This window comes from Thamnophis elegans, chromosome Z, assembly GCF_009769535.1.
Source record: "Thamnophis elegans isolate rThaEle1 chromosome Z, rThaEle1.pri, whole genome shotgun sequence".
In the NCBI taxonomy this organism is placed as follows: domain Eukaryota; kingdom Metazoa; phylum Chordata; class Lepidosauria; order Squamata; family Colubridae; genus Thamnophis; species Thamnophis elegans.
The window spans coordinates 96,041,625-96,163,520 of record NC_045558.1 but is presented as its reverse complement, the minus strand read 5'-3'; the positions used below and the strand labels follow the sequence as shown (position 1 = coordinate 96,163,520).

At 41.8% G+C, this 121,896-nt stretch overlaps 3 protein-coding genes across 11 annotated transcripts in view; all 3 read right to left on the bottom strand.

Annotated features, from left to right (window-relative positions):
* Nucleotides 1–10,383: 10,383 nt before the first annotated feature.
* Nucleotides 10,384–20,753, bottom strand: PSMD3 (proteasome 26S subunit, non-ATPase 3). Its single transcript, XM_032237065.1, has 12 exons — nt 20,462–20,753; nt 18,611–18,801; nt 17,971–18,108; nt 17,245–17,381; nt 16,953–17,143; nt 14,799–14,902; nt 14,586–14,700; nt 13,120–13,239; nt 12,739–12,842; nt 12,233–12,388; nt 11,478–11,528; nt 10,384–10,847 (listed from the first exon to the last, which is right to left on the bottom strand). The coding sequence occupies exons 1-12, from the start codon at nt 20,640–20,642 to the stop codon at nt 10,770–10,772; spliced, it is 1,566 nt and encodes a 521-aa protein (XP_032092956.1). The 5' UTR covers nt 20,643–20,753; the 3' UTR covers nt 10,384–10,769.
* Nucleotides 20,754–24,104: 3,351 nt separating this feature from the next.
* On the bottom strand, nt 24,105–74,157 carry GSDMA (gasdermin A). Of its 8 annotated transcripts, none has more exons than XM_032235036.1 (15): nt 72,421–74,157; nt 68,251–68,487; nt 56,714–56,894; nt 54,796–54,961; nt 54,594–54,687; nt 52,976–53,014; nt 50,059–50,097; nt 48,869–48,889; nt 38,997–39,035; nt 37,073–37,099; nt 31,739–31,948; nt 30,657–30,808; nt 28,984–29,137; nt 26,784–26,857; nt 24,105–25,702 (listed from the first exon to the last, which is right to left on the bottom strand). In XM_032235036.1, exons 2-15 carry the CDS (start codon nt 68,465–68,467, stop codon nt 25,457–25,459), a joined length of 1,659 nt encoding a protein of 552 aa, XP_032090927.1. In that variant the 5' UTR covers nt 68,468–68,487; nt 72,421–74,157; the 3' UTR covers nt 24,105–25,456. The 8 variants fall into 8 exon arrangements, with proteins under 8 accessions (XP_032090927.1, XP_032090925.1, XP_032090926.1 ...); XM_032235034.1 differs by lacking the exon at nt 72,421–74,157 and adding an exon at nt 71,957–72,413; XM_032235035.1 differs by lacking the exon at nt 72,421–74,157 and adding an exon at nt 72,193–72,413.
* Nucleotides 74,158–101,035: 26,878 nt separating this feature from the next.
* ORMDL3 (ORMDL sphingolipid biosynthesis regulator 3) overlaps nt 101,036–121,896 on the bottom strand; it is a 24,005-nt gene continuing 3,144 nt past the window's right edge. The window contains exons 2-6 of one of the 2 annotated variants that reach the window (XM_032237374.1): nt 118,549–118,610; nt 116,288–116,345; nt 110,286–110,477; nt 105,589–105,740; nt 101,036–102,173 (exon numbers count right to left, since the gene is read on the bottom strand). In XM_032237374.1, the coding sequence (XP_032093265.1) occupies nt 102,038–102,173; nt 105,589–105,740; nt 110,286–110,459 (462 nt within the window). In that variant the 5' untranslated portion in view covers nt 110,460–110,477; nt 116,288–116,345; nt 118,549–118,610 and the 3' untranslated portion in view covers nt 101,036–102,037. The remainder of the gene's footprint in view (nt 102,174–105,588; nt 105,741–110,285; nt 110,478–116,287; nt 116,346–118,548; nt 118,611–121,896) is intronic. The other variant, XM_032237376.1, reaches the window with a different exon arrangement.

Below are 121,896 nucleotides of genomic sequence, written 5' to 3'. Positions count from 1 at the left end.
CCCAAGAGTACCATCCCATTATACACGCTCCAACAGAGAAGTCATACTCCAGGTCTTTTTTCCCGAAGCATTATCATGAGACCCAAGAAACATGCGCCTAACCTTTTCAATGTATGGTTGGCTTGACCTTGCAAGGCCTTTAGAAAGGCAGTTAAGTCCTGGCTATTTCCCTGGGCGGGTGGACCAGGATGAGTGGAGTTATCTGTTAGTGAGTTTTATTTTAGTCCTGATTGCTCTTTAATAATTTTAGTTTGCTTCAAAAGTATCAGAGGTGGGTTCCTACTGATTCGGACCAGTTCAGTCGAACTAGTAGTGATTTGCCGGCCTGGGTTGCTGGAACTGGCAGCAACCCAGGCCTGCATGCCTCTGAACTAGTTCCCCCATCGGTGCAGTATATATATTTTCATTTATTAATGTTCTGTGCATGCGCAGACCTGTTCTGCGCAACTGCATATGTGCATGCGCAAAATTGCACGTGCACCGAACCAGTAGTAATTCCAGTAGCAACCTACCTTTGAATGGTATGTCTAGTTTTTGTTTGTATTTTAATGGTTTTATATGCAGCGAGAGACATGTCCTTTGTGTTGGGGAGCCATATAAATGTACTAAATATATAAATGCAAACTACTTTTACAAAACAGAAACCAACATGATGGTTAGTTAACTGAGTTGCTCTTAACCCCTAGTAACTCAGTGTAGAAGATAAATACAATGCTTGATGTCCTGTGTCTGGTAATAATCCATTAGCATTTCTAAGAACATTCCAAGAACATTTTAGATACCATCTAGTTACCTTATCTGCTATCTTCATCTACTACTGCTTAGGAATTGCCAGCATAGTTAAGCTTTGTTTTTAAACTGTAATTTGCGCATGTTTAGAAAAGCTTAACAGATATCTATGCATGATGAAGAATATTAAGTATATTTTATGTGACTTTCCAAATGCTTTTTGAAAAACCTGTATTAAATTTTCCACAATAAAAATGATAATGAAATAAGAAGATAGTTCTTTTTTGTACAATTAAAAACAACGGAAGGCAAATAGTTGAGGACTATCTGTGTAAGATATGTAAACTAGAAATTGTTAATGTCATGATGATTCACATTAGTTAAACTTCTAAAGATTAAAAAGAAAAAATGTTTATTAACAATGTTAAATATTTCTAAAATGATAAACATACAGGTTTGGCCAAAAGTATTGTTATCTTCACTTTTTCCTAAGGAATTCTAACATAGAGCATAGAATAACAGGGTTGGAAGGGACTTTGGAGGTCTTCTAGTCCAACCCCCTGCCCGAGCAAATGTTATCCATTCCAGACAAATGGTTGCCAAACTTGTCTCAAAAAGGGGTGAAGCACCCACAACTTCTGGAGGCCAGCCAGACCACTGATTTTTTTTTCCATCAGGAAATTTTTCCTTAATTCTGGATCTCTTTAATAACCTTCCACCTGTTAAATCTTGCCCTACACTCAGGTGCTTTGCAGAATAGTTGATCCCCTCTTCTCTGTGACAGTCTCTCAGATACTGGAAGATTGCTATGTCACCTCTAGTCCTTGTCTTCATTAAACGTGCCTAGTTCCCACAACTGTTCATTGTACAGTTTAGCCTCCAGACCCCTTGTCTTTGTTGCTCCTCTCTGCATTATTTCTAGCATCTCAGCATCTTTTTTGCAATATGGTGACCAGATGAAGAATTCCAAATGATGTCTAAGACAGCTTGATGCAGCCAACTTACCTTGGGACAACTTGCTGTAGGGTAATTCAACCTGGCACAACTCGAGAGATAACTCTCCCCTAGACACATTCCTTGCTTAATATTAGGGCAACCATCCACCTCTTCCTCCTTTCATAGTTTTATTAAAATCATTAGCACATGACCCTGGTCACTAGGAGAAGCCATGCCACTTGGGAGACTGGGGAAAACCTGCCTAGGCAGAAACCGGGACAATTGGAATTGGCTACACTGAAGTTGTCAGCTGTGGTTGCACTGGTGTCTGTGTGACTAAACCAGACCTGGGCCCTTTCGCTCTGGTTTCCAAAGCTCCAAAAAGGAGGTGAAAGTTCTTGCCAGCACACACTTCTTTGCCTCACTGTCCCGTGACCTGTCAAAACCACGGTCCACAAAAGCGCGCTCGATGAAAGCGCGCATTTGACGTCATCACAGCGCGACGGAAAAAATTAAAAATTGAAATAAAAATAAAATTAAAGCAAGCCGATTCACATAAAGGTAAGGGTTAGATTTAGGTTTAGGGTTAGGTTAAGGGTTAGGGTTAGGTTTAGAGCGTTAGGGTTACGTTTAGCGTTAGGTTAAGGGTTAGCGTTAGGTTTAGCGTTAGGTTAACGGTTAGGTTTAGGGTTAGATTTAGGGTTAGGTTAAGGGTTAGGTTTAGGGTTAGGTTTGGGGGGGTTAGGGTAAGGTTTTCACTTTATTTTTTCATTTATCGATCACAGCGCGATGTTTTTGTCGCGCTGAGATGACATCACGTACGCCTAGCGCGATTTTGTCATCCGCGGTTTTGTGGTGGAACCCACTGTCCAGCACTCCCCCACTGCGAAAGACAGCTTAAGCGGAAGTCATTCTGGGCTAGATGCTTCCAACGGGAAGAGCCTTGTGGCAATGACTGTCTGGAGCAAGTTGCCCTGTCCCTGTCCCTGCTTGCCCCTCTCCCCACCCAGGAGCTGTCACGGTTCAGCACGGCATGCTAAAGAAGAAGTACTTCTACCCAAGCCTGGGAGCGATTGGAAGCTCAGCTATTGGGTTAATCTGGGCTATCGCATCTTCATAGAAGGAGTCAAGAAAATGTGGTGAAATTTTAACTTTCAACTCTGGTGACCCAATATTAAAGCCGAGGGAAGAACTTGAATCAGAAAGTTATGTTTGCCATGGTTTACCTATCAACAATTGAAAGAAAGATTTATATTTGATAAAAAATGTTATGGATTTGACTTTGTTAAAAATGAATTGGAAATTTCATCATGTGGCAATGATAAATGTGTTATTGCTAAGATCTATAAAATGTTATTGAAATTGAATTTGGAAAATGAACATGTAAAACATTGTATGATTCAATGGGCAAGGAACTTTGGATATAATGTGATGCTTGAACAATGGGAAAATATGTGGACGAAGGGTTTAAAATTCACATTAAATTATAATCTAAAAGAATTGATGATGTACCGTTAGTATTTAAACCCAGATAAGTTATCTAAGATGTATAAATGTATATCAAATGAATGTTGGAAGTGTAAAAGCAGAGAGTGCTTTTATCATCTATGGTGGACATGTGATGAAGCATATTTTAATACAGAAAATTTTGAAAATGGGGATCAAAAATGAAACCAGAACTTTTTCCTTTTGGGCTTAATGGAAAAAGAACTAGAGAAAAAAAATTGGAAAATTCAGAATATAATATGTTGACAGCAGCAAAACTACAGTATTGTATGCACAAAAATGGAAGGACACTTCGATTCCTGTTATGGACAAATGGTTGCAGAAGTTGATGGAGCTGGCTGAAATGGCAAAACTGACCACTTTGATTAAAGAAAAGAACATAGCTACTTTTGTTTCCACATGGAGACCGCTTCTGAACTTCGTGCTTGATGTGGAAAAGAATGAAACTCTGGCTTTGGGTTTTACCAATTAAACTGATAAGATTTTTATAGAAATGACTTATTATGAAAAAGCAAAAAGCTGTGATTTGGTGTTAATGCCTTATTTTATTGTAACAGTGTGTGGTGGAAGTCAATTCTTTTTCTTTCTTATCTTTCTTCACTTGTCTTTCCCACCCACCCCCGGCTTTTCTATTTACTTTGTATTTTATAATACTTTATAATTCAATAAAAATGTTGACGACAAAAAGAAGGAATCAAGATTGACTCTCATAGCCATTTAGCCAATGACTTTAGTTTGCCAGGTTAAATGCAGATAAAAGTTCCCAAGTTTATGTATGTTTCTGTATGTGTATTGGAGACCCATTTTTCAAGCCTTAGCCTTAAGGTCATTGGTGCTCTATTCTTTACAATGCCTCTATAATACTAAGTTGGTGTTTCCTTGAGCATTATTCAGGACGACCAGCATAGAGTACATCTCTAGACTCTCCTGGATATCTGCCTGCAACATTTTCCTCAATTACTGGCAACATTTCCCCTGCACTCTCTTTCTACACCTACCAAAATCAAGTCCCTGCCCACCAGGGGTGGGTTTCAACCGGTTCGCGGCGGTCCCTGCGAACCAGTTGGTCGGCGAACCTGGAAGTAAGTAACTTCCGGGAACGGCGAAGAGCCCACGCGCCCGCCCACGCTCCTTACCCGGTTTTGACGAGTTCTGCGCTTCCACGCATGCGCAGGACGCATACAGCGCCTGTGCGATCCTCCAGGAGCAGCTGGAGCATCGCACAGACGCTAGTACTGTCTCCCTGCTATGTTTCATCGGCCCTGCCAGAGCTGCTGCATGTGTTAGCTGGATTAGTGGTTGATTTCCCCAGGCTTATGATCCTGGGGGATTTTAATCTGCCTTCCATTGGCGAGACATCTGAGTCAGTTCAGGAGTTCATGGCTACCATGACGGCTATGGATCTAACTCAGTTAGTTCAAGACCCCACCCATAATGGGAGATACACGCTCCACCTGATTTTTGTCTCTGGGCAGTGGATGAATGATCTAGATTTAGGGGATATTTCTATCCAATCCTTGTCATGGTCGGATCATTTCCTCATCAGGCTTGACTTCCATACTGCTACCCCTCACCGCAGGGAGGCAGAACAAACTAGATGGTTCCGCCCCAGGCGCCTGATGGACCCTGAAAGGTTCCTGATGGAGCTTGGGACTTTTCCTGAATCCCTTGCTCACAACTCGACCGAAGCCCTAGTGGAAGCCTGGGATAGGGCGGCCACTGGGGCTTTGGATCGTATTGTGCCTTTACAGCCTCTGACCCGGTGTCAATCCCGGGTAGCTCCCTGGTTTACCGAGGAGCTCCGGGAGATGAAACGCTGGAAAAGACACCTAGAGAGTAGTTGGAGGGCCAGCCGGTCCGAATCTGATCGAACACTAGTAAGAATTCATATTAAATCCTATTTAGTGGTGATAAAAGCGGCAAAACGGCAACATTTTTCCGCTCTTATCGCGTCCGCAGATAACTGCCCAGCCGCCCTGTTTAGGGTGACCCGCTCCTTACTTAACCAAGGACCTGGGAAAGACCCCTTGCAGGATAGGGCTGAAGAATTTGTTCAGTATCTGCAGGATAAAATCGCTCAGATCCGGACAGGCTTGGACTCTGACTGGGTAGATTCGGGCGAGTCGACGGGGATGAATCTTGTGGAGACCATCTGGGATGAGTTTGATCCTGTGATCCCCGAGGGCATGAACAGGATTATGGGGAGACTCAGTGCTGCCACTTGTGTGCTGGACCCTGTCCCTCTTGGTTAGTCTTGGCTTCCCGGGAGGTGACACGAGGTTGGCTCCAGGCGAATACCAACGCTTCGTTGAGAGAGGGGTTCTTTCCCACCGCCTTGAAGTAGGCGGTGATAAGGCCCCTCCTTAAGAAGCCTTCCCTGGACCCAGCTTCTTTAGCCAACTATCGTCCGGTCTCCAACCTTTGCTTTGTAGTGAAGGTTGTTGAGAATGCGGTAGCGCGTCAGCTTCCCCAGTCCCTGGATGAAGCTGTCTACCTGGATCCGTTTCAGTCGCGTTTCAGGCCCGGATACAGCACGGAGACGGCATTGGTCGCGTTGGTCGATGATCTCTGGCAGGCCCGGGACAGGGGTTGCTCCTCTGTCCTGGTCCTATTAGACCTCTCAGCGGCTTTCGATACCATCGACCATGGTATCCTATTGCGACGACTCGAGGGGTTGGGAATGGGGGCACCGTTTTATGGTGGTTCTCCTACCTGTCGGATCGGTCAGTTTGTGTTGACTGGAGGGCAGGGATCGACCCCCGAGGTGCATCACTTGTGGGGTGCCCCAGGGGGTCAGTTCTTTCACCCCTCCTGTTCAACATATATATGAAACCACTGGGTGAGATCATCCGTGGTTTTGGGGTATGGTATCATTAATATGCTGATGATACCCAACTTTTCATCTCTACACCAAACCACCCAAACGATGCCCTCGACGTGATGTCCCGATGCCTGGAGGCTGTGCGGATCTGGATGGGGAGGAATAGGCTCAAGCTCAATCCCTCAACCTGTGGTTTCCGTCATCCCGATTTGTGCATCTTCTTCCATCTGATGATAGGGGGAAAATTTTTAGCCCGCTCAGAGAGGGCCCGCAATCTGGGTGTCCTCCTGGATACGTGGCTTAGTTTAGAACACCTGACGGCCGTGACCAGGGGGGCCTTTTACCAGGTTCACCTGGTACGTCAGTTGCGCCCCTTCCTGGATTGGGATACTCTGTGCACAGTCACTCATGCTCTCGTCCTTTCTTGCCTGGACTACTGTAACGCTCTCTACATGGGGCTGCCCTTGAAGAGCACCCGGAAGCTTCAACTGGTCCAGAATGTGGCTGCGTGGCTTATCATGGGGGCACCTAGGTGCTCCCACCCCTTTTAGGTGGCCTGTACTGGTTGCCGGTTGTCTTCCGGGTGCGATTCAAGGTACTAATTATGACTTTTAAAGCGCTCCATGGCTTAGTACCTGCGAGACCACTTACTGCCACTGGTAGCCTCCCATCTTCCAGTGCTATCCCACAGAGTTGGCCTCTTCAGGGTGCCGTCGGCCAGACAATGTCGGCTAGTGACCCCCAGGAGGAGACCCTTCTCTGTGGGAGCACCTTCCCTCTGAAATGAGCTGCCCCCGGAGCTTTGTATAATCCCCGACCTCTGGTCCTTCCGACGCACTCTAAAAAGTTGGCTTTTCCAGCAAACCAGCCTGGCCTGAACAAAACAAATTATTGATCACTGTTAATTTTGATTTTTTTTAAAAAAAATGTCATTGTCAATTTTAATTGGGTTTGGGATATTCTATTTAATTTTTTTAAAACTTTTGTATTGTGTTTCTTTTAATGTTGTACGCCGCTCTGAGTCCTTGGGAGAAGGGCGGCATATAAATCTAATAAACCTAACCTAAACCTAATTCAGTATTCCATAATCTATTGACACTTAGATTTTAATGTGTGATGACATAGTCATAAAAATAAGTTTTAAAAAATAAAACTGGGATGGATAATTATTGATATCTTTAGAAGTTAAAAGATATTAAATGTGATATGTCAAGTGGACTATTTACTTAATATCATTTAGTATCATTTCAATCTCATAATCAATCTCTCAGCATAGCTGAATGAGAAAAACTACTCAGCAATTTGTGTTTTTGTTCATGAACATGAACAAAAAGTTGCCTCAAGACAAAAAGGAAAATGCTAATGATCAAGCATATTAAAGATAAAGACTACATCTCCAAAGAGTTTCATGTCCCTGTGACTATAACTGCTAACAAACAAGAAGTTTAAGAGCCATGGGATTGTAGTTAACTTCTCTAAATGTGGTCTCAAAAGGAAAATTGTTTCCAAATTGAACAAAAGGAGAGTTGAAGGTGGAGAAAGAAAGAACAAAACTTGGGCTGAACTTCAAGATCAAGATGCAACAATATCAATTTACACCATATATTGTTATCCCGCTGAAAGGATCCAGGAAGACATACAAAAAACCCAGGAGTTTCCTAAAACCAATGACAAACCAGTCCTTCTGGGCGAATGTGCTTTGGACAGATGAAATAAAATTAAGAGGTTTTTAGTGAGCCACAGCAGTTCTATATTCACAGAACAAGTGTTTTTACCATCCCTATTGTGAAACCAGGAGCGATTCCATAATTGTATGAAGTTGCTTTGCTGTCTCTGGCAGCAGTGCCTTGAATATGTTCAGGGCATAATGAAATTATAAGATTATCAAGGTATTCTAGGAGTAAAACATAATGCTCAGTGTTAGAAAGCTCTGTCTCAATTGCAGGTCACAGGTCCTTCACCAGGATAATGAATCAAAACATACATCCAAGAGGATCCAAGAATGGCAGAAAATTCAACTGCTCTGAAGTGGTCTAAGAGTACCTAATAATACAACTATGGAAAGAACTAAAACTTGCTGTTGGAAGAATCCATCAAACCTAAAACACCTTTGCCCAACAAGAATAGGACAAATTGCCAGTTGAGAAGTCTAGAAGTATTTTTCAGAGCTACAGAAAGTGGTTGATTGTGGTTGCCAATTATTTTGTTCATGCCATTTTAATTTGTTTTGTTACTTACAAGAGTCATACAACAGAAGTCTACTCTATGGATTATGAAATATTCAATGATAGATTCCAATTTGTTTCAATTTGTTTTATAGCAAATTGCAATTCTTTTGGGAAAAGTACAGGGTGCCAATACTTTGGCCCCATCTGTAGTTACTTGAATTGTACAAATAGAGCTAACGATGGGATTGATTGGCAACAGCAAAACACATTCAATTATTTTATAATGTTTACAATTTTGAGTTTCATATTTAATACTAAGGTCTTCATTGTATTGTTATATATTATTCATATTAAGAGGATAGGAAAAAAAAGAAAAATGAACTGCTTGAAAAAGCAGTTATGTTTTCTATCTTTGTTTATACTTTTGCAAATTTGCAATATTTAGAACCCTTATTGTAAATATTTCTATTTGCCTTGCTGTGTGATGCATTGATTAGATAGAAACCATTTTTGCTTGAATTTTTAGTTTTAAACAAAACTTCTGTTGTGGATAAATACTATTAGTTTTACAATTGTTGCATATTTTTCAAATTAAGATTCTAATCGGATCTTGTTCACGCTGATACCAGTGTTGGGCAATGTTTTGTAGCTGTGAGCATGTATCTCAGTAAATTATATTTCTTATACATATATGCTGGAACTATACCTAGCTAAAATATGATTTCAAGTTTAATTTCTAAAATTATCTGGATAGTACTCTCTATAGGTATGTGTGTGTATATGTATACACACTGCAAAAGGGCTTTTGTGCATGTGATGCTAAATGCCCAAAATGTGATCATTGTGGGGGGGCATGTGTGCAGCCATTGGACTCTGGAACTGAATTGTAGATAGCTCTGAGAAGTTGCTAAGCAATGGGTCATTGAGGACTACCATATCTACCACATAGTAAAATGTTCCTTCACAGCATTTACACTATTTGCTATTTAATGATTTATCTATCTTGAAAATTAAGTTGTATATCATTCATAAAATATTATATATAAATTTTCTTTGATTGTAAATTGGAGTGAATTTTAAAGGTTTCATGTAGTTTCCCCCACTGTTGTGTAGTTTATCAATTTTTTATTTATTGTCATATTGGAATAGGAATTTATATATGCTCTAACGATGCCATTGATTTTGTATAAGCATTTCAAATGCTGTCATTTTTAATGAAGAATTTAATCTATTCATAGTTTGAATAAACTCTATCTGCACATGTAATTGTATTTTCCTTAATTCTAGATCTCTTTAATAACCTTCCACCTGTTAAATCTTGCCCTACACTCATCATGAGGTAACTGTATGATAAAAATTTAAATTTGGAAGATCAAGATCTGTGTTTTGAACCTCGCATTAAAAAAAAAAATAATTTGGTCTTTTTCCACTCCAGATAAATGGATTGATAATTTTTTGCTATCGTAATATTTTCTTTGACCATTTAAAATAGTCATTTATTTGGAGTAATGTATTTTGAATGAACAAATGAATTTTGATAATTGCAGATGATCCTACCAAGACTGCTATAAATGTCTCCACCTTTCAAGCCATCTTTTGATTTCTTGCCATAATTATATTAATATATTTCTTGATTATTATCTGCCACATGCTTATGATGTATTTCACTAAGTGGGTAATCTGCCAGTCAGAGTCCTCCTGCAAGAGGTTAATTTGTCATTGAGTAAAATATATTGTAATAATTTTACAAGCCATGGTAGTCCAGTGGTTAGAATGCAGTACTGCAGGGTAACTCACTGCTCACTCCAGTTCGATTCTGAACAGCTCAAGGTTGCCTCAGCTTTCCATCCTTCCAAGGTTGATAAAATGAGGAACCAGATTGTTGGGGGCAATATGCTGACTCTGTAAACTGCTCAGAGACAGCTGTAAAGAACTATGAAGCGTTATATAAATCTAAGTGCTACTGCTATTGAACCAATTACTCAAGGTAACAAAAACTAGAGAAATGCAAGAAAAATTATCTAATTTCTATATTTATTTTTATTTTAAAAACCATGTTTTCTTTCACTAATTGGTGCTCAGACTGTATTCCTCTGCATGTAACACTTATTTTTTCTTATCAAATAGGATGATATTTTTAGGCATTCCAATATCAATCAGGGAAAAAAAATAGTTTGAATTCCTATATTGCCAGTGCTCCAGTTAGATCTGAGTAAACATGAGTTCCATTTAAGAAGCATTTTATTTTCCTCAAACTTTTATTTAAAAGTCCTAAACAAAATTTAACAAAGATCTGTCACTGAAATTACTTTGCCAGTTGGAGTAAAACTCCAGTAAAGACAATACTGGAATAGCCTGGCCCATTATAGGAAACATTTATGACTGAAAACCACAGTGATCTTTAGTTCAGAAGCAAGGACAAACCCTTTAATCTGGGGTCCTGGGTCTTCTTCCTGCAGCAGCTAGAGGATATATATATATATTGTACCGCCCCCAACATGCAGAATATGGAAAGAAGGCAAGTTCTGGTTTTCAGACAATAAATTTTTGCATTTAAAAACAAAATAAACAAAAAAGGTTGCAAACAAATATGCCATCCCTACAGAGCATCAAGGAAAACCGTCATCATCATCCTCTGCCATTTCCTTGGCAAATTCTAGATCCTGCTGCTCACGCTCCCGGCGCTCCTGGAAAATAAAGGTCACGGTACAATTTAGTGTCATTTATTTGCTACACATCAAAACTGAATTTCAGTGCAAATTATATCTATAAGCTTTTAACAAGGTTTAAAAGATGGTATTATTTCACCCCTTGTAAATTTGCTCATATGGCTGTCATACTGCAGAGAGAGAAAACTGCAAGAGAACTGCATTTCAAATATTTCTGAGATATTTGATCTGAATTGGTTGATACACACACATACTCCATCTCTCTCCCCATCTCTCTTCTAGATAACTGTTTCTCAATTTTTGCCAACTGAATCTTCAACTCCCAAAAATTGCCAGCCTGCCATGCAGGCTGGGAAATTCTAGAAGTAAGTCCACACATCTTAAAATGATCAAGGATGAGAAACATTGCTCTAGATGGTATCAAAATTAAACATTAATTTAAAAATGTTTGAAATCTCACAATTCAAGTTTTAAGATATTACAACAAATCATTATGTATTTAAATCTCACACAATTTCAGCAATTTAATATTCGGTAATCTAATGCCCAAGATCAATAGGACCTAGCTCAATAAGACTGCCAGTCCTAATCTTATGCAAAACAATACCCTGACTAAGGAGCTTTCTGTGTGATTAACAGGAAACCTACCTCTGCAGACTCCAAATCCTTGTTATAAGATTTGGGGGGGAATCTCATAGCCTAGAAATGAGAGAAAATGAAAAGAGCAAACACCGATAAGTTAAAGGTAAATTTCAAAAAGAAAACTCACAGAAAGATTCCACATATTCATCTTCAATAGCAGAGGCAAAGGCATAAAAGAACAATTGAAAGGGGAAATGTTCTAGCCCTCCACTTGAAACCAAATCCTACATATATCTTCTTATTTTGTCTTTAGTGACAGGAACTGAATTGTCTGCCATAATGTCTTCCCAGAATTGGAGAGTTCCCTGCCTCTCCACATCTGAAAATAATGCCTTAATATTACATAGGCCTTTAGAGATCTTAAACTACTTAAATATTGATGTTTGACAAACTATTGATGATATTAACTGGAGAATCAAAGCTCCCTTCTTTTCAACTTTGTTTAGACATTATTACAGTCAGAAGGCCCCTTGTGGAATTCTAATGCACATTTCATCTTTTATCTCATACAGCTTGCAGGCAGTTCCTCAATACCCTAAACTGCTTTTGCAGCAAAATGACCAAATTCTAGGCTTTGTGGTTTTTTTTATATCTTTGTGGTGTGGGGGCAGTCAGCTTCTGAGAGACCACCATCCCTGATGCTCCAAAAGCCCACCCACAAAGTGTGTGAGAAAAATGTATGCTTCTCCTTTAAATGACGTCATCATTGGACGACTAGGAGGCTGAAGTGGGTCCTTAAACATTGACCATCCTTGCCTTACCTTGACAGACATATTGTGAATGTCCAGGCAGAAGGAAATACGTTGGTGGAAGGCAAGTTGAGGCTCCCGGGTGGAATAAATATCAGTCATCTCCTTTGACTGAACATATCCTTTCTCATGGTTGATGCTAGCTTCAATCACACCATCCCGAATAGCCTGGGAATCAAGGCACAACAATAGTTAGGTGGCCCTCCAATGGCAACTTAGAAGAGCAAGGCAAAGAAGTATCAGAGAAAGCTTTTCACAGCTTGTGTGGGAAAATAAGATTTATGTGATCTGCTAATGGAAAGGAAAGAATATTATTCAATTCTATGATATTAATGCCAAAAACATGTGATGCCAGGCATTAAAAACTAAAGCAATCAGCATTTTGAACACTATGTTTTGGAATTTTCCAAATAGCCAAAGTCAATTTCTCTTATCACAAAGATTGGTACCTAATGGATTTCAAGTGCAACCCAATTGCTTAGGATGTCTGGAAGATTGTAAATTGTACAGTCCCTTACCTTGGCAACAATGAATTCAGCATCCTCTGGGCTATCTAATTGCAACTTCTGAGCTATATCAGCTAAGGAGATGCGTGAATACGAAAGGCTGATCATGCGAACACCTGCATTGAAAGGGTAAAAGAAAACCAATGTCTCTGTATATATATTTCTATCTCTATCTCTCAGCACAAAGGTCAAAAAAGAAGAGCAAAGACAAGTAATTGTGATTTTTCTTTCTATTTGTAGGGGGCATTCATAAAAGCAGGAATTAGTTTAAACTTTTTCTCTTCAGAAAGAGAAAAATGAGAACATGTCACTAGGAGATGGTTCTCCTAGATAGAATTTTAAAGTCTATGTTACCACCAGATGGAAAACGACAAGGAATTAAGGGTCTCTTACCTGTTTTAATCACATTGTGTCTTAGCCGGATGATGAGGGTGTATGTTCCATCTGTTTGGAACTTATCACTAAACTGATCGAGAACCTGGTTGAACTTGGCTAGATTTCCTGTTCGAACAGCTGTCAAAAGGATACAAAAGTGGGTTAAGTTGAAGAGCTGTATGAAGACTCAAGACTGGATTACTGTAACACGCTCTACATGGCGCTGCCCTTGAAAAGTGTTTGAAGACTTCAGCTAGTCCAGAATGCAGCCGTGCAAGCAATTGTGGGTGCACCCAGGTTACACCTGGGTACACATTACACCTATCCTCCGCGACCTGCACTGGCTACCCATTGGTCTCCGGACACGCTTCAGGGTGCTAGTCGTTACTTATAAAGCCCTGCATGGCATCGGACCTGGGTACCTGAGAGACCGCCTCCTGCCAATTACCTCCCAAAGACCGATTCGATCTCACAGGCTTGGCCTTCTCCGGGTTCCATCGGCCAGCCAATGTCAGCTGGCAACCTCCCGGGGGAGAGCCTTCTCTGTTGCTGCGTCGGCCCTCTGGAATGAGCTCCCCGTGGAGATCTGGACTCTTACTACCCTCCCGGCCTTCCGTAAAGCTACCAAGTCCTGGCTGTTCTGACAGGCTGGGTGCTGTTGAAATATCCAGCCCCGCCTCAATTGTGAATGTTGTGCATTTTTAAATTCTTTGTATTGTCTTATTTATTTCCCTTTCCCTGTTTATTGTGAGCCACCCGGAGTCCTTCGGGTGTGGGCGGCATACAAAACTAATAAACAACAAACAAACAAACAATATGTGAAGGATTTAGGCACCTGCAATCTGTGTACACTTGTTCTTGAGGTTCCTTTATTAAAGTCTACGATTTAATACTTGACCTTTTATTTCATATAAGCAATGTAATGAATAGTTATAACTATGAGAAACTTAATCATCAGATACTTTTCATTGTAGCAGACATAATCATGACATTATTTTAAAAATTGCAGTTTCTTTGACATACCTGGACAACTTTTAGTGACTATCAGAGTAAAGCAAAGTATATATGCAATCAGCCCCTCATATACTTCATCATTTTTCCATATAACGTGTGTAGAATCGTTTACAGCAGCAGGAACAACACTTTCTCTGTTTTGGATGCTACTGCAGTCTGCTGGTTTCCCATTGCCAGCAACAATGAAAAACAAGTAATCTTAAACTCCAGAAATCGGTACTATCAATACATTAGTCTAGGCAAATGTACTACTTAAAACAATTGTGACTACATGAGGACTAGCATGAATTTCCGTGGCTCCCCAAGCATCTGAGCAAGTTTACCTGCACTTGCTGAGAATTCTTCCACGAGGGACTCAAGAGTTTTATATTTTTCTGCTTACACTCCAATTTTTTAAAAAGTACTTAACTAAAAGTCAAGAGCCACATCTTTTCAAAGAATTGTTAGGTATGACCCTCAATAATATTTACCCTGTGTCAAAAGGAAGTAGGGCATGAGAGATCTTTTCAGAGATGGCTGCCGAAACTGCAGTCTGTCTGGAATCTCCCCTAGTAGCAATTCCACCACAATCAGCAACTTATGAACCTAAATCAGAGATACAATAATACAGCAGTTGTTCAGTTAGTAGCCACAGAATGCATGCATCCCCAGGCCACAGCACTTCTGGAGGAATAAGCTCTCACTGTTTGTTTGAAGCCAACAGCTGTATGCTGGGGTGCTTTCCGCAGCGCATTTGTCATAGTTCTCCGAGCTTCAGAGTATTCCAATTGGATGGCTTTGATACGGCCTGGAAAGGAAAAAAAAACTAGTGCTAAGAAAGATTAGGGCAAATGTTCACAATAAAGCTACTTTGAGATGTTAGATTTCCCTCTGCTTCCCTTTGTGATGTGAATTTGTATTGTCTTACTAAACTAGAAATAGAAATCAAGAATATTTCCTCAAGGAAAAATATTCAATCAAATGTGGGCTTTTCTGTAATAGTCTAGGGAACATTTTAACATAGTAAATCCTGCTATTATCTAATCCCAGTATAGCATCAGGCAAATGAAGCCACTGTGGTTATTATACATGACAATAGCTATACCTTTGAATTTTCCCGCAAGATCACTGTGAAATCACAGTCTCAAAGCGTCCGATTGGCTTGCAAACACTTTTCTGCATTGAGACTAGAAGCCATTGGGGGCTGTGATCATCTGCTTTTGCAAAGAATGGGTGCCTGAAGTCGTGTGAGATCATGGTGCCCAGAAGCTTCCAATCTTTGCATGAAAAGTATTTGCAAGCGGACAGGAGGTTTGAAGCAATACGATTTTGCTGCCCCAAAGCTTTTTGTCAGTATACAAATACTTTTCCATGCCAAGACTGAAAGTCTTTGGGGGAAATTCACTGAGGTTGCCTGCCACTTCTGCAATGGTGGACAGCCTCGGTGAATCAGAGAAGCCAAGCAGAGCATGCTCGTCCCACTCTCCCTCTGCTCTCCCCATTCTGCTTTGGAGCACTGGGAGCAGGCAATGAAACCATGGCAGAGAGGCTGGAGAGGAGACAGTACATTAGATCTTTGCAAGTTGAGTCTCCACAGGCCCAGTGTCTGTGGAGATCTAGTGTGGTAGGATGGGTGGGAGGAAGCAATTGTGAAGAGCATGAATTATCTCAGTGGGTCGGTAGAGGTCAAGGGTGATCTTAAGTAGATGATCTGTTCCATTAGTAGGCCCCTGATGGCCTTCCCCACCCTGAGATATCTCATGTGCACTTAATTACCTACGCATTCAATTACTGACTGAATGGGCAAAAGCAGGGAATTTTCATGTTCATTTTATATGATTCACTCCAAAGAATCCTTGGGTTACGAATGCAATTGGCAGGTTCCATTACATTCGTAACTTGAAGATTACCTGTAGTTGTTTTTAATGTTTTAGTGATTGAGACCATGGTAGGAAGGTTGTTATTTTATTTTAGGATGTATACTATAATTTATCTGTATTTTACATTACAAAATGGCAAGGAATCATGCCACCAGTTTTCTAGCCACTGTGTTCTGAATGTTTTTAGAATGTTTCATTAAAAAAGGCTTTAATGGCATCACATAATCCAGGGCTCAAGATCACCTTAACCTGACATGCTTTTGTTTAATACTCATGTTCAATCCAATAAATGAGCTGTATTTTACGTGGACAAGCACCTCTGTGTAGTTCTACATAGCATAAATATTTACATTAGAATTTTTAGTTTTTCTTTGTTGCTTATTTTTATTATTACATTCAAGGTAAATTACCTCCTTGGAAATGTGTTTCTCATAATTGAATGTGTTTAACTAAAATAAATTAATTTATGACACCATTATAGTAAGTAGTTGAGAAACTACTGAGCAAATATAAATATAGGCATCACAAAACTTAAAAGAAATTGGAAAGTAAACACTCCAAAATAATTGTTCCCTTCCCAGTTATTGCACTCTTAAGCCCAATATTGCTTGAAATAAATCCAAAAGTAATGTGGACATCTGACAGTAGCAGAAAAGTATGGCACTTATAATCTATTAAACATCATAAGAATGATAGCTTTTTAAATGTTTCTAATTTTTACCTTTAAAAAAATAAGAGCAAGCATATATAGACGATTAAGGAGGATATTCTATTCTTCAAGGAGAAGAGTATAGAAAATCTTAGTTTACATAATTTATTTTGCTTTTACTAACGATAAATTAATACATGTTAACTCGTTCTGTTTTGCCTTTATGGTCAAAAGCACACCCTTAATAATTATAAGCACAACCTTAATAACTATAATCAAGCACAGAGTATGATATTTTATATCAAAAAGGACCAGCTGTTTCCTCTTACCAGTATAGTAGAGATACCTGGCCCATTCATTATTGTTTGCCTGCTCAGGGAATACTGATTTGGAGACCAGCTTTTCTGCCTGATCATAAAGGTCATAATGAAGGTAGTTCCTGAGCAGCAAATTTAGCAGAGTAGCCTGCCCATCTGCATCATGCCGGAGTGTTGCTGTCCTTAAACGAGCATGAAGGAAACTTTAAAAGAAAAAGAAATGGAGAGAGGTTATGTCACCAAGAAAGTGCAAAGGAGTGGTGGTGAGGAGATGATGGTAACACCCAAATGCTTCCAATTTTACCTCCTGACCACATCCAACTTATTCAAGAACTCATAGATACGAGCATGGTAATAATAACACTTGGCCACCACTAGATCAAGGGCACGGCGATTTTGAGGACTTATTTTCTGCATCAAATCATCTGAAACTTTCTGGGCCTGAAGAAAGAAAATAATGTAAAAAGCATGTAAGTTCCAAAGGAAGTTTTATATAATATCATTAAGTATGGATCAGCTCTATCAGATATGCAAAAGATTATTTTTAAAATCTTTCATAAGTCATTTTAGTAAAAATAAATAAATAAATAATAATATATTCATTCGGACATGAGAATCCTATGCACATATGCAAGCAAAATTCATTCACATTAGCTTTGGGGGAAAACAGTTTGCATGTTGAATGAAGAAGTGTGGTAAAACCCAACAAATAAGAAGAGGGAATAGGACCAGTATCAAAGACAATTCTGCAAAATTATTACTAGTTATTTGATTACAATCTGATCCAATTTTATGGGTTAAAATCTTCAAAAGATGCAATATTCTTGTAATGGATACATTTGTTTCTTGCTAATACATTCACTCTCTCCTATATATACCGCTAGCCAGATATTTGTGGAAAGTATTAGATAACTCCTAATTTTCCTGTTTTAATTCCCTGCTCTTTCTTCCACCCTCTAAGTCTATCTTATCCTTGGCAAATCTTTGCTTTCAATTAGGAAACAACACATATGGAACGTCAATCCAGTACCTCTTGATAGCGTTTGCTATTCATCAAATAGATAACCAGGAGTAATTGAAGATATGTTTCTACTTCCGGCAAAAGAGGAGTGGAAGCTGCCTTCCCTGTACGGGGTCGGAATTGTAGGTCCACTTCTGTGTCCATAGGCTTTAGAGTGATAAGAAAAAAGAAAAAGAGAGAGAAGGAAGGGGGAAAAGAAAGAAAGAAAAATAGACATTTCACTCTCTTTCTCATAAAAGCCAATTTACCTATGGCTTAAGATCATCTTTCCAACTTCCATAATTCAACATTTAAATTACTCTTAAATGTTTCAGTGTGGTGGAATGTAATCTGGAGTAGCAGAAAGGAGGGACTGCTCTTTTCCAAATGATAGAGAGACTGAGGAGTTTGAAATATCTGATGGGCAAGATGAGAACAAGATGGGACCTTCCCTTGGATTTCAGAAAGTATTAGTTATTACAGGTAGTTTTTAAAATTCTGACAAGATTTTGTTTGTTGGTGAACAACAGTAAAGGAACTATTCAAAAGTAACTTCACATATTGTTCTTGGTTCTTTAGGTCTGACAATCAGAGATAATACACGTCAATCCTCCTAAAATTCAGTGGGAATATCCAGCCTATCTCCCACCTCAACTTCCTCTTAACTTGCCTCCTCCAGGAAGTTGATGAGGAAGTCCCGCACAGCACTGTTAGATGTAAAAAAGCCACTGATGGCTTTTTGGAGCACATTGGGGTTGAGGCGACGGGAAGTGGAGGGCAAAGCTCTGAGGGCACGCAGAACATAACGGGGTTCCTTTCCTAATACGGCTTTCTCAAGTTGTTTCACATGTTCTTTAATGTCTGCAATGGATAATAAACAAAGTAAGTTCAATAAAGATGACTTAACATTATAGCAGGAAATGGCCAACACTGATTACAGCAGGTTAATATTCATACAACAAAAACTTACATAACAATATTGTATTGTTTTAGCATGTATTTTTTGGATTCCAAGCAATAATTCTGATACTATTTTAAACTAATAGCAAACTTACTCAAATGCCTATCGAAACTGTTTATAGTATGGAAAAATGTTTGCAGTGACTATGATGGATACTGGTTTCTGGATTATAATGCAGATTTCAGTAGCTCCTAAACCAGTGTTCCTCAATCTCATTCTGGCAGTCCACACTTTTAAGATGTGCGGATTGCCAGAACTTCCCAGCCAGCCTGCTCTAAGGCTTTACACTGGCACTTCAGTATTGCTACAGGCTAATTTGAAGACTTTACCTCCACTGCTAGATGAAAAATAATAAAATACAAATGGGTAAAAGTCAACATTATTTTGAAGCGTGGGAGCTCCATGAGTTATCTGTGGATGATGAAAACTGAATGCTGGCATTACTGCTGATTAATCTGATATGGAACCAATTTTCAGGGATTGGACCTTAGCTGCAGAATGTTTTTCCAGAAAAATTTACCTAATACCCATATTCTGGTATTTTGGTATCAAAATAAAATATTTTCCACTTTTACAAAATTTTAATCATTACTATTTTTTAAAAATACAATTGCTTATGCTTCTTGCATTTTTATCACGTGTGGCTTATTTTGATTTTATTCTATATCTTTTTTTTTAGATTCCACTTTGTGAACCATTAAACTTTACTGTTCCAATAAGACAGTCATCTCCATTAAAATGTAATATGTTACTAAGCTGGTAAGTAACAAAGACTCCACCATCTACCACACCCTTTAAATAAAAATGTACTAAAAATATATCCAAAGTGGGCTCTGCCAGATTATTTTAGACCAGTATTTTTCAACAACCTTATTACAGAATAAATTACACTGTAATACTAAGCAATTCAAACCTGTTTCTTTGCCAACACAAAACTTGTGAGAAACCAGAATTTTGAGCAAGACATCTTCTAATTAGATTGCATTTTATGTACTTTCTCAGTGGAGTTCATAGCGTTTCAGCAGGTTTACACAAATATAAAAGCCACGCAAGAAAACAGATGCAGATTTTCATAGGCCAGATCTGGTAGCCTCAGAAAAACCCAATATCACTAGCTTTCAACTCAAGGAATTAAGTCAAGGTCTAAAAGCAGTAATGCAACCCGTTTCATCCCAAGCAATTATAGTATATTAAGCAAGACATGAAGAATTATGGCTTATATTATCAGTACCTCACATCCCCCCCAAATTAGGCTCCCTTCTCCAAACGCTTCTGTAGCTTTAAAACTTCTGTAGTTTATTTTTTTGCTCCCCCACAAAAAACAATCCCACTCTATTAACCCCACTTTCCAAACCGCAATTCCACCCCCAAATCTTGACCAACTGCAGCCCCTGCAACTTTGGGCAGCACCCCCACCCCCCACCCCTACCCGCCCCTAACCTCGATGGGAATAGGGACGGGGGGGATATTCCAGGCCCCGCCCCTTTCCACTTCTCTGGCCTTTGCCGTTCCGACGCGTGCGATGCTACTCTGCCCCCTCCCCCCAACCGTCTTCCCCACCTTCGAGCGTGACGGCGTCGAGCTCGCGCTGCGATTTCTCCGCCGAAGCAGGTTCGGCCGGAGGCGCCTCCTCTGGCATCTCCACATCGGCTGCCGGAGGGGGAGGTTGTGGGGGCTCGGCGGGGGGCAGCTTGGCCTTTTCGGATCCGGCGCGGCGTCTCGACCCGCCTTCCTGCTTCATGGTTCCGTCTTCTACGCACCGGCGGCGACCGTGACAGAGCAACAATCGCGGGGCGCGGCGCAGGGCACGTCGGGAAAGCAGAAACAAGTTCGAGCAGCCGATCGCAGAGGGGCGGGCCGAGGAAACAACGCGGATGGATTTGCCTTCCCAGCATCCTCGGGGAAGGAGATCCGTTGTTTAAAAAAAAGGAAGGGAGATGGATGTTTCCGCTCACTTCCGCTCTCTTGGCGAAGCGGGTGGGTGTTCCCTCTAAGGCGTAAAGTGGGGGAAGGCGGGCAGGGGCGATAGCGCTTTTATTTATTATTTATTATTTTTATTTTATTTATTTCTTCAAGCATGTGTTAGATAACATATATAAATATAAACATGATTTTGAATATATGAAATGGATACGAATAAAAAGGAACATTAGGGCAGGGACGGTTGGTGCATTTATGCACGCCCCTTAGAGACCTCTTAGGAATGGTGTGAGGTCAACAGTAGACAGTCTGTCTGGAGCGGTTTACCTTAAGTTGTATCTATTTTGTGCTCCTGTATTGTGGTTGAAGCTGAAGTAGTCATTGACAGGTAGGACGTTGTAGCAGACAATTGTACGTACTATGCTTAGGTCAGACCATAGGTGGCGTAGTTCTAAATTGTCTAAGCCCAAAATTTAAAATTTAAATTTGTCCTTGTGAGATCTCATTAGCAGTGCCTCTCAATCTTGGCAACTTGAAGATTTTTAAGTTTTTATTTTATTCTTATCATGCCTTATAAGTAGCTCGGCATTTCTACTATTCCTTCCTCCTCTTTCCTCCACAACGACAACTTTGTGAAGGGAGAAAGATACTGGGGGGGGGAGAGGGGGATGTGGCATAAACTCACCCAAGCTTGAGGTGCAGTCTCTCGGTTTCTAGCCCAGTGCCTTAGCCCTCTAGAGTCTAGACCTAAGACCTACAGACTTCAACTTGGAGTTGAAATCCACACAACTTAAAAGTTGCCAGAGTTGAGAAACACATTCCCTTATGGAAAATTCTTAAAAGCCCCCAACGTAATGTTGCCATTGCTCAGCCCCTGCCATGTCCGCTTTCTAATGGGATATAAAACAGAATTGCTAGTAGGGGATTGAAATCCATCATACCTAAGAGCTTTAGGCTTATTGCAATCTTTTAAATGCTTTTGAGGATACTATCATTTTTATGTCAAAATAAGATGCATTTTATCCGGATTGCAGGGAGGAGCATTTTAAGCTAAGTGATTGAAGCTTGATTCATGAAGAAATGACTACAGTGATTAACATCTTTCTTATATATTCTTCAGAATAACAGAGTTAGAAGGGATCTTGGAGGTCTTCTAGTCCAACCCCTTACTCAGGAAACCCTCAGCTCAAGAAACCTTACACCATTTCAGACAAATGGTTATCCAATCTCTTCTTAAAAATTTACAGTGTTGGGGCATTCACAATTTCTGGAGGCAAGTTTTCCACTGATTAATTGTTCTGTCAGGAAATTTCTCCTTAGTTCTAGGTTACTTTTGTCGATTAGCTTCCATCCATTGTTTTGTATCCTGCCATCAGGTGCTTTGGAGAATAGCTTGACTCTTCTTTGTGGCAGTCACTGACATATCCGAACACTGCTATCATGTCACCCGTTATGCTTATTTTCATTAAATGATTATGCTATTCTTCATTTAGTCGTGTTTGAGTTTTGGCAATTCTATGGACCGTGTTTCTACACATCTGCTGATCTTGCACTACTTTTTTGAATTGTTATGACTACACTAGCTGGTTTTAAATATATAATTCTAGAATTCTTAAAATAAATTTAGTAAATTAAGGAATTTATAAATTCACTTGTTCCCCAAAAGCAAAGAATTTTATGCCAAAGATTTGTTGTAATGTTTGAGATATAGCCCATTAACAACTTCTTCAATCCTGCATACTGTACTGTTTTTCTTTGTGACCTGTAGTCTCTGCAAAACCAATTTGTCAATATTTTAAAACATTTTATTGGAAATAAAATAACTCAGAAAAATATCCAGGGATTATACATAAAATTTTCAGATTGATACTTGACCAAAACTATAACAACTATTATTTATACTAAAAAGTTAATAAAAATGATACCATAATTTTTTTTGGGGGGGGTGCATATTCCTTAATTCTTATGTGTTAGATTTCCCCTCATCTTGTTGCCATGAAACTGGGTGAAACAATGCAACAGTTTTTGAACCAAGGTATCTCAAATGGGAAAGTGTCAAAAATCTGGGATTTATGATTCTTGAGGGTATGAAAGTTGTAGCTGGTTCAGTAGTACTGGCTGCTGCTGAAGTTGCATAATGTTCATTTCAACATTTTCCAGCTAGCCTGCAATCCATTGATCTCTATCCCACCCAGCAATCATCACTCACCTACCTGCTGGAAGAGGAAAGAAGGAAAGTACCCCCATGCAGTGTTCCTGGCCTGTGCCATTCCCCCAGTTCTCCTGACCTGTGCTGTTGCTCGCTCACCTTCTGACCTGAATAACCTGCTGATGTGCCTTCTTCTTAAGGCTGAGAGAAAGTGACTGCCCTAAAGTCACCAGCACGTTTCATGCCTAAAGTGAGACTAAAATTCACAGTCTCCTGATTTCTAGCCTGGTCTCTTAATTTCTACATCAAACTGGAACTGAATACATATGCTTGCAGATTATAATTTAAATTTGCTAGGCACTGATAATAATTGCAAATTGTATTCTGTAAGCATTTAAACTTTTTTAGAATTTGATACTGGAAATAAAAAAAATTAAAAAGAAAGAAAAAAATGGAAAATCATTCAAACAGCTTCTTCACTTTCATTCCTCTCCCCCTTCTTCTCTAGACGTATTCTGAACTTATTTACATTTTATTATTTAATTTAAAACTGAAATGTTTTATGATACTAATGGATATTCTGCTGCTGAAAGCATATCAGATATTAATTGCTATAACCTTTTTTGGGGGGCAGGAGGAAAATGAATCCAACTTTGATAGCATGAGGAGGGAAGCATTCTTGTGCACATCTTGCCATGTCCTTCACTCAGTCTTCTGGAAAGGACTGCCTGCTAGCTATCTTAGGGGAAAGGTCTTCCATCAACTGGCTGCTGCAGTGAACCTGAAACTGAGTTTGTGCAGGATTCTTTGTGAATTGTGAGTTTGTAGTTTTATGGAGCTTAAATTTATTATTACTTTGAGTAACATAATTTTTTGTGAAGACTTTTCAATGTGTGAGGTGATGAATAGTAGGCATCTGCATACATATGTGAACGTACACCTGAAAAGGAACATAGAATTGGACATTCTTTTCTTTTGTCTGCAAATTAGTGCTGATTCTTAAGCTAATTCTGTAGGAATTTGATAAGATTTATGATTTTATATTTAACTTCTGGCAGGAAGCTACATGCATAATTCAATTTTACATGCAGATTGTAATATATAAGCTGATTCTTGCATCATCATAAGCCAAAATACAATTCAAGCAATTGAGTTTATTCAGTAATCCTTCATTAAATAAGTTATCCCAAGCTTCATTCAACTTGTGATCCAAATAAGAAACTCAAATCACAGTATAAGTAGTACATGACTGGTCCGTTATTGCATTGAAAGGTTATATAGGAAAGCCATTTTATTATTATTTTCTTCTTTTTCAAATCCAGACAATGCAATGTATCCACTTACCAACATTAGCTTAAGTAATGCCACATTAGAGAACAAATATACCCAACTTGTGACTAGCCAGTCTCCCTTTACGTTAGAAGTGCTGTGTCGAGGGAGCAGTAGGATGGTACTATACAGAATCTCTGTAGGTTCTGTCTCCTGCTTCCTTTATTTCAAAGCCTATCTGAAATAATTTGATAATTTTAAAATGAAATTTTGTTTCCCTTTTTACAGTATATTAAATATAATAAGACTATGAAACAAAAGGGGAAAGAAACAGTGAAAGCAGGACTGAAACTGGAGGGTCTTCAACCTCCTGCTCCAAGCTCTCTGGTTATGCAGCCACCCCATGGAGTTGCTTTTTTATAAAAATGTAGCTACTTGATAGTTATGCTTCCATGACCTATTGATAAATGTTAGAGTGAGAAATGTTTTTCATGTGACTACTTAAAGCCACAAAAATGTAACATTATTTTAAAAAGCAAAAAAAGAGGAAGTAATTTTAGTTAGTGGCTGTGATATTGATCTCGGTCTGAAGGAATGTTTAAATATGAGGATAAATGATTTCTGTAGCTATGTAGTTCATACTATAGGAGTTTTACAGTTTATTTTAATTTTATTATAGTTCTTTTATATTTGCCAGTAACAGTTGTACAAGTCCTCTCTTCCAAACATAAGTTGAGGAGAAGGTTCCTGGATTGTGACAGAAGTAACGTAAAACGAATTAATAAGAACTAGATTTAAAATGCAATTCTTTATCCATTTCTGAAATGTCATATTCTAAAATGAGAAGATGGGGCAATATATTTATGGTTTAGATTTAATAATATATTTAAGGACATTTAATTTTAAATTAGTTTTTTTTTTAACCTTATGTTTAATGATTATTTTAATCACAGTAATGGTTTCTGACTGACCCTATCTAAATTTGAACAATCCACTAAACCAAACTACAAATGGTTTAGAGTTTTGTGTGAATGCAGTTATGGAAAATTGAATGCAAGAACTAAATATCTAGTTAATAATATAAATTTATATTCTCAGGCAAGCTTCCTTTCAAATAAGGCTGTTAGATTACAACTTTCCTTTTGAATATATTAGACTGCTGCATTTGTACACGATTCTTTTCTATCTGCAAACATACTCTGATTTAAAAGAATGACTTAAAAACTTTCCTTAGATAGAAGATCAATTCCAAATAGAGCCACATACAGTGCAGGGAGGGCTGAAGGGAGAGCTGAAGGGTGTACAGATCCAGTAACAGTGCATTCACTTCGTTGAATGGATATTTCACTTATTTCTTTAACTAATGCTTCAGTTATATCCCATTCCTCTTCAGGTAACTCCTGGACTTCTACAATAAAATTATGTTTTTCATTCCAGAAATATTTATCTAGGATTCCTCCAACCTTTGGAAACAAGAAACAAATAAAATAGAATTTGCAGTACTTGATCAGTAACATACACATGTTGAAAATCAATTGAGGCCAAAATAAAATACAGCGTTTATATGGCATTATATTCGTGGTAAGTTTCAAATTTGCAATGCTATAACCTTGTAATTGCCCCAGTCTTACTGGAAGCGATGCAATTCTGCTTTGAGGATCCTGAAAATATAAGCATGAAACACCAGTATGGTAACAGTAAAAATATCTATTTCAATCTCAAAATGTTTGGATTTGAAACTGTTTGCATACCAATAAATTATATCAGTTGTAGCCAAAGTATATATAGGTAGTCAATTTACAACCATTGGTTTAGCAATCCTTTAAGGTTACAACAGTACTGGGGAAAAATGACTTAGGACTGGTCCTTGTACTTACAACATTGCAGCATTGCCACACATACGATCATAGATCAGGTGCTTGGCACCTGGCATGTATTTAACAATGTTTGCAGTGTTCTGGAGTCATGTGCTCATTTGCCATTTCCCCTGCTGGTTTCCAAGAAGCTAAGTCAATGGGGGAAGCTAGATTCCCTTAACTTATGCAGTGATTTACTTAACATCCATGGCAAAAGTGATGATAAAATTGGTCATTAAAAGTGGCCATAATATTGAGTGTGACTCACTTGGTAACTGCCCTACATAATAACAGAAATTCTGGTACCAATTGCAGCCATAAGCTGAGGACAACCTGTTCTATATGCCTCAATGTTTTATTAGCATAGAAATACAATAGGAACCCAAAGTTCCTTTAGCATTGCTGTTATTCTACAATAAATAAGCAGAAGACATAGCCTTGTACATTTAGCCTCTTAGATCAGCTAGAGCAGGAGTGTCAAACTGGTGGCTCATGGGCTGAATGCATCACACCCACACCATGCTCACCCAGGTACCGCAAAGGCATCATGATATATCACATGATGTCATGAGACACAATTGAGTTTGATACCCATGAAGTGGGGGAAATCATGTGTAATATCTTAATGCCTCAGAGAAGAATGAATATCAACAAAAGCAAATTATTTTTGCTTTAGAAGTTCTCTTACCAGGTTCAGTTGCTGGGATACAATCTTTTTTTCCATAGATTCTACCAATAGCATTATCTGGACCTCTGTCAGTTCTGGATTTTATAGAAAAAGAAAATAGATCTGTTTTAGGAAATGGTACATAAAAAATAACTGCTCAAAATTTATGTAGCAGTACCATTGAAGCATTGGTAGAAGCATTGGTTGAAGAAGCATTGTAAGATGCGCTGGACCATAAGATGCACATTAGTTTAGAGGAGGAAAACAAGAAAAAAAATCTGCCTCTGTCTCCCAGCATCCCCGCTATTCATCTGGCTAGTGTACTTGAAGCAAACAAGGTCGAGTTCAGCATGTTATTGCAGCCCCAGAACGTGGCTTGTCAGGGCTCTGCTGTGTTGCTCCCACTATTGGTCAACTGAGCTGAGCTGAGCTGCTACTGCCACTGGAGAACACTGGAGCCTTCACTGCTGATTGATGGTTGGATGGCCGTTTGGAATATCAGCTGTTCTAGGTGGTGGGGATTGCTGTTCGCTGCCGCTGATCACTGCTGCCATATGCTGCCAATCACTGCCATCACCATTCGGTGGCAGTGAATGGTGCCAGCGATCAGTGGTGACAATCCGTGCTGCCTAGAACAGCTGAGGATTCCAGGAGGCCAATCCAAACTACCAGTCAGCTGCTCAGCAGTAAAGGTTCCAGCATTCCCCCACGGCGACCAGCGGCAGCAGGACAGGTAGTTGTAGCTGTTGCTGCAACAGCCCCCCTTCCTTCCACTGCAATATTCGTTCTATAAGACACAAGACATTTCCATCCACTTTTTTTTGGGGGGGGTGCCCCTTACAGTGTGAAAAATACAGTAATTGTTTATTCTCAATTGGAAGAGATAATTTAGATTAATTTGAAATTAATAATCGTTACATTCTCTACAGCAAATTCTAAACTCGAATGCGTAACCAGCATAAATAAATGAAACTTGATTAACTATACTAAATCACACAGCAATTATGATTTCTGGCAATTTACCTTTCAGTGGTCAGTTACATCAGTTTCATTTTAAGACAGACTCCTATGTTTCTAGCTTACTATTGTGTGTGAATTCAGCCATTGTGAATTCACAAAGTGAAAAACCATTTAATAAATTTTGATCAAGTTATCAGCGAAGTTTATTGGCCCTTAACCATGGTTTATTTAAATCACAACTTATTAAATAAGCCATAGCTGTGTTCATACAGTATGTAAAGCCATTATGAATTAGCACTATTGGTAGACTCCACCCATATTTAAAATTGCATTCCCAGATATTCTCTGAATTTTTTGTTGTTCAATTTAATCCTAGATACAACATTTACAATAACATTTATAATAAAGATTACCCATTAAGAAACCATTTGGGGACAAGTCTTCAGATTTCTTTATGTCATGTATGAGCAGTGTCTGCCCAATGATGGGCCTATGGAAATGTATAGATAGTCTTTGTTTAGCACTTGCCTCATTTAGCAACCATTTGCAATTACAATAGTGATAAATACCTTTTTGACTAATCCTCACATTTACAATATGTCTATAAAGCAAAGGGAAGCTGAAGTAAGATTATAAGCATGGTAGAGATTTTCACTGACATCTGCTTCACTTAATTAGTGAATTGAAGTCGCAATTAGGATCACTAAACAATGATTCCCTTGTTGCTTCAATAGACTTCAGCAGATTTTGGCATAGCTATGCATTTCCAGATGAAGATGTTAAATCTGTTTGGAACATAACACCCTATTATGTGTAGGATTTATTTAAAACAAGGTCAATGATATTGGAAATCTCTCACCCCCACCCCTACTCTTACATGGTGGCTCTAGCTTTGATAGGGTCATGGTGCAATTGTTTTTAAGATCTTTCTTCTGTTTTGGTTGAAAATAATACTAGTAGCTTCTCAGCCTCAGTGCAAAGTTGACTAATGTATTGGCCAGGGAATTATAGCTGAATAAGTAATTGATTATCTCATTTCTGATCAGTTAATAAGTCTTATTTATAGTCACTTAAACAACAGATAGATATTTGTACAAAAACATCTTAATTTTTTTTGTTTAATTATGTTTTGTATTTCTTAACTTCTTAACATCTTCAGAGAAGGTAAGGGGAAATTTTGTAAAGATGCATTTGTCCTCTAATTTTAAGCTCTTAGGCTAAAAGTTAATGTCCATTGTAATTTGAAAGAAACTATTTTTACCAGCAAGAGCCTGAAGAAAATAGAGGGTAGCCTCAGCAAGTTCAGTATCAATTGCTCCTTTGACATCTTGCAAGTTGTCCATCAGATTCTTAAACTCTGGTTTAGCCATATTTAGCCTTCTGAATTGTTCAGGGTCCTCAAGAACCTGTTCCAGCTAGAGGTTCGAGTTGGAGAAATGGAGAAGAAAATAATATTTTACAGATGGATTTGGTGGTACAGATGTATATGGATGGGTTAGTGTAATGTGAGAATTGAATCTGAATACTACTGTCCACTGGGAATTTAAATGAATCTTTAAAATATAAAGCAAAGCTTAAGAATCATAGGGAAAAATGCTTTTTTACATTTGTGACAGAGAAAACATAAGCCATTATTTTCAAAATCTTTTCTGGTGTTAGGCCAAAAGGCTATTGTGATTTTTGGTAATTGACAATTGGCAGCAGTTACAACAGTGTAACTTCCTCCTGCCTGCCTGCCAGATGCTCTTGAGCTTCCCCCAAATGCTCTTTTGAGAGAAACAGTAATGTGTATAGCTGATATCTGAGAGTTGAAAAACCTGGCAGTTGTTTAGGTCTCAAAACCCAACAATCCAAAAAAGGTAACCAGACTAGGAAAGTCGTGCATACTAATGCTACTTATTATAAAGTTATAGTAACAGAAATAATACTATAATTTATCACTTTAGTTTACCTTGAAGAATTGACATTAATCTTGCAAGTATCAGTGTGCTTCCCCTCCTTTTCTTTTATCTTCATGAGACCTCATAACTCTTGTCTGAGATGCTTACTCAGGTTACAGTTGTGCGCTAGACTCAGATATCTTTGTCTTGGTTATGGGCTCTTCGTCCTGTTCCTCACAATTATTTTTTCTGCCCATCCTAGGGCCTTTGGAAAAATTCATCTTGTGAGCCAATTCTGGACTGGAAGGCCTTGGTAGTTTATACCTTAAAGGTAAAGGTTTCCCCGCACATACATGCTAGTAGTTTTCTGACTGTAGGAGCAGTGTTCATCTCCATTTCTAAGCTGAAGAGCCAGTGCTTTCTGAAGTCATGTAGTCATGTGGCCAGCATGACTCAAAGCCGAAGGTACCTGGAACACTGTTACCTTCCCACCAAAGTGGTTTCTATTTTTCTACTTGCATTTTTAATTATGTCTTAATTACTTCCAAATTGCCTTACTGCATTGCATTCCATATGGGGATGCCCTTGAAGGCCATTTAGAAATAGAACTGGTCCAGAATGCAATGCCGTGCACAGTTCTGGGTATGATTCACCGAACCTACACCACTACTGCATGAACTAACACTTAATTATTCCTGGGAACAATTCAAGGTGTTTGTTATTACTTTTAAAGGCCAACATGACTCAGGACCAGATTATACCAAGGACGTTTTCACCAGGTGTTATTTGTCCATCCCAGAAGGAGATAGCTGTGGAGCTCCAAGTCCCCTCCCTTAAATACTGTCATCTCATGGGACCTTGAAAGCATGTTTTCTCTAGTCATCATACTCTTTGGAAGTTTAGCTATTGACTTCTTCAGTGAGAAATCTTGGAAGAGGTCAGCAATTATATAACAATATACTCTTGTATAGATCATATACAGCTGCTACAGTTATGTAGAACTATGAGAAGTAAAGGAAATGAACCACAGTATTAACAACAGAAAATTCTTTACCTGGAGCTCCAGTTCTTCCAGTTCTTCCAAAGGTTCACTTTTCTTCATTAGAACCACAAAACTAGTTAGAAATTTTCCACGCAGGTTTGAAGACATTAAAGAAAATGGCACATATTCTTCCTCAATTTCCTTTCTAAGGTTTTTCCTATTGTCTTCCCAAACAGAGACAGAAATATTAAAATCAATGTTTGCTGTTCTTATCCTGCCCAGAAGAAAAAATGTGGTAAAATAGGAGGGAAAGGGAGAATTGATATATTCATTGTCTTAAATTGTATAGGAAAAAGGCAAGATAAAAAAATCTAAAAAATAAAAATGTGGATATTATTTTAACTAAGCACAGTAATAAATATTGCCAGTATATAGTATCATTGCGGAGTGTTTTAAGTTCTATATTTTTTACAATTTGGTCTCTGAATGAGTGTTGAGTGTTGTTGTTGTTGTTATCTCTTTTATTCATTAAACATGAAACACAGACAACTGAACATTTAAAAATGGGTCACAAATACCATTGACCAGTGGTATCAACCAAGTATCTTCTTAAAATACATGATGTTCTGAGCAGCAAAGTTTTTTCAGTTCTACTAGTGTTACTTCAGGAAGCTACAATTTCTTGATGTGTTGTTGTTGTAGCAGTAGTAGTAGTAGTAGTAGTAGTAGTAGTAGTAATATACTTTATTCATTAAACATGAAACTCTGTCAACTGAACATTCAAAAATGCATCATAAATACCATTGACTGGTGCTAATGGTTGATACGAGTTGCTGCCAGCATCCTAGCAGAAGTGGGTTCCTACCGGTCCGGTCTGGTACGCCAGAGGTAGTAAAAATCTGATGTACCGCTTTTTGAATCAGTAGCAATGGCGGCCTAGCCACACCCCATACCGGTTCCTTGGTCACTGCTCGCTCATCCCACCCCACCCAATCTCTGCTCTGCAGCTTGCCTGTCTGAAGTGCTGCATCCCTGATCTGTCTGCCAGGTAAACCTGCGAGTCACGGCTTAGTTAGCTGCCCCTTTTCCTGCAGCTCTGCCATGCTTCCTTGCCTTCCACATGGCCTTACTTGCAGTCCCCCATGCCCACTTACCTTCTGACATTGGTATCCAGTCCGGCCTGGCCGGTGGGTGGTCGAGCGGCCCTTGGTTGAAATGCAGATGCTGTGCTGGAGCTGAGAGTGGTGGTGGCAGTGGTGGTGGCAATGGTGCGGGAGGGCAAGGGGACATCCTAAGTCTCCTACTCAAGTGCCCACTCCGTTTCTCTTCCCCCGCTGCAGGGTGATCCAAAGGGGAGGAGGATGCTGCAGAAAAGGCAAGTGGTAAGGGAAGCGAGTGCCGGCCAGCATCCCTGCCTCCTTTGTTCGAGAGCACGGCAGTGGGGAAACCAAGGCTTCTTTGCCAGCGTCCCAGTTGATCTGTCACATCTAACCCCCCCTTACACATGCACACACACACACTGCGCTTGCCATGGCACGTGGAAAGGAGGAAAAAAACATGGGTAGAGGGAGAAGGCTGAGCTGCTAGAGATGTCTTCTCCTTCCTCTTTCCCTGATTTCTCTTCCTCTCCTTGTGCCGTGGCAATTGGTGTGTGTGTCTGTGTGTGTTTGTGTGTGTAGAAGGGGGGTTGGATGGAACAGATCAGCTGGGAGACTGGCAAAAAAGCCTAGGTTTCCCTGCTGCCCTGGCTCTCGGAGGAAAGACACAGGGATGCTGGCTGGCACTTGCTTTCCTTACTACTTGCCATCACTGCCCCTGCAGGACTGAGTGTTACTGCCCCCTCCCTGCCAGCTGCAGCCCAGGTCCTGCCTGCCCTGCTTAGCTCGCTGGGAAAGTGGCAAGGGGGTGAGCGCCGGCCAGCATCCCTGCCTCCTTCCTCCAAGAGCTGGGGCAGTGGGAAAACTAAGGGTTCTTTGCCAGTCACCCAGCTGGCAAAACTAATTTTTGTGTTTCTGTGGGCGTGGCTAAGTGGGGGGCAAATGACTGCTTGTGCATGTTCATGTGCTTATGCGTGAGTGATGTCAAGTAGGCCCACTCAGTCACATGCCTCCCATCTAGCCATGCCAACAGAACCAGTAGTAAAAAAAATTGAAACGCACCCCTGCATCCTAGGTATCAACCAAGTACCTCTTAAAATATACGATGTTCTGAGTAGCACAGGTTTTTGCAGTTCCGCTGGTGTTATTGCAGGAAGCTGCAATTTGTTGATGTATCTTATAAAATTCTTGGACATGGTTCCAAGTGCCCCGATGACAATGGGTATCATTGTTACATGTTTCATCCATAATCAGGTAGTTTCTATGGTCAAATCGCGGTATTTCATAATTTTTTCCAATTCTTTTTCTTCGACTCTGGCATCTTCTGGTACATGATGTCAATAAATTGTACGTTTTGGCCCTCTATAACTATGATATCTGGCTTGTTGTGTTCCAAATGACGATCCATCTGTATTCGAAAGTCCCACAAAATTTTCACCTTGTCATTTACAGTAACTTTTTCAACTTTGTGCTCCCATGACTTTTTGGATACAGGTAAGTCGTATTGTTTACATAATCACCAGTGGATTAATTTGGCAACTTGGTTGTGTCTAGCTTTGTAATCAGTTTGTGCAATTTTGCTGCATTCACCCCCCCCCCTCTCTCTCTCTCACACACACAACTTCCAGTTATATTTGTAGATATATTCTATGAACTAAAACTGACACCCAACAAATCCTATGATCATGGCCATCCGTGTCCTACAAACCAACTCACAGATTCCCCCAATTCAGCATCTTTCCGCTCTGGGGGTTACCTGAATATGGTTAGTCGTCCTGTTATCTCCTGGCTGTAGTTCCCACCTTTTTAGCAGAGCGGCAGAGAAGGCTAATTTCAAATGGCTTTTTTTTTTTTTTTGCTGAAGTCCAATTTGTCTGCCGCTCGGCGGATGAGTGTTGGGCATGCCATGGAAGACACACATCCCACTTGCCACAGCATGAGGCGTCTGTGTAAGGGGGACTGGATCAGTTTTTTTCCCTTTTGCTGAACCCTGATTTCTCTGCCACTTGGCAAGTGACCTGGTGGGTGCCTGAAAGTGTTGGGCACACCATGGAAGGCATGCATGTCACATACACACATCATGCTTGCCGCAGCATGAAGCATGTGTGTAAGGGGAGCTGGATCAGCTGGGAGGCTGGTAAAGAAGCCTCTGTTTCCCTGCTGCCGCAGCTTTCAAACAAAGAAGGCAGCAATGCTGGCCAGCGCTCGCCCCTCTCGCCGCTTTCCTGATCAGCTAAGCAGGGCAGGCAGGGCTGTAGCTGGTGGGCCACAGTGGTGGCAGTGGCGGTAAGGGAAGCGAGTGCCAGTCAGCATCCCTGCCTCCTTCCTCTGCGAGTGCAGCCAGAGAGAAATCAGGGGGAAAGAGGGAGAAGAAGGCCATCCCTAGCAGAAGCTTGGCTTTCTCCTCCCTCTCTTTCCCCCTGATTTTTCCTGGCCACACTCGTGGAGGAAGGATACTGGGATACTGGCTGGCACTTGCCCACTTGCCACTTTCCTGGCCAGCTACTCAGCTAAGCAGGGCAGGCGAAGCTGCAGCTGGCAGCCGCAGAAGTGGCAGTGGCGAGTGGTAAGGGAAGCCAGCATCCCTGCCTTCTTCCTCAGTGAGAGCGTCGAAAAAAAGAAATCATGGGGAGAGAGGGAGGAGAAGGCCGTTCCTAGCAGAAGCTCGGCTTTCTTCTCCCTCTCTCCCCCTGATTTCTGCCCACGGCAAGCAAGGCAGCTGTCAAAGAGAACGAAGTGCGGGCTTTTCTTCCAACAGCCAAAGCCTCTGCTCCTGTTCCTTCCTCAGCTGTTTCTTTCGCCAGTACGGGGGTGTGGCCAGGCTGACATCCCTACCAATCCTGTCTGGTACGCCAGATGTTCACTACATGGCATACCGTACCGGGAAGAACCCACCTCTGATTCACATATTAAATGTGAAACAGTTTCAACTTTGTTGTTGCAAAGCCGGCAGTTTGGATTGTCAATGGATTTTTGTATCTTCGCATTCATGGCATTAGTTTGTAGTGCTTGAGCAGCCAGTATTAAACCGTCAGTTTCTTTCTTGATGGTTCCAATCTTAAGCCATGTCCATGTCAAGTTGTCATTACATTTTCCTTCAATGTTTTTCAAGTGGTGTGCATGCAAAGCTTTGGTTTTCCATCTATTCAATCTGTCACCCAGCTGTTTTTCCTTATATTCTGTCTTTGCTTGTGTTGTTTTTACACTGTTCTCCATATTCACAGTCTGCAGCAATTTTTCTGTACTTTGGTTCACATAATCACTCAAACTTCATTTTTTCTTCATCTAGAGTTTGATGGATTTGCAATAGTCCTCTGCCCCCTATTTTTCTTGGCAGGTACAACCTGTCACTTCGTGGATGTAAAGCGTAGTACATATTCAAGAGTTTGCATGTTTTCCGGTCCAGGTTTTCCAGTTTAGCCAAAGTCCAGTTGATTATTCCAAAGTCTAGTTGATTAGTCCTGTATCACTGGAACTGCCCATGTATTAATGACATTAATTATATTTCCAGCATTCAGCTTTGATTTTAATATTTTGTGGACCCACCTGATGTATTCCTTTTGCGTTGACTCTTTGACTTTTCCATTCAAGATGTTATCTGCTTCCAATATGCTTAGGTATTTGTAACTGTCATCCTTTGCTAATGCTTTCACTAGGCTTCCATTTCGTAGTTCTATTCCTTCTATTTTTTTCCATTTTTCCTTGCTGCATGGAAAATATAGCACATTTTTCAAGTCCAAAGTTCATTTTGATGTTACTGCTGAACAGTTGAACTGTGTTGAGTATTGATTTAAGTTCAGTAGCGCTTTTCACATACATTTAAAAATTTTTAAAAATTTTCTTGGCAGGTACAACCTGTCGATTTGTGGGTGTAAAGCGTGAAACATATTCAAAAGTTTGCAAATTTTCCAGTCCAAGTTTTTCAGTTTAGCCAAAGTCCAGTTGATGATTCCAGCTGAGTAGCATATCACTGGAACTGCCCATATATTAAAGGCTTTATGTTTTCAGCATTCAGCTTTGATTTTAATATTTAGCCAACCCTCCTGATTCCTCTAGCAGTACTCACAAGGAGTAGTAGTTGGAGTAGCAATAGTAGAGTACCAGTAACTGTGCAGAAGAGTTAGTAGTGAATAATAGTATGTGGGAATGCAAGCAGTTGCATTGTGTTTTGTCTAGGGACCTGTGTTGTTGGATCTCTTGTGTCTTGAGCCCACCAAATTGGGTATTGTTAAAAGAACCCATGTCAATATTATCCAAAGTATCTGCTTAATTCTGATGAACCCTCATTCAACATTATACAATTCATTGTGACTCTTTCTTGATGTCTGCTCATCCTCCAAACAGACAACATCTCTATTGAGGAACTGAAGACCCATAGGGGAAAATGGATATACATTCTTTTGACTATTTTATTATTCTGAATGATCCCATGAGGCCCACAGTAAACAAAACAGATAGGCCTAAGCTATTGTTAGAATACTTTATCCCACGCTTCAAATGAAGTTATAGACTTTCAATCAAACTCTACAAAACATATTGGGGAAAAGAATCTTCTTTTCCAGTTCTAATAATGAGAAAGATACAAAATAATTTATTTTAATCACACTGGTATACTATAGAAGCTTTTAAATTTTAGCAGCTACTTGTACAAGTTACCTAGGGAAGTACTATGAATATTATCCATTTAAAATATTTCTAGCTAATGCAAAATGTTTCTATTGATTACTAGTAAACTTTTTTCTTTTTTAAAAATATTTTTTCAAAGTTGCGGACATTAGGATTGGTGTGAACGTAAAAGGTATACTGATTTCTTCATTTATATTGAATTTTGTGGAAAACTGGGATTTTAAAAAAAATGTATCATTTAAAAAAATTACATTATTAGAAGTTATCAATTTCCTGGAAGTTCAACTTCATAGCAGAATTCATGACACATTTTGGTCAGTGTTCATATGCAAAAATGAAGACAGTTAATATTAATATTTCAAAAGGACCCAGTCACAAATGCAAGCACCAGAGGAAGTGAGCCTTCGGATTTTTCTCCTAAAATTTTTATGCTTAACATGAACCAATCTGCTGCCCACTCATTGCCATACTGGCTACGAATTAAGGAAGCTGAATATGCCAGTCAGAAGTTGAACTAATGCTTTGTTAACTCTAGTTCTACATTCCCCAAAAATATGCTTATGATGTTCACAGTGTGTGTGTGGGGGGGGGGGGAGTGCATGTATTGCAGGCTTTTCATTTTGAATTTAGCAAGCTCTTTAGATTTCCTGTGATTGCTTAATTAGGATTGAATTGACATTTAAACATACTTACATAAGGGCAAAGAACTCTGAAATGAAGTATGTATATAAGAGAGAGAAATGAAAGAGAACAAAAATATTTTACCTCCACCTTCAAGCACAACCCGTTTACCTGAAATGCAAAATAATTACATCAATAGGATGAAGAAATAGAATGAGATAACAGTCTCAATCTCAGTCCTGTCAGTTAGTTGACCTTCCCATCCAGTGCAATAAAAATTTTGAAAAAATCTGTACTTTCTTCATTACTTACTTCTGCATATAAACAACTCCTGTTGTCATCCCATATTTTAGATTTAGAGCAACATGCCAACCCCAGTTTTTCAAAAAGTTTATATACAAATTCACCATATTTCACTTGTCCTAAAACCAGGGACCTGAAATATGCCTTTCCCAAATTAAGGCAAATATACATGTCCCAGGATAATGTTGCAGGATCCAATCTGACTCAGTCATTGGGGTCAGAGTAGGGGTGAAATGCTATTGATTCGCACCAATTTGCATGAACAGGTAGTGACGATTGTCATTGGTTCTGCGAACCAGTAGTAACAAAAAGATTTAGAGGATCACGCAGCTCAGCTGTGAGTCACCTGATCATTGGAAGCTTTTTTCTCACTTTTTAAAGCATTTTTTCCTGCCGGTTCGGGCGAACAGGAAAAAAAATGCTTTTAAAAGAGAACAAAAAGGTTCCATATGACAATCAGCTGTGAGAACCTTTATTTTCACTTTTTAATGATTTTTTTACTACCTATTCACCCAAACCGGTAGTAAACATGCTTTAAAAAGTAAAAAAAAAGGTTCCCACGATCACATGGCACAGCTGAACCTTTTTTTTCACTTCTTAAAGCATTTTTTATTACCACTTTGGGCAAATAAATAGTAAAAAATGCTTTAAAATTTTTTAAAAATTGGCCACGCCCACCCAGTCACATGAAACCCCCCAACAAGCCACGCCCACCAAGCCATGCTTATTATTGATTATTGTAATGTGAGATGACTGAGTTTTGATCTCCTCATATGACTGCTTGCTTGTCTTCTTGCAATTTGGTAGTTAGTTTCTACAGGCAATCCATGCAGGGGATCTGGTAAATTATATTGGAATTATCTCCCACTTCCAAGTGATCTTTATAGAGCATAATTTGTCCTCATACATTTCTCCACATATTTTTGGAGGTCAATGAGCAGTTAGTCAGGCTATGTAAAGGCAACATTAGACTGAAGTGTTTAAAAAAAAACATAATATGATGCCTAATTTAGGTTTAATATACTAAGTTTCCTTTTCTTTCCCAATGAGAATTTGTGTTGCAATTTTTCAGCTGGGCATAGATTTATAATAGCATACTTTTTTCTTGTGAAAGTAAATAGGTAGTATTATTTTAAAACTCTGACTTCCTATTTTGATTGTTATTTGATTGTTACCTAGTTGATAAATTCTTGTACACAGCTGCAGTCCTGCTACGTGTAGATTCCCCCAGCCATGAGAGCCAGAAGGGAACTCGCAGAAGCTCCCAAGGGAAACAATCTAGCCCAGCGTAATAGGTGCCCGCCGGATCGAACAGATAACGTGCCCTGTCAAATCCACAAATATTCAGTCAAACATAAAATCCAGAAATCCAAACCTCCAGAAACAAAGGTGTGAAGTTAATGTTGTCTGATATCCTAGAGAAAAGGTTTGTACGCCTCTTTAGGTTGGACTGAGTAAAAAAACTACTTCAGTCAGAGAAGGTGTGGTCAACAATTACATAACTCAGTCTCTAGGTTAATGGACAAAATTAACCCATGCTTGGATTCCCCAAGCAGCGCACAGGAGAACATGTACACTATTCCCGCCCTTTGCTAAAATGGGTGGTGTGGCCAGTGCGTGACGCATCCGGCCCATGGGACACGAGTTTGACACTCCTGATCTAAATAATGATGTCTACTCTAGAAGCAGTAACTGAGTAAAGAATTCAGGGATATCATGTTATATTCATTAAAATAGTAAAATAAAATGGCTGAAGTACACTTACCAAAAGCTCCTATTTTATCAGTTGAGTAAGAAGAAATACCTAAAGTAAAAATTAGGAAAACTCAGTTGTTTACATTATGCTAGCTAACAATACTATATGCAAATTTTTGGAAGAAAAAATCAGTAATTTTTAATATTTCAAAGAAACCTAACATTGAGAAAAAGAAACATCTTAATTTACATTCAAATTTTCCTTCCAAACACATTTTTGGAAAAGGGATGAATTATCCCCAGCAGGCAGCACCAATATAGCAAAATGATGGAGATGGGGTTGACTTTAATTGCAAGGAAAATATAATGGAATGTACTTAGGAAGTGGATCCCCAGGAGGGAGGAGGTGCATTCCAGATGAATAAGAGGCAATACAGCCTACCACATATGAGAGAAAGAGGGTAAAGACAGCCCTCCCTATTAGTTCACAGAGTATATTGTAGATGCAGAGAGTAGAATGAAGGCAACAGAATCAAACTTTGTTAATCTGAGATGTTTCATTGCTCATCTAAGCAATTCTGTCAATAACAGCAAAATTAGTTAGGTGAAGAGTCGTTGGAATGTAAATGTCTCAGATTAACAAAGTTTGGTCCAGTTGCCTTGATTAAACCTTTAGACACCTTTGTCCTGGATAGCAATAGCACTTAGAATTATATGCCACTTTACAGTGCTTTACAACCCTCTCTAAGTGGTTTTACAGTGTCAGCATATTGCCCCCAACAATCTAGATCTCCATTTTACTGACCTCGGAAGGATGGAAGGCTAAGTCAACCTTGAGTGAGTGGATCTCAATCTGCCGAACTGCTGGCAGTCGGACATTAGCAAAAGTAGTCTGCAGTACTTCATTCTAACCACTGCACCACCTGAGAAACCCCTGAATTTGGTGTGGCAAGAGTTGACACATTCTAATGACTCTCTGACTCTAATTTTGTTCTGACTGATGAAGTTGATTGGATGATCAATGAAATGGCAGTTGGACTAACCTGAACTGCATGTTTCGAGGAAAGGTGTGGAGGAGTAACCATGGGTATTAACCAAGCCTTCTTGCCTATTGGAGACTGAGGTAATCTTTTGAAGCCACACCTACTGCTCTCCTCTGGCTTCGCAGATTAACCGATGGATTGTAGCAGCATCTGAAAGGAAGGATAAACAAGAACAGCCAACTCATATCCTTCCTAACCGTTAAGCTGAACCTGGACTTGCTCAGGCCCCCAGGCGCGGGGCGCCCTAATGGGGGGGGGAAGTGACTCCTCCCACACCTTTCCTCGAAACATGCAGTTCAGGTAAGTCCAACTGCCAGGGTCCGAAGAGAAGGTGTGGGAGGAGTAATCATGGGACATACCAAAGCTAGATGTCCTGGGAGGGATTAGACTGGCCTGAGCTCCTTTGAGAGTCTAGGACTCCCTGCAGAACCCTCCTGCCGAATGAGACCTCCGCAGAGGCATAGTCGTCTAGTCTGTAATGCTTAATGAAGGGAGACGGAGAGGCCCAGGCGGCCGCTTGGCATATCTCCTCTATGGGTGCCTGGGTGGACCAGGCAGCTGAGGTGGCCGCACTTCTAGTGGAGTGCGCTGTCATATCCTCTGGGACCTGGAGGCCACGTGCCTTGTAGTCCTGTGAAATGGCCGCTGTAATCCATCTGCTGATGGTGGCCGGGGAGACCTTGGCTCCCTGGGAGGATGGTTGGAAGGACATGAAGTGGGCCTCTGAACACCTAAAGGAGGCCGTGTGCTTCAGGTATATGCGCAGGGCTCTTCTGACGTCCAGCTTGTGCCAGGATTTCTCCCTCTCTCCGGAAGGATGGGGACAGAAATCCGGTAGAATGACCTCTAGCGCCCTGTGGAAGGGGGAGTTGACCTTGGGCATGAAGGAAGGGTTGAGTCTGAGGATGACCCTGTTATCTAGGAAGGTGCAAAGATCCGCCCGGCTGGAGAGAGCGTTGATCTCCGAGACTCTTCTGGCCGAAGTGATGGCGACCAGGAAGATGACCTTAAGGGTCAGTAGCTGGAGGGAGACCTCCCTCAAAGGTTCGAACAGTGCTTCCGTCAGGGCCTGGAGGACCATGGGTAGGTCCCAGGGGAGGAATCGATGGACCACTGAGGGTTTCAGATTCGCCACCCCTTTGAGGAACCGTTTAAGTACCGGATGTTGGGACAAGGGAGGAGCATTCACTCCCCCCCCAGAATCGTAGAAAGAGCGGAGACCTGACGTCTAAGAGTACTGGTGGCTAGGCCCTTCTGATGGCCCTCCTGGAGGAAGTCCAGGACCTGCGGAACTGAGGCCGCCGTTGGGCAGAGGCCCTTAGCTTGGCACCAGTCTGCAAAGGCCACCCAGGAAGCATTGTAGATATGGGTGGTGGACTGCCTCCTGGATCTACTTTCCTGATGACCTCTTCGGAAAATTGAGCCTCCCTTAATTGTTCCCGCTCAATCGCCAGACGGTCAGATGAAGCCACTCTGGGTCCGGGTGCTCCAGAGACCCCTGGTGCAGAGCTACCTCCCCTGCTGGGATTCTCCAGTGAGGGGCTGTGGACAGGTCCACTAGGTCTGCCAGCCAGGGTCGGCGCGGCCAGAAGGGAGCCACCATTATCACCTCTGCTCCCTCCGCTACCACCCTCCTCAGGACCCCGGGGATGAGGGGAAGGGGGGGAAAGGCGTAGAGAAGACCTGGTGGCCATCTGCATCAAAGAGCGTCCGTGTCCATGGCTCCCCTGGTCGGAAATCTCGAAACGAACTCCGGCAGCTGGGCGTTCTGCGGGGTCGCGAATAGGTCCACCGTCGGATGTCTGAACCTCTCGCAGATCCAACGGAAGATCGAGGAGTGGAGCTGCCACTCTCCGTTGTCCACCGTCTCCCTGCTAAGCCAGTCTGCCTGATGGTTCTCTGTTCCAGAGATGTGTTCCGCTCTGATGGACAGCAGGTGCCTCTCTGCCCAGTTTCCCAGCCGCAGCATCTTGTTGTGAAGAGCCCTGGAGTGGGTGCCACCCTGTCTGTTCACGTGGGCCTTGGCCGCTACATTGTCTGTCAGGACTAGGATGTGATGTCTGTTCACTATGCCCTTGAAGTGTCGGAGAGCCAGTTGATGTTGTTTCTCATATCTGTTGGGGTCCACCGGCCCTGGGCGATCTGGTTCTCCAGGTGGGCCCCCCAGCCGAAGAGACTTGCGTCGGTGGTGAGTGTCATCCTTGCCAGTTCTCTGAAGAGGCATCCTCTGTTCAAGGCTGAGGACAGCCACCAGCGAAGGGATAGCAGCACCTGGGGTGACACCCGGATCCTGAAAGTGGCATTGCTCATCCCGGCTTTCTGGTGGGGCAGCAGGAACCACTGGAGCTCCCTGGCGTGTAGGCAAGCCCATGGCACGATCCTTATGCACGAGATGAACTTCCCCAGGAGCCTGGAAAGAAGAACTACAGGGACAGAGCGTGACTTGCAAACCTCGTGGATCATCTTAACGATGCTGTCCTTACGATCCTGGGACAGAAAAACCTCCCCAGCCACTGAGTCGATGATGGACCCTATGTGAAGGAGCCTGGTGGAGGGCACAAGGTGACTCTTCTCCAGGTTAATGGAGAAACCCAGGGATCTAAGGGTGTCGATGGTGGTACCCAAGTCCTGTGCAGCCGAGTCAGGCAACCTGGCTAAGTCGAGGATGTCGTCTAAATGGCAGAACCAATGGACTGGGAGGGAGCGTAGGTGACCTGCTGCTGCTGCAAGCACCTTGGTGAATGTCCTGGGGGCTGAGGCCAGCTCAAAGGGCAGAGCTCTGTATTGGAAGTGATTCCCCTCGTGGGAGAATCTCAGGAATTTACGGTGTTCCGGGGCGATCCTGATATGCAGGTATGCCTCTGTGAGGTCCATGGATGCCAGGAAATCGCCCGGCCGGATGCCTTCCAAGATGGATTTCAGGGAGGCCATCTTAAATTTGCGGTATACCACCCTGGAATTGAATAGTTTAAGATCCAGGATGGCTCTCCATCCCCCTGAGTTCTTGGGGACTAGGAAGAGGTTCGAGTAGAATCCGGAGCCCTTCTCCCCCTCTGGAACCCTCTCAATGGCCCTGATGTCTAATAGGTGCTTAATGGCCTTGGCCTTAAGAGTCCTCTTGGTCGGGTCTGTGGAGGAAGCAAAGGTGCAGAACCTACTGGGGGGGAGGGAGAGGAACTCCAGGTGTAGCCCGAGCCTTACCGTCTGGAGTTCCCACTCATCCGAGGTGATACGATCCCAGGCATCCGCAAACATGGAGAGGCGACCGCCGATGGGGTGATCCGGAGTCGGATAACTTGAACCTGTGGAAGGGGCTACCGCCTCCTCCTTAAAAGGGCCGCTTGCCCTGTTGTTGGCCCCTGAATCTGTTCTGGAATTGTCTATCCCCCTGCCTGTGGAACCTGGGGTTTTGGTACCTCTGGTTCTGGTTGTCCCCGTCGGGTGGTCTGTAGGGGGTCCTCCTGGGGTATGGCACGTGGCGGAAGTCCGAACGTTTGGTTGTTGTCGGGAGAACCTTCCACTTGTTTTTATCCTCCACAAGGATAGGGTCCAGCACCGTCCCAAATAGTTTCTCCCCGGTGTAGTCTGTGCCAGTTAGGTGCCACTTCATCCGGGATTCCGCCTGCCAATGGTGTAGCCAGAGCAGGTGCCTAGAAGCAACTGAAGAAGACATAGCACGCGAGGCATACTTTACCCCGTCCAAGGTGGCGTCTGCTGAGAATTGCGTTGCCGCCAGCATCTTGGAAATGTCCTGCAGGAGGTGAACCTCTGATGCCGGAGTCCTGTCCCTCAGCTGCTCCAACCACAGGACCGTAGACCTGTTGAAGAAAGAAGTGGAGGCGGCCGCCCTGATGGCCCAGGTGATAGCCTGGAACGTCTTGCGCAGGACGATGTCTGCCTTCTTGTCCTCAGGTTTGAGGCAGTTGGCAGTGTCTCCTGCGACGACCGTTGAAGCTGATGCCAGGGTGGCTACCGGATTGTCCACTTCAGGTACCTGGAGCGCTTGAGCAAAGGTCTGATTGAGATTGTAAAATTTTCTCTCATTTCCCCCTGGGGTGGGGAAGGACCCTGGTTTTACCCACTGCAATTTAAGCACCTCCATGAACATCTCTGGCGTGGGAATCTCCTCCTTAGCCACGGGGGGGGGGGTCTATGGAAGGGTCCCTTTTTCTTTTTGCTCTTACCCTTGCCAGAGGTCTCTGTTACCAGCTTAGGATCCAGGGGGGGGGGATCCAGATTGGCTGTGGCCGATGCCTTGCGGAGCAAGGAGCTAAATAAGGATGGGGGAAAGAGGCCCGCTACGGTAGAATCATCCTCTACCTGGGGATCTTCGTCCTCTGAGAACCCCACATCCTTCAATTCTCCCTCCTCCAGGTCGGAGGTCTCGCTAGCTGTGGAAGGGGAGGGAGACCTGGCTTCATTGGCAGCTGAAGTGCTGGGGCGTTCTTGCTGAACCCTGGGAGGTTCCTGTGGGGCCCTGCTCCTGGAACCCTGAGGTTGTTGGCTTAAACTAGAGGCCATTACCTGGGCCAGAGCCCTAGCTAGCATGTCCTGGAAGCTGTTGGTGAGGTCAGGCAGTGCAGGCTGGAGCTCTGGTGGCTGGGAATATTCCCTGGGTTCAGGGGATAGAGGAGCCAGGCGAGGCCTAGCAGGGCTAGTTGCCCTGCGACCAAAGGGATCCGCTCTTGAGTCCACTGGGGGAGCCGGAGAAAGGGGGGGCGATAGGGAGCTGTGCCCTCTATGGGAACCCCTTGGTGAGGCTGGAGATGCTGCCCGGATCTCAGCCCGGGCTGAAGGCCTGCGGGGAGATCATGATCTGGAGGGGGAAGGGCTGATGGTCGCCCTGAATTCCCTGGTCGAGGCCCTGCTCGCCCTGGCCTCCTTCCTGGGACTACCTTCTTGGGAGCCCTGACCTTGTCCCTCCTCACTGGGGATCTTTTTCTGGGAGCCGGGGAAACAGCCCTGGAGGTCCCTTCATCCGGCTCCACACCCCCTGGGGCTCTGGGCCTGGTATCCCTACTCCTGGTCGCCTCCGCCATTACTTACAGTTACGGTGCTCACCAACATCCTCCTTCTGCAGCCGGCTGTAGAGCGGATTTGTTCCTTTGGGGCTTGGATCCGCCTCTGCTCTTCTGCTGCTGGATTGTAGTCTCAGCTGCCGGCAGGCACAGCCCTGGAATACCCCCCGGATCACCGGCGGGGTAGAGCCTAAAGGGAAGCCTCTTCCAGCTTCCTGGTGCCTTGTGAGCGCTTTCGGCGTCCGTAGAGGAACGCTGATCACGCGCTCACCCATGTGCTCCTAAAATGGCGACTGACCAAGATGGCAACCGCTGGAGCCATCCGGATCCTCTCTCGCCACTGGAAGTTGCCGCAGCGATCCTCGGTGGCTTCCCGGTCCTCGCAGACCTTCCTGGGCCCTTCCGGACGCTGCACAGTCGTTTCTTTCGTCCCTGCAATCTCTGGGACTTCCACCTCCTCAACGCGCCCGCCGGTCGCACAGGGAGTCTGTGCACGCGCTGGCAAGCTGGAGCTTGAAAAGCGGCACGGAGCACAGCAGAAGGATGGTGAGGCGAACTGCTGATCTTTAAATAGTAATCTCTGTTAGAAAAATGCTTTGCTGAAAAGGAAAAAACTCCTAAGTTTTCGAAAAGAAGGGAGAGACAAAGTAACACTCCTTTCAGGCCGAAGACTGAGGTTAATCTGGGAAGCCAGAGGAGAGCAGTAGGTGTGGCTTCCAAAGGTTAACTCAGTCTCCAATAGGCAGGAAGGCTTGGTTAATACCCATTGAATTGAATTGAATTGATTATATTTCTATGCCGCCCTTTTCCCTGAAGGGGACTCAGAGCGGCTTACAACCCAAGTCAAGGGGGGGGGGGGGTTTACAAATAAGGAAAAGAAAAAAATGAACAAAACAATACCACAATTTAAAAACACACAACAGCCATACCATTCGAGGGGGGACAAAAGCTCATTAGCCCCAGGCCTGGCGGAACAGCCAGGTTTTAAGGGCTTTGCGGAAGGCCTGGAGGGTGGTGAGGGTTCGAATCTCCACGGGGAGCTTGTTCTAGAGGGCCGGAGCAGCCACAGAGAAGGCCCTCCTCCGGGTGGTCGCCAATCAGCATTGGCCAGTGGGTGGAATTCGGAGGAGGCCTAATCTGTGGGATCTAATCGGTCTATTGGAGGTAATTGGCAGCAGGCGGTCTCTCAAATACCCAGGTCCAATACCATGAAGGGCTTTATAAGTGACGACTAGCGCCTTGAAGCGTATCTGAAGACCAATAGGCAGCCAGTGCAGCTCGTGGAGGACAGGTGTAACGTGGGTGTACCGAGGTGCACCCACAGTTGCTCGCGCGGCTGCATTCTGGACAAGCTGAAGTCTCCGAATGCTCTTCAAGGGCTGCCCCATGTAGAGCACGTTGCAGTAGTCCAGTCTTGAGGTCACAAGGGCACGAGTGACTGCTGTGAGGGCCTCCCGGTTCAGGTAGGGACTCAACTGGTGCACCAGGCGAACCTGGGCAAATGCCCCCCTGGTCACAGCCGACAAGTGGTGTTCAAAAGTCAGCTGTGGGTCCAGGAGGACTCCCAAGTTGCGAACCCTGTCTGAGGGGCGTACTGTTTGACCCCCCAGCCTGAGAGATGGAAAACTTGGCCAATTAGTGGGAGGGAAACACACCAGCCACTCGGTCTTATCTGGATTGAGTGCAAGCTTATTAACCCCCATCCAGACCCTAACAGCCTCGAAGCACTGACACATCACGTCAACCGCTTCACTGAGTTGGCCCAGGGCAGACAGATATAGCTGTGCATCGTCCGCATACTGATGGTATTTTATCCCCTGCCGTCGAATGATCTCACCCAGCGACTTCATGTAGATATTAAACAGGAGGGGGGACAGGACCGAACCCTGTGGCACCCCATAATTCAGGGGCCTAGGGGTCGATCTCTGCCCTCCGACCAACACCAACTGCGACCTGTCCGAGAGGTAAGAGGAGAACCACCGTAGAATAGTGCCTCCCACCCCCAACTCCCGCAGTCGTCGCAGAAGGATACCATGGTCGATGGTATCGAAGGCCACTGAGAGGTCAAGGAGCACTAGGACGGAGGCATGACCCCCATCCCTGGCTCTCCAGAGATCATTGGTCAGCGCGACCAAAGCGGTTTCCGTGCTGTAACCAGGCCTAAATCCCGACTGAAAGGGATCTAGATAATCGGTTACTCCTCCCACACCTTCTCTTCGGAAACTGTCTCAAATTAACAAAGCTTGGTCCAGTTGCCATGATTCAACCTGTAGACCCTTTGGCCTGGATGATTGAGTCTTGTGGACATAAAGGAGTGGATGGTTTAATAGTCGGGAGCAAGAAAGTGAGAAGACATGTACACTATTGGAACTCAAAAAACTATATAAAATAAATAGCTTCCAAGCAATTTTCTGTGTTAGAAAAAGGAAATCCTTTGGATCATGAAATAGGATTGTTGTGTGTGGAGTCAGGAAAATATTTTAGAATAATAGTTGATTCCACTGCTGACTCATGTTCATTTTGCAATGTGGCTGGCTGGAAAAAAGGCAAATGAAATTTTGGTTTGTATCAATAGAATCTACTTTTTAACATGGAAAGTAGTATTTGATTTTATTTGTTTCGTTCAAACATTATTTTAAGTATTGTGTTCCGTCAGTCACCTTCTTTCCAGATATATCCGGATAGTATAAATAAGTTCAGAGAAAGGAAGTAATGATCAGGGAAATAAATGAACTGGGAATGTCTAAAGACCTCACTGCTAAAGAAAACTGTGAAAGGATATGATAGCACTCTCCACTACCATACGTATTGGTAGTTATCGACTTTCAATCATTCTTTTAGTGCTCTATCAAAGTTGCAATGGCACTGAAAAAAGTAACTTATGACTGTTGTTTACATGGCCATTATAGTATCCTCATGGTCCAATGATCAAAAAAAGGCCTCAAAAGAAGGTCGAAGTGAGCTGGCCAGCACATCCATGAGAGGACACATGCTGGCCAGCTGACAGGGCAAGTCTTGCGTGTCCTGACTAATGGCTCCGCGTGCCACCTGTGGCATTCGTGCCATAGGTTCGGCATCAGGCCTATAGAAGCTTCTAAATTTTAGCAGCTACTTGTACAAGTTACCTAGGGAAATACTATGAATATTATGCGTTTAAAATATTTCTAGCTAATACAAAATGTTTCTATTGATTACTAGTAAAAAAAATTCTTTTTTTAAAATATTTTTTCAAAGTTGCGGACATTAGGATTGGTGTGAACGTAAAAGGTATACTGATTTCTTCATTTATATTTAATTTTGTGGAAAACTGGGATTTTTAAAAAATGTATCATTTAAAAAAATTACATTACTGGAAATTATCAATTTCCTGGAAGTTCAACTTCATAGCAGAAATCATGATACATTTTGGTCAGTGTTCATGTGCAAAAATGAAGACAGTTAATATTAATATTTCAAAAGGACCCAGTCATAAATGCAAGCACCAGAGGAAGTGAGCCTTGGGATTTTTCTCCTAAAATTTTCATGCTTAACATGAACCAACCTGCTGCCCACTTATAGCCATACAGGCTACGAATTAAGGAAGCTGAATATGCCAGTCAGAATGCTTTGTTAACTCTAGTTCTACATTCCCCAAAAATTTATTTTAATTGGCTCTCTGTCTTAATATAAAACATGAAGTCAGAAATATGCTTATGATGTTCACAGTGTGTGTGTATGTATTGCAGGCTTTTCATTTTGAATTTAGCAAGCTCTTTAGATTTCCTGTGATTGCTTAATTAGGCTTGGATTGACATTTTAAACATACTTGCATAAGGGCCTAGAACTCTGAAATGAAGTATGTATATAAGAGAGAGAAATGAAAGTGAAGAAAAATATTTTACCTCCAACTACAACCCGTTTACCTGAAATGCAAAATAATTACATCAATAGGATGAAGAAATAGAATGAGATAACAATCTCAATCTCAGTCCTGTCAGTTAGTTGACCTTCCCATCCAGTACAATAAAATTTTTGAAAAAAATCTGTACTTTCTTTATTACTTACTTCTGCATATAAACAACTCCTGTTGTCATCCCATATTTTAGATTTAGAGCAACGTGCCAACCCCAGTTTTTCAAAAAATTTATATACTCTCTTACAAATGTACCATATTTCACTTGTCCTAAAGCCAGGGGCCTGAAATATGCCTTTCCCAAATTAAGGCAAATATACATGTCCCAGGATAATGTTGCAGGATCCAATCTGACTCAGTCATTGGGGCCAGAGTATGGGTGAAATGATCACACGGCACAGCTGAACCTTTTTTTCACTTAAAGCATTTTTTATTACCACTTTGGGCAAATAGGTAGTAAAAAATGCTTTAAAAATTTAAAAAAAGTTTCCCAGTCACACGAACCCTCCACACACATGTTTTTTGGAGGTCAATGAGTAGTTAGTGAGGCTATGCCTTAAGTGTTTAAAAAAAAACATTTAATATGATGCCTAATTTAGGTTTAATATACCAAGTTTCCTTTTCTCTCCCAATGAGAATTTGTGTTGTAATTTCACAGCTGGGCATAGATTTATAATAGCATACTTTTTTCTTGTGAAAGTAAATAGGTAGTATTATTTTAAAATTCTGACTTCCTATTTTGATTGTTATTTGATTGTTACCTAGTTGATAAATTTTTGTTTTAATGTTTAATGTTCAAGTCTTCCCTCAACTATGCAAGTTCATTTTTTTGATGATCAGACAGCCATTTCTCAGTCTTGCTTACTACAGAGGACTGCTGCTATGACAATAATCTTGGAGGAGGAGTGCTGCTTTCGGCTTCTGGATCCTTCATCTAGATCAGGGGTATCAAAGTCATGGCATCATGAAGTTGTCACATGATGTCCTGCAACTTCCCGTCCTTCGCTAAAACGGGTGGGTGTGGCCAGTGCGTGATGCATCCGGCCCATGGGACACGAGTTTGACACCCCTGATCTAAATAATGATGTCTACTCTAGAAGCAGTAACTGAATAAAGAATTCAGAGATATCATGTTATATTCATTAAAATAGTAAAATAAAATGGCTAAAGTACACTTACCAAAGGTTCCTATTTTATCAGTTGAGTAAGAAGACATACCTAAAGTAAAAATTAGGAAAACTCAGTTGTTTACATTATGCTAGCTAACAATACTATATGCAAATTTTTGGAAGAAAAAATCAGTAATTTTTAATTTTTCAAAGAAACTTAACATTGAGAAAAAGAAACATCTTAATTTACATTCAAATTTTTCTGCCAAACACATTTTTGAAAAAGGGATGAATTATCCCCAGGAGGCAGCAGCAATATAGCAAAATGATGGCGATGGGGTTGACTTTAATTGCAAGGAAAATATAATGGAATGTACTTAGGAAGTGGATCCCCAGGAGGGAGGAGGTGCATTCCAGATGAATAAGAGGCAATACAGCCTACCACATATGAGAGAAAGAGGGTAAAGACAGCCCTCCCTAGTAGTTCACAGAGTATATTGTAGATGCAGAGAGTAGAATGAAGGCAACAGAATCAAACTTTGTTAATCTGAGATGTTTCATTGCTCATCTAAGCAATTCTGTCAATAACAGCAAAATTAGTTAGGTGAAGAGTCGTTGGAATGTAAATGTCTCAGATTAACAAAGTTTGATTCAGTTGCCTTGATTAAACCTTTAGACACCTTTGTCCTGGATAGCAATAGCACTTAGAATTATATACCACTTTACAGTGCTTTACAACCCTCTCTAAGTGGTTTTACAGTGTCAGCATATTGCCCCCAACAATCTAGATCTCCATTTTTCTGACCTTGGAAGGATGGAAGGCTAAGTCAACCTTGAGTGAGTGGGACTCAATCTGCCGAACTGCTGGCAGTCGGACATTAGCAAAAGTAGTCTGCAATACTTCATTCTAACCACTGCACCACCTGAGAAACCCCTGAAGTTGGTGTGGCAAGAGTTGATACCTTCTAATGACTCTCTGATTCTAATTTTGTTCTGACTGATGAAGTTGATTGGATGATCAATGAAATGTCTCAAATTAACAAAGCTTGGTCCAGTTGCCATGATTCAACCTGTAGACCCTTTGGCCTGGATGATTGAGTCTTGTGGACATAAAGAAGTGGATGGTTTAATAGTCGGGAGCAAGAAAGTGAGAAGACATGTACACTATTGGAACTCAAAAAACTATATAAAATAAATAGCTTCCAAGCAATTTTCTGTGTTAGAAAAAGGAAATCCTTTGGATCATGAAATAGGATTGTTGTGTGTGGAGTCAGGAAAATATTTTAGAATAAAAGTTGATTACATTGCTGACTCATGTTCATTTTGCAATGTGGCTGGCTGCAAAAAGGCAAATGAAATTTTGGTTTGTATCAATAGAATCTACTTTTTAACATGGAAAGTAGTATTTTGATTTTATTTGTTTCGTTCAAACATTATTTTAAGTATTGTGTTCCATCAGTCACCTTCTTTCCAGATATATCCGGATAGTATAAATAAGTTCAGAGAAAGGAAGTAATGATCAGGGAATTAAATGAACTGGGAATGTCTGAAGACCTCACTGCTAAAGAAAACTGGGAAAGGATATGATAGCACTCTCCACTACCATACGTATTGGTAGTTATGGTAGTTATCGATTTTCAATCATTCTTTTAGTGCTCTATCAAAGTTGCAATGGCACTGAAAAAAGTAACTTATGACTATTTTTTACATGGCCATTATAGTATCCTCATGGTCCAATGATCAAAAAAAGGTCTCAAAAGAAGGTCGAAGTGAGCTGGCCAGCACATGCATGAGAGGACACCTGCTGGCCAGCTGACAGGATAAGCCTTGTGTGTCCTGACCAATGGCTCCACGTGCCACCTGTGGCATGCATGCCATAGGTTCGGCATCAGGGCTATAGAAGCTTCTAAATTTTAGCAGCTACTTGTACAAGTTACCTAGGGAAATACTATGAATATTATCCGTTTAAAATATTTCTAGCTAATACAAAATGTTTCTATTGATTACTAGTAAACTTTTTTCTTTTTTAAAAATATTTTTTCAAAGTTGCGGACATTAGAATTGGTGTGAACGTAAAAGGTATACTCATTTCTTCATTTACATTGAATTTTGTGGAAAACTGGGATTTTTAAAAAAATTATCATTTAAAAAAAATTACATTACTGGAAATTATCAATTCCCTGGAAGTTCAACTTCATAGCAGAAATCAATGCACATTTTGGTCAGTGTTCATGTGCAAAAATGAAGACAGTTAATATTAATATTTCAAAAGGACCTAGTCATAAATGCAAGCACCAGAGGAAATGAGCCTTGGGATTTTTCTCCTAAAATTTTTATGCTTAACATGAACCAACCTGCTGTCCACTCATAGCCATACTGGCTACGAATTAAGAAAGCTGAATATGCCAGTCAGAATGCTTTGTTAACTCTAGTTCTACATTCCCCAAAAATATGCTTATGATGTTCACAGTGTGTGTGTATGTATTGCAGGCTTTTCATTTTGAATTCAGCAAGCTCTTTAGATTTCCTGTGATTGCTTAATTAGGATTGGATTGACATCTTAAACATACTTGCATAAGGGCAAAGAACTCTGAAATGAAGTATGCATGTAAGAGAGAGAAATGAAAGAGAACAAAAATATTTTACGGACAGCCATTTCTCAGTCTTGCTTACTACAGAGGACTGCTGCTATGACAATAATCTTGGAGGAAGAGTGCTGCTTCGGGCTTCTGGATCCTTAATCTAGATCAGGGGTATCAAACTCATGGCATCATGATGTTGTCACATGATGTACTGCAACTTCCCGTCCTTCGCTAAAACGGGTGGGTGTGGCCAGTGCGTGATGCATCCGGCCCATGGGACACGAGTTTGACACCCCTGATCTAAATAATGATGTCTACTCTAGAAGCAGTAACTGAATAAAGAATTCAGAGATATCATGTTATATTCATTAAAATAGTAAAATAAAATGGCTGGAGTACACTTACCAAAAGTTCCTAGTTTATCAGTTGAGTAATAAGAAATACCTAAAGTAAAAATTAGGAAAACTCAGTTCTTTACGTTATTCTAGCTAACAATACCATAAGCAAATTTTTGGAAGAAGAAATCAGTAATTTTTAAGTTTTCAAAGAAACCTAACATTGAGAAAAAGAAACATCTTAATTTACATTCAAATTTCTCTGCCAAACACATTTTTGAAAAAAGGGATGAATTATCCCCAGGAGGCAGCAGCAATATAGCAAAATCATGGCGATGGGGTTGACTTTAATTGCAAGGAAAATATAATGGAATGTACTGAGGAAGTGGATCCCCAGGAGGGAGGAGGCGCATTCCAGATGAATGGAATGAAATTTTGGTTTGTATCAATAGAAGTTACATTTTAACATGGAAAGTAGTATTTTGATTTTATTTGTTTTGGTCAAACATTATTTTAAGTATTGTGTCCAGTCAAAGTCACCTTCTTTCCAGACATAGCCAGATAGAATAAATACGTTCAGAAAAGGAAGTAATACTCAGGGAATTAAGTAAACTGGGAATGTCTGAAGACCTCACTGCTAAAGAAAACTGGGAAAGGATATGATAGCACTCTTCACATACCTGAGATTGAGAGATTGAGATTGAGATGCTTTATTTGTATGCCGCCCTTTTCCCTGGGGGGACTCAGGGCGGCTCACAACTCAAGGGGAGGGAGGACAAATGAGTCACAGACATAAAAACGATACATCATTAAAAACACAACAGTCATACAATTCGAGTGGGGTTGAAATCTTTAGCCCCAGGCCTGTTGGGACAGCCAGGACTTGAGGGCTATGCGGAAGGTCTGGAGGGTGGTGAGGGTAACTACCTGTATTGGTAGTTATCAACTTTCAATCCTCTTTTAGTGCTCTATCAAAGTTGCAATGGCACTGAAAAAAGTAACTTATGACTGTTTTTCACATGGCCATTATAGTATCCACATGGTCCAATTATCAAAATTCAGACACTTGGCAATTGGCATGTATTTATGATTTTCCTGGGATTATGTGACCACCTTTTGCAACCTTCTGATAAGCAAAGTCAATGTGAAAGCCAGATTGACTTAACAGTACTTTTACTAACTTTACAACTGCAGTTGTTAACTTAATAACTCAGTTAATACTTGTCTTGCTAGCACTGAAAACTTTGGGTTCAATTGTGGTTCTATGTTATGGGCTACCTGTATGTTATGAAGAAAAGAACATATATTGCTCTCATTCATTCCAGAATTCAGGAATTAAATAATAACTTAAGTCATAGGAAGAAAGATTTCAATTGAATTATATAAACAAAACTCTAATAGTAAAAGCAGTTGCAAAGTGGAGAGTAAAGGAACTGGTAATAGGAAATTGAGGAAGCCATGCTCCATTGAATAGAAGGCTGAATTCAAAATATACCAACATCTGTCTTTCTTGAGAAAATGGATGAACATGAGAACTGCAATTTATTATATCAAATATCTATCAAGCTCACTTCTACCTGTCGTCAGACCAACTGCTAGATCTTTGAAACTTTCAGCTTGGCTGGAAGAGTAACATTTTCAGAAAATTAGTCATTGGCACAAGCCTTAGATTTAAAAAAGCCCCTTACCTACAGTTCCTTCTTCTATAAATAATTTCTTAGCCTTGAATGCCAAGATGCATCCCTTTGGGATAGTGATTATTTTCTTCTTATCTCTGGCACCCTAAAAGACAAAATAAAATCTTGGATCAGCTTTACAGGATAAAATAATTTGGTGAGAAGAGGTGCATTTTCTTTCCTTCAATTTCATAATTCACTATTCAGATTAGACCTTCAGGCTCAGTTTGACGTGGGCTTTATGAAAAATGCTGCTTTCCAGTTTGTTAGATTCTTCAAACTTTGTCATTTCCACAGATTCTGCTGATGCAGTGATCACATACAAGTTCCTCTGGAGCTTCCTTGATTGTTTAATAAATGGATGTTCATTGTTGATTTTTCTAAAAAAGAATAAATGTATACCGCAATAAAATAGACTGCAATTCAATTTATAATTTTTGGGGAACGAAAACCCCAATCCAATAAATATAGGTTCCGTTGCAATAAGTAATCCTAACATTTCCTTTCCATTTTCTGTGTACATTTCTGAGTCATGTTCTTTACCATATTTGGTTAATGCTTAGAAATAATTAAATCTTGTTGCAATTGAAGATTTACAGCTGTCTAAAGCCTTTAAATTATATTATATTTTGGACCCAATGACATAGTTCTGTGAATAAATCTGTAATGCTAGGAAGGAAAGAGAAGAAGAGGACCAGCAACAATAAGGCAGATAGACTCAACTTTAGTGGTGATAGATGCATCTCTGGAAGACCTGAAAGATTAGGTTGGGTACAGATTCTCTTATAGAAAACCTATGCAATTGCTAAAATTGAAACTAACAGAGACTTTATGTAAAGTACTGTGTTTCACCGAAAATACGACCTGTCCTGAAATTAATGCCTTGCCACATTTTTGGGCAAAAATATAAGCCCACCCCTGAACATACGCCCCCTGGACACCCCCCCCTCCAGCCAGGCAGAGCACCATTCACTGACCTAGCAGTATCCTGAAGGAGCCAAGCCACGGGAGCGGGGGGGGGGGGCAAGGTGTTCACATTGCTTGCTACTTTGGGGATTGGTGTTCTGCCTGAGCGGAGGCAGGAGTTGCTGGGCGGCTGCTCCCTTCCAAGTGGGCTCCCAAAGAGCCAGGCACAGCCTCAGGGGTGAAGCAGCCATGAGGTGACCATGCTCACAAGCAGTTGCCTGGCAAACTCCCTCTCCAGCCGGGCACAGCGCCATTCACTGACCTAGTGGGTATCCCTAAGCACCAAAGCACGTGGCGCTCTGCCCGTCCCCCAGCTCTCGCGGCTTGGCACATTAGGGATAACCCCTAGGTCAATGCATGGAGGTCTGCTCGACTGGAAAGGGTGGTTGCGCGAGCACCTGTTCTGTCCCGAGCAAGCCTGCCTCCCAGCCTCACCATGCCCTGGCCCAAGTCTCCCTGCAGGGCCAGGGCTGGCTGCTGGAAGACTCTCTGTCTGGAAGACTCTCTGTCTGGCAGCCAGCCCACAACAATAGAACGCATTCCTAGAGCGGCCGCTATTGTAAGAATTGGCAGCTGAGTTTTGGAGTTTGGAAGCTGAAGAAGAGGTTATGCACGGAGCACAGTGGCGGCACCCTGGCCCTGCAGGGAAAGCTGGGCCGGGACATGGTGGGGCTGGGAGGCATGCTTGTTGGGGGTGGAACAGGTGCTTGTGCAACCCCCTTCTCCAGACGGGCAGAGCTCCATGCACTGACCTAGGGGGTATCCCTAACGTGCCAAGCCGCAGGAGCTGGGTGGCGGGCAGAGCACCACGTGCCTTGGCGCCTTAGGGATATCCCCTAGGTCAGTGAATGGCGCTCTGCCCGGCTGGAGAGGAGGTTTGCCAGGTGGTTGCTCATGAGCATGGTCACCTCATGGCTGCTTCGCCCCTGAGGCTGTGCCCGGCTCTTCAGGAGCCAGTTTGCAAGGGAGCAGCTGCCCGGCAAACACAAAACAATAAGCCCTCCCCCTATAATAAGCCGAAGGCCATGTTTCGTGGGGCAAAAGAAAATAAGACCCTGTCTTATTTTTGGGGAAACACGGTATTGTTTTAGAAGAATGGAGAACTTGAGGACAATGTTAAATGTGACTGGAGTCTTTTTTCATTTGCTTGTTTATGTTATACTTACTTTTCTTTCATCAAAGAATCAAGGTCTTGGATTGGAACATGTATCTTTTTCAGCTTTACAGACGTTTCATAAGAAATGCTGACATTAGTAGCTATTTCAGTGTCAGTAATTCCACTAATATCCCCCTTCAGTGTTCCATCTACAGTGACTTCAAGGGTGAGTAAGTCTGAATTGTTGCATACTACAGAACAAATATTGATAAAAATCATAATGTTAGAAGAAGTAGTACAGAAACACAGAAATGGAGCAACAACTAGTTTAATGAGAGAAAGGCAATCCTGGTAGCAAAGGATTCTGTTGATATTGAATCAAACTGTTTCTAATCTAAATCAGCATTATCTAATTAATTACAGTTCATATTAAGAGTTCCAGAAAGTGGGAAATACTTCTATTTGCAAATTGGTATATTTTTATGACATCTTTTGACATCTCTTGAAAAGTGTCTTTGAAAGGCGAGGGTGTGTTCTAGATCTTGTTTCATCTTTGTCTGTGAATAATTGATAGTTGTTCACAACAGCTACTTGTACACTTAAGAGAAAAAAAATATTGCAACTCTACCTTGACAAAGAACCGTTGGGACAAATTGAGTGTTTTGCAACTTTTGATAGCAGATATCAAGGATTATGTTTCATCTTGTGATACTTGTCACCAAGTCAAGACTGTTTCTAGAAAGACTGCCCCTACCTTTTAAATTGGAACATTCTGTTCTATGGGTGTATAATTGGAACCCTGACAATAACGTTTTTTTATTCTTTGCAAAGGCCTTTCAGGAGACTGCATTATTTTTCTAGACCATTTTTTTAACATTAGAGATTTAATCAACTATGTGATCTCAGATTGTTACTATTGTTAACCAAATAAAATTTTGGATATAAACTAGGATTCAGAATGCACCCTTCCTATAGTCATGAGACTGCATTTTTGATGTTTGGCAACCAGCCTACATTTATGACCATTTGCAATGGTCATATAATTTACATTTACATTTATTTTTCCTGAAACTAGCATTTACTTCTAGTTTTTAGAAAATATACAACCCATAGTGAATAATGGGTTCATTTAATATCTGTAGGGTTCACTTAAGGATGCTGCAAAAAAAGATCATGTGATGGACCACTTTATGATTATCATGACTTACAACTGTAATTATGGGCTCAATTACAGTTGTAGGTCAACGACAATATGGATTGCCACTTATAGAATTTACTTCTAGAGTAAAAAAAAACCACCAGTATATTCTTACATAGATATTTCTTATTTTTGTGCAAAAGCTTTGTACAAAGCTTTTTATGGCTACCATTCCTGAATCTTGAACTCCAGAATTAGGTTATATACTCCAAGAATTCTTCCATTAGAACAATAAAGAAGGCAATCCAACTGTGATCTTTCTAACTGGAATGTAACATTGATAATACTATGGAATAATTTTACTATGAGTTTCTAAGCACTATACATTTTTTTCTGCTAACGGGACTCTAATGTACTCAAATATTAACACCATGTATTGTAAATAATGGCATTTCTTATGCTCCTTTAGCTCAAATGTGAGACAACAGGGCGTTGGTCCTTACCTGAAATGCCTCTTCTCATAGGGTGGAGGTAGCATCCAGACTGGGTTGGCCTTCATCCACTCATTGCGAGGACTGAGCCTGACAGTTGTTGAAACCATGTCCCTGTCGCTAGGCAAAGTAATAGCAATAGCAATAGCAGTTAGACTTATATACCGCTTCATAGGGCTTTCAGCCCTCTCTAAGCGGTTTACAGAGTCAACATATTGCCCCCACACTCTGGGTCCTCATTTTACCCACCTCGGAAGGATGGAAGGCTGAGTCAACCCTGAGCTGGTGAGATTTGAACCGCCGAACTGCAGCTAACAGTCAGCTGAAATGGCTGCAGTACTGCACTCTAACCACTGCGCCACCTTGGCTCATCAGTCCAGTTCCGATGAAGGATGTCAGACTTGATGCATCATCGCTTCCAGAAATCCAGCATGTCAAGGTATCAAGTATCCTGTGTAGAAAAGTCCTGTAGAGATGTCTAAGGTAAAAGTCAGCCACAAAACCCTTATGCACTAAAACCGCAATGAGAACAATCCCAACAGAAGTCTTGAGCAAAGGAACCAGTCCTGTCTTGGGAGGGGCTGGATGCTACCTCCACCCTATGAGAAGAGGCGTCTCTCAGGTAAGGACCAATGCCCTTTCTCCATTGTGGTGGAGGTAGCATCCAGACTGGGACATAGCAAAGTAACTTTCGTCCCCCCCGGGAGGTCATATGACTGATTCTGCAGAGTGCTTATCCTGTGGACTGACTGTAGCACTCTTTGGCCAAAGGCTGCATCTGCAGATGCAAAGACGTCCAGCTTATAATTCTTGATGAAAGGAGATGGGGTAACCCAAGTTGCTGCCCTACAAATCTCTGCCAAGGAAGCTTGGGCCGCCCAGGCCGCCGAGGTAACAGCACTCCTTGTAGAGTGTGCAGTCAATCTACCTGGAACTGGAACAGAGTGGGAATGATAAGCTGTAGCTATACAGGCCCGCAAACATCTGCCTATGTGGTGGACGAAACCTTCCTACCCAGGGATGTTGGCTGGAAGGATACAAAAAGAGACTCTGATGTACAAAAAGGCCGGGTCCTTTTCAAATAAATCTTTAGCGCCCTCCTCATGTCCAAGGTGTGCCACTTGTGTTTCAAAGGGTGAGAAGTCTGGGGGCAGAAATTGGGTAACACAAGTTCCTGAACGCGGTGAAAGCAGGAGCACACCTTGGGAATGAAGGAGGGATCCAGTCGTAACACTACACAGTCCTGATTGAAGATGTACAGATCTTCTCTTACCGAAAGTGCTTGCAGTTCTGAGATCCTTCTGGCAGAGGTGATGGCCACCAGAAAGGATACTTTCAAAGTTAAGAACCTAAGTAAGATCTCCTATAGTGGTTCGAATGGGGCTGTTGTAAAAGCGTCAAGAACTCTGGGTAAATCCCATGAGGGATATCTGTGCACCACCGGTGGCTTAAGGTTAGACACTCCCTTAAGGAAATGACGTACCGTGGGCTGCTGGGACAGTGAAGAGGCACTCCCACAAGTCAATACGGAAGAAATAACTGCCAGTTGACGTCAGATGATGTTTGTGGCCAAACCCTTGTCCAAACCGTCCTGAAAGAACTCCAGGACGTGTGGGATAGTAACCCTAACGGGATCCAAAGTCTTACCAGCACACCAGGAGCAGAAAGACCGCCAGGTGGAATCGTAGATGCGTTCAGTTGAGGGATTCCCTGCGGCCTGGATAGTCTGGATGACCCTGGAGGAGTAGTTGTCCTCCCTCAAGATGCTCCGCTCAATCGCCAGGCGGTCAACTGGAACCATTGGGGATTGGGATGTTCCAGTGACCCCTGGCTGAGGGAGATCTGGTCCTGAGGAATCCTCCAGGGCCTGTCCACCAAAAAGGTCTGCAAGTCCACAAACCAATGCCTGCGTCGCCAGTTGGGGGGGGGGCGACCAGGATCACCTCCGTCTTCTCTCACATGATCTTCTGCATGACATGAGGCAGGAGAGAGCAGGGGGAACGCATAAAAGAGACCCAGAGACCACCTGCATCTCAGTGCATCTACTCCCTCTGACCGCTGCACTGGGAACCAAGAATAAAACTGCAGGAGCTGAGTGTTGTGGGGGGTGGCGAAGAGATCGATCACCAGCCAAACCTGTTCACAATGTCCCAGAAGATCGATGGGTGCAGATGCCATTCAGCACTGTCCACAACCTCATGGCTGAGCCAGTCTGCCTGTACATTAGCCACCCCCGAAATGTGCTCTGTGGAGAGACACCGCAGATGCCTCTCGGCCCAAAGTCCCAACTGCATGGCTTCATCCATCAGTGAATGCGATTTGGTCCCCTCTTGACAGTTTATATGCGCCTTGGCTGACATACTGTCCGTCAGTATCAAGACGTGTTTGCCCGCCACTATGTCCTTGAAGTGGTGGAGGGCCAGATGGACCGCTCGTAGTTCCAACCAGTTTATACTGTGAGTCCGGTCCACCTGGTCCCACTGCCCCTGAGCCATCTGCCCCTGGAGCTTGGCCCCCCAGCCAAACAGGCTGATGTCCATGGTAAGAGTCAACGAGTCCTGGTCCTTAAACAGACAGCCCCTGGCGATGGTCTGAGACGTCCACCAAAGGAAGGAGCAGGAAACCTCCGCAGGAATGCAAACCTTGGCCTGGGAGCAGTCTCTTCTGAAATGGTAAGAGAAACCAGTGTAGCTGTCGGGAATGCAAGCAGGCCCAAGGGACTATCCCAATGGCGGACACCATGGTGCCCAGCAATTTGGAGAGAGTGGCTAAGGAGTCCCTGCATTCCTAGCGACCTGAGATGCTAAAGACCTAAGGGAATCACTGTTCCCTCTAAGGTGCGCGGCTGTGCGGCCGCGCACGTGGCAAGAAAACCCCACACAGCAGTTTCTAACTGCTACGCAGTGATTTCTGCCAAAGCAAACGTGGGAAAGTCCTTTGCAGGCAGCTAGAACTGGCCGCCCACAAAGGACCTCCCCAGACTTGTTTTGATGAGCATGGAGCGACTGACGGTAGTTTGTGCCAGCTGCGGCCTCTCAAACTAGCGTCAGTCACCCTTGTGTTCAGCAAAGCAAGCCCGGGGAGGTCCTTTGTGGGCAGCTAATCCTAGCCGCTTGCACCCGGTGCTGCGGCTGAAGTAACCGCCCAAAGCCCCTGCCGCCACCAGAATATCTGCTGCCTCCTCCTCTTCCTCCTCTAACAGCACTGGATTTGCTGCCTGCGACTGAGATGAAGCCGCCAAAGCTCCGGTCAGCAGCCCCGCCCATGGCAGTGGTGCCTCCTCCTCCACGCAGAGCACCTGAGCTGACCCCCACGTTATCCATCTCCCTTCCTCCTCTGCCGTGCTTTTGAGGAGCCATGAGGCCACTGGAGCCAGTAGAAAGGCGGCGGAGGGGGTGGGAGCAGGAAAAAAAAGGCCTCATGTCTTCTCAAAAGCACGGCAGAGGATGAGGCGGCGGCAGGGGTAAATGTGGTGCCCAGCTCAGGTGCTCCGAGCGGAGGTGGTGCCAGCGGGAGCTTTGGCGGCTTCACCTCAGCCGCAGCGCTGGGCAGCAAATGTGGTGGTCCTCTTGGAGGAGGAGGAGGAGGTGGCAGCAGTTATTCTGGTGGTGGAGGGGCTCATCGGCATCTTCAGCGGCAGCCCTGCCCCCTGTGAAAAAAAACCGAAGATGGAGCAGATCCACACAGATGACGTCGCCGCAACATGACTGGAGGAGGAATTCTGGGAGTTGAAGTCCACAAGTCTTAAGCTGTCAGGTTTGAAGACCTCTGAGGTTTTTTTTCTAAAGGGTTAGGGGTGCAAGGATCTTGTAACTTGATAGCTTTAACACTTGCATGCTTCAATACTAGAGTTTCTGAGCCAACATGACTGGAGGAGGAATTCTGGGAGTTGAAGTCCACAAGTCTTAAAGCTGTCAGGTTTGAAGACCCCTGGGGTATTTTTCTAAAGGATTAGGGGTGCGAGGGTGTTGTAACAACAACTTTAAGATTTGCGTGCTTCAAATGCCAGACTTTCTGAGCCAACATTTTGGTTGCTAAGCAGGAGCGTTGTTAAGTGATACTGATATTATATAACACTTTTAATTAAGTGGGTACCTTGAATAGACATAACTTTGAGTTTCAAATAACACTGATTTTGTTGTTGTCTTAGGTGACATCTGTGAAAAAAATTCAGGTGCTCAGGCATGAAAATATGCCGCTCAAACACTATACTTTTCTACTCACACTGAAAAAAAATTAGAGGGAACATTGAAGGGAATCCTGCTGCTCCTGTGATAAGAATATCCTACAATCAACAGTATCAATTAAGGCACCAAGGTGCACCAGCCTGGAGGTTGGGTAGAGATGACTAGGGTGTGTTAATCAAAAACCCATGGATCTGAAGGGCTTACATAGTAGTTGCAAAGTCCCTTTGCACCTGACTAGGCAATGAAGATTGTATGAGTATGTCATCTAAATATGCCTGTAATCTGATAGGTACCTCATGCAGTGCCGCAACCAGGACTGCAAGCACTTTGGTGAACACTCGAGGTGCAGAGGAGAGCCCAAAGGACAATGCCGTATATTCGAAATGATGACCAAGGTAGGAGAAACGTGAGTACTGCCTATGCTGGGGCAAGATGGGAATGTGGAGGTATGCCTCCGTTAAATCAATTGATGTTAAAAAAATCTCTGTGTCTAAAATTGTAAGGAATGCATCTTGAAATGTTTATAACAAACTTTTTTCATTTTTTAAGATCAAGAATGGCTCTCCAGCCCCACGAGGTCTTGGCACAACAAAAAGTATAGAATAAAATCCTTGGCCATGTTGGTCTGTCAGCATCATCTGAACTGACCGTATATCCAAGAGATGTTGAATTGCCTCTTGTATGAGATGTCGTCAGGTTGGGTTGTTTCATAACGGGCAGGCCCTGAAGAGCCTGGCGGGGGGGGGGGGTGTAGAGATAAACCCAAGGGCAAGCCCTGAATGAATGGTAGATCTAACCCAAGCATCGGAGGTGGTCCTATCCCATTGATCGGCAAAAAAGACCAATCTACCTCTGATGGGATAACTAGCTGCCGGCAAATTAGGACCGATGGTAAAAACATCCCCTGCCACCACAAAAGGGACGCTTGGTGGATTTGCTCCTCTGGTAATGATCCGACTGACCTCTCTGCCTAGAGAAATATCCTCCCTGCTGCCTATATCCCTGGGTACCGTAGACCGCCCCCCTGAAAGGACGAACCATAATCCTGGTTCCGTAAGGACGACCTCCTCCATTATGACCACAAAAGGAAGACTGCCTGGGGTAAGGAGCAGAGCAGGAAAACCCCTTCTTGTCCTTGTTCTCGATGAGATAAGGGTCCAAGGCATCCCCAAAGAGAGATTTGCCCTTGAAAAGGGCCGAAGCCAAACACCATTTGTGGAGCGCATCCACCTGCCATTGGCAGAGCCATAACAGCCGGCGGAAAGCCACAGGAGATGCCATGGCATGGGAGGCAAATCTGGCTGACGTAAGGGTAGCATCAGATGTACCGCCGCCACCAGCTTGACAATATCTTGATGGGCGTGCAGGTCTTCGATGGGGATATGTTGTTGCAGGTCCTGGAGCCAGAGAAGATAGGAGCGGGTGAAAAAGGAGGCAGTGGTTGAGGCCTGGACTGTCCATGCCATTGCCTGGTAGCCATGCTGCAAAGTGAGGTCCACTTTCTTGTCCTCTGGTTTTAGAACATTTCTAGGCCCCCCCGGCATATTGGCTGAAGTGTAGAGGGCAGTGACTGGAGTGTCAATTGATGGGATTGACAGGAACTGGGCCAAGTCATTGGCCATGTTAAAAAGTTTTTTGTCAGAAGCCGATGGAGTTGGGCCGGAGGTGGGGACTTCCCACTGACGTTGGACCAGGTCAATGAAAATCTTAGGGGTCGGTATCATTTCCGATGGAGGCGCTTGCTCAGAAAAAAGGGTGTCAGCCGAAACAGTTGTAGGTTGAGGAGTAGTCAGTGCCGGTTGAGAACTGAAATTTGAGGCCATCTTGGCCTTATATAGCAGTGATGGGAACAGGGTTGGAGGAAAAAGCCAGAAAGGGACTTCTGGTCTGGCTCCCTGCCCTCATCTTCTGACATCTCAACTTCTTTGATTTCTCCCTCCTCGGAATCAGAAGAGTCATCTGATGCCTCCTCATCCATGCCAAGATACCCACTGTAGGCAAAAGTGCTGGGGGCACCATAGGTCAGTCAATACAAAAATGGCGCTTCATGCCTTTTTTCAACTGTTTGGAAACGCTGACAGGCAAGGCGACTCGCTGAAGGACGTGCTGCTCTGCACAGTGAAATTCATGCCTTGAAGGCTCGGATCGCTCTGCAGTAGCCTAAAGGATCTCAGCAGTAGATTTACAGTTAAAGCTACCGCTACTGCACTCGACTGCAAGCAGGAGTGGCGGAGCGTTTCCCCGAGCCTGGCTGCTGATTAGAGCGCGCAGGGCAGGCAAAGGGTCTGGGCTCAATCAGAAGGATCAGACGGCGAAGCCAGAGAAGCGCGGTGGTGGCAGATTTTAAGGTTCCACCACAAAACCGTGTTCGACTAAAGCGCGCTCGACGAAACCGCGTACCTGACGTCATCACAGTGCGATGAAAAAAGCACGCTGTGAACGCTAAAGCTAAAATTAACCCCTAAACCTAACCCCCCTAAACCTAACCCTAAACCTAACCCTAACCCTAACCCTTACCTTAACTTGAATTGGCTTGCTTTCAAAGCGCTTTTTAAAGAGCCCTTTTTTCTCCGCGGTCGCTGTTGTCGTGCTGCTGCTGATGTCAGCGACGCGGTTTAATCGGGCACGCTTTAGTGGACCGTGGTTTTGTCGTGCCACGGATTTTAAAACAGCGAACTTCACAGCCATCAGAGCTATTCAAGCCGCGTTTATATTTCAAGTCAGCAAAAGACCAATTTTAAATAGCTGCTGCCTTCCGAAGCCTTTATGCCCCAAGAGGGCTTACAGGCATAGACCCACAAGGCTCCTGCTCCTAAAAGGGGCTTAAGCCATCCAGGGTCGCTTCCAGCATGTTATCCAATGTACTCCATTCAATGTACTCACAAAGCCAATATCTCAAATTTTCTTTTCAGTCAAGAACAAAGCAATGATGCATCCATCCTCGTTCAGGGACTGAGTCGGAACTGGGCTTTGCCTAGCGACAGGGGTGTGGTTTCAACAACTGTCAGGCTCAGTCCTTGCAATGAGTGGATGAAGGTCAACCCAGTCTGGATGCTACCTCCACCACTATGGAGAAAGCCTGGTTCTAGTTATCTGTCTCTTTTCTCTCTAGGGTCAACAAGTGGATTTAATTTGACTATATTTCTGTGACTTTTCTCATGCTTAAAATATGCACTACTCATAATATGTGACAGCCTTCCACACATGATTGCTGTGGGTAATTTGGTATGGCTTTCCACTATGGTTTTATCCTTTCTCTACCCATCTAAAAAGCTGAACTCCAAGTCTATTTTCTCTTCTTAGGTATCTGGTAAATGACCCCAGTAATTGCCTATGAAGATTCATCTGATCTTCCATTGGGCCTTGCCCTTTATGTTTTAAATGTATTCCTCCATTTCCTTTTATATTAAAAAAAAAAAAGAATACGAGCATTGTAAACTGCATTCTAGATGTAGGAGAAGATGGCTTGGATATCTGATTCATTGGAAGAGCTACCCTGAATTTGGGAAAGCAAAACTCCGTGGTCCATATCATATATACAAGTTTCATCTGAAATTTCCTTATCCAAGTCACAGCCCTGTAATCAATCAACACTATCCATGGACAGTGAAGGGCGAATGTCTGTAGTTAGTTCCCATGGCACCTTGCCAATGTGATCAATCAACACTATCCATGGACAGTGAAGGGCGTATGTCTGTAGTTAGTTCCCATGGCATCTTGCTAATGGTTTCTTTGCACAGAGAATGGGGAATAAGTCTGAGATGGTGTAAAATAGTATGGAGATAGCCATGAAGAAAATATTAAACAGCCTTTAGGTAACCAGATTACAGACCAAACCTATCTCCTCCCCCTCCCCCACTTGATTCCCTATGCATAAGTTTTGTAATGGCATCTATATACCATGTCTCATTGGACTGATTTCTAACTTTGGATTACCGTTGTTCAAGCTGCTAGTGATCACTCTGTATTTGCTCTGAATACCATGATATGTTACAGACTATGCAGAAACCATTCTCCATTCAAAGAGCAAAGAACCATTCAAAGAGCAAGGTACTGGTATATAGCCTGGAGATTGTGGTAGAATCTCCAGCTAAATCGAGGGAAGTGTTAAGATGGGGCTGATCTTAGAGTCCTTGCACTGCAGAAAGCAGCACAGGCCTTATCTCCCCCAGAATCCCTGAAGTCTTATATGACTGTTCACAAGTGAATATAATTAGTCTGGTGAGATTCTTGTAAAATAGCTGACTAATAATAAAACTTCTGTTTGAGATTATTCATGAGAACTTCTCGTTGCTTGAGCCTGAGAGAAGTAAATCAAGACCAGGGGTTCACAATTTTTTGGCTGGTGAACATACTTGAATTTTGAATGCTTGGGTTGGACCATAGAATTATCATGGAGAGGACATGCTGATTGATAGAATGATTCCAATATTGGACAAGCTAATTACAAAACAAACAATCTAACAATAAGTCAGGAAAGGAAAAGAAATGGAGATGTCTGTTGATAATCTGGCATTCATGCGCACCATTTAGAACAGTGACAGTGAACATATGACGTGTATGTACACCATGACATTACGAGTGACACACTGGTATTTACTCCAGCATTCGTCAGCATCAATAAATATACTCAAAAGCATGGTCTGTTCTTACATAATTTTCAGAAGTTCTAGAGATACTCTTGTGTAGCCTCCAGACCTCCCACCAATCACCTGAGAAGGCCATGCTCTTTCATCCAAAACTTCTGGAAATTGTGTGAGAATGGGGCATGCTTTCACGTAGTCTTCAGAGATTGCAGAGTCTGTGGAAGAGCATTCTCCAAAGCCACTTCAAGAACGAAGGCCTCGTGTGACCATAGCAGTCTAGGGTAGTTGGCAGGTGGCTGTTAACAGAAAGAGAACACCATCTGAAGTTTCATGGGGCAGATCTTGTGAACCATTGGATTGCAAGGGCAGTCATGCCATTCCCTTAGGCTCTTGCACCTTGAGAAACAGGTTCAGGCAGCCCTTTTGAATGGCAGAGGAAACACTAGGATTAAAGCCAAGACTCAGGCCTCCACTTTAGGCCTAGCCTCAGCGCTGCTGTGGTTTGTGTGCCATTGAGTGCACACTGGGATGGACTAGTGTGTGAGTGGGAGGTAGAGATATGAGGAGCTTTTTGGTGTCTGTGTGTGTGTGTGTGTGTGTGTTATGCTAGCAGAGTCAAATTAGGCATGCTCAGAATTTTTGAAACGTCAGACCCAAAAGTTTTGCTATTGCTGATCTAGCGAGACAAGTGCTATATCTAAAGAGTGCCTTTGATCAGCTTTAATTGATATGCTAGTGGTAAGAAAATTAGCCTTTGGCTACTTTCTCCAAGACTGAAAGCATCAGTTTCATTCCTTAAATGACCCTCAGAATGGGGGGAAAAAAAGAGTCCAAAACTTGCAGCCTCAACACCTTTTAGTAGGAAATAAACCCTATAAAAATGGTTGCTGAGTCTTGTTTTAGACAGCATAAATGGATTTTGGATAAGCTGTTTTTTCAACTTTGCTATTTATTCCAGTTTTCATAAACATGAGATCAAGGTTCCTGAAAGGTTACCATCAGTCATTGAATATTCATTTTCTTATCCTTCCACCTTTGGAAATCTCAGAAAACTTGTTCATACATTTTGAGTACATACATACAGGTGATACAAAAGTTAGCATTAGAAATGTACTCTTAATTTTTTTTTACTTTTCTCAAAATGCAACAGACAAATAATCCCATAAGCAAAAATAGATGAATGAGATAAGACTCTTGAAGATTACCTAGACTTGAAGTGTCATTTCCTGATAACAGCAGATCATGAAATTGGTATTCGGTTTTGTGAAAAGGACAGCTCTGCCACCACGATGTCTTCTTTTTCTTTTGTAGCAGGCAAAAGGGCCTAAAATTGTTATGATCTATCAAGCTGGGTACCGGAACCCAATCTCCTTGTGAGTCTATCATTTTTGCCAAAGATTTAGTTGCATTATAAAATGACATTTCTGAAGAAGAATTTTTTTCTAAGAGAAGGAATGAGGAAAGAAACAAAATCATAACTGAGTCTACATCATGCTAAACCCTAGTTTAAGAATGGACAAATTACAACAGTCTGGGTTCTCACCCTAACCCAAACAAATTATGATTTAGTTAATATTGAATCCATTCGATGAGTTGCAATTTGGAGAAATCTTTTCTCATGTTACCTTGTTACTTCCTAGGCTTAAAACATATATTTCTATTTGCATATTTTGTAAGCTCTGAAGTAATCCAATACAATATTACAATAGCTTTTCCCAAACGTGGGTAGTGGGCAGGGGTACGCTTCAAAAATTTCAGCAGTGGGTTCTCTGCCCAGTTGCTGGGTGGCCGTGGCCATGGGGGTGTGTCCTACTCGGCTCCTGAACCACAGTGGGGGAGAGGGCATTTTCACCTTCCCCAGGCTCCAGAGACTTTCTTTGAGCCCCTGGGAGGATGAAAACTGCTTCCCCCAGGCTCTGGAGATCCGAAATGGCCCCATATCTGCCCCCCCCAAACTTCTGGGAGGACCATTTTTCACTCTCCCTGAGCTTCCACAAGTGTTCTTGCACTTACCTTGCATCCAAAACAGGCTGTGTGGAAACTCCTGGGTGGGGCGGGCAGGAGGCCAGAGCAGGGGTGGGATTTGGAGGTTCTCTGAACTGGCCATAACGTTAGCTACAGATTCTCCCGAACCTGTGCAAACCCATAACAGCCCACCCCTGGTAATGGGTTGTTTTTGGCGAACATATAGGACTTCAGGTGCTGCTGGATAACAACCACCAGTGCAACTCACCACTGTCCATACTATTTGGAAATGCTGGAAAGTTTTCATTGAATCATAGAATCATAGGGTTAGAAGGGATGTTGGAGGTCTTCTAGCCCAACCCCCTGCCCAAGGCAAATGGCTGCCCAATATTTTCTCGGAAATCTCCAGCAATGGAGCACACACAGCTGCGGGAGGCAAACTAATTATTTTTACAGTAAATTTCTCCTTAGTTCCAGGTGGGCTCTTTAATTAGTTTGCACTCATTGCTTCTTATCTTGTCCTCAGGTGCTTTCGGGAATAATTCGACCCTTCTTCTCTGTGTAGTTGCTCAAGTGCTGTTTACCTTTAGTCCTTATCTTCATTAGGCTAGACTGATTTCCCTTAATTGTTCATCATGCAGTTGAGCCTCCATACCCCTTACGATACTTGTTGCTCTTCTCTAGCATTTCAGCTCAGTCTTTCCCTTCTTTCCTTCCTTCCTTCCTTCCTTCCTTCCTTCCTTCCTTCCTTCCTTCCTTCCTTCCTTCCCTGTCTTATGGTGGTCAGAAGTGGATGCAGCATTCTAAGAGTGGCCTCACTAGTTAATGTGTCACTTTTACTATCACTGTAGTATCACTTCTCATGATATTTCATTATAATGATAGTTACTCTGCTGGCTCATACTTAAGTGGTGGTCCACTAAGACACCTACATCCTTTTCACAGTTATTACTGTTGAGTCAAGTATCATCAATTCTATACCTTTGCATTTGATTTTTCCTGCTTAAGTGCAGGACCTTATTTTTCTCACCACTGAATTGTATCTTGCTGCATCTTATTGAATAATTTAGTTCTACAACTTGGGAAATGTTACAGCCTGGTATTAACAAGTCCAGGACTTTTAGTTTGCAGTCTTTATCTCACTCTGCCTAACTCATCATCATAAATTAATCATAGATTCAGGTAAAAAGAGAAACTAAGGATATGGAAGTATAGATACTTCTCTATTTAACCCCAGTCACTTAGCAACCATTCAGTGGAATAGGGACAGCTTCTGATGTCAGTCCTCCTAATGTGACTGAACATAATGTATTCAGACATAATATGACTGAATTTCAGACACTGGCCTGCATTTGCAGCACCCCATGGTCACGTAACCATAATTTATGATATTTCTGCTAGAAATCAGCATTTACTTCCAGTTTCTGGCAACCCTTTTCCTCTGACCAATGGATTCACTTAACGGCCATGGTATTTGATTTACAACCACAGTGAAAAAATAAAAGCCTGTCTTGATATGTGGTGACCTGCTTTATGACTGTCATAGCAAATTAGCCAGCCTCACTGAGATCCTGCTTAAAGTCACTCATGCCTTGGCCACTTCCCGTCCTGATTGCTCTACATAGGGCTACCCTTGAAGATTACTCAGAAACTTCCAGAGATCCAGAATGCAACAGTGTACACAGTAATGGTGGTGGTTGTCCATATAACACCTCCATTGTGCAAACTGCATTGGTTTCCCCCCCCCCCCCAAGTGCAATTCAAGATGCTGGTGATCACCTTTAAAATCTAATATGACACAAGACTTGGCTATCTCAGGGACCACCTCTCCATCCTATCAGATCTGGTAGGGTGGGCACACTCCTAGTTCCTTCCTCTAAAATCTTTAAATTATAATGGAAGTGTTCCCTGTGGGGAAAAAAATATGCCTTTATTCAAATAAGTATGTAGTCAGGCAAGTCTGATTCATTCTCCTCTTTGATTTTCCTCATGCTATAAATCATGCTACAAAGCAGTGCTACTCAATCATGGCAACTTTGTGATAGATGCACTTCAACTTAGAATTCCACAGCCAACATTGAGTCACTCCATCCGAGCCATCTTAAAATTTTATATGCTATAAAATTTAAGCTGTGTTACCAATTATAAAAGTATGTTAAGGTGCAGCTAAAGGAAATAAGTGGATGATTGCTTCAGATTTCATAAATGATTGATTTGACCTGAATTGGAAATATCAGAACTTCCAGTGGCTTTAGGGATTAAATCAAAACAATAGCAACATGTGTTTAATTTTAGGCTCCCTGGCTGGGGAAAGTGGATTTCTGTATCAAAACACTATCATCTACCACTTTTGCAACATGAAGTCTGAATGTTTTATATCCCTACTTATAGCTGATACTTTAAAAAAGAAGGCTCCATCGAAAATGTTGAAGGACTTTCTTAAGACCCATGAGATAAAACGGACACTCCGCTGGCTTAAAAAAAAAAAAGAAGAAGAAGCATTTTTTTTTTAAAGAAAAGATGAAGCATCTAATAATGTACACACCAGTGTTTCCCAAACCTTTTCCTTTATTGCCCAAAATCGCTTCACAAAATGTCCCTTTTGTGATTTCATAATGGGTTTGTATGTCCTTATCCAAAGGGAAATCATTTTTGCCTGATTTGGAGTAATTTACCCAGATTTGGGAAACAATTTATACACGAAGATAATTTCCTCCTTACAAACATCGGTTACTATCTTTAGTTCTACATTTTATTTCGCGTTATCATTTTCGGGTTGAGTTAGTCTAAAAAGGAGCGATACGTAACACTGTATTTACAATTTCTGCAGTAAAAGAATCCCCGCTTCATTCCGGTCCCTGGGAAGTTTGTTTAACTGAAAGAATAATATTCAACAGTCGGTCGCCCAGCAATCTTTAAGTAAACAAATTGCTTAATTTGCCTTACCTTTGCCTATGCTTTAAACGGCGCTCCGTACAGCTGTAAAAGAGAACTCTAGCGAAACTCAATCTTTGACTTGTAGGGATGAGAAGCTAAATACGTAGGGGAATTAGGGAGTGTCCTCTAAATTCTGCTTGCGTTGGAATGGCTTTATTTTACTTTCACTTCTTTTTTTAACGAAGCCGATAATTAAATCTTATATTTTTTTCTGTTCTTAGAAAATATTGCGGTCTTACACTTACGGGAAAGTAAGGTCCGCTGAAATTAACAGGCTTATTTTTGAGTAGCTGTTTGTGGACCGTCTGATCAAGATATCGGAGCGGCTGGAGTTAGGAGTGAACTGCTCGGGAAGGGCGGGAGTTATTAGAGAAGGGATTGTTCCTCCCATCGGAATTGTTGTTTCTTAAATTGAGAAATTCCATGTGTGGAGAATCTAAAATATTGCAACGATCGACGGGGCTTTCCCTTACCCTGTCATGCTGAGTCAGTTGCAGGAGATAGGCACTATTTTCTTTTTCAGTGTTTGTGGCTGGAAGAACAGTAAATCATTGGACAGAAAGCGACTTCCAAATTCCCCATCACGCCCTGGGTTGATAGAAAGAGTGTTCAAAAGATCCAAAGGAACACATTTACAAGAATGTTCAAATGCTCGGAAATTCTGGGAGTTGGAAGTCTACGCCTCCGTTAAGATTGAAAAACACTGATTTAAAATAACAGAATGAGAACAATTACTTTGCATAGAAGGTGAATATTTCTTATTTACCACATTTTGCTCTCATCGTGGGATCCTTTTTATCTGAAGCCTTAAATTTAGTGGGTGGTCTCAGTCTGGGTAGCTCTCATTTTTGTGTATTATCTCAAGCACCAAACTTTCAGCCAGCTCCAAGTTTTTGGCAAGTTTTTTTCCTGATAAAAATGATAGGAACTCATGTCTAAATGTTGATGTTATGGAAAATCACTGCATTTTCAAGAGTACTTTGCAAGTAAAAGAAACCCCTTTGACTTTCATTTTATGTATTTATTTATAGTCTTTGCAAGCTATTCCCAGTTGTGAGCTTCTGGGCAGTGTACAGCCAAGAAAACAACAACAACAACAACCTAACAGCAAGGTTGGGATTAGAAAAGACAATTTTATGAATAGACAGCAGAAAAAGATTTGCTGGGCATGTTTGTGTTGTGATTAAATACACATATTGCAAATTTGAGGGAATAGCAGATATAGCAGTTGGAAATGAAATGGTGTACTTTTTGGGTCTTTTTGTACTTCAGATTGGCTTGCTGGGCAAAGGTGCTAACCCTTGGTTTACAGCTTAATATTTGACCTGGGATGTCAGTTATTGATATGGAGCCTGATTTTTTATTTATATTATTACTACACCATGATTTTTAACAGGCAATCTCCAGGACGTGAAACAGTTTCTTACTTAGAACAATCTTAGCACAACTCCAGCAACAGACATACTTATAGCTATGTTCAGTCCAAATTTATACTGTGAAAAACATAGCTATGCTATAATATTTTTTTCTTCATCAGGACATGAATAGCATATTAAGACTTTTTCTGCTTTTAATACAGATCAGGAAATTATATTTTGGGACGCATTTATGCACCTAAAGCTATTCCAGTAAAGGTAATGGAATTTGTTTGACACTTAGAACCAACTGTTCCATTTTGGTTCATGAGAAAAAACACATTATTAGGCATATTATTTACAACAGGAGCAAACATTCTTTTTATAGATGGAGCCAAACTTATTTCCTGATAGCGGAAAGATTGTGGTGGTTGGGGGTAAGAAGTTTCTTTTCCCCTTTGTTTCTGGGGAAGTTTTAGATATTTTTTTTATGTGTCCATCTCTCAATTGTGAGAAATATTTGACCAGAACAATCACAAAATTAAAGAAAAAAATATGTCGGAGACAATAATAACTGTGTCACAGCTGTAATTCAAAGATTTGCAGAATAGGACTTGAACCAAAAAAATGCACTTAAAAAAAGAGTATGTAATTAAAATCTATACTCATGTGCATTGACTATATACTGTATCTTTCTTGACTTCATTACTGAGAAGAGATCAGAGGAGGATTCTTGCATACAAATACTTTAGTGTTGGATTTACACAGAATAAACAATAATTGTGTTGGGATTTCATAGTTCCTTTACTTCCTATTGTCTTATTCAAATTTATGTCAGGGATGCTTCTAGACATGCATTGAGATGATGATAAGTCTCTGTCTCCCTCCCTCCCCCCTCTCTTTTAAGAGTATAAGATTTTTATTGAAATATTCAAGAAATTGCTTTTCCTCAAGAGTTTCAAGAAAATTCTGCATTTAGAAAGTGAATGAGAACACATTTATAACAGCTGAGTGCAGTTCGTCCATTATTAAGTTGAACCTAGCCAAAGTCAACACCATATTTTTCGTGGTTTCTTTCTACAACCCTCTAAAATTATATAGGTTAAACTAATAAATATTTTCATAATAGTGTCATTGACTTAAATCTAATTTAGTCCATCTTTCTGAAATCCCAGAAATGGAGCCCTAACTGTTGGGATGGACAATATGATCCCTCATTAAGATGTCTTCATAACACTAAATCATACCAATTCTCAAGAGGAGAAAAATGACTCTGAATAAGGGGAGGTTTTAAGAAAAAAAATCGTCCCTTTGCTAGCCACATTCATGGTTATAATTAAGTGTAATTCCAACTGATACTCATCTTTAAAATTTATATTCTATCCTGGTTAGCAAGTTTCAGCACTGAAAAGAGGGATGCAGTGTCTAATCCATGATGGCGAATCTATGGCACGTGTGCCAGAGGTAGCATGCAGCGCCCTCTCTGTGGGCATGCAAGCCATCACCTCAATTCACCTCCACCTTGTCTATCAGGCAGTTCGATATTGTGAGTAGATAAATAGATACTACTTTGGTAGAAAAAACATAATTGCTTTCATGTGTGCTAGGAATGGAAGCCAGCACTAGATTTGGCCAGGTGCAAGGCATCACGACACAAGGTGAGGTGAGATTAGTGGAGGAGCCCGGAAGAGCCAGCAACACAAGTGCTGCTAGTTAATTGAGATAAAGCTAATTTGCCTCCTGCACTGCACCAACGACAGATGCACAAGCACCAAACACAATCAATCAGAGCTGCACTATGTGTCTAGCATGTATAGATTTCCTTGAGATTGTATGCCATATACTAAATAAACAATAAGTATTGGAAACCCTGCCTTTATGAGCAGCACTACAGATATATAACCCTGGAAAAATCAATTCACAGGTTTGGAGATATATGACAATTGAGAACCTAAGAAATCTTGAACCAGATGATCCAATCCCACACAACAGCCTAGAAAAAAGCAAAATTTCAGCATGCATCCAGAAGAACTCTAATATGGCATAATATTTTGAAAGGTTTATTGGTGATGCTGACCGGAGTTGGGGAAAGTTGGAATTTGTCCTGCACAGTATCCACCACTCCTTTCAGATGTCATGTCAGTTAAAAGTAAAGGTAAAGGTTCCCCTCACACATATGAGCTAGTCATTCCCAACACTAGGGGACAGTGCTCATTTCCATTTCAAAGAAGAAGAGCCAGTGCTGTCCGAAGACATCTCCATGGTCATGTAGCCGGCATGACAAAATGCCAAAGGCACACAGAACACTGTTAGCTTCCCATCAAAGGTGGTTCCTATTTTTCTACTTGCATTTTTTATGTGCTTTTTAACTGCTAGGTTGGCAGAAGCTGGAACAAGTAACGGGACCTCACTCCATTATGCAGCACTAGGGATTTGAACCACCGAATGCTTATCTTTCTGATCAATAAGCTCAGAGTCTTAACCACTGAGCCACTGTATCCTTTATTATTAGATATTATCATCACTTCTTCCATTATGCCCTTGATCCTGAGATGTCTAGCAAGTGTTATAGGACATCTGATTCCTGTGAATTGTTGCCGGGGATGGAACTTAGCCAAAGCATGAGCGAGCCGTTTGGACACAACTGCTTTTACATGGAGTATCTCTTGTTACTATTTGGTCTCAAGTTCCAGAAATGAACACAAGACATGGAGACAGTGCACATTAATGCAAAAAGTAACTTCTGGTTGAACTCAGTTCTTTAAAAAATATGGGGAATGAAGTATGAAACTTGAAACTGTTGGTCACTCCTCAAGACATTGAAATCTTGAAAATTAAAATACAACCCAGATTAGAAACATTTTCTGTTAAGGTTTATGGATAAAGGCTGAAATATATGTTACTTTTATATGTAACAGGAACATGATTTTTATATGCTCGGTCCTGAATTGGTGAGTAAAGATGATGGAACTTAGCAGTAATGGCTAAGTTAGTGATCCTTGTAAAACAACAACAATAAAAAAGTCACTGGAAAAAAATGAAATTTCAAGTCCTTTATGGACTTTTTGCAGGAGTTGGGGAAAAAAAATCAAATTCTGACATGGATTTGATGATTGTAAAATTTTAAAAATGTAAGGGAGAAGAATTTTTTTTCTTTTGGGGGGGAATGGACATTATGTTATAATATTAAACTAAGAGTTGAATGTCTCTTTTACAACCATGGAAGATGAAGTTGAAAATCATTCTTTGTATTTATTTTTGTTTCCTCTCTTTTCTTTCTATCTTTCTGTACCTCTATTTATAGTTCTCTATTTCCTCTTTATCTGTATTCCTGATTGTTAGTTTATGTTAGGTTTTGTGTGTGTTTGTTTTGCAAAATTTAATGTTATTATGAAAAGAAAAAAGGAAGTGTTGATTAACCCTTTGCCTGGAGATCTTGCTTAAATACACTTTTCCATCACCATCCAGCCTCATACACTGGTTTCTCTTCAGATCATATAAATCTTTTGCCTTTTACAAAAGATAATTATTGCTTCACACAAATTCCAAAATTTGAATAGCAGTCCAGAAGATGCTGAACGCCAAAGTTCTCTTCTTTGGTTATGATGGCTCACTAGATCAGTGGTTCCCAAACTTGGCAACTTTAAGACTTGTGGACTTCAACTCCCAGAATATCCAGCCAGCACTGCTGGCTGGAGAATTCTGGGAGTTGAAGTCCACATGTCTTAAAGTTGCCAAGTTTGGGAACCACTGCACTAGATCAACAGCTCAGCAATATTTAGGCATCTACTCAGCGCTTACCCCTAATTTATGGAAAGAGTCATGCTGCAACCTCATTTAAAATCCAAAGCAGGCCTCAGTTATAGGTTATCTTGAAAATACACAGATGATCAATTTAATGCTCCCAATCCTAATTTTGCTTTATTAAAATACCAAACTACACATTAGGCTGTGCTATTTTTGTCAGTGTATTTATTTTGTGATTCAGGGCATTATATGAACCCAGAATTAACCAATTAATTAACTTAATTGAACTAATTAAGTAAGGCAAGGGCAAATGTGTTTTGTAAACATAGTCTATGCAAAAGTGCCTTTAAACAGTTTGGAAAATTTGATTTGTATAAAAAAGAACTGACAGGACATCATGGTAAACCAGAATTTTGAGCAGCTTGCTTACTGAGAATCAATCAATATCTTTACAAAGTACAGTTAAATTGCTTTCACTTGGTTTCTTCTGCCAGCAAAAGTGGTTTACCACATTTACATTTATATAAAGCCCACGCTGCTTTACACACACTTGCTTATTACACAAATTGCACTGCATTAATCAAAACCCAGTATTTTGTAATAAAAAGCTCTTTCGTATCTATTGTACTTTGGAAACCAGTACCTCTCTCTTTTTTGAAGGAAATCCCCATTTCAGCACATTTTCCCTGAACTAATGGGTATTTTTCTATTGGCGTGCCCTAATTCACATCTCATTGTCAGCCTAGGAAAAAGCCCTAAATGTATTAGACTGCTATTCAGAATTTCAACAATACCTCAGTGTACTGATATGTCACCAAGGTTAAAGAAAGAGTTTTGAGGCGCCTTTACATGTGGGAACAGTTTCAAAGTCAACTGTCCCTTGCAACTCATACCATAGCAGTCTAACAGGAAAAATGCTTCTCCGTACCTCCAGACCAATATAGGTAGTCCTTGATTAACAGCCACTTATTCAGTGACCATTTGTAATTACGACAGTTTGAACAACTGGTACTTTAAGACCTTGAAGTTCTGGAAGTCCCAGCATCCCTGAAATTACATGATGTGATCCAAGTGCTTGGCGATTGGCCAGCACTTAAGATGGTTGGAGTATCCCTTGTCACATGATCATCATTTGCAACCTTTCCCCTGACGTCTCACAAACAAAGGCAGTGAGGAAGCTGGCAGGAAACATTGCAAGTCATTCTGGGAGGTCACTGGCAGGCTAGTAGCTTTTTCTCCTGCGGGGCCTAGTTATACCCACTACCCATGGCAGCTATCCCTGCATCATTGCATCATTACACACATTCCCCACTTCTGCCCACCAGCCTGTTTGTGAGCTGCCTAAGACTTGCAATTTCCCCACTGACTTTCCTTGTTGGAAGCTGACAGGAAGTTGTGGGTTGTTACTTAACAATGGCAATGGGGAGTGCTGGGATGCCATTGCTAAACTATGCAATTTGTTACATCACGCTTTCTAACTGCATCAGTTAGTGAAAGAAATTCTGGACCCAATTGCCAGGGTGATCTGAGAAAGACCACCTGCGAATACAAGACAAATTCATGGCGAATCCAGTACTGTAATTGACGAGCCTAAAGCAGAGAGAATGAGTATTGACTGGCTGCTCAGTGCTCAGTTATTGGCTGCTATAAATTGAACAAAGGGTGAAGGTGCAATGACAGTTCCAGGATTTCCATGTTGAATGTGCCTTCAATCTGTAGAATGTGAGGATACAATGTGCAAGGAAAATGGGGCAATGGGCATGCATTGCAGATGTAAAGGAATTTCAGAGTTCACTGTAAGCCTCAAGGTTTTAGAAATTGGCTGGTAGTCTGCAAATACTTTTTTGCTTGCTATGCACATTTTCAAATATCCCCAACTAATATTCAGGAAGGGAAACAAAAAGGCTTCTACAAGGTTACTATCGGCTTGTTATTAGCTGACACAATGCAACTAAAAAAACACAACATTGCAGCACTAACAAAAAATATTTTGCAATTGCATTTTCATAAATATACTCATCTTATGCAACAGGTAGCAAATAGTTACATATTTTTATTTCCAGAAAGCAGTTCTTTAGTTATAAATGTATAGACTCGAAGAATGTATATTCAAAATAAAAGAATTCCATTTTAATGGCAAGGAAGTGAATTTGTATTTAATTATGGATGACACGGCTAAAATGAATGTCAAAAATATAAAATTTGTGTAGTTGTGAATTTGCCTGAAATTAGAAATTCATACCATTAGAATGTTATGCTTTGGTATTAGTTAAAAAAACTTAGGATGTAGTTTGGGGAAAATTGTTTTAAATAAAAGTGATCCAGGAGAAAATTATTCTGAATGGCTGGATGAGTATGAGATGAGGGTACACAAAAGTGATTGGGCAGATCAATCAGAAATTCAAGAGTCAACCGTTGACTTACCTGAACCTTCTATGTGTGCTGCGAGGGGAATCCAATCATGGGTTAACTTTGTCCATTAGCCTAGAGACTGAGTATGCAAATCTTGACCATGCCTCCTCTGACTGGACCGGATCAGTTCTGCACGAAGTCAGCCGTTGAAAGATGTATGTCTCATGGCCATAGCCAAACAGGTATTCAAGTCATGTCCAGAGTAGTTCAGTCAGGGAAAAAAAGAGGCAAGGTTAGTCATATAGTCAGAGTCAAGGTGGAGCCCTGGCCAGCTGAAACTGCGGGCAGGTTTGGATTCCCCTCGCAGCACACATAGAAGGACCATTCAGGTAAGTCAAAGGTCGTTCTCCTGTGTGCTGCTTGGGGAATCCAATCATGGGACATGCCAAAGCAATTAAGTCCCAGAGCAGGAGCCAGGCTGGTCAGGATCCTCCGCAGAAGAAAGAACCCTTTGCAACACTCTCCGCCCAAAGGAGGCCTCAGCCGAGGCGTATTCATCAACCTTGTAGTGTCTAATAAATGGCGAGGGCGACAACCAAGTAGCCGCCCTGCAAATCTCTTCCACTGAGACTTGCATAGCCCAGGCCGCCGTGGTGGCCGCACTCCTGGTAGAATGAGGAGTGATATGCCTGGGAACCGGTCGGGAGTGACTGTCGTACGCCAATGCGATGCACGCCTTCAACCATCGGCCGATGGTGTGGGAGGACACCTTCTGTCCCATGGACGACGGCTGGAATGAAACAAACAGCGTCTCCGATCTCCTGAACGACACCGTGCGCTTCACATAACATAGGAGAGTTCTATGAATGTCCAAATGATGCCACTGGCGCTCCTGAGGATGGGAAGGATGAGGGCAAAAGTCCGGGAGGACAAGCTCCTGAGCTCTGTGGAACAACGTGTTGACCTTCGGAAGGAAGGAAGGGCCTGTTAGGATGAAATATGCAGAGATTCGCACAAACAGAAAGCGCTGCCAACTCCGACACCCGTCTGGCCGATGTAATGGCCACCAGGAACACCGTCTTAAGGGTCAGTAATCGAATGCTGATGGAGTAGATGGGCTCAAAAGGGGTAGATGTGAGTGCCCTGAGCACCAAGGTTAAATCCCAGGTAGGGGGTGCACCGTCAGAGGCCTCAGATTAGTCGCACCTTTCAGGAAGGTCTTGACCTGTGAGTGCTGGGACAAGGAGCGGCCCTGACCACCTCCTATCACCATGGATAATGTTGTGACCTGGCGGCGAAGCGTGTTGGGCGCTAGGCCCTTATCGAGTCCCGTTTGCAAGAAGTCCAAGACTTGAGGCACTGAAGCCTTGACAGGGTCGGCCCCGGCGCGGCGGCATCACCTACAGAAGGCTTGCCAGGTGGCCTCATATATACGTGTAGTGGATGGTCGTCAGGCCACCTGGATCGTTTCAATAACCTTACTTGAATAGTGAAGGCCGGTCAGAATAGCCCGCTCACGTGCCACACGGCTAACTGCAGTAGCTGGGGGTTCGGGTGGATGAGAGCCCCCTGATTGAGCTGGATCAGGTCGTCCAGAATCCTCAATGGACGTGAAACCGACAGGTGTACGAGGTCTGCATACCAGGGCCATCTGGACCACATTGGGGCAACCAACAGCACCTCTGCCTGTTCCGCCAAGATCTTCTGGATGACTGACAGAAGAATCGGGAGAGGGGGAAAGGCGTAAAGGAGGCCAGCCGGCCATCGGCTGCATAGAGCATCCACCCTCTCCGCTCCAGGAGTCTGGTACCTGGTGTAAAATCTCGGAAGTTGCGTGTTGTGTTGCTGCGCAAACAGATGTTTGAATGTTTGAATGTTTCCTTTATTTGTATGCCGCCCTTTGCCCTGGGGGGACTCAGGGCGGCTCACAATTCAAAAAGGGGGGGGGAAAAGACAAACAGTAGACAATACAACATGTTTAAAAAAAGAGCACAACAGTCACACAGTTCGGGTTGGGCTACAATCTTAACCCCAGGCCAGCCGGGACAGCCAGATCTTTAAAGCGGCGCGGAAGGACTGGAGGGTGGTGAGGGTCCGAATCTCCACGGGGAGTTCGTTCCAAAGGGTTGGAGCAGCCACCGAGAAGGCTCTCCTCCGGGTAGTTGCCAGTCTGCACTGGCTGGAAGATGGAATTCGGAGGAGGCCTAATCGATGCGATCGTATCGGTCTGGTGGAGGTAATTGGCAGTAGGCGGTTTCTCAAGTACCCAGGCCCACTACCATGAAGGGCTTTATAGGTGATAAGTAGCACCTTGAAGCGCACCTGGAGATCAACAGGTAGCCAGTGCAGCTCGCGGAGGATAGGTGTTACGTGGGTGAAGCGAGGTGCACCCACAATCGCTCGAGCGGCCGCATTCTGGACTAGCTGAAGTCGCCGAATGCTCTTCAAGGGCAGCCCCATGTAGAGCACATTGCAGTATTCCAGCCTAGAGGTCACAAGGGCACGAGTGACTGTTGTGAGGGCCTCCCGGTTCAGGTAGGGACGCAACTGGTGTACCAGGCGAACCTGGGCAAATGCCCCCCTGGTCACAGCTGACAAATGATGTTCGAAGGTCAGCTGTGGGTCCAGGAGGACTCCCAAGTTGCGAACCCTGTCTGAGGGGCATATAATTTGACCCCCCAGCCTGAGAGATGGAACACTTGGCCAATTCGCGGGAGGGAAACACAACAGCCACTCGGTCTTTTCTGGATTGAGCACAAGCTTGTTGACCCCCATCCAGTCTTTAACAGCTTCCAGACCCTGGCTCATCACATCCATTGCTTCGTTGAGTTGGCACAGGGTGGACAGATACAACTGAGTATCGTCCGCATATTGATGGTATTTTATCCCGTGCCGTCGAATGATCTCACCCAGCGGTTTCATGTAGATGTTGAAAAGAAGGGGGGACAGGACCGAACCCTGTGGCACCCCATACGTTAGGGGCCTAGGGGTCGATCTCTGCTCCCCAACTAACACCGACTGCGACCTGTCCGAGAGGTAAGAGGAGAACCACTGTAAAACAGCGCCTCCCACCCCCACCTCCCGTAACCACCACAGAAGGATACCATGGTCGATGGTATCGAAAGCCGCCGAGAGGTCAAGGAGCACCAGGATGGAGGCGTGGCCTCCATCCCTGGCTCTCCAAAGATCATAGGTCAATGCGACCAAAGTGGTTTCTGTGCTGCAGCCAGGTCTGAAGCCAGACTGGAATGGATCGAGATAACTGGCTTCCTCCAAGGACCGCTGGAGCTGAAAGGCCACCACCTTCTCAACAACCTTCCCCACAAAGGGGAGGTTGGAGACTGGACGATAGTTATTTAAAACAACTGGATCCAAGGATGGTTTCTTCAGGAGGGGTCTCACCACTGCCGCCTTTAAAGTGGGGGGAAAGACCCCCCTCCCGTAGAGAGGCGGTAACAACCGCCTGGATCCAGCCTTGTGTCACCTCACTGCTGTTTACAACCAGCCAGGAGGGGCACGGGTCCAGCACACATGTGGAAGCACCTACAGCTCTCATCGCCTTGTCCACATCCTCAGGGGTAACAGCTTGAAACGCAATCCAGCGATGGCTTACCAAATCATCCCTTAGTGCCTCGGCTGGTTCTGCAGAATTGGAGTCCAGGTCCGCCCGGAACCGAGCAACCTTGTCTGCGAGGAATTGGACGTAGTCCTCAGCCCTGCCCTGCAGCGGATCGCCCGTGTCCCTCCTATTTAGGAGGGAACAGGTTATCCTAAACAGGGCGGCTGGGCGCGACTCAGCAGACGCAACCAGAGAGGCAATATGTGTTCTCTTAGCCGTCCTAATTGCCCGAACGTAATCTCTGGTGTAGGTTGTCAAAAATGCTCGGCTCGATTCGGATTTACTGGACCTCCATAAGTGCTCTAGGCGTCTCCTTTGGCGCTTCATCTCCCGGAGTTCCTCAGTAAACCAAGGAACCCTCCGGGATCCACTGCCTCAGAGGGGTCGTAGAGACGCAATCCGGTTAAGAGACTTCGTCGCTGCCAAATTCCAGGCAGCAACCAGAGTCTCCGCCGGACTGCGGGCGAGAGTATCAGGAATAACCCCAAGCTCCGTCTGGAACCCCAAAGGGTCCATAAGTCACCTGGGGCGGAACCACCTGGTCGGTTCCTCCTCCCTACAGTGGGGGTTTGGTCTCCGAAAGTCAAGCCTCAATAGGTAGTGGTCTGACCATGACAGGGGCAAGATCTCGCTACCCCTCAGACCAAGATCACAATTCCACTGCTCCGAGAGGAATACGAGATCAAGCGTGTGACCCGCTGAGTGGGTTGGTCCTCGGATTACTTGGGTCAAGCCCATGGTTGTCATGGAAGCCATGAACTCCTGCGCTCCATCAGAGTGTTCACCGAGCGAAGGCAAATTGAAATCCCCCAGAACCATAAGTCTGGGGAACTCAACTGCCAGCTTGGCTATCGACTCGAGGAGCGAGGGGAGGGCTGCTGCAACGCAGTTAGGAGGCAGGTACGTTAGCAGCAGACCCACTTGACCCTTGAGGTCCAACTTCACTAGCAGGGACTCACACCCGACAAGCTCTGGAGCAGGGATCCTACGAGGTGCTAGTGACTCTCGGATAACAATGGCCACACCCCCACCTCTTCTCTTAGCTCTTGGCTGATGGAGCACCTGAAAACTCTCTGGGCACATCTCTATGAGGGGGACTCCTCCCTCCGGGCCCAGCCAGGTCTCAGTAATACATGCCAGGTCTGCCCTCTCGTCTAAAATTAAGTCCCGAACGAGAGGAGCTTTATGAACTACAGACCTGGCATTTAGCGACAGCAGCCTGAGGCCAGGGTCCTGATTACTCACACCACCTGGCCTTGGAGTGGGACTCATAGGGCCGGAAGGAGGGATCTCTGTGACGTAGCGAGCCCTCCTTCCCTGGTAATGGCCTGCCCTAAAGTCCCCGCTGTATCTGCCCCTCCCTGTTAAGACCGTAATGCTCCGGCCCACTCCCGTGTCCGTGGTCCCCCTATCCACCCCCATAACCCCTGCGTGCTCCGGCAGGTCCTCCGAACCAAGCATTCTGCGGCTGGGATTGACCCAGGCCCCTCTAGTACCTCTGCAGAGCACTCAGCATAGAGGGTACCTGGGTGAGGCCCAGCCTATTCAGACATACATAATCACAACACCATTCACTCCCCACTAACAATTTAAAAAACACAGAAAGAATACAATAATGATAGGAGTTAAAAGTGGGCACATACACCAACAGTCACATCATTCACACCTCACTCATAAAATGCGGAGACTGTTGCGCAGTCTAAGATGGAACAAAGTGAGAAGGGAGGAGGGGAGAGGTACTCTGCTCCTCTCCCTTCCTATGGCAGTTAGTTGATAAAATAGTTAATAAAATAGTTGAGAGCCCAGCTCCAATCCATTGAGGGTATACGGGGGGGGGTGGCGTTTCCCCCCCCTCTGGTAAGGTCGAAAAGTCCCAAAAGTCCAGATGGTTAAAAGGATCGCCAAAGATATTGGGTCCGGGTTGCCAAATGTGTAGCAGAATGTAGGGTCTAGATGGCCGGAGTGATGTCACTAGGGCAGCAAGAGGTAATGCTGATTGAGCCGGTATAGATCCACCTCGGGACAGCTGAACCGGTGAGAGAGTTCCCGGAAGAGGTCGGAGTGGAGTTGCCACTCCGCTTGATCTACAGTGGCCCTGCTCAGCCAGTCTGCCTGTGTGTTGGCCACACCCGAGATGTGTTCTGCTCGGATTGGCAATAGCTTGGTTTCCGCCCAGTGATGCAACTTCTCTGCCTCCAGCATCAGGGCCTTGGAGTGGGTGCCTCCTTGGCGGTTGACATGGGCCTTGGAGGCAACGTTGTCAGTCAAGACCAATACGTGGCTATGTGATACAATGTCCCGAAACTCCAGAAGGGCTAGGCGGATAGCGCGTAGTTCCAGCCAATTCCTGACTCGACCAGCGCCCTTGAACTACCCGTTCCAGGGCATGGGGCCCCCATCCAAATAGGCTGGCATTGTTGTAATTTGAATGCAGTCCGGTTCCTTGAAGGAGCACCTTGGAGGAGCTTGGAGGAGGTCCACCATCGAAGGGATCTGAGAGGCTTGTGCGGGAGCCGAACCTTGGTCTGGGAATGGCTAGTGTGCGCCCTCTGGAAGGGAAGCAGGAACCATTGAAGTGGGCGCGCATGGAACCTGGCCCAGGGAACCACGTTGATACACGAAATCATCTTTCCCAGTAATTTGGACAGCATTGCCAATGGTAAGAGTCTCTGGGATAGAACCTGATTTGTCAGGTGCTGGATGCTTTGTTGCCTCTCCGGAGACAGGGAGACTTCGCATGACACTGAATTGATGATGGTCCCCAGGTGAAGCAGCGACGTGGTTGGCTGCAAGTGGCTCTTGGGGAGGTTGAGAACGAACCCGTGACTGTGCAGCGAGTCCATCGTGACCTGCAGATCTCGTAGGGCCTGGTTCCGAGATGAGGACAGGACCAGGATGTCGTCCAAATAACAGTTCACTCGTATTGGAACCGAGCAAAGTGACGCCGCTACAACCACCAGGAGTTTTGTGAACATGCGCGGGGCCAATGACAGGCCGAAGGGTAAGGCCCGGTATTGAAAGTGCCGGCCATTGAACTGGAAGCATAGGAAACACCGATGCCCCGGATGGATGGGCACGTGGAGGTACGCCTCCTTGATATTGACTGATGTCATCATGTTGCCTTGATGGATGGAGGCCAATATGCTTTTGAGAGATTGCATTTTGAATTTTTGGTATTTGATGTACCGATTGAGCCTTTTCAAATCTAGGATGGCCCGCCATCCCTCTGAGTTCTTGGGCACAAGGAACAAGATGGAATAGAATCATAGCCCTTCCTAACCCTTCGGTACCTGTTCCACCGCCCTGATGGTGAGAAGGTGATGTATTTCAGCGTCCATGAGGCGCCTTTTTGTCGGGCACCTGGGTACGGGGCACTGGATGAACCGCGTCGGGGGAATGGAGAGAAATTCTAGAGTGAGGCCTAGCCTCACGACCTGAAGGGCCCAGGCATCAGACGTGATCTCCGCCCACTGATGAGCGAAGGCCAGGAGACGCCCTCTGATGGGTTCTTCCCCTTGTGAGTCACCGGTATCTCCGAAAGGACCGGTTTCCAGCTCCACAAAAAGGCCTCCTAGCCTGGGGCTGCGCCTGGTTCTGCTGGCGACCCCTAACCCTGGCACCCGCATGGTCCTGGCCGCGATCCTGGGACTGGGAGAAACCTGTTGTAATGGGGAACATAGGGAGCAGGGGTGAATCCGGAGTCCCTGGCCCGAAAGGGCTGTCACCTATTGTAAGGCTGCTGTCTCCTATTGGAACGGCCTCTGGTGGACGGGAGAACTTTATGCTTATCCCTGGTCTCAATGAGGATGGGATCTAGAATCGACCCAAACAAGGCTCCGCCCTTGAAGGGTGTGGGACGCAAGGCGCCACTTGGACTTGACATCAGCTTGCCAATGGGGTAGCCACAGCAAGCGCCGGGATGCTACGTTATACTACCGCTCAAGAGGCGAATTTTGCTGCACTAAGAGTGGCATCTGCAGAAAATTCCAAGCTGCCATTAATTTGGTAATGTCTTGGTGAAGGCACATTTCCTTCGGGGCAAGCCTACTCTGCAATTTCTTAAGCCAGACCAAGGAGGTCCTATTAAAGAAGGACGCCGTGGTAGCTGAGCGTAGGGCCCAGGCCGCAGCCTGATGGGTCTTGCGAATAACTGTATCGGCCTTACGATCCTCTGCCTTCAAACCCTCCGAAATTTCTGATGGAATTAATGCTGGAGAGGCGAGGGCAGCAATAGGAGCATCCACGGTGGGGAACTGGAGAAGACCCTCTAATTCTGGAGTAGAAGTGTACACTTTCCTATCCCCATTGCTGGGTGGGTTAACCGCGGTCGGTTGATCCCACTGCTTCTGGATCAGATCTAGAAAGAGTTTGGGTGAGGGAATAACATCCTGCAAGGCCACTTGCTCAGCAAAGAGGCGCTCAGTTGCATCTAACCCCACAGCTGTGCTATCCTTAGAGGCTGCCTCCCCCATGTGGGTGGTGGTCTTAACCTTATACAGCAATGACTTAAATAGAGAATGGCAGAACAATCCAGGTGAGTAGGTTGATCCAGTGGAAGACTCATCATCGGAAAACTCCCTATCTATAACCTCACTGTCCTCCACCAAGACCGACTCCTCACTATAGACTGAGGGTTGAGGCGAAGGTGGATCTGTTTGAGAAATAGATGAATCCCCTTGCACTGCCTGGGGATCAGGGCCAGTCTGGGTCACAGTGGCCCTGGGAACCTGGGCTCTACGAAGTAGCTCCGCATCCACCCCCCTAGAAATAGCTACAGATATCATTTGGTACCAGTCAGGGGGGAGGCCCAAATCCTGGCCTTCCATTGGTCTGAGGCCTGCAGCAGTAGGAGTGAACATAGTGGAAGGCCCTGCGCATGGGGGCGAGTGGGCCGAAGCCACACTGAGATCAGAAATGGGAGGGTGGGGGAGTGGGGCCCCAACCCCCCCTCTGCTGACATGGGAGCCCGAGGCAATTGAATATCGGGGGACCAATCCTGCTCTGTAGGGCGCACTGGGGAAGCCCGTTGCGGAATTAGTACCGGGGGTGAGCTGCTAGGTGCCCCAGAGGCCTTACCTGCTAACTTGGATTTATCCTTGCGCTTATGGGACTTGTCCCTAATGGCGGATGAGGCCCGAGGCCTATGACTGGCGGCCCTAGTAGTGGCCCTGATGGGCCTTGGGCTAGCCCCCCCCTCGCCAGGGGAACGGGGCTCACAAGTGGGCTCCACAGTACCTTTGGACACAGACTGGTCAGCCATTGAAATGAGAGAAAAAGATTTGGAAAGGCTCAACCTTGTATAATGAGTAAATGCCACGAATTGCTCCACCACACAAAGCGCCACGTGAAATCAGTAGCTGCGTTGGAAACGACCTCCTCAGTGACTCAGCAAGCCGCAAGTGAGGGAAAGAGGAGGGCCGTCGGGCCGGCGTCGATGCCTGGGCGCGAAATCACATGCCCCGCCTCCTCTGGCCGATTCCGGCGCGTGCGCAGAACCCGATCCAAAATGGCAGAGGGCGTGAAATTTCAAACCGCCAAGGCTCTGAAAGGACACCCGGGGATCCTGCAAGCCGCTAGCTCCACAGCGAAAACGCCGCTGCTCCAATCAAGTAAACGCCATGTGGTAATGGCGACCCCTGGGGTCAACCACGCCACACAGGCGGGTCGCTCCCGACTTGAAATGGCGCAGGGCGGCGCACCAGCCCAGGATGCACTCAAACATTAAGCGAGGGAAACAAATGCCAAACTCCGCACTTGGAAGTGCCGCTGCTGTTCCGGCGCGACGAGCCAATGGACTTTGCAGCTCCCGATCCCAGGGAAGAGACCTGACGGCGGGGAGGGTCTGGGCTGCCAGCGAACTGCCGCCTCCACCTCTGATTAAATATGCCAATTTAAAAACCATAATCTGTGGCTGCTGAATCCAATTAAAAGGTGAAATTTGTTGATTAGTCTAGAGAGAAAATTGAGATGCGTCTCGTAAGGCTGGACTGAGTAAAAAAACTGATCCGGTCCAGTCAGAGGAGGCGTGGTCAAGATTTGCATACTCAGTCTCTAGGCTAATGGACAAAGTTAACCTATGATTGGATTCTCCAAGCAGCACGCAGGAGAAGAAGGATTATCTGTTTAGAAGTAGTTTGGATACTTTACAGTATTTAAACTTAAGGTTGCTTGTAAGGCTGCTTATCATATTATTGTTTATTGTAAGTCTGCTTACATATGGCAAAGGAATTAATGTAAAACTATGTAAAATTTGTTAATTTTGGAATATTAGCAATGCTAAGGAGAAATGTAAAAACACGAATGAAAATAATTGCTGCAAAAGATCAGGATGTGAGAAAGTGTATATAATATTGTGGTCAGTGACCACATGAGACAAAAAAACATAAAATGTAAGGCATTTTTACCTAGTGGTAAAACCTAAAATTAAGAAAATATTTTTTGATATTTGAGTCAGATTGGTATATTGGTTAAGGCACAGGTTAGAGATTGTGAGTTCTAGTCCTGCTTTAGGCATGAAGCCAGCTGGATAATCTTAGGCCACTCCCTATGACCCTCTGACCTACAAGAAGGAATCACCCTTTGAAAATGTTGCCCAATGTGGTGATAAAAGGTATTCCTCCATATACTCATTCATTACCAAGTCTATGATATGCTTCCACACACATGTGAACAAATGGAATCAAAGGCATACCCAATGAAACAGTCATCCAGATGGGTGTGGGTAAAACATTTCAGCCAGTCATGCTGTAATTTACACTGCCATTTTCTTTATCTTATTTTTGATATGCACAGGCCAAAGTCACGTAAGCTGTGGTTGTGTTTTTTCTTAGGGCTAATTAATGGCATGGGAGTGAATTTGTAGATTTATATTATGAATGATAAAGCTAAAATGTATGTCAAAATAATAAATATCATCTAGACAGTTGTGGCCTTGCATGCAGTTATAAATTCATAATATGATGATACTACGCTTTGATAATAATGAAAGAGGATGTATTTTGGGGAAACACATTTTTAATAAAAGTGATCTGGGACAATATTATTCTGAATGGATGTGCTGAGAGATGTGCTGAAAAAATGATTCAGAGACCCAAGATCAGAAATCTGCCAATGTTTTCCTAGGGGTCCGGTGTACACTGTTTTACTGTATGCCAAATAAAATTATGTTATATCTTCAAAGAGATGTGATTGCTCTCAGCAAGCCAGGTTTGGGCCACAATTTAAGAAAACTCCCAGAGACTAACTTAAATCTCCACAATCCATTCACAATCCAAATCTCATTCATATTGGGCTCCACTAACAGCCTGATCCCAGTTCTTGAGGAAAAAGCCAGGTCTTCAAGCTTTCTGGGATCTCTGTAGATTCCATTCTAGCTTTCTGCAAAATGTTGATCTTGTGTAGTTGTGTAGCCAGGTTTGTTAAACTAGAGCCTTCCATTTCCTCCAGTCTTCCTAGACAAATTGACAGGAAATAAAAACAGAAATCCACAGTGTAGCCTGACCAAGATGGATCTACACATCTGCAGGCAAAGCCTGATGGGACCAGATCGTAGGTTATGTCTGGACAAAAATGTAGGTGGGGAAGATCCTAGGGGGAAAAAATACCTACATTAGCGTAACAGTGATCAGTGGGTGCTGCCCTGTCCCAATCCCTCAAGGATCATTTCTGCCTTAACAGTTGGTGAAGCACACTGCATTTTACACTGACATTGCCAGAGGATTCAGCTGTCTTAAAATGGAAAACACTACCTTAAAGCTGAAATAGCTCAAGCTGATCTAAATCTGATTCACTCATGGGCTGAAAATGAGATGGTCATATCATGGGGACAGGGCAGAAAAAAAAGCACAGGAAAACCACTATATCTAACATACCTAGCTTCAAACTTCAATGTGTTAACAAACTAGGCTTTAGTCTGGTTTTCACTAATGCAATAATTGAACCATGGTTTATGGATTAGTGTTCTATGAGAACTAGATCCTTCAGTAAAGTTTGTTTGAAACAAACTCTGGATTACAGCAGTATAGAAATCCAGCCTAATGGCCATAGTCTAACACACAGAGAATATAGAACCGTGATGGAGAACCTATGGCACACGTGCCACGGGTGGCATACGGAGCCATTTGTCAGGGCACGCAAGGCTTGCCCTGTCAGCTGGCCAGCGCACATGCATGCGTTGGCCAGCTGACTTTGGTCTTTATTTTGAAGTCATTTTTCGCCCTCTGGAGGCCGCCTTGAAGCCTCTGGAGCGCATAAAAGCAGCCCTACGGGCAAACTGGAAGTTCAGGAATGTACTTCCGGTTTGCTTTTAGGACGCTTCCCTGAAGGCTCAAGAGGGCAAAAAACGACCCTATGAGCAAACTGGAAGTCACTTGCTCGTAGGGCCGGTTTAAGCCCTCTGGAACCTTCAGGGAAGCCTCCTGAAGGCCCCTGAAGGCTCTGGAGGGCTAAAACTGGCCCCACAAGCACGCAAGGCTTGCCCTGTCAGCTGGCCAGCGCACATGCATGCGTTGGTCAGCTGACTTTGGTCTTTATTTTGAAGTCATTTTTCGCCCTCTGGAGGCCGCCTTGAAGCCTCTGGAGCGCATAAAAGCAGCCCTACGGGCAAACTGGAAGTTCAGGAATGTACTTCCGGTTTGCCTTTAGGACGCTTCCCTGAAGGCTCAAGAGGGCAAAAAACGACCCTACGAGCAAACTGGAAGTCACTTGCTCGTAGGGCCGGTTTAAGCCCTCTGGAACCTTCAGGGAAGCCTCCTGAAGGCCCCTGAAGGCTCTGGAGGGCTAAAACTGGCCCCACAAGCAAACCAGACGTTTGTTCCTGAACTTCTGGTTTGCCCATAGGGCCGTTTTTTTGTGCTCTGGAGGCTTCAGAAAAGCTCCTGAAGCCTCCAGAGTGCCTCTGGGGGGCAGAGATGCTGTTTTCACCCTCCCAAGCTCTTATAAAATCTCTGGAGCCTGGGGAGGGCGAAAAAAACATGCCAAAAATGGGGGGGAGAGTGCTGGAGTCGTGCACATAGCATTATGGGTGTGGCACGCCTGCACACGACCCCCCCCCCTGTGTTCCCCCCCTTTTGGCATATGAGCCAAAAAAGGTTCGCCATCATTGGTATAGAAGATTGCAGAAAACTGATTTTTAGTTTCTCTCTGCATCTTCAAGAGAATGCTCAGGCCCTCAAACACCTTTTGCTATTTCAACACATAAAAATATTAATATATTTCACATACAGAATTATCAACACAGCTTGTAAGAGAGAACCTATATATAGCAATTAGTTATCCAAACTGTAGAGTGGAGGAAATATCAGTCTTTTATCCTGGCTGGGAAATTCTAGGAGTTGATGTGTTCGCATTTTACAGTGGCTTGGATTGAGAAACAATGATCTACATCCCTAGTCCACATTTACTGTGGGGCTGAAGTTGTAAGGCTAACCTGATCAGTTTTTGAGCCGAGGTGGCGCAGTGGTTAGAGTGCAGTACTGCAGGCCACTTCAGCTGACTGCTAGCTGAAGTTCGGCGGTTCAAATCTCACCGGCTCAAGGTTGACTCAGCCTTCCATCCTTCCGAGGTGGGTAAAATGAGGACCCGGATTGTTGGGGGCAATATGCTGACTCTGTAAACCGCTTAGAGAGGGCTGAAAGCCCTATGAAGCAGTATATAAGTCTAACTGCTATTGCTATTGCTATTTACAATTTCAGATCACTGGCAAAAGTATGCAATTATATATCTCCACCCCAAGCCAGATAAGTGATATGGTGGCAGTGATAGCTGTGTACCTGGATACTGTAAGGATCTGGATGGGAAGGAACTGGCTTTGACTGAACTCTAGCAAGATGGGGTTTTGGCCCTCCAAGCCCATATGATTTTTCATCTTTGACTCTGGACATGGTGACACTTTCTCAGATTGAGCTGGTACACAATGTTGGGGTCCTACTAGACTCATGGCCCATTACTCTTCTGCAGCTTTTACAATTCTAATAAGGTACAAACATTTCCTAGTACCATTTTAATTAACTTGTATTTGAGCTGCATTTTAGAAAAATATTAAGTCAGAAGCATTGTTGATATATAGATGTTATTGTGATTTACAATACTCACTTCTTGTGATTTCTCTCTTGGCTGCTTGAAAATCCACAAAAAGCTGTAATTTCCATAGAAGATAAGGAGCGGCTTTTTTAATATGACTCCTTATAAATACAACAAAGTATCCATGGAATTTTCCTCATTATTTTATGGTTTAGTGTTGATCAATTAGTCTAAAGATTATATGACATAAAATAATGAAGCATATTGCAATATTAAAAAATTAACAAAATACTCAATTAAGATACCGTATCTTTTGGACTATAAGACACACCAGTGTATAAGATGCACCAAGATTTCAAAGAGTTACGTAAGTCAGGAAAAAAGTTTTATTCTTCCCCAGCCCCCAGGAGCACTCTGCAGGCTTTAGCAGGGCTGGGCAAAAACGCTCCCCGTTTTTCACCAAAATGGGGGCATTTTTCCCTTCCCCCAGCCCTGCTGAAGCCTGCAGAGTGCTTCTGGGGGCTGGAGGAAGACAAAAACGCTCCCCATTTTTGTGAAAAACGGCCTGACTAACATTTGCACTCTTTTATGGGGAAAAAAGTTGTGTCTTATACTCCAAAAAATACGGTAATTCCCTGTGGCAACTGAGTCCAATCTGATCTAGACAGGAAACTTTAAGAGGAATGGTTTTAGTTATAAATTTGTTAGTCTCTCTTTCTGTCCATGTGTTTGTATCTTGGAGGAAGTAAAATAGCTTAATAATGAGGTCCCAATGAGCTATCCTATCAATTAGTGACTTTAAAAAACCATGCTCTGATTAAGGTATATGGTTGACAGTTATGCAGGAGATGAATGATGTTCCGTTTGTCACATGTTGTTTATAATACATCCTCTCTGGATAAGGTACTTGATGAAATTGCTACAGAATTGAAGCTTGTTTTAATTCTTGCTTAATCCTGCTCTGGTCAGTTATTCTTTGGCCCTGTGTCAGGCCCGTAGTTATAATATTTTGCTGTTGAAAGGTTTTCTTAGTCTTTTGGCTGAGCTCTAGTGTAGTATCACTGCTTTAAAGAACTAAGTTTTTCTTTCTTCTAGATATACATCCGAACTAGACTATGTTGTATATGCATAATGTTGCATTTATTTATTTATTTTATCATGTTTATGTAGTGTATATTGAAGATGGTGACCCTTTAAGTGCTGTATGCAACAAAATTTCATTTTAACATATGCCAATTAGTGTACATTTGAAGTGACAATAAAGTTTCTAAATTAGGACTTTAAAAAAAAATCCAATCTATTTTACAATCCTCATATTTAATGAATGTCTCCTATACAAATATCTACTAACCAAGTCTGACCTCGCTTAACTTTTTAAAGTCAGCCAAGGTTGGCTAGGAAGTGCTAAATTCTGATCTGACAAATTCATTAATATGAATTAATATAAATTTGGCCAACATATTTGCTATTTTAAGTTTCCATTTTCAGATTATTATTTTTCTATTTGGATTTGAATTTCTAAAATTTCTCATATTCTTGGAAATTTGCAAAGACACATTGGCTGAAACAATATTATTGCTACATTCATATAGAACCATAAATTACAATAACACAGGTAGGATATTACATGAATACTGATTTTTGTTTTATTAGTTGGTCTTGCAATACTGTAGAAAGGACTCATAAAAATTATATTCACACTTTGTCTTAGAAAGTTTTCCAGATGAAGGATTTCTTCACTACACAACAAATTAAGGTCAAATCTAGAAAGGATAGGATAGGGTAGGATAGGGTAGGGTAAGCTGGAATGGGATAGGATAGATAAAAGGAAGGAAGGAAAACAATATAGCTATCATTCTAAGTTCATTGCAAAGATGTTCAATGTAAAACTGATAAAACTAATTTAAAATACCATTCAAACCCTCATTCTAAAAATTGTATTTCACTGATAATGGCAAATCAATTCAATATATTATTTCACTATGATTAAATAACAATCCACACACACAAATTTCAATTTGTGATAGCTCAGCTACTTTTTCTTCCTAAAATGCTTATTATCAACCCTAAATATATATTTTTCTATTGTTTTATATTATATCTTCTGAAGTACATATCTAATATAAAGGAAGCCTATATTCCATCACATCAAGTAGATAACAAACTGTTAGCTCCTAGAGAACATACTACTGTACTATTGCAAGTGTATTAAGTAAGCTGGATAAAGCGTCCAGCTGGGTCCCTCTCCCCCTTCTACTTCTAGGTTTCTAGAAATAGTGCTACATGGTTCTTTGAACTTTTCTGTATGCAGTAATGCATAGCAGGAATGCCCAAATCAATCTGTCAAGCTTTGTTTGGTATCAGTGGAAATTATTCTAAGCTCTATCCCTTCTATTTTCCTTATGCAGTTGGAAAACATGTGTCCTGAACTGTCCTGAAGCCCACCACGAAGTACCATAATTTGCCAGAACTGCCTCATTGCCACATAGGATTCAAACGCCAATCCTGTTGCTACATGGAATCTGGATGGAGGCAGTCTTCTCATTTACCTTAGGTGGCAAAATATTTTTGGCCCACCTCAACAAACAATAGCTTTAGGTGGGCAATCTGAAGCAGGGAAGCAGTGTAAAAATAGTATGGCAATGGAGGCTTGCCTCTCTTCATTCCTAAGGTAATGGTCACTGGGAAATCTTTGCACTCAGTCAGCAGCCAATGAGCCTGAATGCACTGGTTGAAATTTCTTTAATCAGGATGGGAACTCTATAATCTCATCCAGAGCCTTCGTCAATTTCTCTCTATTGTGGGTCAAAGTATATACCACAATATTCTTAGAACCTTCCACTTTTTTCTCCAGTTTTCTCTTATGTATCTAAGATTCCTCTGGGTCATCCAACATATAAAAGCTCCCTATACGCAGATAATAGATAAGGCACTCATATGTCCCAATATTTAGAAACTTTTGCTGTATATTTCTTTAATGTATTCCTTATGGTCTGGTTCAATTATTATATAACTATCTATCTGAGGGTATTAAGTACAAATTATACAGATTAATTCTTCATACAGACATGTGAGTAAAATTGATGAGCAATTGATCCTTAATCTCTCTGAGAGAGCCAACACTGTTCTGCACCCAATTTGCTCTTTCAGAGTTATGTCTATCTACTTTCTTTAATGACCAAGGAGACTTTTATGTACTCACACGAGGGGGGAGGGGTCTAGGATGACTCACTGTGGTTGCCTCTTTCTAGCCAACTCATCACATGACAACTCAACCTGGCCAACTCATCATCGGGCCAATTCACTACTGGACAATTCAATGCAGGGTAACTCAAGACAGGGACAAGTGAATTGCAGCAGGCCTTGTCTTGATTTAACTTTGAACCTTCTCAAGCCAGAAGTCCTTGAGGCTGGGTTGATCTGCAATTCTTCTTGTCCCTCTCTTGAATTCCCACATTGAATTGTCCCACAGCGAATTAGCAATAGTCAAATTGTCTGGTGTGGAGTCAGATGGGGCTAGTTGTCTCTTTCCGCACTGGGGAAACATTACTAAATAGCAAGAGGAATCCTATATTATTCCAGTGGTAAAACAGCATTCACAATATATTACATGCCTAATAATAGCAAAACTCTGAGGTATTAGCATAACCTGAAGCTTTTAATTTTAACAGTGTGGTACAGGACTGAGGATATGGTCCTATCTTATTTCATTAGGTTCACAAAACCAGCATTCCTGAATCAGTCATTCAGTCTTCAAGAGATAGAGCAAAAATAGAAAAAAAATTAAAACTGCATTAAAAGTAAAAAGGTAAGAACTGTGACCACTAATGACTACACTAAGTTACACTAAGCAACTATTAACTCTTTGGAGGTAACTACTATAGCACAAAAGATAGAAACTGTTTGGCTCTGTGGGTGATGGGCCTCTCTTTCTTCTAACATGGATAAAGAATCATTGGTGTATTCTGAGAATTCAGCTACTATCCTTGCAAGTGGTGTTGACTCCTTATCAGTTCCATCAGTACCCTCAATAGCTGGGGGAAATTGCTTAAAGTTCTTAAAGTAGTAATTATACAAAAATAGTTCTATTTTTGAAGGGCTGCCTTTTTTTCCAGGGAGCATCCAACACTGGTGAAGAAATTCTTTCTGTTCTCTAGAGTTGTAAGAAGTGAAAGGACATTTTGAACTGAAAGGCACAATGAAATCAAAGCAGCTGCTTTACCTGGGAATATACAGAAGGGTGGGTTGGATGCCATCTTGAACCAATTGTCAATTTTGTACAAAATTAGATCTAAGCAGATCTTCCAGAAAGAAGAGAGGGGGATGCCATATGCTCCTGTGTTTTCTAGCACATTATGAAACAATTTTGCAAGCATTATCTTGTGCATTCCTTAGCAACTTTTAACAACACCTCATGAACTTCATCTGGTCAGCATAAAAACATGAAGCCACATAATCACTGAACTAACATTTTGCTTTTAAAAAGTTTGCCACAAAAGCAAACTGGCAATTCTACATTTTAAAACAAATAGGAATGCTGGGAGCGTTTTGCAGAAAGAGAGATGTTGGCTATAACAGATTTTTTTCTACTTGATACTCTCCCATTGTGTTTTAGATGAGCTCTCAAAATAAAATATTATAAAAAGGGACAATCACCCCCAGAGGACACTGTATCAGGAAAAAATGGCCTAAATATCTGAATAGTGCAGATAAATGTACAATATAAAAGCCCTTAAGATAATTCAATCTTTGAACCAAAGGTAGGCATTCATCAATTTATTATTTTCAGAACTGCACGTGGAAACACATTTTCCTCCAGTTAATTTGATTTCTCCTTAAGGCAAGTGCTAAGCCTAACTTCTTTTTAAAGATGCTACTGAAACTTAGCTTTTGCTTGCATACAATTAACTACTCTGCACCAGTGGTGGGATTCAAATAATTTAACAACTGGTTCTCTGTCCTAATAATCAGGGGGTAGGTGGGGCTAAGTGGTCATGTGACCATGTGGGTGTGGCCAACTCAACATTACTCAGGTCGATGGGCAGTTTGCCTTAGCTGTTACAATGTAATAAGGGTTAACCGGAGATGCAGTTTCTGTAAGCAGAGCAATAAAAATTAAGCTAGAAACAACACCAGAATGTTTCCTTCCTGCCTTCCTTATAGGATTAGCCCTGTAAAGCGGAAAAAAAACAAAAGAAAATTTCTTCCAACAACCGGTTCTCTGGACCTCGTTCTCCTGGATAGGTGCGGACTGGCTGAATCCCACCACTGCTCTACACATACAAGACTCAGATGCATTAACACCCACTCACCCTTGATATGCAAGAACAAAAAATCAGCTGTAAAGTACAATTTTGAATTCTCAATAACTTTCCCTCCAGAGAGAGAAGGGGAAAGAAAACTAGCATAGAGAAAAGAAAGCAAACCAGAGTTCATTTGAAGAGCCCCCACATAAGCAACATAAAGAACCCAACCACACAGAAAAAGTTAAATAAACAATTTTTAAGGAAAAGAAGTGGAGCAAACATATAGAAGTTCATCTTTCTGCTTTTTTTCAAATGCTTCTAAATTCTTATGTTCTCTTTTTATGGATACTTAAAGGTACTTTGCTTTGAAGATGTATTTGTCAAGCTTTCAGCAATGCGAGTTCCTCCAGATGTTTTGTGACTTACAATCCAAAGGGCACATTTGGAGGCACCAAAATGTGAAGGAAGTCTTACACAGGCATAAAAAATGGGACATACTGAAATGAATAGCAATGAAAAATCTAAACTATGCTAGGATTTGGGTGAATAGCTATCTGAGTTATTTGCTATACATAGTTCTCAACTTACAACCACAATGAGTCCAAAATATATGTTGTCAAATACGAATTTGTTAAGTGAGTTAACATTTTATGACATTTCTTTCCACAGTTAATTACTGATGTAGTAACTTGGTTAAAACAATCTGGCTTCCCCATTGAACTTGCTTATCAGAAGGTTGCAAAGAATAATCACATGACCCTGGGATGCTGCAACCATCATAAATATGAACCAGTTGCCAAGCATCTGAATTTTGACCTCACGATCATGGGGATGCTGCAAATGTTGTAGTTGTGAGAAACCATCATAAGTCACTTTGTTCCAGTGCCGTGAATTTAAATGGTCACTAAATGAACTGTGGAAAGTCGAGGACTTCCTGTATTTTGGTAGATGTACTGAATTGGAAATACCACATATTTCAGAGAAAATTTACACTAGGAAAAGTCATTCTTCCTCTCTGGGCTTCAGTAAGCCTTCCCTAGTGAAATAACCTCACCAGTGCATTTGGATAGTCTTCAGCTCATTTAGCCAAAACGATGGTTCAAAAAAGGCTCATTTAGATAATAAATCCTGAGCTGGATGTGCAGCAACTGAAATATTCCGTCTAACTCTAAAGCTGATTCCATAATGTGCAGCACTAGGTGCTTGCACTTTATAATTGTCAGTACTGGTGGTAATACTGTTATACTTTATTAACAATCAGCAATAAAGCACCTGTCAAATTTTAAGAGTCGTCCTCTCTTCCCAAAAACCTTACAAGATCTTGAAATCCTGTTATTGTTCATGTGACTTGGGAAGCGCATTTGAGCCGTGATGTCATCTTGCATGATGGCCTCAAAGGTTGGAGAAAGTTGCCAATCCTGTTCTAATAACTAAATAAGTGACTGCCAGTGGTTGGTTTTGATCAGCTTTATCCAGGACCAGATCATTGTGATCAGGTTTGAGAATTAGGAGTTTTCCATGTAACGTATATACTTTTTAAAATATTTAATCAAACAAGAAGAAATCATCTTCCTTTTAGTATTTGATGATTGGTTTAATATCAGGAAGCTTGAAGGACATACAGTTAGATTTGGTTATGGCTCAATTTTAGATTAGCTTATTGGTTCAAGCACTAAGTGCTTCAACTTTAAGATAAATATTGTCATTATAAATAGGAAGATGAAATCCCCAAAGTGATCGTTGTCTTTTCACATTCTTAACTTATGGTTTTCTCTCTTTTAGATCCATGTAGAATACTTTTTAAAGCTTCATACATTATGGTACATATAATTCCCACTTTATCATTTAGGTGGCCTTTTATGCTCTGGAATATGTTTAATTACAAAATATGTTAACATTAATATTTGTTAACAAGAAACACCTACTTTACTTAGATTCTCTGAAAGCAGAATAATTGCCTCAGATATATTTCCTGAGAAGTGTTAAAAGAGTTTAATTACCCAGTTGAAAAAAGTAATTTTCCATTTATTTTTATATTTTGCTCCCTAGAATCTATGTATATGCTAGTTAGCAAAACGATAGAAGCTGTTGTCAGGCTCCAATGTTCAGGAATTTGAACAAATAATGCCAAAAAAAAAACATTCCAGCTATGTTAATTTTCACTGCAGTCTCATCTCCTAACTATATGCACATCTGCAGGGTGGGTGGGGGTGGTCATTAAATTATACTCCTCTTACAGGATGCATGCTTAATAATAAGAAGCAACTTCATATATTCAAGATATTGATCATCAAAATTCATCCTTCCCAAAATATTTTCAATGCCCAAGTGCAGCCTGACCTGTTTTTTTTTATAAAGTTGATGTCTCATATCTTAATGTATTAAGCTTCTAGTGTTGTTTGTGTTTTCTTTCTTCTCCTTACACCCCAATAAAAAGCTGCAGAAGGAAAACACCCAGATAGCAATGTCTTTCCCCCAAATTATGCCTTCTAGAAGTGTGAAGATTCAACTCATGTAGCTCTCCAACTAGCATAATCGACGTGAAACATATCTGGAAAGTAGGAAGTTTGAGGAAACTTGTGTTATTAAATGGATCTTTTCCTTTTGCAGCTTTTTGAAGAAATTATAGGTTAACAATGATGTTAACCAAATAAAAACCCATTTTCCTTTCTTACAGTAACCGGTATTGTTGATGAGAAACAGGCTAAAAGGAAGCAGTCCTTAAAAGTAAAGACTATATCATACTAGATGCGCCATTGCTGCTAGACACAAAATCATTTTTATTTTAACATAATGATATATTTATGCAAAATCTGTTCCACCATATGGATGGTAGGTACAAAGAAAACAAACCCATCACCTTTGCTAGACATCACAATGAGTAATGAGAGACACTAGCTTTTGAATTTCAGCACTGTCATAAATAAGTAGTAATCAACAATAGATCTTAATAATCTAACTACTACTGTTGGATTTCTGACAAAGAGAAAAATATTGGAAATGAGGCCCTGATATAAGCCACATTCCTTGTCTTCTTCCCCTCTGCTCTCATGTAACTTCACAGTAAGCCGTTTGTGCTCCAAGAGGCTGGTCATTCACCCAATAATTCTCTGGCCAGGAGTGCCAGTGGGGAAGCTGGGATTCAAACCTCAGCGCCCACTGCAAAACCAGTGGCAAGCACTTCCTCTGCTTCTTTCTTCTCTTCTTCTACTCTAATCCTGCCTCTACTTCATTAAAGGTATTTATAAACAATTGAGAGAAATCTGACTATTCTTTTCATAGGCTGTAGCTTAATATTTCTGACATAGCCCTTTCAATGAGCAAGTCAAACTCCCACAACGGGACAGTTTGATGTTAAAGTGCATTTGCTATCATCTTAAATGAATGTCACTTCAAATAATGCTTTTATTATTCTTCTGAACCAGAATCCTTTCCTACCAGAGAACAAGTGATGAGTACCTTTTATATAGTAGTGTGTGACTGCATCTAATTTCAGATTCTTGAGAAGAAATAATAACAAGATTAATTATCACACGTTTCAGCTTCCTCTTGTCTCTTTGCAAGCCCAGGGCGGGTTATATTTTGCTGGTTTTTGCAATCCTGTGCAATGTACCCATTGAAAAAAAAGAGCTCTCCTGCAATCCTAACCTGAAGATGCAGCCAGAACAAAAAAAGTGGGATTCTCACTCTGGTATATCACAATCACCAGAAAAGTGGGGAAGGGAGAAAAAAGACACCCCCCCGCCCAAACTCAGTACTTGTTGATTCCAAAGATACGGACACCATGCAGCTGAGGCAACTTGGGGATCAAGACGCTCATCAAAGAGATGGTGTTGATGATGAAATGTATCCGGTCATATTTTGTGTAGAAACTGGTAAGAAAATAACTGGAAAGGAAAGGAAAGGAGTTTCAGTTTTGCAATAGTGTTTAAAATACTTTAAAATATTTGTCCCTTGTCCTACACAACTGGATGATATAAAAAAAAAGGGGGGGAATGCTACCTGCAATCTGACAGAGGACAACAAAAAGATCAGAATTATGGGACCATCCTTTCCAACTAACATGTTTTATTAAATTGCGTAAGATTTAGTGAGCTTTATCCACTGAAATGAATTGCAGCTCACCAAACTTTTTTGCTCTATTTATTAATTAAAGGTAATTCTTGTTTAGAGACTGCCTTCTACAATGATCATTTACAGTTATGATGGTGGTGAAAAAATAATCTTGGAACCAATCCTCACATTTTCAATTTCTGCAGGTCTATAAAGGAAAGCTGAAGTAAGATTTTAGTGACCAAATTGCCATTTCCAATTATGGTAACTAAATGAAGATTACCAGTATTTCAATTCTATCCAATGATTTTTGTAAATCCCAACCAAGATTTCAGGAATGCCACAATATTATAAAGTGTTCCGACAAAAAGACGAGTCAGAGTTATATGCAATTACAAGTCTATCCTGTCTATTGCCTTTTTTAAAGAGTTGGTAGAAAAAAGAGCAATCCTACATGGTTACTGATTCTGTGTGGCCCCTGGCTAATCCTTTCCACTAGGAGGACTGAAGGAAGGCAGTAAAGCAAAGTGGGCAAAAAAAAAAGGCTTGTTTTGTAGTGGCTTCACTGATAACCAATTGCAAACCAATTTTCTACTGTCATCTGAGGATAGAAATTGGGGCAAGAAGAAAATAGGGATTCCGAACATTTGGAAAGAACTAATATACAAAACTGGCTACCACAAGATGGGATGAAGATGCCAACTTGAGACGGGTTAAAAAGAGCTAAACCTGAGGGAAGAAGGCGGGGCTTAGCAGTGAGAAGATGGAGTTTTAGGCTACTCCTGAAATTCCTCTATACCAAAGGATTTTTGGACGGGTTCTTTGAACTCTAGCTGTCCCGGAGATGACAGTGAAGGTGGGGAGGGACCCAGGACCCCAGAGATATCCGCAAATCTCTGGGGGGGGGTATTAACTCCTCGTGCCAATTCCTTTTTGGATTAGCTGCGTGCTAACTGAAACTGCAGGTTGCCCCTAAGAATGGAAGAAGTGATGTCATCTGGTAAGCTGATTTTATTAGACTGTTCGTGTTAAAAAATTAAGCTAACTGAATCCAAAGAACAGGAAGATTTAGCGGCGAATTGGCTCTTTCTAATGGATTTATGACTGGTGGTTACTTTACTTTTTAAATGCTTCAAGAAACTCCGCGACATCCTCCCCACTCTGAATCTCCCTAAGTGGATCGTAAAACTTATCTCCTACTAATTAGCCCGTTACGATTTGACATTTTTATTACTTTACTATCTAGTTCTGTTTACAACTAGATAAGATTGACAGCCTGTAAGAGACTAAAAAAAAAAGTGCTTCGAAGCCTGTAAGGAAAAGAAAGAGAGCTTCTATTTTAACTACGACACATCATGGCGTCCCAAAATACCTCTAAGATTTCATTTCAGACTCTTTTCTCTGCGTGTAGAGGACTCTTTGATTCTTACCAAAAACTGGAAAGAAAACTGGATCAATTGATTCTAAAATATGAAGTTAAAACTGAGATCGTTGAATGCTTAAATGTTCCTGAAACACAAATGGAAAATGTGAGAAATGGTGTCTGGTCTATCTCAGAGGAAGAAAGGAGGGGGGAAGCTATAAAGACGATTCATTTAAAGAGACAGAGTGCAGGAGGAATGGAGAATCCACCCTTGAGAATTAAAGTTAATTTGGGAAATTTTATAAGCCTAGGACAACGTTATTACTTCATCACCGACATTCAGAATCCAAAGGTGCCGAAATATTTTTGTTTGGATTTGCTTATGGAAACATTTGGTAAATTTATCCAACGAATGGCTATCGGACGGAGGAAATCTCGTTGGAGGGACACAGGCTGACAGATGGGACAATACAATTTAAAATTAGCTAGATCGGATTACTTCAATTTGTAATAGATATAGCTGAATAATGACTGATATGGATAGCAATATATATAATTTGGAACTGGCTGATAGATTGATGAATATAATTGAAAACTAGTTAAATCTAATTGCTTTTTCGTGTAACAGATATTGCTGAATAATAATTGATATTGATAGTAATGTATATAATGTGGAGTTGATATGATAACTAACTATTGGATATGAGAAAATACCTTTAGATTATACATAAAGAGTATTAACTATAATAATTAGCACTATTAAAAACTAAATAAAACCCATACAATCAAATGTTAATCAATACTGGGAAAATGTTATGATATATGATATAATTGAATATTATGGATGTTTAGCTAAAATAGAATATGAGGATTTGATGATAATAGAGGATTTTACAAATAAGTAAATGAACTGCCAGCATGTGTTATGGACTAATTCCTTAGCATAGCTAAGGATGAAGGATGTTTAAATAACCATAATAATTAAAACTGGAGGTATAATGATGTTGATATGGTAAATATTCGAGTTAAGATATCTGAATTAATAGGAGCTAACGGAAGAGAAGCACCAAAACATGTTGTAACCAGTTGATATACTTCTTATTTTTTCATAATAGACACCTGTGTTTTGTTTTGTTTTTCTGATTGTTGTTTTTGTCTTTTTTTTTGTATTATCTGTAATTGATTGATATATTAAGAAAGATGCTGTACCCGTTTTAAACTAAAACTAAAAAACATTTAATAAAAAAAAAAAAGAGCTAAACCTGAGAAAGAGAAATTGATGAATGCTGTCGATGAACTCAGGGGAGAGACAATGTCCTCATGACTTGCCACTGGTTTTCAAGTTGTCATCAGATTGGGCAGTACATAAAGTGATAATTGGTTTTCTACATCCCATGCTTTCAGCTAGGGTGGGTGGTGTTGCCATTATTGTCTTGTGCAAACTAGCAAACTATGATTCATCCAATAAATGATATTTAAGCATACATGCAATACACACATGTATTGCTTCAACGTAGGAAACAGAATGCTGGATAGATAATCATTAATCTAATCCAGCAGGACACTTATGTTCTTAGGTTATGTGGTGAGCCAGTGGTTAGGAATGTGTAATATCTCCCTCCCACATCTGCTGACCTACAACTTTTACCAAAAGTTTCATCAGAAAGACCAACAGAGAGGGGGACTGAAAAATATAATTCCAGACTGCTTTACAGCTGACATAACTATGAGGTATCTATGACTTAGCCCATCTTGTTCTCAATGGTCTTCCATGTAATAGTGCTTTGATTCCCCTATTTCAGGGCAAACTGGAGCACTCCCTGAATGCTGAAATTGGAAAATGACAATAGAAGAGAATTTCCAACCACAGTCTCTTTGGTACTCACAGTACAATTGGTGTGATAGTCAAGAACTTGCGAGAAGCTGTCAACTGTACTCCATAGTCCATCTGTTCCCAGTGGGTGAGCAGCCGGGCCTTCCCCTGATCAGGAGTCTCAAATGGCGTTCCTTTCACAGTGTGTAAGAAGATGTACATACTCTGTAAGAAAACGTAAAGGTTTGGTAGTTTAGCAGGACTTTTTACCTCGCTTGGCTGCATACTTTCTTTCAGATTGCAGTTTAAGTGATGAGAAGTGTGAAAATGACCTACAGTACAGTACAGTACAGTATTTTTGCAGTGAAAGTGATACAATAAGGGAAAGTGCTGGGATAAAGTCCAAAACCACTATTTTAAGAAGAATTAGTGCTTTCTTTTTTTTTAGTGGTTGTTTTACTGCTAAAAATTGTGGCTATTTCTTAGAATGAAACTATCAGTATGGGTGATCCTAGAGTCCATTCATTTAACAACCATTTGAATTTACAACTGCACTTCAAAAGTAAGTAACTTCTTGCATTTATGACCGTGGCAACATCTCCACTCTCATAATGAGCAAAATTCGGGCACTTGGTAACTGGCATATATTTACAAGAGTTGCAGCATCCTGGAGTCAAGTGATTGCCATTTGTGACCTTCCCAGCTTTTGAATAGAAAAGTCAATTAGGCAAATTGGATTTACTTAATGACTGTTTTATTCACTTATCAACCATGGCAAAAAAAGCTTGTAAAATCAACTGCTTAACAACTACATTGCTTCACAATAGAAAATCAGTTGTATTGTAAGGCAATACCTATACATGATGCAACAAGGGCTTTCTGACTACCAATACCTAATTAAAATAAGCTGATTAGACTTGGCCAAAGTGTAATAAAGGAGGACTGAAATTAGATGTCCTTGTTTCTGTTCCATTACCATAACCACATGTTGAATCTCATGCTAAGGAGGGGCATTCCCCCCAAAGACCAAGAATACTAGCTTTGAGTGGACATGTTGTCTTAAGAGAAGAGGGCATCAAGAGCAAACAAATAGTCAAATACTCAGTATGAAATTTCTTCACATCCATGGAAATAATTACTGGCTGGCAAGCTTGATACTATGACTCCCGCCTGTCCAGGTTCTTTTTGACTTATTTCACTGGGCTGCAGTCATGATAAGAGCTGTGCCAAAGAGTTCTTCAGCATCATCATACATCAGAGCCAGCTGGGGAGCTGAACTACAGAGGATAGAACATAAATTGACAGCCCGATCTGGGTTATACAAATGGATGGACACAAATCAAGGAGAGAAGCAAGAATTAGTCTCCAAGAGGCTTGAGAGGATAAACTGACATACTTAGTAGGCTGGAAAATGATACAGTGAATCCTGGCCACTGGGATGATTAACATCTCACATCTCCATAGCTAGTGTTGATGTGCGGAATATGGACACCAGACAAAGATGGCGATATGTTTTTCTCTCTATGTGAAGTAGTTATATATACCTGAGCAGGTGCAAATGTTCTGACAACAAAGTTGCTGCGCAGGAGATTTTGATACAATCTTTGGGTTGCCGGGTAGTAGATGGTTCATCCTCTCATTTCAAGAGTAAAAACACTGAATAAAACTACTGCAGATTACTGTATATACTCGAGTATAAGCCTAGTTTTTCAGCCCACTTTTTGGGCTGAAAAAAGCCGCCTCGGCTTATACTCGAGTCAGTGAAAAATTTGCCCGAAATGGAGGAGAAAAAGGGGCGGGGCCATGCCGCTGGGTGACACTCGTGAATGGCCCAGTGCCCCTGTGAGTTTCCCCTCCCTCTGTGTCAGTTTGCCGTGCAGCGCGCACCGCACCATCCCCCCTCCTCACGTTCTAATGTAATGCAGGGCTGTCTTACGATTCCCCTTCCTCCCCCTCCTGCCGCTCTGCAACGATGTCCCACCTCCTCCTTGTTATGGCAAGCAGCCACATAGCGATGTCCCACCTCCTCTGGTACAGTGATCCAATGATAGGAATCACTGTGCCGTGTGTCATAGGAAGCGGGACATCGCTCCCGCGGCTGCACGGGACATTATCATCACAGCGGGACATCAGCATCATGAGGTGAGTGAAGTATTTCATTGAATACACTGCTAGTTTACTGTTTTTCTTTGAAATAAATATTCAAAAACATTATTGGTATCTATTTTTATTTTTGAAATTTACCGGTAGCTGCTGCATTTCCCACCCTAGGCTTATACTCGAGTCAATAACTTTTCCAGTTTTTTGTGGTAAAATTAGGTGCCTCGGCTTATATTCGGGTCGGCCTATACTCGAGTATATACGGTATGTTACATCTCAGTGGGGAAAAGAGCGCTTAAGTTAAATTTTCCACCTTTAACAACAACCAACTGGAGTGCAAAGCCTCAATTAGTTTCAAGTAGATTCTTATATAACAAAATGGGTTTTTAAGCCATCTTTCTGGCCTGCAATTGGGCTGCAGCTTTCAGTGTTCCACTCAAAGGCTACCACTTATACAGCTCTGAAAACCATTTCAGCAACTAATGATAGACTAGTAGGAATGGCCAGATAGAACAACACGTAGCAGTGTCAATTCCACAAAAGTGAAATAATACAAACCATAACCAGAGACTCTTTCAATATTCCTGCCCCCAATACAGTGGGGAATGGAAGAATTTATATTCTAAAAGGATGTAAATGACCAGCTGACTGCAAGGAATATAAATCCTTCTACTCTCTCACCATCCAGTCAGAGCTGAAGAAGCTTCTTGGATGAGAAGTGAAACGTCTTCGAAGAGAAAACAAGAAAGTCCAGTTGCCTCTTGAAAAAGCACCTTTGGGACAACCATGACCTGGATGACTGAGAATCTCCATAGGGATGAGCCTATGTTATTAAAAGCTAAGTTTTTGAGTTTAGTGTCATTCTGTGCAATCGAATATGAAATCTATTCAGAGAGAAGGAATCCTAGTGGACTTGTGGTCATTCTCAGTTATCATATTACTATAATGAAGTAATGATTCCAGGCAAGTAGCTGAGGCCCCTAGCTGGAGAACTGATAGCTCTCCAGGGTCAGGCTCATAATATGTATCTCATGGGCACTCGGTTTGCAGCTGAAGCAGCTACTTGGCACTGCAGGAAAGATGAACTGAGAGGACATTACTCTGAGATACAAATCTCAGAGTAATCTCTTAAATGACTGGCTGATCATATCATTGAAATGAGAAAGAACCACTTTCCTGAAACTAGTCACCATTGTTATAGCTTTTAAGGTATTACTTTCTATTACATTTTGCCTTATGTTCTCCATGCAGTTCACTTTCATACCACTTTTTATTTACTTATGCAATTTTTCCTATTCTTATAACCTGGTTTTTTGGGGGAGGTTGATTCTTCCTCATATATACAGGTAATCCTTGCTTAATGATTGGCCCATTTAGTGATCATTCAAAGTTACAATACCACTGAAAAAACAATTTTATGACTGGTTCTCACACAACCATCGCAATGTCTCCATGGTCATGTAATCATTCCAGTCACTTCACAACTCATCGGGAGTTTACAACTCTCATAATGTCCTGTGATTTGCACACTTACCAGCTGGTTTCTGATAAGCAGAGTCAACAAAGAGCAGTAAAATGACAAATTGTGGTCACATAATGTTTCGTTCAATGATACAGACTGATTCACTTAACAACTGGGGTAGAAGTAAGGTCATAAGTCTGTCACAATAATATGATGTCTTGCTTAACAGTTGCATCATTTAGTGGTGGAATTGCCAATCTCAATTGTAATTGTGAAGCAAGGACTACCTGTACCCTAAAATGTACATTAATCCAGGAAGAGTAGTGTGAACATGTGCATATCAGTCAGATCTGACGCACACCCATGACTTAATATTTCACTGTAGGACAAATTAGTATTGTACCAATCTATCTCATCCCTTATACATTGGGCTTAGTGAATCTGTCATTATGATTATAGTTCTCAAAGCAGGGATAGGCAACCATTAATTAATTCTTCTGAACCAACTCAACCAAAGGCAACTCTCTTTAAATAATTTTCTACTGTAATGTGACTTAATCTTGATTATTCACCAACATATCAAACTTGATTTTGCAAACTAATAAAAACTAATCCAGGCTTTTTTTCTCTGTAAAGGGAAATGATAGTTTAAGCTAAGCATGATAGGAAGCAGTGGGAATGCCACTTTGCCACTTTTACTGGGCTTTGACTTAATAAACTAAGATCTTTATATGTGAATATTCTGCTTCAAATACCTTACTCAGCATATTCTACTGTTACCCTTGTCCCAGGTGATGTGATGGACATTTTCACCAGATAATATTAATACCTGTCATCACATTATCCTAAATTGCCATATAGAGAACACTGAAAGAACACTGATACATCAAACGGGCCCCCAAATCAACAATAGTTTAGCTGAGATACATGGCTAGTTTCCAAGTTGAGCCAGGAATCTATGTAGGATGATGAGATGCTCAAGGAAGCACTCAGGTCCAGGAAATGGATTCCAGGTAGAAAAGATTATACCCACTGGCTGTAGGGCTGTGCAACAATTGCACCTGAATGTATGACAGTGACCACTGATGTGTCTATTCCCTCACCCCTTCCCATTTGTTTAGAGAGCCCAGAGTGGGACCATTACTTTGGTTCCTTCCACTGCCTGTTGCAGAAGCACCTGTTTGTGAAGCCAAAGAGCACCTTCATACCATGTTGTGAATGAGGTTAGTTAGCGTCCAGACGACAGGGACACTGAAGAAAGGAATGCTGAGCAAAATCACGTGCAGGAGGCCAATTCCCAAGATATAGGAGAGCCATATGCCGCGGCTGTTCATAACACGGGTATTTGGGTTCACTTCACTGTGAGCTGTGCCCACATTCATCTTTCTGGTACAGCAGCCCTGAAATGGAGCAGAGAGCAACAAAAGTGTGTCAAAAACAATTTGCCATGCCAAAAAATATTATCAATTTGTTTTCTTCCATATCAGTTAAGCAACAGTTCTACCATCAGATTGAAGATGCAGACTCACAGGTATCATTGATGCCTGATATTTTTCAACACAGACTTTGACAGCTGGGATGAGCATGTGAGCACTGCTTTATGCATTTGCACACCAAAGAGGGGAGAAAGGAAACAGGCATGGAACTGAATACTTTCCCAGCCCTGTGTGGTTTAATTGCACTGGGTCTACAACTCTCATCATTTTCAGTTAGACTTACTCGTGATGGCAAACCTATGGCACGCATGCAACACCTGACATGCAGTGCCTTCTCTGTGTGCACGCAAGCTGTCACCCCAGCTCAGCTCCACCGTGCATGCATGCATGCCGGCCAGCCGGTTTTTGGATCTATGCCACACATGCGCGGGGGGTGGGGCGCATGTGGGAGACACGCTCACATGTGCAGGGGTGGGATACACATGTGCAGCGCACATGAGGGTGTATGCACATGTATGGAGTGGCAGGGCTGGTGGGGATGGCGCACACCTTGCATTATGGGTGCATATGAGTGCTTTCAGCACGCAATGACAAAAAGGTTAGCCTATATTGGCCTATAGGCTAATCAATAAAGATATCATATCGTATCAGTTGGAATTGTGGTTTCACACTGAGAGGATACCATGCTTACAGATACCTATTATTTTCATTAAAACAACAACAACAACCCTCAGGCACTTGATTCAAAGAAGAAACGTAAAACATTTGAAATCTGTATGTACTTCCACTTTGGCTGTAGCATCAATTCTGCATCAGCTGTAAACATCAGCATTGCTTTCTTTCCCCCATTCCAATCAATGATTTATTTGAAACAGATGTCAAGCTGTTAGTTTTTTGAAAAGATTTTGGGTAGTTAGTTTCCTTGCTTCAGCCTGGCTTCAAGCTTCAGGATCCAGTTCCTGGTGCCTGTCTGGAAACATTAGTTACAATGCCTCCCCCTCTTCACCAACTGTATGGGCATCAGCCAGAATTAGAGGTAAGGACCCAATTGCAAATGCTAACATTACCATTGAATTATTATAGCTTGCAGAAGTCTTTTAAATGTAGGAGGAAACATGGCAATGCAGTTGAAAAGCATTTTTACAGAGGAAAAACTCACACACACACACCCAAACAGCCAAACAAATACATACAATGTGAACTAAGGAGGAGAATGAGGTGGCTAACAATTTATTTCCTTTTTTTTGTATGTGGTGGGAGTGAGAGATTTTCATGGCTTCAGAATGTGTAATTGTTCAGTGGATGAGAAAACGATGAAAAAAGAGTTTTGCTCTCCTGTTATTCAGGTGGAGGAGAGCACTGATTGCTTTATGGTATTCCTTGCAAGTTTACAGTGATTCATGGGGCATCATGTGTGATGTATACTATTGTAGGGCTGCCGCCTCACTAAATAATTTTTGGGTTGCTTTTTGAATATAGGATGGCTTTAAACTGCTTTGTTAGCACCTAGGGAATGGAACCCTGTGTGGCATGGAAGTGTCCTGAGAAATCTGAGGGGATTCTATGTATGATTTCCAGTAATTAGAAAGTAAAGGAGTTGAGTGATCCTGGGTGGCTTTGATAAACAGAAAAAGAAAACTGTAACATCATGAAGGCTGTTTTCTAGATGTGCAATGAGACCACTGCAAAAATTAAGATTAAGCAAAGATGTATTCAATTCAACAAGAATAGAAGTAAAATGGCTTAAATATGTCTGTGGCAGGGAAGGTCTTCATTAACCAGATGTGATGCAATCACTGTCTATTTGAAACGCCTGTGCTTCTACCAGTTAAAAAAAATTACTTTAGCAAATTCACATGTGCATTCCATGATCCTTCACCTGTTTCTCTGTATTAATTAGTTTAACACTAGCATACTATGCTTTGCATTGGCTTCTGAAGCAGGTTACTTGGAGGCTCAAATAAATGCTGAATTATTAACATCTCACACCAGGCAGGACCAATAGTGACTCTGACATGAGACGGGAAGGGAAACTTTAACACTTTGCTCTAATGCTCCATTGTATCTGTTGTGATCCAAACTGTTACCCCTTAGCATTGCAATTTGCTTCAACACTCTAACTGAATGAACACGAAGAATACAGAACCTGTTAAAAGCAAGGACTTTCATGTCCCATATTAGAGTTTTGTTTCAACTTGGGCCATATTGTGCTAACTATTTATTTGGAGAAGACAAAGCAAACACTAAAAAAAAAAGACAAGATACTTGCAAACCTATCAAGTTTGTCTTTCATTAAGCTAAACACTCCCCCATCCCAAAGTATTTTACAAAGTATAATCTTACAGTGAGATTTGTATTTACCAGCAAATAGGTACAAAAGATTATGGAGAAAAATATGTATTTGTTAGGAATCAAAAATGATTTGATAGCACATAGTTGGTATAAAAAAGCTATTTGGATAGATTGAAAGGAACTTAACCTGATGCACTGGCAATTTGACTTTGATTTAACTTTTGAGAGGCAGAGATAGTGGCTGATGTGCTATGTGTCACATACTTAACAAGTAAAATAGCCTACAATCATATCTGTCCATCACTAAAGTAAGAGACAGATGTTTAGGATATCAGGAATTTAACCAAATATCTTCTGCTTACAAAAAAAATGCACTGGGCCAGGGCTATTCTGTACTATTCAAATATTTCTCCTTGAAATCCCTACAATTGCCCTATAAATTGAGATTAGCACTTATCTCAATATACATTAAAACTGGAGGTTACTTTTTTTTCTTGGCATGTGCATTGCATGCATTCTTCTCCTGTTCTCCCTGGGAGATTCTCCTAGGTTTCCCCCCAAAAAAAACAGTTTCTATTTGCTTCTGTGACTAATGGGTTGCAATCAGATCTTATGCATCACGTGGTCTATGGCTCTTAAATGCTTAATTTTAAATATAGACTTGGTCCTGGTATGTTCCAAGCATCTTCAGCTTTGCTTTCTCCTTTTTTTCTAGTAGTTTACTAAAAGGGGAGAGATGGTGGTGTTACAAGTGAAAATGCTTCCTTCTACACCGGCTCTGAACCTTTTATGTTTGATTATTTAACAGCAGTGAGATTTCAAATCTAGAGGTTCATCAAGATGGTAACTTCATTTTTCAACTTTTTAAAATCAATCTAATTCTTCAGGTCTATTACTAGTTCAGGCTGGCCTAGTGATTTTTCCCTCCACTTTTATCCAACTGAAAAATTAGTAGTTGATAACAATATATATGGATTTTTGACCGTGAATAGAATTTTTGTTGATTTTTTTTAACTGTGAAAAGACAGGAACAGGATTTCAGAAGCGCAGATTTTTCCAAAGAACAAAAGTTCCTGAGGCACATCCCGAAAAATAATTGGCTTTGATGTTTTGGGATGCTCAGAAGGCATTTGACAACGTGAATTGGCGTTTTATGCTGTTACAACTGGAACAGATGGGTTTTGGTGAGAAATTTACTCAAGCCATACAAACTATATATTACAAACAAACAGTAACGATAATGATAAATGGAGATTTGACAGAGTATTGAAATAAAGAAAGAAACTAGACAAGGCTGTCCATTATCACCATTACTTTTTGTCTTAACACTAGAAGTTTTAAATAGAAATGTCAGAGAAGGAAAAGAAATAAAAGGAATGAAAATCAAAAAGGAAGAACATAAACTAAAAGCATTTGCAGATGACTTGGCCTTCATTCTAAAGGATCCATTGGAAACAACATCTAAATTGATAGAAAGCATAGAGGAATGTGGAAAAGTAGCACGATTGAAAATAAAAACATTGAAAATAAAAACAAAACGAAGATTTTGACAAAAAATATACCAGCAAGTCAAAAGGAAGAATTGGCGGAAACCTTGGAGATGCAGGCTACAAATAAGGTCAAATATTTGGGGATAAACTTAACAGCAAGATGCAGTGCTCTCAAAGACAACTACTACTATAAACTTAAACAACAGATTGCGATGGATCTGAAGAAATGGGAAAATTTACAACTATCGATGATAGGGAGAATATCTACAATTAAAATGAATATTCTACCTAGAATCTTATATCTGTTCCAGACGATTCCAATTAGACTAGGGAAGGAATACTTTGATGACTTAAGTAAAATAGTGTTGAAGTACATACGGCAGGGGGAAAAAGCAAGAATAAAACTGAAACTGTTACAAGATGCAAGAACAAGAGGAGGTCTGGGCCTGCCCAACTGGGAACTATATTATCAGGCAGCAAGTTTGATGTAGGCTAAAGACTGGACAACACTAAGGAATACCAGATTATTGACTCTTGAAGGACATTATTGTTGGGATGGCATGCCTTTTTATGGTACAAGGGAACTAAAACACAAGGGTATTTTAGAAGACATTACCTATGGGAGGCTTTGCTACTAAATTGGGAGAAGATTAAAAGACAATATTATTTAAAAATTCCAGCCTGGCTATCAACTATTGAAGCCTTTTCATATGCAATAATATACAAAAAGGAACAAACAGATATGGTGAAATATTGAATGCAGAGGGTGAGCTTAACTCTATGCAAGAACTGGAAAAGGAAGGTATGAAGATGAACTGGTTTTCATATGTGCAAATACAATGACCGTAAAGAGGAAGTTTTTTATGATAAAATGACTGAGTTAGATAACATTTTGATGGGTACTGATGAAAAAGTAATGAAAAGTTCCAGAAATATGCAGTCAATTCTCTCTTTCTCGAATTTGAATTATGACTAAATAAGCATATATTTATCGGTGGGTGAGGACTAGCAGGTGGATGGGGCTTCGGCTTATACAACATTCGCTGTATAAGATGCACAGACATTTCCACCCATTTTTTTGGGGGGGGGAGAGTGCTTTTTAAACACCAAAAAGAATGGTAAGTTTCTTTATTTCTCTTAGCAGAGTTTCCATTTGCCTCAGGGTGCAAAATCCAGTTTACTAATTTGTTAGTCAGGTCCTTGACTTACCACCATAGTTGGAACAAGAATACTGTTACTAAGCAAGGTTAAGTGATCATTTTATGACTTTTTTGTTATGATTGTTAAACAAATTAGGTAAAGGTAAAAGTTTCCCTCGCTCATATGTGCTAGTCGTTCCTGACTCTAGGGGGCAGTGCTCATCTCCATTTCAAAACCTAAAAGCCAGTGCTGTCTGAAGACATCTCCATGGTCATGTGGCTGGCATGATTAAACGCCGAAGGCGCGTGGAACGCTGTTACCGTCCCATCAAGATGGTTCCTATTTTTCTCCTTGCATTTTTAGGTGCTTTTGAACTGCTAAGTTGGCAGAAGCTGGGACAAGTAACGAGACCTCACCCCATTATACGGCAGTAGGGATTTGAACTGCCGAACTGCTGACCTTTTGATTGAGAAGCTCAGCATCTTAGCCACTGAGCCACTGCATCCCTGTTAACCAAATTACCAATTGTTAAATGAAACATGGTTTTAAAGAAATCCTTCCCCCATTGATTTTGCTTGTTGGAAGTTGATAGGGAGGTCACAAATGGCAATCACAAGACTATGAGGATGTTACTATGGTTGTAAGTTACAAATTAATATTTTCAGCGCCACTGTAAATTTGAACAGTCATTAAACAAATGGTTATAAGTTGAGGCCTAGCTTTATAAACGGGCATATTCGGATGGAATTCTTCTTAAGTTTTTATGACTTGGTTCCACAATCCCAATTCACCCAGGTTTTCTGCAAATTATTTAACTAATCCATACATTCATAAACTTTCATTTTTGCTTACCTCTCTGGCAGGGCAAGACTGATATATTTGGAAAGAACTAGATGTGACGGCAACAATTCTGTTTAGAAAGGAAAAGAGAGTAAGGGAGGGAGCAAAATTATTTCTCAGAGAAATAGACAATGTACTGTGAATTTTTTTTAAAAAAATCCTCCTTGCATAATTTTTCTCCTCAGCTATGCTTCGATAACAAAAAAAATGACACCTGCTAAACAAAATATGTCAAATAGTAATATTCAGCATTCCTTATCCACAGGTCTATTTTGCTATTTAAATTGGGCTTCTCTCTGTCTTTATATTTAATGAGGTAATTATTTGAAATCCATTTCACCCAAGTGACACAACGCTCCATCTGAAGATTGTATAAGCAACTCATTGGCTAACCCAAAAGGGCAATCATTTATTAGTTACATAATTCATTAGTGTAAAGAAAGCAGAAGAGGTGCTTGCGACATTGCTTTAGGTAGTCAAAACCTGGAAACTTCTAGATGTGCCAATATGACATCTCTAATAAAATGGAACTTTGAGGAAACTCAAGCCTCAGAGTCTTCTTTCATCGGGAGTGTTACTTGGAACCCTCACATAAACCCAAATCTGAAAGTTTCCAGGTTCTCCCCACATAAATGAAAGTTCAAGTCCCTGCCCAGCAACCACGTGTCCATCACATGATCCAATCGGGCACCGTCCAAAACTGGGGATACTGCAATGAGTCACCTCATTGCAGCTACAGGGCAAGATGTCCTTGACCCTCTGAGAAAAGAATTTTATTTTGACTATACCTCACCCATACTCCATATAATCCCCCGTCCCATTTTCCCACAGTAGGAAATATGGCAGGCCTGAAGGCCCCATGTAAAAAATGACTTCCAGGTCTGACACTTAAACTTTTTTCTTTAAAGGGAAGAACATTCTTTATCTCACAGATGAAAACACCCTACCATTACCTTGATTTGGAGCATTCCCTTCCTCAACTTATTATTAATATTAATATAAATATTAATAGTATGAAAACCACAGTGTACAACTCCCACTGTACACCCCCCCCAATATAAAACAATGACTCCCCTCAAATGTATCAACAGCAGAGCTCACCTAACATCTTGACCCAAATACCTGGGGAAACAGGCGGGTCTTCAGTGCCTCATGAAAAGCTAATAGGATTGGGGCCACCCAAATCTCCAAGAGGATGTTATTCCATAGGACAGCTACTGCCATTGAGAAGACACAACTCTGAGTTCTAACAAAATTATATTATTTGATAGCAGAGACCCAGAGCATGCTCTCTCTCCTGTTTCTGGAGGGCTGAATAGAAACAATGGGAGAAAGGCACTCCCACAATTACTTTGGTCCTATGCCACTGAGGGCTACAGAGAATAGCCAGCACCTTGAATTACACCTGGAAATCTATGGCAGCCATTACAGTTTGCAAAGCAATGGTGTTACCTGGGCACAATGAGAAACATAAAAAATTATCTGAGCTACTCAATTCTTGGAAATTATCAAAAGTTTCGGGCTACTCACTTTGACCTTTAGCGGATTGGGGCAAAGAGTCATTTAGGAGAACGCAATTAGTTTTATATCAAAAAGAAGGGTTTATAAATATTCTAATATGAGATTGTGGAATATAACTGCCAGTCAGTGAATGCTAAGTGCCCCAGTCTTTTTGGGGGGAGGGGGTAGCAAGTCAACCCATCTGGAATTTTGAAAGCATGCAATGAACTGTCTTGGAGGATTTTGTCAATTGATTTTGTCTTGCGCAGGAGGGATGTGGTGGTTCAGTGGCTAAGATGCTGAGTTTGTTGATCAGAAGTTCGGCAGTTCAGCGGTTTGAATCCCTAGTGCTGCATAATGGAACGAGCTCCCATTACTTGTCCCAGCTTCTGCCAACCTAGCAATTCCAAAGCATGTAAAAATGCAAGTAGAAAAATAGGGACCACCTTTGGTAACAGCGTTCCAAACGCCTTTGGCGTTTAGTCATGCCGGCCACATGACCACTGAGACGTCTTTGGACAGCGCTGGCTCTTTGGCTTTGAAACGGAAATGAGCACTGCCGCCTACAGTCGGGAACAATTAGCACATATGTGCGAGAGGAATCTTTACCTTTACCTTACCCTACACAGGACACACAACAATCAAACATGACATGACCCAAAAACATATTCACCTCTTGCAGCTTGCCAGGTAGGTACTATGCTTAAACAAGGGTCAAGGAGTCCCCTTTATTATTCCTAAATTATAACAAACATATTTTAAAAGACACTTACTGAGTCAATAGGCACACGTAAGCGTAACTATTGATTCATGTGACCTTTTCCATCTGAAGCACCTTGAGGAAATATAAGAAGTTTGAAAAGATGATGAGTTAATTGGGCAACATAATGTAAGTATATATCTACATTGATTCAGTTTACAGAATTGCAACAATGGAAACAGCTGGGCAAATAACTTAGACAGAAGGCATTAAAGCTAATTTCATTCAAATCTTTGCAAATGCCTTTCCACTTAGGAGGCCTACTGATATTCTATTAGCTAATAAAAGGCTATTGGAAATAATTCAATGCACATCACGTTTGCAATGCCAAAATGCTGCTCTTTTACAACTTTTTCCCCTTTTGCTTCACTGGGAATGGATGTTGACAGGTGAGAAGATGTGTCCATCTTTTAAAATGTTTTTCTTTTTTAAAAAAAGGTGGTAGTTAGTCCTAGGCAGCCACATCTAATGTCAGAAAAGAACATTGGAGATTATTACTATCATTAAGATTTTGCTGTAGTAAAAATATTCATTAACTGACTCCCTTTAATACAAATAATTGAAATTGAAAATTACTTTTCAAAACATATGGGGAAATAATGAGAAGATACTGTAACATCATTGTGAAAATATTTATTGTTACCAAGGTTTTCAAAGCAGGTGGGGAAATAATGTGAGGATACCTTAACATCAATGACTGTGTATTATACTGTGTATTATCAGGGTTTGCTGGAGAAAAGAAGGAGTTTGCGATTGACTCCTAATGACTTCCTGTGCAGATGTTTATGCTAAATTGTTTATCACTTCTTTCTTTTGGGATTTCAACTAACCTTTTAATCTAGCCCTCAAGCGGAGGTGTTCCTTCTATTAAGACTTTAGTGTAGCTAATTAGAAATGACAGTGGAGAGTAGGTGTGTTTAACAAAATATCAGGTCATTGTCACTTTCTTTAAGGCGACTGTACCTTTAAACCACTTTCCCCATGCCTTTGGTTTTTTTTTTTTTGCTTCTGGTATGCTATGGTCTGGCTTCTGTAGGCAGATTTGGGAAGGGGAAATTTGCTGAATTAATAGGTCTTCTGAGGGGTCCTTGGTACTGTCTTGCAGACATTTCATTACTCAAACTAGGTATCATCTGTGCTAGTAATTAATAGTTCTTTTAGGAAAGAAGAATGACAGATGATTTGACAATGTATGTGCAATATATATTCCCCAATAATGTAATATATTGAAAAACTGACATGTTCTCTTTCCCCTCCCTTCCCTCCCATTACCACATTAATCTGGGGAAAGTCCGGCAATTTTTCAGAAATTAATCTTCTGGACTGGAAGCAAACTATCCCTGGAGTTGCCAAATCAATGTATTCTTTTTGCTCTTTAAATTCTGCATACATTATAAATGCATGGCTTACAAGGCTGTTACACAACACTTATAGACTTTAAGTACTTTAATGTTAGTTTATGATTCTTTAAAAAAAAAGCTTTGCCAGTTCTACATTATTTCAAAATCAGTTTTGTTAAAGAAATGCTGTATTTGCAGCTACATAAAAGGATGGAATGAAAACTACACCAATTGCAGTATTTAACTTTCAAGTTACTTTGTTTATTTCCAGTGAATAGCAGCCAAAGGAGGCTGGAAACAAACTAAATGGTGAAAAATAGTTCTTTCTGCTCTTAAGTAGTGCATTCATACACTCTTATTTTCTTTATGTAAGGAGAATGTTTAGAGATCCAATAAAATATACAAGACTGTGGAATCTGGTACATTCTGTGTCTGTTCATAATTTTAAAAATGTTGGCCCAAGCTTTCACCAAGAATTTACCCCTTTTCAGTATTGCAAGAAAAGCTGGAGGAGTGAAGGAACATCTATTTCAGATTTCATGGTGCAGGGAGTTAGAAGCAGACTATTTTCCGAGGGAAGCAATGTCCTCAGGCAGATTGTACAGTATAATGGTGGATATGCTCATGTTTAACTTGCAAACAAAACTAACTGACATTCCAGGGCATTTTAATAGCTTATGCCAATTGTTAAAATCTAGCAAGGGATAAATGAAGGATAGCATTAAAAAGTTGCAGAATCTTAAGACATACTGTAAATCTGTATTGTGGAGTAGTTTTGCCAAAAAATGGTCTGATTCTAGCTATTTAAATTTTGTTTGGAAATCTTCCATTAACAGATTATTGACAATTCAAAGCTTGTTTCACTGTGTCCACAAATAATAAAACTATGTATAGCCATTGAAAACAAACAAACATTTTAAAGGAGCAAGAGGTAATCCTAAAATAATCTTGTATTTCATCCTCTTATATAACTTTATTTTATTCTGATGTAAGCAAGCAAACTACATTCCTTTTTCTCACTCCTGATCTATCCTAAAAAGAGCTCCCCCCCCTCCATAAAGTGATCGGAAAGTGGGGTTATTTACAGTGTGATCCCTATATCAGTTTGTTTCTGAAGTTATCAGGTCATCTTGCTAATAGAGCAAAGCAGGTGAGCTTTATATTATAAATGCAAATCACAGGTTAAAAGTGTTTTTAACATTCTGTTTACCAGGTCTCTTGCATCCGTCTGAAATATTTTGGCCAAATATTTTGGCCCTGCATTTGTTAAGTTGCACAACTTGAATTTCAACCAAGTGCCACAAAAGTCAAGAATATCCAGATTGAATATTCAAGAGCTTACTTTACTTTAGCCAGAAACTGAAACTTTTGATTCTTGACATTCTTCTTTATTTGTTGAGCAAATGCTTTTAAGAAAGGCCTCTCCTCTCTGCCTGCCCACCCCCTGTACACTTAAGATTTTTGATTGTTTGAAGACCAGTTCAACTGCCTTAGCTGGAGTGGAATATTTTGTCATGATTTAATGCAGCCGTTTTAAGTACAATTTAAATTAGAAAAAACGGCTTTCCTCAATATAAATTCAGCCAAAGCCAAAAGGTCATTCTTTAGTTGACACCTCAAGCTAACAAAGCTTGGCAGCAATGACAAATTTTCAGAAAAGAAATTCCATAATTGGGCACCTGAATAGAGAATATCCTTTTCTTGAATTGCCATGGAGTAAATGTCTGGTAAATTGGCTACAGGGCTTTCAAAAGAGTATCCTCAATCAAGTTTAATTTTTGAATAGATATGTAAGGGATATATCCAATATCCAGGACACATATTGGCAGGGCTGTCTATATCACTTGTAAGGAGAGAACATTTGAAGAATTGCCAAATGCTGGGAATAAAACCAGGCTACGTTTCTGGGCAGCTTAATTTGTGCCCCAAAAGCAAAATGAATGTATTAATCATGAAGTAGAACTAGGTTAGTTAAAATACAAGCATTCAAATGATCAACTAGCCCATTAGCCAGTAACAAT

Bases quoted from the DNA above. Each gene is read 5' to 3' on its own strand.
- PSMD3 (XM_032237065.1), bottom strand. From the start codon at position 20,642: ATGAAGCAGGAAGGCGGGTCGAGACGCCGCGCCGGATCCGAAAAGGCC. The intron at 14,903-16,952 runs GTAAGAGGAAAC...TTTCCTTTCCAG, and splicing joins CAGGTATCTCTACTATACTG to GCCGTATCAAAGCCATCCAA. The intron at 12,389-12,738 runs GTAAGGGACTGT...CTTGATTCCCAG, and splicing joins CTGAATTCATTGTTGCCAAG to GCTATTCGGGATGGTGTGAT.
- GSDMA (XM_032235036.1), bottom strand. From the start codon at position 68,467: ATGTCATTTTATAATGCAACTAAATCTTTGGCAAAAATGATAGACTCA. The intron at 53,015-54,593 runs GTAAGGGGCTTT...TTTTTACTTTAG, and splicing joins TATAGAAGAAGGAACTGTAG to GTATTTCTTATTACTCAACT. The intron at 31,949-37,072 runs GTAAAATATTTT...CCTTTTCTGCAG, and splicing joins GGTTGTGCTTGAAGGTGGAG to CATCCTCCTCCCCTTTGGAT.